Source organism: Phalacrocorax carbo, chromosome 1 (genome assembly GCF_963921805.1).
Source record: "Phalacrocorax carbo chromosome 1, bPhaCar2.1, whole genome shotgun sequence".
Lineage (NCBI taxonomy): Eukaryota > Metazoa > Chordata > Aves > Suliformes > Phalacrocoracidae > Phalacrocorax > Phalacrocorax carbo.
In genome coordinates, this window is record NC_087513.1 from 78,818,133 (window position 1) to 78,962,311 (window position 144,179).

The window sequence follows — 144,179 nt, forward strand, 5'->3', positions numbered from 1 at the left end:
CAACTCAGTTCATTTTAATGAAGTTATTTTGGACTTAGTTCATGTGGAATTTGGCTATACCTTTATCTATAGCTGGATATCTTCCCTGAGGGGCAAATACAACAAAGGTTGTGCATTTTCCTTAGATTTCGTGTAATAAGACACTGTTCTCAGTTTTGAGGATGTTGCTACTATTTTGACCAAGGGAAGTGCTGTAAAATCTCTTAGGTCCAGACTCAGCTAGGTTTTCAGATGTGTCCATAACTTGCTGGAGTAAGCTGGAGCATGTGCAAGTGCTGAAGTCAGGGCCTTCAAGCATCTCTGCTACACCTCTTATTCCCCTCTCTTTGCTAACCTGTTATGTGAGGTTCATGGTGGAGAACCATTTTGGAGTCTGATGCTGCGTTTCTATTACAAAATATTTATCTCCTCATTTGAGCCACCCAAAGTCTCTGGTAGTAGCAAGGTTGGTGCTAGTGGCAGTTTCTCTGTACCACTGCTGTAGGTGGATGACTTTGGACTTTGATACCAAGCTCAGGCACATTCATTACTGTTTCTCATAAAACACAAAAACTGCTTTGGACTTGAAATCTGCCTATCATTTCTCATCCGGAGAAGCCTGTACACAAATGGCCTTTGCATAAGGCCTTGTTGCCTTCTTTCTTTTTCTAAATAAATAACAAACAAAAAGAAAGGGAACTAGAAGGGGGGAAAATTAAGTTTTAATGGAAACACATTTCATCTTTTGTTTTCTGCTTCTCATAAAACATTAACATAGTAAACAAATTGATCTTTGCTCTTAAATTCCTTAATAACATACAGTATTTTGAGTTTTATCATGGCTAAGGTATGGTTAACCCATGTTGTGTTGCTGGTCACATTCAAACCTCTATTGTCACAGTTCTTTGACATCAAACTACATTTTTTAAAATGAAAGTTGTTATGTAACCCACTTCTGTTCATAGACACCTTCGTTAAAAGGTCAACATTTTGGGGGGATGTTTCAATACATCAGTGGTAATGGTGTTTTCTGACCAAAACTACTTCTTCTTGGGACATAGTTCAAAGTCCATGCGTTTCTGTGGTCAGCCCCTGCTTTGTGCCATACAGTACCTTTCTGAATGCTGCTCCCCTGCATGAGCAAAGCTTTTATAGGATGCTCTGAAACGTTATATTCTAGACAGCTAATCCAATTGTAGGACTGTTACGATGGTGTTACAGTAGCTGACAAAGCTATTTGAAATAGGGGTATGTAAAAAAGAAGAGAAAGTGTCGCTTTGGTCCACTTTTCAGAGTGGTTGGTGTTATAATATATAACCTTTTTTTTTCTTTTTTTAACGCAGTGTAGTTCACAATAATTTAAAATACTCTATAGACATTTAAACGATATACAATAATATAACTTAATTGGATTCCTCAATTGTACTTAACAAATACTATTCTAATATATTTACAGTATCTAGTACCATAAGACTGTGCATTACTGTGCTTGGGAGCTTTATTTGCTTCCTGTCAAGAATGTAGTGAAAGTACAGTATATCACTATTATTCAACAACAATACCCATGAATTAAAGGGACTTTAAATTATACGGAGTGACTCTAGCATTTTCAGGGCCCCCTGTTGACTTCTGCAGAGTTGCACTCGTTCACACCGTGGCTGGTATTTAAAAACCAACAGCAACAACAAAAAAAAATTAGCTCTTCAATTTTGGATTGCTCTGAGAGACTCATCAATGGGGTCTGATTTTCAGAGGTAAGTGCTTGGGGTCAGAAAGGCAGGTCCACATGAGTGGTCAAATGAAGGTCCCCAGACGATGAGTTACTTTTGATAATGCAGGTCCATAAATTACAGAGGTAATCCCGGCTCATTCATATATCCAGCATGGGAGCTGGTGGAACTGTAGCTCCACCAGCCCCTTGCCCCAAGAGCACCATGTGGTGTGGCAAGTGCTCCCATGTCAGGTGGGGAGGGCTCATGGCTGTGCAGTCCCTCAATAAAAGCAATAAAATGATAAAAAAGCTAGAAATGCAGATATGCAGACATTAGGAAATTTTTAATCCAAGTTTTCAGAAAATCAGGCAGGGAACCTTGCTACAGGCAAACATTTTTGTGATTAAATGTGCTGTGTTGTAAGTGGGCCTATCTGGCTCTTGGGGTTAAAACCGCTAGATTTTACAGTAGTAAAATATCTGAGGATTTTTTTAAAAATCTCTCATAGGGAGACGATGTGTGAATTATAATTGAGTGCTGGTGTAAAAAGTCAGCTTCTTTCTTAACATTCATCTATTTACCTGGGCCTACATTACTGCCAACCTTAGAATAATGACGACACAGACTAACACAAATTTTAGCTCTCTTATGCTCGTGAAGCCACCACAGCTCACAGGTTGCAGAAACCAATCTCAGCTACCATGTTTTTACTAACTTTTCAGTTCATACAGAGCATAAGTTATTTAAAACTGTTGGTAATGTTAACTTTCAACCATTAAAGGCAAAATGTAATGCTTGGAAGATCCTGCCAGTGCATTTAATGGCAAAGCAAAACCTTTGATATTTGTCAAAGCACGTCTTTGTATCCTAAAACTCCCTACAAGGAGCTGAGGGCAGGTGCTTCATGCCTCAAGCCTGAGTGTAAAAAAAGTCATTCTTATTCAGGAGGCAAGCGGGAAAAGTCTTTATCAAGCATTTGTAACCACAGTTTCATGTGATCTTTTTTGCTCAGTTCTGGTAATTGCTTAAGGCCTACAGTAATTGAACTCTCTAATAGTGGAGTGACAACAGATCAGTAGCATTGAAGAACTTAGGGAGAACCAAATACAAAAATCATAAAGTCAGAGTTCCAATAAGTTTACATTTAGTACAGAATTAAGACATAGCTACCCGTTAGTGCTTAGAATTTTTTGATACTATTAAAAACATAAATAATTATTTTTAATGTTCATTCAAAGAGTTCCAGTGTCACTGGCAGTTGATGTAATTTTGCGAATGTTATTTTTTCAAACTGATAGTGGAGTATTTCCGCCATAGACTTTGCCTCCCTACCAGTTTTCTCTCTACCTGCTTTCTTAGAAATTTAGTTTTTTGCAGCAAGACTGCTGTGTTCTAGTCAGTGAAGATTTCATTTTCTTAAAAAAAAAGTGTCTTTATTTGCACAGGGCTCCGTGTTTCTGTTGTTGTAAAATAGAAGAAAGTGTCTTTTTCTTTTAAATTCCATGGGAGCTGCAATGCAATCAGCTTCTCTGATATGTATAACTTAAAGCACTTACTAGGAGAACTCTACAACACCAGATTGTAGTTTAAAAAAAAAAAAAAAAACCAAACAAAAGAGAGAGAAAGTATCATGTGGTTATCAACATCACCTTAATCCTGTTGCCCTTGTTTCCAAAGTAGTTACAACCGCCAGCCAGCCAAAATGCACCATCCTTAGAAGTGTAAGTAGTGGGAGGGATTGGTTGTTGTGGTGTTGGTTGGTCTTTTTTTCCCAAAGAAGAGTAGATGTGCAAAATGATGCTGTCGTCGTTTGTTGTACCCCACTTTCTCCACTCGTGGTGATTTGTTCTGTTCATTTGCACGTGATGCCGTTATTTGCAGGTGAACACCTCTGTCCGCTCGCTACACGTGTTGCACTTCACAAAGCAGCACCAGTGGAATTTGCAATTGCATTGCCACACCTTGGTGTACTGGTGTGTGTTGTACCCTCTTCCACAGCACATCATGTCGCACCCATCCGCGTTGGGAGAGGTACGGTTGCAGAGTCGTCCCTGGGTACCGACGCTCCCTGTGGAAGCATCTTCCTCACAGTAGTTGGGTGACTTTTCGATATACACTAAATCTGTTTCCATGGGTTTCTGGTAACTCTTGATCTGCTTGATCTTCAGGAAGGTTGGCTGCCTTAGTCTACTGGCTCGTACCACCTCCACCTGCACTGCAGCATTGTATTTCTCTTTCAAAATATATCCAATCTCTCTGAATTTAGGAAGCGTGGTCCAGCAGGTCTTAGTAGTACAGGAACCTGAAACTCCATGGCACTTGCACTCCAATTTCATTCTCTCTTCGAGAACCTATGTGTACAGACATTTACATACCGTTACTGCAGGAAAACAGTATTGCAGCCTTGCCTCAATCTGAGCCTGTTCATATGGATATTCATTACTGCTGGTTGAAATTTTCTTAAATGCATGCTCATAAATCTTCTCACCTCCCAGCAGAATGCTTGTAACACATTTTGTTTTACATGGCGCTTGGTCAGAAGCACAGCATTTTGTAATTTTTATTAAAAAACATTTGCGTTCTGCTTCCAAATATTGAAGAATATTTACTTAAATTTCAGAAAACATGTCTTCAGAGCCAAAGTCATTAATGGATTCCAGTAACTTAAAAAAAATTTTCAAACCATTTACATTTTGGAAACAGAAAAAGAAAAAGCATTTTAAGATTCAGAATATTTAATCTTTAATTGCTTTAAGTATTGTTCAAAGAATGTTTAAAAAATCTTAACCAGCTTTAATATCACAGAACAATACATACTCTGTGGCTGAATAGGCATTCATGCTCACTGCATAATTAAAAATTTTGTCTATACTAGCAGTAGTAATACCAACATACCTATTAACTATTCCACAGAGCACACCATCCCCTTTAAAAGCAGCACTCCTTGCAGTATCTAGCCCAAATATCAAGCAAATGTTCCAGCACAAATACATCTTTTGCACCAGGGCAATTATTGCACAATGTCAGAGGAAATAAAATCCCCTGAAGGGTCCTGCTAAGCTGTGAGCCAAAGAGAAGTGGAAGTATTTATTACTGCTATTGCTAGAGGATGTTAACCTGGAGGAGGTTAATCCAGCATCAAATAGTCCCTATAAGGGACACAAACTGGTGGGTGCTCGGGATCATGCTCTGCTTCCAACCTCCCACCTCCACTGCAACCAAGTTGCACCATGGCTGGCACATCCTTCCTGGCGTGCGCCTGGGGCAGGGCAAGCAGATGCCCGCCTGCTCCATGTGCTCAGCGGAGGGGAAACCGGCCTCACGGAAGCGCCTCTCTGTTTCTCTGCCCTCACGCTACCACTTAAGCCTGACCACAATTACACCCACAGTCATCATTAGCTTATGAAAATCAGGGCCTAAGAACAAAGCAAACTGATCTTTCCCCTTCGCAATGGGATGCTAACAAAGAAATATGAGCTACCGAGCTTGTCTTAAAGCATTACTGATGCTGCAGACCATCTCCTGTAGTGGTTTCATTGCTGATCCCAGAACATGACTGAAATGGGCAAAGGATAAAAGGGCCGAAATCTGAGTACAATGGCATAATGAAGTAGAAGGGAAGTAAAAAATGCTTACTGCTTAAGAAACTGGCCTTAAAATAAAAGCTGTACAGATCTGGTTATCCCTGCAAATAGAGGGCACCCTCCTGAGTTGTTCGAGTTTCACTTAAATTGTATGTTTTGTTTTTTCCCAAATTTCTGGGGTTTCAGTATTCAAGAGAATATTTGGTTTTGATTTGCTCTTGCCAACATACAGTAGCAAGTACAAGGTAGCTGATCATCTTATTCAAAAACATCTTAGACCTTCTGGAACCACAGGCTTTCCCAGGTCAAGGTTAAGTTAGCCTTTCAGAGGCAGAAAAGGTGATTTCCAGAAAGGTTTACTGGATTAGGGAAGAAGCTACTATAGCTGCAACTACTCTAAAAAGAAAATCAACAAGGCTATGATGAGCTACTTTTTATGGACACTGGAAAGGCCACTGCTCTCCAATAAACTGTACCACCTTTCTGGCTTCCTTACAGGAAAAAAAATGCTGGAAAACTTGATGCCTTCTGCTGTGGCAGCTGCATTCCAGTAGCAGTAAGTAGAGGGATGCCTTATGAAATACTCCAGGGTCTTTCAGGAGTCATCATCTGTCTCTACTTCATGCCTGTGCAGAAGAATGCCATTTTTCAAAGACCCCCAAAAAAAGATTCCTACCCTGTTCCACAAACAAAATGGGTTAAAATAATCTATCGATATTTAGATGTGCATGTATATATATAAACATATATGCATATATACATATGTTTATTTGTGTATATTTACACACTTAAATTGCTTGTAAGTTTTTCTTGGTATTGCTGAAATACATTTTTTCCATTAGTCTGATTTCTACAGCTCTCTTTTTCAACCACTGAACAGCATACAGTTGCAGCCACAAGCACTGCAGCAAAATCCATGACAAAATGTGGACGGTGACAACCTCCTCTACACGTTCACCACAAAGCACTGTAGAATCTAAGGACTTCTAGGAAAGCATTACCAAAAGGATAGATCTGCTCCTTTTCTCCCTAAGTAGTAAATCTTGGTGAAGAGCAATCTTGTGGTTTAGTACGGATTTTGTCAGGTTCTGCACGTGTTTGTGATGTCTGTTTTTTGGTTGAAAAGGTCAAGTCATTAACTTGCTCAGAGTGGGAGGAGGTTAAGCTTGTGAGGCTCCTTATTCTTGTGTGGGCTCAACAACCCTGGACACTGTTCCAAGGACCCTCCATCTCTGTCACTGAACTGATTCCCTCTACAACAGAAAGTGTCACTGTTCCTGAAAGACAAAGATATTACCCGTTCTGGTGTCCTGGGTGATACCTTTGTGTATATATATTTATATATGGAGGCGTGCGTGTCTGTGTGTGCGTGTGTTTGCCTGCACGTGTGCATTTGGTTGAGATGCTGCCATTTATACACAGCTCTGCCTGGCACCCTCTGTAGTACCTCTCCAGCAACTTCATCCTCAGTCTTGATTTCTTTTTGTTGTTGTTGTCTTTCTGAAGATCCACTTTCATGAGTCAAGTTGCTATACAGAAATCTAATTTCACTGCTGTATTTTTTCAAAGTTTCCTACTGCTTATGATGGTGGAAGAACTTGCAAATGCAAGCCATACAGGCTCAAAAAAGCACAAGTTTCAAAAAGTATTAATTCATGATCCTGAAGCCAATCTTGCAGGTTTTGTTTTTTTTTTTTTTTTTTGAAGGCTTCTCTCATGAATGTGGAATGCTTGGGGTTACAACACTGAGTGCAGGCCCAATCATCAGGTAGTTAAATTCCTGAATGCTATAATTTGTGTGCCCACAGTCAGCTGTGGGTATAGAATTGTGCCCAAAAACTTGGAGGTCAGGGAATACAAGGCCCAAACTAAGCAGATTCTAAGTAAGATATTTTTTTCCCTCTTTCCACCAAGATGCTGCAGAGCATTCCTCTTTGCTGGCAAGCCAGCACGCTCCGGCTTTCCCAGAGGTACGTCTGTAAAGCCCCATGAGGTGCCATGTGGAGGTCCCCACATACGCCCTGGTGCTGCTGCTTTGCAGCTTACCGTGTAGATGGCAAGCCGCACCTTGCTGCGTGGTATCTTGAGCAGCTTTCCACTTGCTAGCAAGGTGCTACTGGACCTGGCGATGGTGGCAGGATTTGACCCTGTTCACTCAATGCTGTGAATGACGAGCAGCTAATGTTTTCCTTCCTAAATGTCCCTCCAGCTCCGTATTCCTCAGCAAAATTCTCATCAAAGCTTTGACCCTGAGGCTTAAAGGTACTTATTTACTCAAATCTAATACATTATGCTGAGCTAGGTGCCTGACTAAAGATTGAAAATCATTAGCTCGTATGACCCACTCTCTCAGCAGTTTCATTTGTCATACGTCACTGCCTCGTATCTAATCTTGAATGGTTTACAGCAAGATCTACCTCCCAAAGCAAATTCTCATCGTTGGACTGTGCTGCCTCAGACTAATCGTAGGAACATTCCTTAGGTCCCTTTTCCACATACAAGCCCACTCCCACCCCAGTAACATCTTGCCAAGTAAAATTTTCTAACTACTGCTACTTTGTTAAATGAATTGTGAAATATAATGTTAAAACTTTCTTATCCCACATATTTTTATACCTATATAAATCATACACTGAAAATGCAATTTGAAGGTTGTCCGCTGCCAGTTAAGTAGAAAAAGGCTTGCAAAGACTGAAATAAAACAAAATGATATGCATGAAAAGAAATTATTTTCTTCAAGTTCCATATCTAGACCCAACTGCATAACATCAGATACAGTTTCTGTACATATTAAAAATCCTATCTGGATAAAATATGGAAAAACAATAGTAACATTTTGTGTGTGTTTGTTTTGGCTTGCCTTTTCTGGTTTGTGTTTTCCTTAGTGGAAATGCACATTTCTGGACCATATGTTTAATGTAACGAAGTCCGTATTACTTTTTGACTGCCATATCAAATAGAAATAGAAGACTTCAGGAGTTTTCCTCCATCAAATATGCAAGTGAACAACATTTGTTTTGGGTAATACCAGTACCAAAAGGGATGAATCCTGCTCATAAGGTGTCACCACCCCTTTGATACTCAAGCAGCTGCAGCCATGCAAGCCGGTGGTGTATGGGCACTGCCTCGCCTTAGTCTCAGTGCAGCCTGGAGTCCACCACTGCTGACAAATGCTGATCTCATGGACCCATCTGGGAAACAAAGTTGGGTTTGTTTGTGTTTGGCTTTTCAACTCAAATTCTTCTGAAGAAAATTTTCAACTCAAATAGCCAGAGGTGTACCTAACATTAGTACAGTGTAATACTACTCCTCTAATACAAATGTCCTAAAAATATTCTTCATTAGTAGCAGATCATAGAGCACAAAATTGAGCAGCTCATGTCATGTCTCCTCAGGTGGTGCCCAGCCCGTGAAGAGAACACATGGAGCCAGTGGGAGAGGAATATGGGTGCTTCATATTTTTCTGAAATTTTTCTGATATTTTTCTTCATTTTATGCATAGCTGCATATTTTTCTTTCTGCTCCTCCCTGAGGCCACTCCGTCAAGCATCAAAACAGTATTTATAGTCTGTGGGATGGGAGATGAGGAACTGAATTACTGTACTCCCTCTGTTGTCACATCCCTAGTTTTCTTACTGTTTAGTTTGATGGGAGCAGGGAGCCTCTGCTTTGCAGTGGGTCAGTATCTAGCCAGGGAGATGGCTTTTCCCTGGCACTGGCCAGGGCTCAGCAGGCCTGGGGACCCTCTGGCATACAATTCACCTCCTCCTGCCCTTCACCTGCCTCCTTAGGTAAGGCACCCACTCATGTAGTATTCCCACTGAATGCATTAAAAAAAACTGAAGGTGGCCCACTGCTCCCTTTACCCAAGTTCTCCTCTTGGCTAGCAGTAAAATAAGTTTGGGATTTTGAGAACTGCTGCCCACCAGGTGAAAGTCCCTACTATTATGAGGGCCTCTTCCCTACCTTCTAGAAGAGAAGAAAATAGCCACTAAGTTTGAGCAATAAACCACTGCAATGGATTAAAACTTTCTGAAATGTATTGTTGCGGTGACATGTTGCAAAAAGCAAAAATCTTGAGAATCATTCCCAAACCAAGTGCAATTGTAGTATTTCATTCTTATTTCTATGGAATTTGCTGTAAAGCTTGATGGTAAAAATTTTAATATCATCTTAAAGAGTTAAAAATATAGCTGTTTTTATTTTGTCAGGCGGTATAGAGCTGTCAGGTTTGAGAGGGGGCAGTAATATTTTACTAGATGGATGTTATTTGTCTTGCATATATTGCATGGTATGCCTGGGCATGCGCATTTCTAGAATAAAACCGTTTAGCAAGTCCTAAAATATTTGGCTATTCCCCCCTCTAATTTTAAAGCAAAATGTTCAAAAAGTAGGATAGTACCAGATGTAGCTTCTGGCAGTCAATGTTAAGGGTGTGTTTCTGGAAGAAAAAATAGGCTAGTAAATCTAGCCCAACTGGAAGCAGGAGAACTATCCTCATGAGATTTTGAGCCAAAGCTTGCATATTCAGGACATATGGATAAGCATTAGTTATCCATCCAACCCACCCAAGCTGTAACACCAAACTTTTTGAAATTGGATTTATATCTGTCTGCAAATCAATTTAAGTGGGAAAGTGGAAAGTATGCCATGAAGCACAACTATTGAAAGCTTTTCTTTCATGAGTGCTCTCGCAAGGGATATGCAGTGAAATAGTTTGTCTCTTTTAAAGAAAGAAACTTTCAGCAAATGATGGACTCGGGGCTGTAAAACCTGGAAAGTCACATTCTTTAAATCGCTGGAATGACTTAGAAAACAAAGTCACATTTTAAAGAATATTTTGGGATTAAAAGAGCACAAAATTAGTTGGCTTTCAGTTTTAAAACTGGGATTCAGCCTCCACTGTGACTTTGGAGCATTTCATCCAGAGTCGTCTTCTAGGGATGGCTTCTAATTTTTATGTCCTGTCAGGTGACAGTGAGAGCAGTTTGCAAGGTACCAGGGCATGCTGTGCATCTTGCAGAAGTGAGTGTATTAATTTAAGTATTTCATGTGGGGTGAAGTGAACTGACACTTTCTTACATATTTTATGCACAGACATTACATAAATATGTATAAATCTACATAAATAGGTACACATACACATAGCCTACATACATATATGTGTGTGTGCTTATATATAATGTGAATGGTGACCAACCAATTACCTCATTGGCTGTTCTACCACCAAAATTTGTCAGAAAAAAAAATCCTTCCCAGTACCACGGTCCTGGGGCACCAGGAACTGTGAGAACGAGCCATGGCTTAGATGGAAATGTTCTCCCAAGTAATTGAATAATGTCTTCTAAAGAGGGTCTGATTATTTTTTTTTGTCCCCACACTCTTTTTGTTTCAAATGTAAAATAAGATGATGTCATCTTCCAGGCATTCAAAAAAAAAAAAAAAAACCCACAACAAGAAAAACCCATTGACATTACAAAGGAATAAATATTGGGATGGTACCAGGCTGAGCTGCTGGCAGTCAGTGTGATGGGTGTGTTTCTGGAAGGGATAGAAATAGGCTAGCTTTTTCTCCACATAACCACAGTCATTGTCTATCATAAGAGTCTAATTGATTGATAAACTGTTAGAAACATTTCTTTTCTTCTTTTTGGTAAAAGCTATGATCTGCTACTAATTTGTCAGCTTGTTCTTTTAGCTCCCCCCTTAAAAACAAACAAACAGAAAAACCCATTTTTATAATTGAGATTCCCCATGAGAGCTGGTCATTGTTTTGAAGCTTTCAACAAAATGTTAAGATTAATGGTGTGCATTCCCAGATGTTACTCTTTCTAAGTTAATTTATCCCAGAATAAAGATACTTGTTTCTAAAAATACATGGTAGAAAGCCGTCTCATAAAACAGCATCAAAGCTTACTTGGTTTTGTTGGTATTTAATTTTTCATTACTCTATCAAAGTTTTGCCCACAGATCTCTCTGTAATCATTCAGATTTGCAACAAGCCATTCTTTCAGTAATGTTTGCATTAGACTTACACTAGTCTTCCTTTGGGGGCTTGTTTTCATTTACCACACTTGTACTTTCCATCCTGAATCATAGTGGCCATTTAATAACTGATGGTGAAGTTAGCTGCTTCGCTCTTTTACGCAGCATGGCGCTGTTTTGCCGCAAAGCATAAATCTTCCATCAGTAGCACCTCATGTCACCAGGAATTGCTAAGCATTCGTTTCTTCCAAATGGCACTGATGGCAAGTTTGTTATTTTGTCACTGGTGCTGTTCATTACAAAGTTGCTAGAAACCTCACAAATTTGCCTATTAACTGAAAAAATTCTTGGAAATGCAATGCAGAGCAATTAGGGGCTGCATTCTTTCCAGAGTCATCAGAAATTGCCTGAAAAGCCTAAATATCATCTGTTTTCAAGGATGTACTTTGTCAGAGTGTTGTGCTGAGCATCTCAGCTCCAGTCACAAAGAGCCCCCAAAACTTTCCCCCCCATCTGCTTGCAAAGTTTGTGCAATTATTTATATAGCGTGCTGGTTTTTCCTCAAAGAGACATTCCTAAGGACTTTATTTTTAACAACAGTGAAATACCAGCAGGCTGCCTTTTGAGAACATCCCTATGAGAGCAAAACATTATTGTCACTGCTATAGTTACAAATGCCTCTGACTCCCAGGCACATCTGGGTCAAGTGCTGGAAAAGATTGAGGATGGGCAAAATTCCTGCCCTGGGGCATGAAAAATTCTGTGTGATTGTATAAGAAAGCATCCAAATAATTGCTCTGGGGGTAAAAGTGCTGGTCAGAGTCCTGGGTAATGATCCTAGCAATGATCTTCTGGGCACCTGGCAGAGGTCTAGTGAGGTCATCAGGGGCCTTCCATTGACTTCAGAGAAATTTGGAAATAACTATAGGTGGGGTTGCGAGCTCTTTGCATCCTTTTTTCTTCGTGTTTCTGTATTAGGAGACTCTGGGATTTAAAGAGAAGACTAAAATGAAGATAGCAGATTTATTGGCTAATTATTATTGGTCTTATCTAACTTAAAAAGCCAGTTCGGTATGAACTAAGCCAGGACTGAATAAGAACTCTGAGCCTTACAGTTACAGGTGTAAATGTGGGGTGTTTTTTAATAGTGAAAGTTCTGTGAAATATAAGACCTTGGGAAATGGACCGACGTTCATAAAATCAAATTGTTGGATTTTTTTTCACTGTACCAGTTTTGATAAGATTGAACTGTAACTAAGAAATATTTTAATGGTTGGCAGAATCTCTGTAGGAAGCTACAAAAGCATGTATTTCCTTTACTGTCTTGGCATTCCCGCCCCAAGGTTGTAAAGGTTATTTGAGAACTTCTGAAACAACAAAGAATTAAAAAATATTCTGAGTTGCCTGTGGTCTCCTTCTTACCTCTTACTCCTATTCATAACAAGGGAAAAATTACCTTACTTTTGTTCTTAATAATAGCAGTCATGAACCAGAAGCTTGGCTCCAAACTGTTTGCGAATTTCAAGAGAAGCCTCATGCAGATCAGCAGGACAGTACTGACAGTCTTACTCAGAGAGGTATAAGCATTTCCCAGTTATATTGTGAAATTTTGGAAGGGGAAAGGGGTAAGGTGGAGGTTCAGTGTTGTGATTCAGCAAGTGTCCAAGCATAAATGCAGTATTTCTGACTTGAGTGTGAATAAGGACCGTGTGGAGTATGTCAGAGTGACATCCACACATACGCAAAATTTCCTGGTTTCTGATTTTGTTTCAGGCTCACAATCCAGGTTTATGCAGGATTCCCAAAACTGCCCAGTTTCAGGTGGATGTTGGTCAGATTTCAAGTTTGCCTGGATTCTCAGAAGGGATTTGTGATTTTTTGTTGAAATTGAACAAAACTCTGTGGCTGCTTTCTTAAAGGTCCAACCCAGAAAACAAAGAAAACATATTCTTGTTTCCAGAGTTCTGTTCTAACCTTAAGTTTCAGTCTCACAGTCAATATGTCTAATTTATACAAATAGCAGATTATCTCAGATGAACAAAAATCACTAAGTATTATATACTGTACAACTTTGCATATTCATTTCATGGGAATGTATGGAATTATTACCAACATTATTTCTAAGCATGACCCCCAAACCATCTTTTATATGAGCGCATTCCTCAGGATTTGATGGATTGTACTTAAAAACAAAAAGAAAAAGCTGCACCAAATCCTTTCAGTCATCCTTATTTTTTGAAAGTGATATGATGCATTAATGCTTACAATGAAAATATATGGGTACAAATAACACCTGAAAATTGCCAACAACAAAAGAGTGGATAAATTCCAAAATACTATTTATAAAAAAATTTACTTGGAAAAAACCCAACCCTATGTTGTCAGTATTTACAAGCCTTTTTATTCCTGTCTCAAAAATGTGAAAGTAAGCGTTATAATTTGTTTTTGCAAGAACATTTGCAGAAAGTTAAGTTTTTAGAAGTGTTAAAAGAAATATATTTGCATGAATGCTACTACCAGAAGTATCTGTAAAAACACACACTTTTTTGGTTTATGTCCCCCTGCTTATGAAATTCTGATGAAGAGTATAAATATAATTAGCGTAACAAGAATCAGCAATGTGGTCTAGTGGTTACTGGACTATATTTACCACCGGGGGACCTGGGATCCGTGCCTGGCTCAGATACTGAGTCGCCTTCTGTCTTTGGGCAAGGGGCTTCACTATTCTCCATCTATGCATACGCTTTTGCTCTTTTGTCCTTTTTTCACATCTAGACTGTGACATGTTCAAAACAGGACATGCATCAGCATCTCTGTGGGAGTGGCACAGTGCCCACCACAGTGGGTTGGCTGTTTAAGCAGGGATCATAATGCATCTAGCAGCAATAAATGCTCCATTGCAAGTTTAGCATGTGACTTCCATCTTATTTTGCATCCACATGCAATGCATGATGCCAAGGTGAAATGTCCAGGCTAAGAGAAGTGATCAGACCTGGAGCCAGTCTTCCAAGCTGCAGTACAGCAGTATGAGGTGTTCTTACCCTCTAAACAGAGCAAGTTTGGGGAAAAAAAAAGACTGTGCCCATCTTAAGGACGTTTTTCGGTCTGGCTCTTCAGTCAGCTGTCTCCTCCACATCTGGAGACCTCAGTATCAAGCATCAATCCAGTATTGGTCCTGTCTCTACACTTGAGAGCGTGCCCCCTAACTGGTCTCTTTCACCATGCTGATTTTATATAAAACTTCCATCCCAATGGATAACTGCCCATACACCACCTTCAGTTTCAGCGCACAACCAACTGCAATCCCCAGGAGGTTTTGTTGCATGGACTGGGTGTTAAGAAGCGTTCTCCAAAATGCAGGCAGTGACGTAATTGTACTGCTTCTGTCACTGCCCATTCAACCATCTCTGCCCACCTCAGCATCTAGTGCTCGGTGTAGGACTGAAAGCACACACTGGTTTAGAGGAGGAAATTTCAGTCTAACTTTGGGGGCTAGGTGCGGAGGAGTCGTATATTGGAGTCTCCTACAACACTGGAGGGTAGAAGCAGCATTTTTTTACTGGGGGGTAAACACTTTGAAGGGTATAGTAAAATCTCTCCTGAGGTAGGTATGTACAATGCAGAAAGATTTGTTAAATTTCTTAAAGGGCAAGATCTGAGCACTATGAGGATTGTTATTCAATGGACATAAATCAGCGTAGCTCCATGATGTTTATTGTTTCCATTGCAAGCAATGCAGTCATGGTTGTAGACATGAAACTTTTTCTTCTTCCAAAGTGACACTTATGCAGCCGTTTGTAGCCCGCCAGTGAGAAACAGACGGTTATGCATTTGCTATGAAGTGTGTATTTCATTAGAGCTGTGGTCAAAGTGTTTTGGTTTTGGATGGACTAAATATCTGCAAGTCTGTGGGAGTTCAGCAGTGCAGAAATTCAGTCCAGTCTTATCACAAGCCCCGACATCTCTTGCTAGATATTTGCAAAGGAGATGAAAAGCAAAGGTTTATCATTATGCCAAACAGCTCCAACAAAGTCATCTCTGTTATCAGTGGGACTGGAAAGAAGGCTTAGGAAGCAGAAATATTTAGAGCAGCATCTATAATACATGGCCCGCTCTGAATAAAAAGAAACAGCAACAAAATGTAAACATTAGATGCCATCAGGTAGCTTGATGTGGGTGTGGGATAACAGCAGAGAGAGAGGGGTAAGTTCTCAGGGAGTGCCTCTTGCCACCAAGCCAGCCTCCCCCCGTCCTCCAGCACACACGTTTCCCCATCCCTCGTCCTTTCTGGAATACCTTTCTTCCAGCCTCATTGTTGTGCAAGTTCATCAGCCTCCGTGCATTCTTTTTGATTTCTCGGGCATCAACAAACCTCCGGGAGAACTCAATGCCGTATCTGATATCCGCAGAGCAGCCTCCCCACTTCCATCCCTCCTCCTGGTTGTAGTAGCCCTGTTTCTCTCGGTCACAGCCACAATTGCTGAGGTTGCCCTGGCTGCAGGCGGCCGTGACAGCGTGCGCAACCCCGGCAGCAGTAATGGCATAGGTGAACGCAGCTTCCCTGCTTCCTGTGGAGACAAGCCAAAAGCTGATGTGTTGGCAGAAAGGCAGCACTTACTAAAGAAAGTACACATATTATCTACAGCAAGGGTATCAGGCAGGAATGCAAGGAGGGCATTACTTCTGGTGGATAATTCTCGTTCTTACAGGATTACTTACATATTTAAAATGCTTGGCTCAACTGGAGCATATTACTCCAGGTAAGACCAGCCATAAGACAGTCCCACCTAACCCCCTTCACCAGAGGGGAATTTGGCAATGAGTCTGGACAATGGTGAGAAGAGGCAACACAATTCGTTTTTACACTGTCTAGTCAGGTCTGCAATCTGAAATTTATCTCTAGCAGATGAGTAATAAGCAAGTCCCTGGCAGCAGTGCTCCCTGGAAAACAATGGTTACCTCTGAACGTTGGCACTGCATGGGAAAAGAAAAGTGTTCACACAACGTGAGAAGCACCAGACCCTTTCAGATGTGCAGAAGGAAACAAATGGGAAAGATTCTTAATCTTGTTAATTTAGAAATTGTTAATTATCAATCTTGTTAATTTATAAATGCTCCAGTAGTGACCAGCAGTGTTTCTGAGTATAAAGTGTTGCAAAATGGCCTATAGAGACAAGAGCTGGGTAGGTTTTGTTTTCTTTCAAGGTGAAGTAGAGGCTACCCCTTTCCCTTCCTGACTTCCCTTGTGTATTAGTTTTGCTGTAATGACCCTTTTCCACTCCCACCTGGACTCAAACCTCTGCTTTACCTTGGCTACTGAGCATACAGCGGGTATGGAAGAGCTGTGGCAGCATTATCGCCTCTCCAAAACAAGTGAGATACTATCATAGAAGCACAGTGTTGTTTAGAAAAAAAGTCTTTTTAGAAAAAAAGTTCTTTTTTTTTCCTATGATGCCAGTAGTTGCCAAGGTTCCTCTTTCCCAGTCCCATGTTAGAGCTGTTGATATGGAGTATATGAAGAGTGGCAAATAAACCCCCTTTCTTTACTAGACACTGGTTGGCCGCGTTGCCTGTGGGATGCACACAAGCAAGGGGATGCAGAGGCAGAATGACTGAAAGGGATGCTACAGCCCATTCCTGCTCTCACATGAGACTGCACTCTGTCACTGACTTAATGTAAGGGCTGGATCACGGCCCTTGGTGGTTTGCTCTTCATATTATAAGGTTTCCTGACAAGTTCCCTTCTCAGTGATATCACCATTTCCCTCTATGTGTTTATCTGGTGATAAACAGACGATCTTGTAATACTACAGCCAAGGAATAACTGTAAAGAATTTGCAGAAATTTGCTGAAATGCTTTAATGACCGCACACAGAGCTTTAACATCATTAATGGGTTTGGGAAGGAGAAAAAAGAACACATTTTCCAGAGGAGAAAAAAAGCCCAAAAAGCTTAGAAGCTATTTTTAATTTTTTATTTTAGGATTCACAGATATCATAACTGTTCCAGAATGACCAGTGCATGGTGTGGGGGCTTTTATGTTTTATATTTCTTATTTTCATAGACAGTTTCCTGAAAGGTTACACTGCTGCCAGATATAAGAAAGATCCTACAGGAAACAATCATAAACTGGCTTTTGGCACCATTTACTTGTTTCTCCGAAGCAATAAAAGAGAAGCTTAAGGTAAGAGGAAAATAAAAGCGTGCTGTGTTCTTCAAGTACCAAGAAGGTTAACCTGACTTGTGTATTGAGCACATCATGCAATAGAAGGACTGACTTTGCTTTCAGACACAGAAGTGTTTTTTTGGGGTGTACGATGTGTGTAGTCTGGTTCAGTGGTTCCCAAACCGTGGTCTGCAGAACACTGGTGGTCCAGGAGGCCATGGTAAAGGGTTTGCAGCTAATCCACAGAGCCATATTAAACACTGTTTTTAATAGTGTTTTCAATTAAAAGTTTGATGATAATGATGCCTGGTGGTCTGCAAGAAATTCTGAGGGTTGATAGAAATCCAAAAAAGTTTGGGAACCTCTGTTCTAGTTTTCAGTGTGTTCTCTAAAAACACATATTGATATTCATTCCTCTCTTCTTCACCCCCCAGCTGAAGTCAAAGTTGAGACCCATGTTTTAAAAGATATCCTGTTGACTTACACAATTTCTTTCTTCATCTTTCAAAACAATCCCTTCTTAATCTATAAATTGAAAGATTGGAATATGAGATATAATAGAAACTACATTTATAGATACGTTTTCCTTCCTCTTCAGGATGAGAGTAAATGAGAGTACAAAATCAGACCCAGGAAACTTTTTCAGTTCAAACACCTTTGAAACACATGTAGAAATGCTTATAAACAAGCAGAAACATATTCCTAACAGGGAACATAGCAGCTGTGAGCTACAGTTCAGTAGATTTACTCAGAGATTAACCAGAGAGGGGTTGCTTACATTTTATGCTTAAGCTCAATGTATTCCACATGTATCCAGGGAATAAGATAAGCCATTTTATCATGGCCACTGGGTCTGGTACCTGTCCGTGAGTTTTCGCACAGTGCTTCCTTTGGTCAGTTTTGTAAAACTAAAGAAAATCCTGTCTTTATCTGCCTTTCGCTCCCCCTCATTCCCATTATAGCCCTGATTACCTTCAGGAACAGAGGAAAATATCTTTCCTTTACCCATTCAAGAGCTATAGCAGTGATAGAATCATCTCAAGTCATGGGGTAATGCTAAATGGAAACTATATTAACTCTCTGAAGAGATTGCTCTTCTGTTTCAATGCACCTCTAATATACAAAGGGCTCATAAATAAGATCTGGCTTGAAAAATCAGGTTCCTTTTGCAAGTTAGTTTGCCCTGCTAAGAATTAAGGTTTTTTGGTTTTAGTTTTTTTTAACTAGAGGATGTTCCAAAACTTGTCTTGAACTTCAGTGTAAGCATTACCTCAGCAGTTCTCTAAAGTCCTAGGATCAGTACAGTCTATCAGAAAATGCTGATGGAGGAGGGAGGGGAACCTCTATGCTCAAATAATGTGTCTGCTGTACACAAAGCTTTCCATTAGCATGTCATCACTTGGAATCAGTTCTAAGCAAGTCTTTGTTAGGCAGCTAGAAATTTTTAAGTAATGATTGCTGTGATACCTGAAGGGAGAACAATCATCTCATTTTACAGAATTTTCTGAGATTTCAAAAATATTCCTGTTCTGCAGCGAAACAGAGGCAAGTCTTTCCAGAAATGTTCATAAATGGAGAAAGATTATAAACAGCAGATTTGGGATTTGACCCAACTTTGAAGCTTGATTTTTGTTTTCCAGTGACTATCCTTGTCACCTAGTTATTTGGCCCTATATATGCTCACTATCTATGTCTCAGAAGAAAAAATCTTGTTTGACTTTTTAATGTTTTCTGTCATGTACATCAGAATAATTTTGTTGAGATTTTATTTTGGTGGAAAAGACACTTTTTTGTGCCACCCCTGGATTCATCCACGTCCCTTTTAGAAATGCCTGCTTTGGTGTCAAAGACGACCGTTCTGATTTAATTCCCAAAAAGTAGAATGAATGTTTTCATGTGTAACATGAATGTTACTCTGTCTGATCTCATAACCATCTGATCTGATAACTGTCTGATCTCATAACTCCGATAGGAGACCACTGCCAGTACTAATTGAAATGAAGCCTTTTGTCTTTGGTGAAGGTGCTGAAGGTCACTTCTTGCAACGTGCCCGGCCATGAAATAAGTCTTGCCTGTGGTCTGCTGGCCTGAGTTGCTGCCATTTGCCTGAATTCATTTGCATTCTGACTGAGGGCTGTATTTTAAAACTGCTCTAATACCCAGTAATGCAGGCAGTTGCTGCTCAGGCAGACAGATATTGGATCACTGCTTCCTAAAATGAGTGATTTCTGGCAGGTAGGGTGAGAGGAGCCTGTTGTTGGCGTCGTGGAGCAGCCTATACTTTACCATAATTTAGATGTCATCTCTGAGTAAGTTTTAGACTGCTAACTGAGCACTAAACTTAGTATGGTCTGATGTAGAAATTATTACAAGTTCCATAATTGCTATAGTTTATTACATGCTAACATGCATATATTCAGCAGCGTGTTGTCAACATGTAACCACAATATGCTAAATACATATTTTGATCATGCAGCTGTGAGTACAGGGTTAAAGATTTAACTGTTTCATAGTTATAAGCAAGGCATCTATTTTTCCGAGTAACTATATGAGAATATTGTTATTCCACACATAATTCTGAAATGTCTTATGTCAGCAGCTAGATGAATAAGACTGCCACTGAATGTCAGCTGTTACAACTGTAATTTAACTTGAAATACCAAACTGTAGAATATACACTGTTTAGCCAGTAATTTGCTAAATCTTGGATCAACAATGATTAAAAAAAATACTACATGCTGCTGTTAAACAAAACAAATTCCTCATGTACTTACACAAGACACCAGACTGATTATATGACACAATGCAGTATAGGTCAGTGGGGAGAAGAAATGAACCACAGCAGAAGTTTGATTTTATTTTTTTTTTGCCAAACCTATCCTTTTCAACAAGCCTTCTTTTGTTAGTGAAAGCGGAGGACACAGTGAAGTATTTTTTATGGGCAAAAGAAAATAGATACATCTCTATGAGTAAACTAAAATTCAGACAACAGCACCCTAAATAGGGTTGGATGAAGACTTTTACAGACAAGTTTAGTTCCTTTGTAATGGTGTATTTTACTCAATGCACTTATTAGGAGTTCTGAAGGCAAATAGTACAGGCTCTTCTCTTTGGGTTCGATCCAAGGTCAGTACAAGTCAGTGAGTTTTTCTCACTGTCTGGAGCAGATCCTTTCTCTGTTTGCATTTTCAGTGTAATTAATTTTGGTCTTCTTCATTTGTAGTCTAAAAGCAGGGATTGGTTTAATTTCTCTGTCCCTCTAATTTACTATACCTGATGCTGCATGTCAGAACTACAGACTACCGAAATCACTTTGTACAAGCAGAAAAAGCACCATAGAAAAGCAAGGCTGGCAGAAACTGCGGGAGAGTCTCTAGACCATCCCTCAACCCTAATGTAGGCAAATAACACAGGTATCCTTCATGACAGCTTTTTATTTATCCTGTTTCTAAAGATCTTCAGTGTTGGGGATTCCACAGTCTATTCCAGTGACTCGGGACCCCTACTTGTACATAGTTTACTAATATTAACCTGAAACTGTCTTACTGCATGCAAACCCACTGCTTCTTTCTCTACAGAAGCTAAGAACCAATTGCTCCCTTCTTCTAGCAGCAGCCTTTAAATATTTAAAGAATGCTACCCCTTTCTACATGTGTTCTATCGTCAGTCCTTGCAGAGCAGTTTCAGGAGCTCTGATCATTCCCCCTGCTCTCCCCAGGCTCTCCCAGTAGGCTGGCCTGTGCGTTGTGGTGCGGTGCTGGAGATGCGACAGGGAGCTCCAGCTGAGGCCTTGTCTGCTTGGGGCTAGAGCAGAAGGAGCACTTCATATGTCTCACATGCTACACTCCTGTTTATTCATGCCAGCATAGTGTTTTCACAGCAGCAGGACATTTTTGACTCTTACTCAGTTTGCAGTCGTCTTCTGTGCAGCTGCTATCACACCAGATGTTTCCCATCTTGCATTTGTGCAGCTAATTATTCCCACGTATAGATCCCCCTGTATTTGTCTTTCTAATTTGCCTCCTCTTTCTTTTTCTTTTTTTCTTTTTTTTCTTTTTCTTTTTTTTCCTTTTTACTTTTTTCCTTCTTTTCCAGACCACCACTCCATCATCATTTTCAATTTTGACCCAAACGTCCTCCAGCTTCCTTGCAGCCCCTCCCGGCCTGATATCACTTATAAATTCAATGTGCACAGCTTATTCCCTTGGTCAAGTCAAGAGTACGGTACTGACTGGTACCAGATCCAGCACAGATCACAAAGGAAACCCAGTTAGTACATCCTTCCATTTTGATAACTACCCTGCAAGTACAATTTCCAGATAGTAGTACCCATTTGGTTAGCCTTTCTTTAGTTTTCTTATGAGAATGCCATATAAGGCAGTGTCAAAAGCTTCATTTAAGTCTGAGATATATGGTATAAACTGCTTCTTCTCAGCCTCTGAGGCCCTGGGTGGTAAAAGAAGGAAATTAGGTTGGTTTAACATGATTTGTTCTTGACAGATCCTTGTTGACTGTTACTCATCTCCTTGTTCTCAGTTATGAGCTTACAAATGAGGTTTTGTTCCCATATTTTTTCATTTACTGGAGTTAAGCTGATTGGGCCTATAACTCCTTTTTTTTTTTTTTTTTTTTTAGACAAAGGCAATACATTTGTCTTTTCAATTCTTCTTAATTAGAGTTCTCCACAACTTTTCAGCACTAATGGCTGTCAGGACTAATGGCTCTAAAATGGCATCATTAAATGTTCTGAGATGAGGGACAGCTAACTGGAAAGCATTCGACCTAGACAAATACTTCCTTCTCTCTAATGCTAAGATGGTATTCCTCCATCAGTGATATTAGTTCTATAACCACCTGCTCACCATTGACCTTTTTAATGAAAACTGATGCAAGAAGTGCTTAGCCTTCTTGACATTATCCTTGGTTCACACTCTCCTCGGGGGTCCACTCCACTGAGTGGTGGACCAGCTTTTTTTCTTCATCTTTCACTCACTGACAAAGTACTGACTGAATGAGCTGGAGCAGGAGCTGCACCTGATTTCAGTAGCTTCCTCCTAGACTGCTCATTATTTCTATTTCCAATTACACGTGGCTGGGGCAGAGAACATTGCAGATTTCAAAGCTGAGAATGTGTAGTGCTATGACATAATGGTTTATTTACAGATTCTTCTCTTATTCAGCATTTCTCGTCTCTAGACTCCCACTAATTTTTTATGGTTGGAGGTGCCAGAATTTTGGCCATCAGTCTAGAATCACTCTGTCGGCTGGATTGTTTTCTGTTGCCTATGTGGGTTTGTCAAATTTTCTTTTTAGAATGGGCTGTACGTGATCCAGATATATTTCACACTTGCCTTTTTGCAGCTCCTTGCTGTCACTATTTATATACTTTTGGAAGCATGTCTACTAAAAAGAGCTATTTACTATGCCTCAGCTTTTCACATTTTTTTCAAGCATTTTTCGTATTTCATGGTTATTTTCTAAAGACCTGGTGGTACTTTCTACAGTGGTTTCTGTAATGAAGCTTCCAACAATTTACACGGATTTTTTACTTAATTTACCCCCTAAACATATTCAGTTAACTCCTGGCAACGGTAAACAATAGTCAGCGTTTCTGTTCCAAAGTGAACATAATCCTGTTGTGTTTTTGACTGTCTTTTGGCAGCATGTCCCTTGGTGGAGTTTTCTGGGACAGCTCCTGTGAGGATAGTAAGTTAGCTGTCTTTGAAAGGATGTTTAGAAGTGCCCAGAGAAATATGAAGTTTTGGGGCTCTCCTCTGTAAAACTATATTTGTTGTAACAAATATTTTTTACTAACTCGGCCCTAACAAACAACCTGTATCTCATTCTTACAGAAAATGGGGAAGTTAAGTTTAGATCCAAAAACACCACTGCTTTTTTTGTCAAGGTTTAATCAGAACATGGTGCTAAGCACTCATTTAAAGAATGCACAAGAGCGTGGCTTGAGAAATACACAGTGCACAAAGCATGGGGGGGTAGTTCCCAGATACACTGTACCATTGAGAAAAGCCTGTGCAGTGTCACAGCCGGCTGTGTTTTCACAATGCTGCTGCTAATACTGTCACAGTAGTATGTGGGAAGCAATAGCTGGAGCAGAGAGATCGTCTCCTGCCTGTGTTCTCCTCTGGACCTACTGACGTCCCATTGTGGGACTTAATGATTCCCTGCTGAATGTTTGGTGCTTTTTCTTTTCAGTGATGACTAGTGGTTTGATACATCGTAATATGTGAAAGCTCAGCTGGAGACGTCGTGCAGTGTACTGGGTTTTAAAAGTTCTTTGCACCCCTTGTCAAAAAGCATGGACTCCTGAAGGCATCTCAGAGAAACTGGGTCCTAAAGTATGCTGAAATCCTAATACTAAATGGGTCTGTGAGGAACCAGGTGTTGTTATAATAATTCAGTCACTTCAACGTATTCATCGTAACAGCCTTTATGTGAAGGATTTGCCTATGCATTATGGTCCCTTTTTTAAGGGCATTTCACAGGGAGAAATCAAAACAATAATTAAGAAGAAGGGAAGGGAAGCTACAGTATGTGGGCACGTAATATTTTATCTTTTTAAGGTTTGCTCTTGATAGTGCTGTTGCACTGCAATATGGCCTGTTAAAGGTCTCTGAGAGATCTGTGTGGTGCTTAGCAAGGGAAATATTGTCCACTCTGATTTAAGAAATAAAAAACGTGCTTGCCACATCATTTAAAAAAACAAATTTTAAAACCCAAACAAACAAAAAAACCCAACAAAAAGTAAACCTCCACTCTGAACCTGTCAGGGAAATGGAGGACAGTACTACCACATTTTTTAAATGAATTTGTTTTCAAGTCAACTTCATGCTTCAATTTAGGAGGATGCAACAACAGGCTAGGTTGCTACCAAATCAAATCGCTGAGATTTTCGCGTATGTGAATTTTATAGATTTGAGCCTGTAGTGAGTGAATCAGTTTGGAATGGTTATTCTCCTTGACTGTCAGTAGAAGATCCTTTCAACCTAGATTATTCTATGATTCTGTGATTACATTTGATGTTGCTATGGTCTCAATTTCACAAATACTCTGTCATCCCTACTGCCATGCCCATGAAAATTAAGAAGTCATTGCCTTGCAGAATCAGACCTTCTCAGTGGACTCTCTGCTGGGTCAGTATTTTAATTAACTCGTTTCAATCATTTCAGTGGCCTGACATAAATATACTGTGTTGAAGAACATTTCTTTAAAAATAAATCTGCACTGCCATTTGCATGAAGTCATCTTTTCCTCTATTATCTTATGTCACTTCTAACCTAATAACAAATCCCTGAGGGCTGTGGTCATGTCTGTTTTCTTTTGTAAATCACTATGCATACCTGTGCTTTGCTGTAGAAACATGTTAAATAATAACACCTTTTAAAGGGTTCACTGAGTTATGGGCAGTTTTAAGCACTAAGCTCCTATACCTGGGCATGCCAGAGTGGCTGAGGGTGCAAATGTCTGTGTACATAGCAGATGAAATTTCAGCTCTTGCTTCAGAATTTCTTGAGACAGTTTAGTTAAATCATTAATGTTACCTCAATATATTGTGCAGAGCCTAACTGGTGGACCAGTACCACTTTGCCATGATTATTGAATTACAGATACCCTCAGTGATACCCAGCTGAAATTGGTGTCAGACACAAATCTGTTTATGCAAGAGGTAGTCCTTGCCTTAAGAAGCTGTGTCTTTCAGCTGGAGAGGGCAACAGAAGGGAGATACTATTACCTCTCTGTCACATGGGCACAAAGAAGTTAAGGCATATATCCATACAGCAGAGGACCCAGAACAGAACAAGCTGTCCTCTTGTTCGATTCTCTTTGTGGGGAGGCCACAGAGGAATTTAGCTGTAGACTTCTCAGCTGACAACTGAAACACAAATTCAACTGTATTTTCAGGGAGGATATCCGTGCAGTTGCATGGTGGGACAGGAGAGCTCCAAGAAAAAAGCAGCAGCTCCTGGAACTGGGACTCCTCTGCTCTGCTCTTCCACATACCATTCTAGCACGGCATTGAATTAGTCATCTACTGCCAGAGTCGTAAAGGGGCACAGTGATACACAGCATTGCCATGACTGCCAGCAATGCAAGAGAAGTACATGGCACTTAAAGCCCGCTCCTAACATGCTGTACTCACACTTCCTCACATGCCATACTTCCATAGCATTAGATCCACGTCCTTTCTTTACTTTTACTTTGAAAAAAATAACTAATTTAAGTGTCTTGCCAGAGGTTTTGCTGAGGTTGCATTTTCTTCCGTTTCAGAGAGATGCTAAATGTTTTCATGTCCCCATTTGGAGTTGATGACAATTCTGGACTACTGGTAAGACATGTGCAACTTTAAGCAGGATCTTAATATCTGGCTTCCCCATGTGTCAACATAGACTTTTTGCTCGTACTCACATCTCATAGTTCCATGTTAACCAACAAAATTGTTTGAGAGATATATATAGGTATTAATCTAGAAACCCCTTTTGGAAACACGCAGAAAGCAAGAGCAGAAGGAAACAAGCCCAGCCCAAGAGACTTTGCAGATATGAGGTACTGTTTTCAGATGAGATGCCAATGTTTACAGTATACAAAATTAATTCATCTACAGGGCAAGAGCTAGGCACCTAGAGCTAAATCTGCAAAGGGTTGCTGGCTCTAAAGCCTGTCTTTCCGATGTTCTGCCACCTAGTATTTTCCACGTGGCCGGGATAGGAATCCAGCCTTACCTAGCACTGAGTTAGACACCAAGACTTCCAGAAGCTATCAAGCTGCAGGGGGAAGCCCCAAAACTGGGAGTAGAAAGTGCAAAGAAAGGGACAGAGTCTAAACTTAGCCCATCAGGGAGTTAAGCCAGATTTCCCTGCACAGCGAGCCTTTCCAACTCTGCTGGCAGCAGTCATCTAAGTGTAATTGCTGAGGGTATACGGTGGTTTTAGAAAAGGAGATCCCACCCTTAAAATATTCCACTATCAGTCCATTATTGTGTTTTATATTCCGAAAATATATGGGGAAAATATATTCCAAAAATATATGGGGAAAAAATATGTCATTGCATTAAAAGCCAGATGATTATTTTGTTGGTTTCACTGATTAGGATATTCTACTGAACACAGTATAATTTCTTCTAGTGTATTTTTCTAGTTTTTTTCAGAGTATCATTTAACTTGATTCTATCAAGTACAGAATTAGGATGTTTTTATATAAAATAAAGTACTAATTCTACGTAGTTATGGCATTTGTAAAGTAAGGTTTATGAAGAGCAGCAGTATCTTCTCTTAAACTGAATCGCATACATTAGGCATCTTACTTCGTCTATGCAGGATCTAATAACTAAATATTTAAAGTATTTGCCAGATTTCCAACCTAAATCCAGAGAAATGTCATAAAATGGCATAACTGTCCATCACACTGTACTTTTCACTGCAACAGCAATACAAGAGGAGTATTATGTCAAAAAACTGTGAAATAATGACATCTAGAAATACCTGTAGATACATGTAGATACGTGTCCTTTTGTGGTAATAGCAATGAATATGGAGGAAGTACTACGCAACGTCAGAAACAATGACAGCCAGCCTGGGGACTCTGAAAAATGTTTCAGACTACTGGTCATGGAGAAACAGCTCCTGTGTCCTGTGTGATAGCACTTTCCAGAAATTGTTACACTTGCATCTTGTCGAGCAACTCTGCTTTTCAAGGTGGCCTCAAGATATTCTTCAAAACAGTACACATATTGACAAAGGACTATTTCCTATGCTTGCCAAAAAAGGAAAAATAATTTGTATCAAATAGTGTACCAGAATGTTGCCTTTTTCTGTAAAATTCTGCTCAGGGACATAGCAGAGAGGTTCTTGTTGAATTTGCTGGGAATTGCTGTTGGATTGTCTCCTGGAGGATAATTCTGCATACTGTTTATTAAGGTTGTCCTACAAATCTGTTGCTCACATAAATTCCTGGCATGGTTTCTGATGCCTGGCAGGACACCTTAGACGACCAGCTCAATATGTCAAATTTCGGAAGCAAATCTACAACGTGAGCACTATTGCTGGTGTGTGGGCTTTAATGTGTTTCTCTTGGTGCGTTCTTGGCAAAGTACAGGTGAGCTGTGGTGAGTCTCAGTGTGGCTGTTTAGAGTGCTACCACTCCCTTGATATCTCCCATGGTAGCAGAAGGACCATGCCTCATAGGCTTTAGCCTACAGTCCAGCCGAAACCAACCCTTCCTTGGCGGCTGCAGTGGACAGGCTGTGTTTGCAGATTGTCAGTATGAGCCTGCATTATGCTCTGCTAATTCTGCTGCAGAGATCACATCTTCCAGGCATAGGGCAAACAGCTGGGCGGTAACCCCATAAGTCACTGGCGTCCCCTGTCAGAGTTCAGATTTTGTGGAAAGCAAATGAGAAACTCCTGGTGAAAGGGTTGGGTTGAAAGTTGCTTTCAAATTTGCTTAAATATTTTCCAAATGCTCTTACACTGCTTATGTGGCTGCATTCACACCTCTGATACGTTTGACTTGCCTCACAATCTTTCTGGGAGGAGAGCTAGTTCAAGTAACGATGTCTATGCTTCTTGGTGTTTAAAGGGTCTTTGCCTGGTAGTCAAGTTTGTAACCCCAGTGAACAAGACATGGCACAAATCACACATATGAAAGAGATTTAAAAGAGTAAAGAGCTCAGAGGGTTTTGGATAAATACACAAAGTTTAGATTCTGGTCCAAACCTCTCTGGTTTGCAAAATGAGTGTGGAAGCATCACAAGAACAAAGTCTTTTTTTTTTTTTCAGCTCTGGAATTTCTGGTCCTGACAGGAGTTGCAAGTGACAAGATTCACATAAACAAGGGAGAATCATATGAATCTTCTCAGGACTCAGGAAAGATACCGAATCGGTGTTTAATCTGAACCTGTCCAGCTAACCCCACCAGTCGGGTTATCTTATCTAGTAGATTAGTGGTTGTTATTTATTATTTGTGTTGTGCTAAGCTTGTGTTTTGCCAGATATGGAGCAACCTCACCCTCAGGTGCTGATCCACACGTTCAAGAGTTTGACAAATGGGCGGATGCTGGCCCTGTGAGTTAGCTGCCCTTTCAGCTGAAAAAAAAATGTTAGGAGGATAAAAAGATCAAATTTCTTCCCCACAAAGAGCTTCCATTGTTTTTAAGTGTGATACCCTAGGACCAAGGGATGAGTTTTAAACAAAGATCAGAAGCAAAATCTGTAGGTTTATAAGGTACTCCAACTTCAGACCAGGATCCAGGCTTTGTGACCAGGAAATGAGGGACAAGTCGCTTTCAGCAGTATAAATACAAGAGTATTTAAATAGATAAATTTGTATTAACTCCAGTCTTTGAGATGCCGCTTACACAGAATTATTTTTAAAAATGCTAGCAAGTGTCTCTACTGCAAATCCACCATTAAAATGAGATATGGGTCTCATTAAATAATCTTTTCAGCCTCCCACTTTGTAGCAGCCCATTTCCAGATCTGAACTTTGAAGCTGACCCCTGTCTTTGTGATGGGCCAAACCAAAAGCCAGATCTGAACACCACTGAACTCTGGGAAAGTTCAAATCTATCGTTTGTGGTTCAGGTTGAGCTCTAATTAAAACAGACCAGTTAGAAAGGCAAATGTCTTAAAACCAAAACAAAACAAATGTTTCACGTGAAAAGTCTTGGATTAGGCTACATGGTAACAAATAATGGTTTTGTCTATCACATGATGTCATGTTCCTCTGGCTAACACAAACTGACAGCATGCACATGCTGCTATATGAGATATTCCATGCAGACACTTTGAATTTAACTTTGAGCAGGACACAGTATTCGCAGAAATACTCCATGCTGTGCAAAAACCCATCAGTAATCCTACTGCCACTCAGATTTGAGGGTAGCCTGCTGCCTTTCAAACTTCCCATGCCCATCCTAGTAGCACAGTAGTCCAGGGTCTTTTAAAAATCTATGTCTTGCCTTCTCTGAGTGAAGCTTATGCCTCATTATGCCAGTAGTATGTGGAATACTGCCACTAATCCCTGAAGACAAACAAGAAAGTGGCACTACAGAAACTTTGGTTGTGTAAGAGGGCAGGGAAATCCCAGCTAACTCTCCTGCTTAGAGCTTCTGTGTATACTGTAGTTAATACTACAGTGTCTGTAGTAATGAAACATGGTTGATCAACTACCTAAAGTTTCCAAACTTCCTTCTTATGCAAACTCAGCTAATAATCTTACCCAGTCTTTTCTATTGAGATTTTTCAGTATGGTCTTTCTTTTTTCAGTCCTGGATTTACTTTCTAGATGACCAAATCCCTCCATGACATTTCTGTCCTTTGCGTCCTGTTTGGATAAGAAGACTTGAAAAGCAACCCTTTTTCTTTGAGGAGCCCAGAGTGCTTCACAAATGGTTAAGTGGAGGTTAGTCCACATTAATTAAGCCTTTCAATTCCCCACTGAAATCAGTCATCTTTAGTCTCCAGACAGTGAGGTATGAAGTGACTTGTCCAAGGTCACAAGAAAAGTATATGGCACAGCTGGGAACAGAATCCAAGTCCATTTTCTCCTGGTCCATGCTTTAACCATAAAATGATAGTTCTCACATTGAACTAGGAGCCACAGGGTATGTGAAAAATGATAGGAAGAGAATTGTATTGAGCTTCTTGAGGTGACGCCTTCCTCTCAGCTTGGACAAAGAATGAAAAATTATTTTATCCATTCAGAATTAGTACTTTTCGGCTTAAAGAGTATGCAGATGTTTTCACTCTTTGCTCAAAGGAAATTTTCAGTTCAGACATTTCTTTACTGGTCAAGTTTTAATTAAAAAGAATAACCTTCCTAATTAATTAATGATTTCCTAGCGATATATTAAATTCTATAGATGGCATCTTGAAAACACACCAAAACAATAGAAAGCATTAAAGACACATCTAAGCAAAAGAATGAGAGACTCACAATATTTTCTTCTGCATCAATTTTGTAATTTTCATGGAGGCTTGCCAGGAATGTACGTATTACTTCAGAATTTTCTTTAAAGCAAGAAGTATAGTAGAATGGGAAAAGAGACCTACTTGTGAAAATGGAAAAAGAGACCTACTCATGTCCTACATATGATAATGTGTTGATTTACAGCAAATCTAGTTGAAAGAATTTCATGGTCTTGTGACATTTTAAGAAGTATGGCAGAAAATATATGCTTATCAACTTGTGCTAATCTTTCTCTGAGTATGGAGTACCACAAGTGCTTAGGAATGAGAAGCAGTTAGAGAATAAAAACCACTTCACAGTTTAGGAAAGTTCACCACCTTTGCTATGCAGTTAATAAAACATCCCATGTGTTTTTGCCTGGGATACTGGCACTGGCAGTTTTCCAAAATACTGACTTATACATCAAAACTATCCTTCAGAAGTGCCCTGACCTCAACCTTCTTACAGCTACTCACCATTAATAGCCAGAACTCACCCAACTTAATGAAACAGCAATGCACAGATGCTCTGCACTGACCAATTTTGATTTTGGAACCTGCTCTTTGCCATTCACCATTACTGTTTTTTCCTGCTCCCGGCCCATCTCTTTTTCTTTCCTTCTCCCTTTACATGCATTCATGGATCTGCTACGCTCTTTCCCACTTCCTCATGTCCCTAGCCAAGCAGTTGAAAGGCTTCCATCGGAGAGATTGAAAACATACTCCATATTAAATGTAACAGAATAGTATGACCAGCAGGTCCATGTTTCAAACACATTCAATTTATATCACAGCTGAGAATAAACAGCAGGGGAAGCAACTTGATGGGCTGCTGGAGGCTGTGGCTACCCTTTCTTGTGGAACATGTCTCTGTCACTTGCTAAATAGGTGCACCATCTGGTGGTAATTTTGGACTCCCACTTGTTCTTAAATTTCCAAATAGCAGTGGTGGAGTTATGTCTGTGGTTACAGCTTTTTTTTTCCCCCCCAGTATCTGTCTGAAAGTCATCAGCTAAGACAACTTTTGCAGGTACTACTGGTGAACGAGTCCCAAAAATAGCTAGGACTTCAAATGAAGGTCATGTTTTCATGTCTGCCATGTGGGGCAAGTAGGTCTGTTAGAGGACCACATGCTCCCCTGAGAAACATCCATGGAGAGGATGAAAAATTGCACAACAAACCAAAATTAGATATTAACTCGCGTGATACCTAATTAGGGAGTTTAAGCTCCCAGGACAGTCAACTAGGACCTTCAGACAGTCATGCAGTTAAATTAAGAGCCAAATCATCCTCTGGAAGTGCTTCTCTCTCTTCTTTGACTATACAAGGAATACAGACTGACTAGGTTGCTATCTTAGACATCTCATCCAAATGCCTGGAGCTATGTGGTATGAAACTGGGCCAAAGGAAAGAAGTGAGGAAGGGGCTCCCCATTTTTCTGCCTCTGTTATCCTTTAGTTCAGCAACAGAGGCAGAAACTACTGCTACCTCTTGTGCCATTCCCCTCAAAAATTGCAAGGTTACATTGACTGTGTCAAATGGGACATTGTGTGGAGATCTCTTCTGAACAGTGTGGGTGGAGGCTGAATCAGACAGAAAACAATTTTCTATGTTGTCATGGAGAAATGAGTGAACAGGTATTAATAAATCATGATCCATGAGTAAACTTTCTTCATTTTAGCAACTTGAATAGAGCTCTCCAGTCTACAGCAATTCAGTCCATGTCTGTACAGCTTCTATCTAGAGATAGAAGTGTCTTCTCCCAGTGCATGAGTGAGTTTTCTGGGCAGCAGTCAACTTAAAGAATCCTCAGTCATCCAAGCCCACTTTTTAAACTGAGACTGGTTACATCTTAGGAATCATCTTTCTTTCACAGACCCAGAAATCAGAGGTTGAACCTCTGTGGTGGGGAGAGCATCATAGACTGCAATGGATCATACTCATGGCTAAAAGTCATCTCCTAGATCCACTTCATTCTTAAGGCCAAATTTGATCAAAACTAGATAGGTGTGACACTTTTTACCAGCTGAAAGACCCATTGTCAGCTTGATCTTGCATCCTGGCTTTCACTGTGACTTCTGTATTCTTCAAACTGCTTGGGCATGCATTTAAAGTGAAACATTTTCAAACCCTCTTTTACTTTAATAGGACTTAAAATGGAGGCTTTAAAGTTAAGCACATATTGGGTAAACAGAGCACTTCTAAAGTTGTTGGCCAGTTTTAATCCTGAGAGAACAGCTACCTTAGCACTACCATGCTAGATTCATTTTTAAAAGCCTCCAAATAATAGATGATATAGTTCCTCTTGCTTGCTTGCTTTCATTTTAATTTGACTCTTGTATCAGTAACAATAATATTATACTTCACAGTTATGGACATACAATATGTCAGTAAGAAATAAACTACAGTCACGGATAATTTAATCCAAAGCTAAAAAGTCATGCATGATACTCAGGCAGGAAATTTTGTCAATTAGAAAATAAGATATTTGTCAAATGTAATATTTTGGAATATGCCAGCCACTTCATTGGAAAAAGAAATTGCTCGTGACTAGATGCAAGTCAACAAACTGCATGGACTGGTGATCTAAGCCCAAACGCTAAAACCTTTGTTTGCAAACCAAAATGTACAGATCAACAAGTACTGTGTTTTTTGTAAAGTTTGTAAATGCCTCTCTGTGCATTTCAAGCTTTTCAATTTAGAAACAGATGGTTTACCAAACAGAAAGTATCCCAAAGAACAGAGGAGGAAAGGGAGGGATGCTGCTACACATGTAACTCTGGAGTCTAATGTTATGTTTAGCCTGTCCTGCTTGATGTAGAGGTTGAACTAGATGACCAAACCTATCATCTGTAATTCTAGGGAAGAGATTTTGACAACATAGTTAACCACAGCAGTAAAGCTCAAGGAATCTCCAAAGTCATTAGAACCCCAAGTTATTACAGGAGTGCATACCAGCAGGTTAGCTGCCGACCCATGATACCTGTCATCTTACGTAAAGACCTTACCTTGCAGTGGCAAAATTTGGCATCACCTACCTGTTTGCGAAGTTGCTCTGCACGTAAAAAATCAAATGTTGTATAGTTGATTTCCATTTAAATAATTAGGTTTTAGCGGATTCCTTGCTATGAATTTCAGCTCCACTTTGAACTTCTGCTCATACCCAAAAGCCAAGAGTCATTTTAGTGGTTGTAACATCCTGGCTCTAGTGAAAACAGTGGCAAAATTTCTACTAACTGCAGTAGGCCCAGAATTTGGCCCCTGTCATTTTGGATTAAGCCCAGCACCACTTTATTTAACTTTAAATGTTATTTGCCTTCCTGTCTTAAGTGAGCATTACGTTGTAAGTCATTGACCAATAGGACTGGGACACTGAAAGTAACTAATTGAGTTAGCATGCAATGGATCATTTGTAGCCAGCAATTTTTTTTCAAAGTGACATTAAAAAAATGGCATTAAAGGAACATTAATGTCCTAAGTGAGGCTCTTGGAAGTAAGGAAATGCTGATGTTAATGTTGCTGCGCAAAGTTAGCCCTGTTGCATCCAAATTTTGGTACAGTATTCAATTAAATAATAGCCTAGAATTTGCATAATATCTTTTCCACAGGACTTCTGACTCACTCATCCCAAGGCAGACCAGTAAAGTAACATGGAAAATTTTATCCTGAGTAGCTAAAGGCAAAGTTAAAAGAAACAGAAAATGAGGATTTTTGTGCTGGCCAGTGCTGAGTGGGAGATGATCAGAGTTACAGGTCATTACACGCTCTGCCTGTAAGGCTACATTATACATAACAGTACCCTTTTCCACTACAGCTAATTACATATTTATTAGGATGATCACAGAATGACAGAAACCATAAGTACCCACCCCTCTCCAAAAAAATGTTTCTTTTCCACATGATACTTAAATGCAGCTACTCCATTTCATAAAAAGCAGGTCCATTCAATTTTGAACCATTGAAACAATCTATTAAACTGTGTCCCCCCCATCAGTCCCTTGTTTTTTTGAGAGCAAAATGGCCTTTTTTTAACCTGAGTTTTAAGGTCACAGGAAGCCAGTGTGTCTTCATGATGTCTTTTATCAAGCTGTGAGCGTCTTACGGAACCATGTAGTTTAGAATACATACGAAGCATGTGAGGCCAGAGCTCATGAGATTCAGAGGCTTGAGTCTCCCCAGTTACAGTTCCCTGCATCAATTTACATTAATGCACTTAACTAATTTAAAAACAAGTGCACTAGCAAACCAAAATGGAGTTGTTCAGAGTCGGGTATACCCATCTATTTTAATTTGAAAATATATAAACATTAGAATTGTTTAATTGTAGCTTGTTAAATCTACATTTAGCAGAAGAACATCTGTTCCAAGAAAATCTTCATTTTTATATGTAAAATGGAATGAAACAGAAGCTTAAAAAGTTAGCACTTCCCTCAGGATGGAAATTCCAGATTTCATTCAGGTCAACACCCACCATTTCTCATCCAGCTGCAAGCCACGCAGAGTTCATGAAGTAATTGTATTAACGTATTAGTGCTATGTTTAGAATAAGGATGTCTGCCTTTTAAAGCAAGCCTGCTGCCAAAGAGGTAAATATTTAAATGGCAACAATAACATTTTAATTTAAGATAACTTATACTTTTCTTCAAACTCATGACCCTTGAGGGAAAAGAAAACACAACTGAGCTACAATTGAACTAAACAGTAGTACCTTACAAAAAAATAGGCAGTAGAGAATATAAATCGGGAAATACAAAAATTTGTCTATTCATGGTTGGAAATTATTATATGCTACAGAATATATATGCTAGATATTTCTTTTATAGGGAGACAAAGAAAAAGAGATAGACATGATAAAATTGATGTCGCAAAGCAACATTTCTTTCTATTGAAGTCAAACAAAATTTATTACTGCCAACTTATAATTTACAAACTGTACTGTCCGTTCACATTTATCTTTTCATCTATGATTTGCAGTGTGTTTGAAAACATTAATTAAGCCTTACCAGATCATTATGAGGCTCTGGCATCTAAAGACGTTTTTAAAGCACAGAGAAATTATCACACACAAATTTTTCAAATTGATTCACTAAGCTGGGAATCCTTCATCCTCTCAAAACAGGATGCTTCTTTAATATGACAGTAATTCCTTAGAATAGAGATATATTTTTGTTTTTCTAAAAACCTCCAAGGGACAGAAACCTGCTAAAACGAAGAAGAGTCTGAACCTACCATTCTCACAATAGGCTGTCTACTCAGTTGAAATAATAGAAATTCTTAGCACAGTAGTTGTTTCATAACTTTTTTACCAATCCTTCCCAACCTCAGCTGCTACCAGCTGGGAGGTTTATTTTCTTATTCTGGTTTGGATTACTGTCTTGCTTTGCTACTTGTGATAGTAAAAATCTTATCCACCCTTCTACAGCCAGAAAGTATGAACTGTCTGAATCAATTCTTTAATTTCCTCCAAAGGTGATAATGCAAACTAAAATAGTCCTCTCACTTTACCTTGTAACAACTAGATTATCACAGCTTTTTTTCCACCATTTAGCTTTCCATCAAAATGAATTTCACTGCAAAGACTGGCTTTGTAAGGCAGCTCACATACCTTAGAGTACTCACTGTGCTGCCGGTAGGGTAACTAATAGAAGTGCATGGTTCTTTAAGTGGAATAGCCCAGCTTTGTTCCAAGCGTGGCCCTTCTGCCTTTGTAAGGCAGCTTGTGGGATAGTCACTGGCATAACTGAACTCTTTCTAAAAGAATATATATCTAATAAGCTAGAACAAATATACTGGATATCCTTAAGGTTAAGGATATTTTTGTTTCTCCTTCCAGCAACAACATGTCAGTTGTGAAAAGAAATGTGCTGTTTGAGAAGTTTTAAGAGGAGGCTTTGCAATGAGTGCTTGCAGTTTGATAAATCTTTCCTGCAAAAGGAGCACACTGAGACGTCCCCCAGATCTGGGGTTTTTTTTCTCTTTACTAGATGCCTCTGCCTGCCTGCCTGTCAGTCAGTTACCCAGCTGGTATGAATGATGTTTCACTATGCGTGCATTCTTGTGCTTTTTTTTAATTCAGACTAATTTTAAGAAAATTCTTTCTCTAAATAACCTAGGACTATACATCTCGTTATACACCACTGTGCTTCTATTAAAAACTATCCTTGCATAAGCCACAGCTCATTAAATCTACCATGGTATTTATAGAATCTACTAGTTTTATTAAATCACACTTGCAAATGCAGTGGCTCCACATGACATTTTGTAAAACAGACACCAGCAGTCGCTCCAAGGTAGCCACGTGAGTAATAAAGGCCCAGTTAGTATTGGTCCTACAAGTTCTTCTGAAGTCGCATACAGTCCTAGTACAGCTGATTGAATGCATCCTGTGTACCTCTCTCCTGGCAACCCTGGCAACCTGCTGCAATAGGAGTTGAAAGTTAATGCCATCCCCCGAGAAGCCACCTCTCGCACTGGAATGTTTTCTACTATATCCTAGCACCTACACAGACATCCAGTTCAAATTACTGAAAACAAGTTTCTTCCTGATCAGTTGCTTGCACACTCAGAGGACATTGTTGTCTGGGGCTATGCTATATGACAACAACAAAAAGAAAACCAGAAATTTCTCCACACTACATCCAAAAGCCACTGTGCAATTGAGGTTCACAATAACTGACAAATGCCTAAACCAATCATAGCACCTACTGCTATGACAAAGATAATTACTGCCTTTCTATCAGTGAAGTGTGTACCCTACTCTGTATCATATTTAAAATAATCTAATTCCAACTCATTTTCCTCCTCCAAATTGTTTCCAGCTGTACGATTCCTTTCTTTCCCTCATATTGTTTTTATTGGATATAACGCAAGTCCGTAAAGATAGATTTTCCCATAATAAATACACAGATGTTAGAATAATAAACATACAGTCAACCTGATATATGAATATTACTAAGCATTAATAAATATATAACTAACTACATAAATCAATTAAAAATTGGAAAATGAGAACATAAAGTAACAGAGAAAGAAATGACGGCAGGAAAGAAAGGCAAAAAGTGAGAAAGAAATGTACTTACTTTAGGCAAACTATCTGGATTCGTTTATGGTTCCCTTTATTGATTTGCTGATAGCATTAAAGCACAAGTATGGTTGTAAAGCATTCCTAAGAATGCCGCCTGTCTTCATGTATTGTAAGTTTTCTGCTCATACTGCAAGTCAAGCTTTACAACTTGGCCAACTCATACCATACTAGACACTACTGTGCTAGATTAATGTATCTGCTTGGACGTGAATTTCCATTTTTGGAGAATAATGAGCCTCTCTACTCCTCCCATTTTTGGTAGGAAGTTTTTCTGAACATTTGGCATCTCGGTTAAACCACCATCATAGCCCAGAATAAAAATGACTGGATTCATATGTGATCCTGAGTCCAAATTTAATTAAGCCTATATATGGCCTGAACCAAGAATAATTTACTGACTGACACGCTCAGCGTGTATGATAAGATGCCAACCATTTCTCCATGACACCATCACTTACATATCTTTCATGCCCAATTCCCATGTTCTTTCTGGCCTGCAGCTAAAACACTGGCATTCAATGGGGACTTAGTTACCTGTTTCCAGTACAAATAAAGAATGAATCACATTTTTTTCTGAGTATCTTTCCTTCAGAAGATGTTCCCCTCCCTTTCTTAGTCTTTTGTTTGAAATTATACTGTCTTCTTAGTGGTTTATGTGTACATGTGTATGAGTTCACGCTTCTATATAACCATGATATTCAACTTTATTTTCTGATTGTGTTTCTCAAAATAACTTGTAAAATCCTTTTCACCTGTGAGTTAATAAAATCCACGCACAGATTTTGTTGGCCTTTAAAACTGTGGCTTTCTCTTCCATCCCTTCCTTTTTCTGCCTAGATCAAAAGTTGAGTAAATGGGTGGCAACAGGCAGCTTCTTATGATATTGTTCTCCTAAACCTGCCATGCCAAGCAGGGCTGTAACCTCATTTCAGATGCATCCTTTCAACATGCCAGAAAACTACAGATCAATACAAAAGGACAGAGATTTTTTTAAAAAAACTTCAGAACTCCCCTTTTTTTTTTACGTATTTGTTGATTCTTCCCTTTCAGGTGGCGAGTTCAATGATTTGCCAAATCATCGTATCATTGACACAGTAAAATGAATACTACGAAATCATTATCATTTTCCACATCCTAAGTCTGACAAAGGAGACATCTACAGATTACTTTTGATATCTTGACAGCTATATTTTTCAAAACACATCATTCTTGCCTTGGGCCTAGCACTAGTAAGAGCAGTCTGTTTATAAGCACTTTAATTTGGAGAAATCAAGTGGAAGTGGTCAGTGCACAAATAATTAGCCAGAATAATCCACTGTCAAAGAACAACAGTAGGTTTCATTTCCATTATTGATTCTGACTCCATACATCAGAGGCTGCACTGTTGGGTGAGTCTAGGGGTTTGCTTTGAATTTGCAGGGGAGGAGTGTTGCATCAGGATATGAATTAGAATAACCCTAAATTTGCATTTGTCAGTGTTTGTGGCAGATCTGGCCCAGTGGCTAAAAAGTAGGTCCTCTCTTTCCCAAACAAATAGAGGGCAATTAATATCATGCTATTATAGCTTACTTGACCTCTCCTCCCTATGACCTGAATAATTTGCCTTGATTGTTCATCTACCTAAGTGATTCTGGGAAAAAGCTAGATGAGTTTTCCTTTGGGGTGAAGTACTTCTCTTACTTATTTCAGACTTTTTTAGTCTTAATCTTTTCTTCAGTCTGTTCAGGCAGGATCAAATGTCTGGGTTAGTTGTTTCTGTATGTGTCAGACACGGATGTGTTTTGTTACACGGGAATATTTATGCTTACAAGTATTTTGCACTTTTGAAGTCTGGGGTTTTTTTTTTTAGGTTTGTCCTTTTTTTTACTTTTTTCCCCTCACTAGTGTAATAACACCACTTCCTAAACCCTGTCCTTTTCCTAGATACTGACCACATCGTCTCTGGGTGCTACTCCACTAATAAAACAAATAAAGACATGTGGATTATGGGATCCTTTATAGACCTGCATGGAACTCATCTGGCTCAGCTGGCAGGGGTCACGTAAACCTCCTCCATCCGTTACAGTTTGTGTGGTTTCACACCCAACAAATGTCAAAGCAGAACTCAGCTGCAACTGCCAAGTTTCGTCTGTGTTTGGGTTAAGCCGTAAAAGAACCCACCAAATTCCACATCAGTCATTTCAGAGTTGTAAGAAACCACCCAGGTTCAGTGAAGAGGTCAAAAATCTGGTGAACATTTTGGCAAATATGGCCTGAAGAGTGGCTCAGGAAAACCCTGGTTTTTTCAAACTTTGTGTAGTCTGACCAACCTGATAGCTGGTCTATCCTGATGCCAAACAATTTTTGTTCCGTGTAGCTCTTATTTTGTATGGAAGCATTCAGAATGAAAGCACAGGCACAACTTGTAGTCTTCTTTAGGCATTTGGACTTCACTTGCAAGGTTTCTGAGGGTGAAAGGAGTCTCTCAGTGGTGAAGAGGATTAATACACCATGGACATCAACTTAAGATAAAAAAGCATAAGACCAACTAAGGAGAACCAGACCTGTGCTTCTAATAGTCAAGACAAGTGACTAGATGTTTTTCTGGTTCATGCAAAGTTGGAGGTAAAAGTCAAATGTTAGGGTATTTCCTGTATATACAGTGTTGGGGCTGTTTAATGCCTTCCACTTACACTTTTTTTAACAAACAAAAGTTAGGCAAGAAGTATTATCTAAACAGAATTAGAAATATCTAAGGACAAATGTGGGAAGAGACACTGATGAGCAAATTCCTCACCACCAGCTTTTCAGCATCAAAACCAAATTTTACCAAATTTTTTTCTGAAGTTCAAAGAGTTCAGACTTTTCTTTTCCCGTTCATTTGGTTTACTGGGTCTTTTAATTATTAACTGTGGCCCTCTCCACTTCTGTGATTTGGTGTGGAGTAATGCTCACAGAATATTACAGATATTCTGCAGGTGCAAGTCAGTTCCCCTGATGCCAATGGATTTATTCAATTACGACCCTTAAAAGCTGGGCCACTGTGCCCTTAAGAAGCCCAGACCTCAGGCAGGCTCTCAGACTTGCACGTCACTTGAAAAAGTATTCAGTTCCATCATTGACTTAAGCATACCTCAGCTTTTGGTGTCCATTTCACAAAAGTGTTGGGAAAAAAAACAAAGACTTGATCTCCAGTAACAACCAAAGCACCATGTAAGTCGTTTCCTCTTTTCACAGATAGGGTGAAATGTTATACCTTTTTTTTCACACAGTTTTGATGAGATCTTATGTCTGACCACATTCAGTTGTGTTGGAGGCACAAGACTCACCCGAACCATTGAATTCAAGAAAGAGGTGTCACCCAAAGAAGAATCAGACACAAGAAGAACAGGCTACAACCCCACTGAGAAGCTGAATGGCCCCTGTGAGAGCCACACACCACGAAATGTTATCCCAACACTGACCAGGAGACAACATGGAGGATGGTAAGTGGGCAGCCCTCAGAAGAGAGAGGGGACGTCAGGAATAGGCTAAGGATACTCATCTGGGTCAAGAGGAAGATAATGATCTCAGTGCTGGAAAAAATTTGCATAATCTCCCCTATGAAATAATATCAGACATAGGGTAAATGGAAAGTGATCAATTCGGCTTGTCAGCTAGCAGTTTGTCAGGCCAAGGTCCTGTATTATTTTCTTTGAATAGGTTTCCTGCCTCAAATCACTTGCAGTATTTTCTTTACAATATGACAACAACACTAAAATGGATATGTATCACTGCTGTACGTTGGAAGGCCAGTGTCATATGCACCGTACTTCCATCAGTCAGTTGGGACTCTTCCATTACTGAAGGTTTTGGGAAGTCTGCAGAGGTTCTTTTGGAGCTGATTTTAGTTCCCTTTTGATTGTTCATAATATGCACCATGGTTATCATGGCACCTTCTAATAGGATGACAACTGGAAATATTTTTTCCATGGGGTGTGGTCACTGTGTCCTTGGATGTCTGCACAGGCATCTCAGTCACTGCTGGATATGAAGTTGCACAGATACGACTGACTTCATCTTGAGATCACTAGAGATCTCCTGTCTCTTGCCAGTTACTTTTCAATGACTGCAAGCATACTACAGTTCTGGGAGCATCACTGTTCAACTCCAGTAGGCAAACACCAGAGGGACATAAACATTTGCAGGACCGCAGTGAGAAAACTAAAAGCAAAACAGCCCCAACATATCACTTCAGCACCTTATTAGAGACGCCCTTACCTACTCGAAGCTCTTGTCCAAAGACTGTTTTCTCTCCCAGCGCAGAGCAGTTCCACCTCCCGTACCGGAACTGGTACTGGCACTCATTGATTCCCATTTGTGCCCCTTCCCCGATCACAATGATGGCATCAGGGCGGCTCTGGCAGATCGCTCGCTGCCGAGGGGCCAGGCCTGGGATTTTGTTGCAGATGATATTAGCTCCTAAAGCCACCACAGATGACAAAGCTCTGAAGAAAAAAAAAAAAGCAGAAAGACATGTTATGGCCAAATTGAGGCCATTAATTGCTTTTGCTGTGTGCTGCCGTGTGGCAGGCAAGGCACTGGGTAAAAGGGGAAGTGTTGGAAGTCGGGTTCCTATAATTATGTGGACTTATCCTAACCTTTCTGGTCTGGTAAATGAGGTTGGAAATCTTGCAGTAATTCCTGATGTGATTTGTGCCAGAAACAACAAACAAATGGAATTTTGGCGCTTTTGCTTCCAGTCCTACATGCAGCCATCAGCTGTTGAGATGTGGAAAGCAAGACATACTTAAATAGTGAGAATTGATTGTCTGCAAATCTCTGGAGCTCGTGTCTGCTTTGGATGGGCTATGTAGATTCAGGGTCAGCACTTTAGTTACTGCAGCCAGTTCATCCATCCCTCATTTGAAACCATTGAGCACAATTTAAAGAATGACTTCACGCTACCAACCCTCTTGCCTGTTATTACACTCAGAGTATTGAGTCATTAATGAAAGTTCACCAGTTTAACTGTACTTTTAGACCTGGCAAATATCATGGAGCACATATGAGTGATCCTCAATATGTGCCATCCAGACTAGAAACATTTGTAGTCTCATTCTTCAAGTATATTTTCAGAATTCATTATAAAGTTTGCATATAACTTGCACCTGCCATATGTTTTCACTTTAGTGCATTTATTTTTCATTTTTCAGCTCACTTTTCAACATCTTTACAGGCTACATTTTAAGCAGTAATATTTTGAAAAATAAGAAAACTTGGGTATACATTCAGTGATGCCTCATGTCACATCTACTGAGTACCAGCCAGGCCCATGCTGGGATGTTCCAACTGGCTCTGGAGAAGTCAGCAGGAGCAAAGAGAACAGTATAGCTATGTTAGCAAAACAAGTCTTGCTCAGCATGGTGTGATAGACCCTGAGACAGCTATGCAACCAAAGCCTGGAAAAGCCTCCACCACAGTGCCCAGCTGGCTGTACTGCTCCTCGGCTGGCAAACTGGCATGCCGAGAGCATCGCTGCTTCTCGGCACCTGCCAGGTAGTCTCTCCACAAACCCTCTCCACTCTTTTGTTTGGCCCGGCCTGATATTGGATCATACAGGTAATTTCATTTTCCCATCAAATGCTGTTGTTGACTGCCTCTGCAACATAAAGATGCTTGCTGCAGCACCTTGGGTTTAAGTGAAGTTTCACAGTAACAGAAGTCACATTTATATAAAAAGGTAAGTAACAGGATACAGACTAACATCTCCATTACTTCCTCTCTGTCTTGAACACTGACTTAAGCCTTTCTTCTTAGTGTTAAAAATTTCCCACTGGAAATGCTCCTTTTGGAAAATGCTGACTAGACAAAACTGAAAATGTTTGTGGGAATTTATCAACTTCATCGCAAAGGTAACTGCAAAATTACGTAAATGTTGCATTTCAACGAAATCAGAGTGTTTCATTTTGCCATTTCAATAAACTACAGTAAAGCCAGAGCAAAAGGGGTGCAATGGAGGAACCCTTCTCTGGCCAAAATGAAATACTGCTTTTACTGTGGAATGGAAATTCCATGATGATTCACTCTGCCTTTAATAGGTATTTGTGCATCTTTTCCAAAGCTAAGAATCCATGAGAAATTTGCCGATTGTGTTTTTTTATTTATGGCTTGTGAGGGTTTATAGATATAAAGACAAGGTACTGCAAACACAGAGCATGCATGCCATGTGGTAGTACCTATTAAACAAAAATAAGAACAAAATGTACTTGCAGCTCCAACCACTCACATCATTTGGAGCAGGAGCACTTAGACCTGTAGATTTAATTCATGTTCCTCTGGGTACAAAGCAACAAAGCTGGAGCATCCACTGGAACCAGAGAGTCCCCAAGATTCATGCAGCTTTTGAGCTAAGGTTTCATTCTTGGCCTACCTCTACTTAAACAATAAAATATTTAAATTATAATGTCTTTAAATCAGGACTTCCCAAGATATACGATAGTCTTTAGGAAGACATTATGAGTTTGATGGAGAGATAAGATTGTCTGACCTTTACAATGGCACTTTATATATTAACTTATGGCTTCAAAAGTTAATGAAAATCACAGGGAAAAGTATCAATATTTAATTTTTTAAAAATCAGGCACTTCTTAATACTGAAAAGTAAAAGTGTTGTTTTCTTTCATAGCTCATGGATCTTTTCCCTCTCAGACTTCAATGACTTTTCACATCAAGTAGGATGTACATTCTGAAAATGTTGCAGGAAAACACAAAGCAAAGTATTTTTCCTTTATAGCTGATGTGTTGTATTCAGAAACATACACTCTTCGGTGACTCTAAAATGCCGGGACCCTTTCCCGAATCAAGTTAGGATCCAGGTCTGGCCCTTCCATGGTTTTAAAGTTATGACAAGGGAAAGATATCTTGTACAGAGTAAGTAACCTGAAGATGCCAGGGGGACAGAGGACTGCACCGTTACAACTTAGTCAGTGGTTCTTCTGCTCGAGGGAGACTGAAGGGAACCCAGGTCGGCCACTCACTCTTTGCCAGGATGCACAGGCAGTGGGCAGCGGAGGAAAGGGTGAATTTCTACAGCCGTTCTTCAGAGCAGAGCAACACACAGCGCTCCCTGGCAGCAACACCCCCCCAGCTCAGCATATGCAGTGGTTCTCCAGGTGCCTCTCAGGCTGTGCCCCATCCTTGCCCCGTTCCCTCCACCTGGCTTTGCCCAGTTCTCTGGGACAGAGCAGGTGCCCAAGCATCCTGCATCCTCCCCATCCAGTAACCTATTTCCCTCGCACCAGGAGCCGCTTCAGACACTGACCCTTCTAGGAAAACCTAATCCTGAAAGAATCCAAGGTTGGCTCCAAAGGAAGACATCCACAAGCATTCAAAGTTTAAGTTGATGCTCAACACATTTGCACAAGACACGCAGTTCTGGTCCACCTGGCTGCCCGACCATCATTGACTTACTGAGGCCACACAAACAAGTTACTGATAAAAGTTGTATATACAAATTAGATGTATATGACATAAATATTTTTAAAAACTAATAAAAGCCATGAGATAACTTTCTGACATCATTTGTTTAGAAGTGCTGAGCCCCCACAGTTTCCACTATTACCTCAAGTTTAGCAGCAAAAACGCATGACTTTTTTAAAACAAAGGAAAGCAAGAAAGAGTCGGCTACAATATCTACCCCACATATAATTTTCAGTTTAGTTGCTTCCTCCATACACATTGCTGGTGTCTCATAATTAAGTTAAGGAGTGTATGCTTTGGTCTCGCATTGTTTTTGGAGAAGGCCTTGGTCAAAGTATTTTAATACAGTGGATTGGTTTATTCATCCAGAAAATACGCACGATCATATCTGCCTCGGAAGGTTTTGTAAGGGTATCATAATTATGTGTTCATAAAGTGCTTTAAGACATTCCTCATTAAAAGAATTAGACTGCAATTATTGGGGGTGGAGGTGGTCTTAGTTTTTTCATTATTACTTCCAGGGACTTCCCCCTCTCTGGCCTGAACTTACCACCATATTCCCTCAGACTTGTTTAGCCTACTTTTAAATTGTTACTATAATTTCAGTACCAAAAGAAATGCTGAATCATGAAACTGAGGTTTTGGAAAACTTTATTTATATTAAAGAAATGCACCCAACAGCATTTCAAGCTTCCTCTCCGCTATTTCTTGTGGCATCCCTCAGTTTGTGCATCCGTCACACATTCAGGAGGGTTGTGCCGTGCTCTTCCTCCTTGACAGGTTGAAGACTATTTTTTTTTTTAACTAGATGAAGAATGTTTCACTTTATAACTGTCAAAAGGCAGATTCCCATGCCACATTTTGGCATCTTCCCCCATCTAATCTTTCTCTGCAATGCACACTTCCCTGATTCTTATCACAAGGAAATCCTGAGTGCAGCATTTTGTTAAGAATTCTGGTGCAGTTTACAGTAAATGTAACCATCCCACACCATGACAGCCCACGCACACTTCAGAGTTTTATGTTGGGTCATCCACATAGGCTATCCGATTAAACATCATCCATATGGGTTATCCAGCTAAAGGTGTTAGTGGAATAATGTCACATTTCTGAAGCAATTGATGGTAGTGGCTGGCATATTGAGGGTTTTCACCTTTCTTTATCAATTTGTCATTAATCCAAGGGAAACACCAGCACTGAAATTAAACAGTAGTTATAAACAGATTTACAACCAAATTAGAAAAAAAAACAACACTGATCTGGGCTTGGATAGGACCTTGCAGTTCAAACTTCCAACAAACTAAACCTGAGGAGTGATCTTTTGGAAGGCCTGGTTTCTGCATCAGAATCCTGAAACATCAAGTTCTTTCATTCTTTGAAAAAATAACTATGACTGGAGTCATAGCAAACAAAAGTTCATGGCAATTGGAGGCAATTTTCAGCTTATTTTCTGAAATAATGCTTGTTTAATTATGCAAGGACAGATTACTACTGTCACAAAAAATGAAAATTCTTCCTCAAAATGTATTTCCTATTATGGTTTTGTCTTCCCTCTGTGACCTAAACAACTACAGATTTTCTTTTCACAGAGTTATGTGGAAAAATTCAAAGATCACAACCATGAAAATTATTATATATTCCAAGCAATTCATAAAAGTAAAGGTCTTTGAAAACACTTCAGAAATTAGACACTAAGAATCATGTGAGTTTTAAGAACATAAAATTTACTGCAGTATTGCTTGTCAGAAAAGAAATGTACTCCTCATTCATAATTTGCTTTCTTGAGTCTCTATTTTATATTTGCAATTGTAGGCATTTGTTTAACTTGAGTACATTAGTCATTTCATTGCTTTCAAATGTTATTATATCCTTGCAACTTCAGATTAATGTCACATACAGGAAGGTCATCACTTGAACTGTAGTTTATAGAGGGTCTTAGAGTCTTTGCCCTATGCATTATATGAGGAAAATTCTAATTTTTACTGGTGTTACAAAAATCTGATTGTTGACAAAATTATTAAATAGAACTCTCTACTTATAGATAAACAGCAGTAATTAACCAGTCTTCAGAGTTCTCCCCAAGCTCCTGTACAGGCACAGATGTGTACTGAGATTTCTCCAACAAGCTTAAAACCCAGTTCCAACAAATGTATAACAAAAGACATAAAATAGAGACATTAAACCAACAACACATTTCATACAGATGAAGCACTTAACCAAGTTGATTTTAACCTTTTGATTGAAAAAAAAAAAAAGCCCTAAAAATTCTTCACTAGCAATCCTTGCTCCTTGGGCAAATAACATCTTATTGGAGGCCAGGGGTGGCTTCAGGAGCCACATCTTCTCCCCTGACACCCTCGCTCATTTGTATTCCTGGCTGCACACCATCACAGTGCACATTTCCCCTCAAGCCACTGAGCCAGCCTTACTGCAAGCCCTTTGAATAGGCACCCACAGGGTCACTGTGATCTCAAGCCTAACCCTGCTACTCGATATTCACCTGAACTGCTGTTGGGCAGGCGGTTCATTTTCAGCAAGGAATGAAGGGATTTAGCTGCACGAATCCCATTAATAGCAGAGGAGCTGCACGGCTTAAACCTCGGCGCACTGTACCGAAAACTTACCCCACCGTCTCTGATAAAAATCCCCATAATGGATTCTTTGTTAGAAGGAACGACCAAGATATTTTGTGGTGACATCGCAACTCTTCTGAAACACTACACCACTACTGAATGGTTTACTTAATTAAGAATTCCTAAGTAAATATTTTGAGCATGCATCAGTTGCAGAAATTGGCAGGAGCGTCCCAGGCTCTGAATGCCATCTGCATATGTTTAGGCTTTCAATTTTGTTTTCCACCACTGGCTTTGGGAAATCATTGTTCAGCGCATGTGTTATTGAAATGGAAATCAAATAGGGCTATGTGGTACTGTCCTGTGGTGCACTGGTCTCTGCTGGAGCTCCAAGCTGAGCCTTTGGACCTGGGGGCCATGGACAGCAATGTGTTCACTCCCATTAAATGAAAGGCAGAGATTTCTCTGAGGAGGTCAACCCAAAAAAGAGCCCGCTACATTATATAGTGTAATTTCTGGCACGGTCAAGAATGGAAGTGGTGGGATAGGTAAGCTTGAGGGATGACTTACACAAGGGCAGAGCATGCCACAGGCTAAATGCCTGCTTTAGAGAGGAGTGGGAACAAGGACCTCATCCCTGCATGCAATAGTGATGGAGGGAAGATCAGCGAATCCCTGGATTCGCAACCTCCCCTACCTGCCAACAGGGAAGCACAGGATGGCTGCTATGTTTTGCAGTGTATACCAAAGAAAGCTTACACTGAGTACCAGGAGCAGCAGTGCAAGTGTGAACATTATGAGGCAAAATGGAGATGGTAAAAGCCCCATTACTCAACAGAACATCTTCCTCTACAAGAAGGGTTTGTAGCTTTCACTGTGTCTTTAGTTGCTGTGCAAAACCATAGGATTGTCAGTGGTCCCGAGCCCAAAATGGAGGATAGCTAGGGAGTGGTACTCACTTCGGCTTCCTAATGCAACTGAAGGCCCAGAAGCCTCATCTAAATAGCATTATGACAGGGTAGGAGGGCTGGGAGTGGTTAGAGGTAAAATTTGACTCTCCAACTCACCAGCTGTTACAGATCCCCTCAGTGCTTGGTACCAGCCTTTCACTAATTCTTACTGGTCATACCAGAACAACAGAGAGCAAAAGCATCTGAGATTCAGGACTACTTCTGACATGATGTCTCCTGAGAATTATCCTCGAACTGACAACCCAATCTGATTGTAAGTTGACCCAAAGCTTATTTGGTGCATGGCTGGGCCACTGTAATAATTTTTATTCATCAGTCAGTGACACAACCCTTGACACATAACACATGACCCTGAAAACTTGTTACATCACTAGTTTACCTGTGTTCAATTTCTTTACACCAAGGGAAGATTCATGGAAAACAGAAATGCTTCACATGCCTCGTATGTCCTATTGTATAGATCACACTAGTAAATTGGACATTTATATATACTATCTTACAGCAGGCATTCTGAATGTGCGAGCCAAACTACTATATAACAAGCTTTTTCTTTCTTGTCGCCAATCACATTATTCTAGGGGCATCTTGTTATATGGTGGAAAACACTTGCATCTTGTATATATAAAAATCAATAAAAGTAAAATAGGATGTTAAAATATCTGAAGTGTGGGAAACATTGATTCCAAAGCAATTTGGGTTTCAAGAAGCATTTGGTTTGCTAAACCAGAGTAAACTGATAGGCCTGTGTTGGAAGCTGCAGGAAAGCAACAGCTCTCCTGGCATACATGGAGCAATTTGTGAAACCCTGGAAAATTCCTGCTTTGGTCTTGCTGGTGATAAGAGTGGTGACACACATGGCATAACTGAACTTAGCTGAGTAAGTTTAATGAAAAATGGTGTTGATATAAAATTATCTGATTCCTTTTAAAAACCCAGGACCTAACCAGATTAGAAATCAAACTGAAACACTTCTGTTTTGTATAATTTTTTCTCATTGCTATATAAACACAGTTAATAGGACCTACCATTTCAGTTCTGCAAGCATCCACACACGTGTTATGCCCTGCAAAGTATGAAGCAACTTCCACCATCAGTAATAAATATGTCCATTCCTGAATGCCACGATGCCTGCTGAGTACTTGCAGTTGGTATTGATGTCTAGCGCTATTATTTGCCCTCCAGCCCATTTCTGTTTTCCTTTAGCACTAGAAAGAGTCATGTTGATACGTAACAGAAAGTTACAGAGTTGTTTGATGAGTAGTGATCCACCACAGTGGAAAGCAAAATTACCTTGCAGAATAACTGTGGTGGGATATTGTAGTTTCTCTGTGGAGTAATACAACTCTGAAATACCAAAACGGCTGGAAGAGATAAGCTGTGGATTTTCTGTGTCTACACAAAAACAATTCAACATTATGGAGAAATAAATATTTCACACTTCAAGATGCAAAATCCGTGCTTTTGTGATGTTTTTCATATAGCAAATAAGAATGAATAAACTCTCTCCACCACACAAGACATATACATAAATATGGGCATTTTTCAAACTTTATCAATTCCAGGCCTTAATCTAGCATAACTGGGGTGTATATTTTGACTTTGTCCAAAGTTTAGGAGTCTGCTCTCTTCTATGAAAAGGGTAAAATGGAAAGAGAAAGAGGAAGTCCTTAAGGCAAAGTCCGAGACCTGGCAAGACCATACCCTGTTTAATCTGTGAGATCTGGTGAATGTGTGCCACAGGCATGGTGTGTCCCTGAGACCATGGTAGAATGGTTCTCTTGTACAGAAACCTATATTCTTTGGTTAGCTCACTCTAAAATGTCATTCAGTTAATAGCAGGTATGTATCATGGGTTTAAAATCTAGAAGATGGACTGTTGGGGGAATCTATTTTAAAAATATATGCTTTGTTATATTTTCCATTTAACATTTAAGTATACAATATATCTTAATTATTTTGGCTTTGCATGCACAGGGCCTCAATGGATATGATACAAAAATTGAAAGAGCAAAGCATGTAACAGTGGGTTTACAGGAAAGGAAGATACCTGCTTCCCAAAAGCAAACCATCTGCCTTTACTGCTATGGTGGTTTAGGTAGGAACTTGTTTTTGTTAGCCAGTATCTGAGAATAAATTCTGAAAAACTGCTCATGAGCCATTATATTGGAAAATTTAGTCTTTTATGTTAATATTAAGACTACACTGCAGCAGCTGTTAATTATGAGGATGAAAGCACTATGTGGCTTTAAGCTACACATGAAAAGCCATACAAAGTAGTCTCAGGGTCCTTTTAAGTGAGGAAGGTGGAGAGGCCATACTGACCCCACACACAATGTGCAATTTGGACTAAATGACCACTGGAGGTTGCTATTTGTGCACAGATATGTGACCACAAATCAAGCTGTCTGACTGGTCTTGAGTTAGCAGCAGAAGAGAAAAAATTAAATTCACTTTGTCAGTGACATTTAATTTTTATACACTGAATACACCAATATACCCTGAGTCGTGATTTATTTCTTCTTTTTCTTTCCTGACCACAATTTTCATGGTGGCAAATCTTTGCTAAGGCTATGAGATAATCAGGATATGAAATAAAATAACATCCACAAACAAAGTTAAAACCAAAAAACCATAAGCTTGATGCTGTCAGGTTTACTTACTGGCCTTTTCTACATCTGGAATGAGTGCATTGCTCAAACCAGTGGCAGCCATCTGCTCTAATTGTCCCACTTAAGGCAAGACCATTGTCTGCCAACACAGCCAATGAAGAGCATAAGGTCTTCTCTTGATTTTTCTCCACAAGTTATGAAGCCTTGAGATCACACATCATCAGGGGAAGGGCAACATCTCCTGTGCAGGTGTGCAGGAGGTAAGGAAGCAAGTGTTGAGGACTGGGTGCATCCTGGACAGCACCCAAGTGTAGCAGGCAGATCATTGGCTCCTTGACATACTCCCAATTTGGTTGCAGTCTTGAGCCCTAGACTTTTTCCTCCTCAATGGCCCACTTTTACATTTTCCTCAAATTACATTAGTCAGTGTACACCCATTTATAGTGAACATGCTTGCATTGTTCCCAAGATGTGGGAAAAACTGGGAAACAAAGACAAAGTCCCAGAAGCAGAAACCATTGGCCGCTCCAGGTTTGAGATGGAGACAGCTATTCTTTGCCCTTTTTCAGAGCAACTAATTACATCACAGTTTCTGCCGGGTGATCTGCTTTTGGAATCAAGATATTTTGACTCTTTTAATATTTCTATTGATTTAGAGTCCCCACACCCGTTCTGTGGTTAGTACTGTCATGTTGCTACCGGTAAGCAAAATGCCATGTCACATTACTCAGTGGCAGGTTGGCACAACCAAAAGGAGAGTCCACAGAAAATTACACAGACACAAGCTAATGGAGGCAGCAGAGCGGCATCTGTTCAATTTTAGGTGACATAGCAGATACAGCCTCCCTCCCGTCCTTGGTGTTGGAGATGCGGCGTAGTTGCACAGCCAACCTGCCTCTCAGACCCAGCTACTTCTGCACCATCACCTCACCATGAGCATAGCCTCATGCAGACATATCCAGACTAAATTTAGGTGACCCATCAGAGGTTGCAGTGTAACCATCATAGACCTGAGATTGGCACAGGCTGTTTGCCTGGGTACTTGTCCTGCTCCCAGGACAGGTTTGGCAACCAGTAGGTTGTGCTATGGCTAGATAGGTAGCATTTCATGCTAGTAAAAATTAAAGTGCCTTATTTTATTGGATTACCATTGCGCTATTCCATCAAAGTGAATCCTTAAACTCCAGTTTCTCTGGCACACCCACAAAGGACTTGTACTGTATCCTCGAGATTTCTTAGCTTAGCCTATAGGATCCGGATGAAAGTTTACTGTCACGGCAAAACAAACATGTAGCACAGGAAAGACATCACTGTAATAAAAAATTTTGTGGAAGCTGAAAGTCAAAGTAACTTTGAGAGCTGGGTTTTGGTTTCTTTGGATCTTTAATCCCCAGAAAGGCTCGATTTTTTTGTCCAAATTGTTCACCCAGGTCTAATGACCATTGAACAGTCTAGCAGGCACTACACATGAGATAGGATTAGGAGGTCATGGGTTCAGTCCGTAAGTAGGACCACTCACCCCTGTCACAAATCTACTCAGTTGACAGACAATTCTTTGTGATGTGTTGGCCACCCATTTGGAGGGTCAACAGAAATCTGACTTATTTTGAAAATTTTACCATAAGACACAAACTGCCTTTCTGTGTGGGGAAACCCACCCCACAGATGCCCAGAAAAAAAAAGAAATCACAGTTCATGTTATTCAAAATCCATCCTCCCAAGGCTCATTCTATGGGGTTAGTGTTTTCCAAGCTGAGTGCTTTTATTCCGACTTCTGGTGTGTTCTGAAAATACTTAGCGATTGCTGTAATAATCTTTATTTTAAAGGAATAACTAGTTCCAGTGGGTAAACACCACACATATTTTTTCAGTAACTTTAATAAAGAGAATGTTTTGAATGCTTTCACAAAAAAGGTATTATAAAATAATACCTTAATGCCATGTCTTAAGGTAGACTTTAGACCTCTCTTAAGCATCTTGTTTGTTATGCTTCAAACCTTCGTGTCACTCACAGAAAAAAAAATCCACAGTGTTCTTTCTGTCTTACAGAAGTACAAAAGTAAGAAAATCATTCCTTTGGGGGTTTTAGTTTAGTGTTTGGAAAACTATAGCTTCATGAAGGATCTGATAACTAACCCATATGGTGCGTGATCCTGATAATACAATCCAAACATCACAAACCAATTCCCAAAAGCTAACAAGAATCAGCGTCTTTGTTGTAGAACAAAACAATGTGATCTCATGATAACCAAAAATCCAGTTCCTCTCGAGATACCAAATGCCTAATTCACAGTGAAAATAGACGATGATAGATGATGACGCATGTCCTACAGTTTGATGTTGCCTCCCAGAGATGAAACAGGGGGCTTGATCTCTTATGGTGTTAAAAATCCTCTGGCATTTTTTGGAGTCAGAGAACTGATGGAAAATCAGATAATTATACTTGCCTGTGTAAAATTCCTGTAAGTGTTAACTGTATATTTTATTCTCCTCTTTCTGTTTAAACAGTTTTCCTGCATTTGGTCTGCACAACGACCATCCTAGCTTTTTTCTGTTGAAGTTAGGGGCAAGGAATCTGCTGATTACTTGTGTAAATGTGATACCATTTCCTGCTGAATGGCTGATATTTTCCAGTTCTGAATTGAATGATTCTACCTAGGAATTTAGATATCATTTGGTATCTAACTCAATGGCCCAGTGGCACAACCCCATGAATATAGAATTGAGCGCACACATCGGAGGCCTGCAACTGCTTTGGGACTCCTTCAGAAGGGACAGAAATATCATATATTCATGACTTAGTTATAGACAATGCATAAAAAGTCTGGGTGGATGTGTCTATAACTCAGAAAGAAGATGTGTACGATTTTGTGTGTTTGTTAGGATGCTCTCTGACTGGAGAAGTGAAGTGATGTCAGGAAGGGTTTTGGTGATAACCTACCACAGATGAATTGTGGGTGGCAAAAGAGCTGGCTTACAGTATGTCCAGACTTATGAAAAAGGCTTACTACTTTTGAATTTAAATTGTGTACCTTGAGGATCTCGGGGTTTTCTAAAAAGGGCTATGAATTAATTCACACTGCACAGAAGAGGATGATCACCCTTCTTGTTTTGCTAGTAGAGGAAAATTTGATTCACAGAACAGGAGATTTCAAACAGGAAGCTTGACATTATAATCATTATTATACCATAGACCCTTTTTGAACGATAAATGTCATGATCAGTCCTCTAGCAAGTTTGGTTATTTAGCTCAAAACCACCCTTGTGTTATTTCAGTGAAAGACATAAACATTGACAGTCAGTTTCTTGGTGAAGGGATTCTTCTCAGTTCTGCCGAATGACCGGTGTATCCTCTCTCTCTCTACACAATATGACTGCATGAAACTCTAACACAGAGGAACGTTTATCAAGAATAAGAAATGTTTCCCATGACAAAAAAAATCTGTCCTAACACATCATAGCCCACTAAAGTCACTTATACTGACTGAAGTCTACAGCAAGACCTGGCTGCAATGCTAATAACTTCCAGGAATGAGATAGGAAAGACCAGACAAAACTAGAAATCTTGGGAGAAAGAGACCTTATAGACCAAACCTGGTGTCCTGTGTTGTTAGAGTGTCACTGATGCCCATAATGTGGTCACAGCTGTGACAGCAGCATGGGAAGATCTATGCAAGAGACCAGGTAATGTAAAGAAGGCAGAAGGGCATGCAGCCTGGTTTGAGTAAGCTGTGCTTGGTAGAGCTATTAGTCCATGCCAAGCACCACACTGCGCTGCTAGCGGTACCCAAGCTAAGCAGGGTCTGGTGACACCAACAGCTACAATATGCAAACATGGCAATAGTGATCCCAGAAAAGGTGTGCGCTATGGCAGAGATGATTGAGCTGCTCAACCTTAGATAACTCAGTGTAGCAAATACAGGGATTGTGAAGGAAAACAAAACTCTACATAGCCAAGATTTTAAAAAGTGGTAATATAATAGTGAGTGTTTACCTGATGGATCTTTTTCCAGTTATATAAGAATTCTCCTCCAGCTCTTCCAAGATATAGTTTGTGTACTTTTTAATTTGAGAATGAGATAACAAAAAAAACATTGGCACATTTCTTTTGGTAAGTTTCTAGAAACTGACGTTGTCCCTCCCTTATTTCCCTCTCCACACCCAATGACTACAGTATTCAGTGCTGAACTGGAAGAATCTTCTCTGAGGCTGAAAAGGTAGTTTTTGAAAAGGTAACCTTTTCAATACAGCCCTTGAATTCTATGTAGAAACTGTCAACAAAGCAATGGCAGATAATGGCAGCTGTGGTGTTCTGGGCTGCTGGAAATTATCCCAAGGCTGGTCAAACTCACATCATTCAAAACTACTAGTTTCTTCATGATCTGAATCAATGGTGTGAAAATAAAAAGCTATATTATATTTGCCTACAGAAACTTGTCTCCTTGGTCACTGATTCTTTGCAATGCCCTTATGTCCTCATGCGTTTAAAATTCTGCACCAAATACTGCAGATTCCACCAGTATCACTTGCACTTCACTTAATTCTGTGAACTTACACAGAAGTAAGCTAATGTTTTCAAACTGTTGTTACTTCAAGCTAGAGGGGATGGAATTAAATATCCCTTGCTCTGAAGCATGCTAAACTGTTGGGTGGCTTTTATTTTTGTCTTCTTCACAGACTGTCTTCCTAGTGGTGGAAATCCTTGGGTTTGATTGCAAGTTGTTGACTTGTAAACTTACAGCTCTCCTGACCTGTGTTAAGTCATAAGGAAAGTTGTGTAGAAAGCAGCCAAATTGTAACTTGTCACTGGTATAGATGACTAAAAAGAAAACAGGAAGAAGAAGGTCCCTGTGAAGACCTTGCAAGTTCCTGCTGCCAGGAATCGAAGCCGGACTTCTGTGATTTCTGTACAGCAACTTTATCAAGGAATTAAGTGTTGCTGCAGCAACTCTACACATATCCTTGCTACAATGTGTTAGTTTCCATCATTTTTCTTAATTGGCATCAGCTGTCGGTGGGATCCAAAACATTCTGGACCTTCCTCCGAGCATGGTGAGACACTGTACAGGCAAAACAAATCATTTTCAAACCTGCCCTGTGTGAAATAAAGAAAAGCCTAAGGTCTTAAAAAATCAGGGATTAAAAATTCCTAGCAATAACAATAGATGAGAAGTGGTACTGTTAGAAATGTGAATACTGAGGCACAGAATTGTGAAAAAAAAATCTGTTTGTTTTTAATTTGAAAGTGGCAATTAATCCAAAACATCTTCTGCTTCACAAAGATTTTAGTAAACGTTATTGGAAAAGCTGGAGAAGAATATCTTAAATAGCTCCCTACCATCACAACTTAGTGAAATTTTTCACTTGCCGTATCTTTGCCAAGCAAACTCTTACTCAAAGCCTCAGTGCTTATAGAAACTTGCAGAATTACCCATTCCCTTTCGGGTTTGAGTGATTCCAGCCATTACAGCACAATGTAAAAGGAAGGGATCAAAAACCCACAGAGGATTATGTAGAAAATTGTTAGCTATAGTTTCCAATAGATGTACACCTTTAGATAGGATCAAAACCAAGCAGTTCCTAGACACTAGATTAAGTTTTGATGGTTTTAGTTGTCTGCCTCAATAACCTTCACATTGTAGAGGCTTACAGCTTCTAAATGGCATGGGAAAGCTCCCTGGCATATATTTAGTGCAGTATTTTATCACATTTACCTTCCTATTGACTTTCTGAACAAGAGACTTTAGTACTACTATGACAAGTCAGGGAGATGATAGGCCAGATCATCCCATATGTTTAGGATTTGAAATGGAAATCTAAGAGATTGCACTTTGGAGTCACAGACTCAGAAAATCAGGCAACCTGACTCAGGCCTCATGCTGCTCTGTTCACATCTAGGGTATCAGGTTGTGTGAGGGATGCATCAGACAGGTGCAGGATATTGAGAGTCTCCTGGTCCTCAAGGGCGGCCTACACTTGCTCTCCTTTCTTACCAGGAGGTCCACTTGAGAGGTGGAGAGCCACTTCTCCAGTGGTTCAGACACTGGATCGAAATAACTATATCTGGTCCTAGCCTTGGCTCTGATTTTCTGTGTGTCTTTGGGCAAGCCACTTCGTTGCCTTGTGGTCCTTTCCTGCTTCCTTGAATTCATCTGTTTTACCTTCCTAGAAGGTATGTGTCACTTGCTTGTTCTTGTAATCTCTTGCATAGTACAGACTCAGTGCTAGGCATTAATTTAGTTGAAAAATTAATTAGAAGGTACATACCAACTGACTCCCACATAGGTAGCACCAGTAACAAATGAGCTGACAGCAAAGAAGGAAGGCACTAAAAAATTAGAGTACCATTCTTTTCAGTGCTTCCCTCAGACATGCAAATTATCCTTTCAAACTCTTTTAAATGGCCCTGATCATTTTTTATGTAGTTGCTGTTATTCATTTGCATGGAAGAAAGATGTTGGGTTCAGATTTTGTTTTGTCTTTCTAGCTGCCCACAGGTTTTTTTCCTAGCTGAGATGACGTTATTGCCACATCTAAAACAAACCATCCACTTCACTTTTGCCAAACATATGTCAGTGTTTTACAGTTCCAGAGAAGGTACATGAGTGTAGGTATAGCAAAGCTTAAATGTCTCCTTCAGGTGGCTCAGCAGTACCACCTTAAGGACCATATTCAAATTCAGCTATGCTAAACAGACTAACATTAACTAACCTGTTAGTTACATGCCTAAGATGTTAATGTTAGTTCATGTATCAGTTATCTCCTACTAAAGACAAGGAGGACATACAGAATATACTATATCTCCGATTCTTATCATAGATGCAGCCCAAGTATAAATACTGTAGAAGTTTTTGTGAATTTATAAATGTTGACTGTGTTGACTCCCACTTGGCAATAATACACCTCTTCTCTGCTTCGCTTCCCTTTACTTTGCTGCTTGCTGTACATCCCCCTCTAGTCTGGAGGAGCTGAGCTCCTACCAACAACCTGAAGTTACCTGCTGTGCCTTAGCTAGTGCAACCACAGGATGTCCATACCAGCACTGCCTCTCACTCCTCCACCTTGGAGGAACCAAGTGGCTGCATGCTGCTCCCTAAGACTTTGTAATATCACCCAAATCCTCTTCTGACCCCTAAAGAGGACAGGAATTATTCATCTGAGAAACACAGAACTAAAGGACATGCTGGAAAGGATCCAGACTTTATGTGAGCGCTTCCCAAGGTGAACAGCCCATCACTCCCTTTAGCAGCTTGCCCTAGTGACGCCTGCTGTAACATTTGCTGTCATAAAAATCTGAATGATTCTGTTTTCAGCTTGCAGTCATTGATTCAGACACTAACATTCATCACAGAAGAGCAAACAACAGCCAAAAAGAAAACTGAAACCTCTGCAGTACAAAATTTAGTTCTGTCCTATGACACTGACAGTAGCATCCTAAGATATAGCTGCTTTCTCTTTCTTCACTAACGAATATCACTGCTTTTCATCAGGTTAGTTGAATCATGTGATAGTAAATTTAACCCATTGCTTCCCATGGCTTAGGGTCTTCCCAGTTTCCCACTCTCTTAGGTGTTCCAAGGCCAGAGTGCTCACTCTACAAGTTTAGCTACAACCTAGGGGCCTCTTGGAGGAAGAATTCTCACCTTTCCAGGCCTGCCTCTTGGTCTTGGAGCTAATGCTGGAAATAGGGGTGTTAATTACTGCTAGTTACAGAAGGGACTTGGTGGGACCCACGGTAGGGCATGTCAAGCCACAGCATCCATTTTCTCCTCAGCCACCCAGCAGCAGCGGTGTGATGATGTCTTCCAACTAACACTGCTCTGGACAGAATTTGGACTTCTCACCATGAAGTTGGGAGAAGTCTGTTCTGTGAGCTTTGGACAACCTCAGGCCACCACTCTTCTCTTCAGATGTATTTCACCCTTCATTTACCCTGGCCAAATGCAGCCACCAGGCTGGTTTGCAGGCTGTACCTTTTACAAGGTTTTTTTTTCTTTATAAAAATAAAAAAGCAAACCCAGAAATTGCCAGGGTCGAATTTTTTAATTCAAATAATAGTTAACTCCACCTTAGTTACAGAAACCTGCATACACACGCACACATACACACGTACCTACACACACACCCAGCCATTCACCTTGCTTTCCTTCTTTTGCAAAGTGTAATCAGCCATAGAAATTACAGTGTGTTCTAACATCTTTATCTAAAAATACATCTTGTTTTAATAAGACCTATAGTTTAAGAGTTAGGATGGATTTAACCAAGAGCTTACGAGCAAGGTGCGGTATTCAGCAAACTGCCATGTGAAATTATCACTTAGTGGTTTTCCACCAGCTATGTGGCAAAGTTTTAATTTGCCTTGTGAATGCTTCTGTCTCTTTGGCAAGACACAAAGAAGTTCTTTTTTTTTTTCACCCTGCAAAGGCATCCAAATATATCTTTTAGTTTACTGAGTTGTTGACACAAAGGAGTCCAGTGTAATAGGCCAAATCGATGTATCTCTTCATTGTGAGTAAGGCTAGAAGGATTAACCTTCCAAAATGAAAAGGGTGCAAATAAGCCAAATACCAACGTCATTAGAGTAATATGAGGGATGAATTTGGGCAATGCCTTTAAAATCCCAAACTGTTAAATTCTGGGGCTTAACAGGCTTCAATTAACTTGTTAATTTAAAAGTGAGTGAGCTAATATGTTATGATATGTCACAGAGGAAGCCTCAGAAAATCAAGTATGGAAAGAACTGCTTCCTAAAATGAAAAAAAAAAAAAGGCGATTTACATTTATATGAGGGTTTCATGTCCTAGTTCATTCTATCAGTCTTTCCATTTAAACCGCTGTAAGCATACATAATATTAATTGATATAAAGCAACTCTACACTAACATTTTAAGGGCACGAGGTCAAGCATTTTTAAGCTAGGAAATACCAGAACAAGGACTGACAGTGAACATTTAATTTATCTGTCTTCTGTGTACGCACTGTGATACAACCTGCAATTCACTGCAAGACAACCTTTTTTTCCACAGAAGCCTCTCCTACACTTAGCACACAGGGTAGGTGCACTCCCTTGATGAGGAATTGCTCTGTCTTGCTTTCTCCTTGTTCACTGTGCACATCCCAGGCTTTATTAGTGCTTCAAACTCCATTTTATTGATTAATTTTGAGCTTGACTTTGGCTTTTGTATAGCGCTGATCAATACAATGTGTGAGAGAATCACAGAAAAATCATTTCATAATACCCCTTTGCGGAGAGGTGACATGATTCCTCCCACATTAGCAATTTAGCAAGATTTACCCATGAGGTATTCACCAATCCAAGGAGTTTAGGTTGACAATGCTGAGGACACCAGCCTTCAAAATAATTTTTTTTGTCTGAAACACTGATCCTTATGACTTCTGCTGCAGCTGGGATTGCTCCCTACTTCAGCAAGTCACATCCTGGGAACCTGAATCAAGCAATCAAACACAGGGAACAGCTACTAATAACTTTAAAAAAAAAAAAAAAGTTTAAATGACTCAGCTAGCAATAGACAGGCAGTCTATTCTTCAGGGGAAGAAACAGGACATAGTTCCCCATAGCAACACCCAAATGCTTGACCCACAGGACCCTCCCACTCTCCCCCCAGATAGCCTGTGCTCTGGTACACCCCTGGAGGAAAGTGTACCCACCCAAACTCACTCCAAGTAAATACCCCAGAGCATGCGCTCCTGAGGCAGGGATCTGGCAGAAAAATGAGACCATGAACTAAAGACAACATACTAAAGCATACTTAGGCGGAAGCCACACTCAGGATCCATTGGCAGTTCTCAGAAAAAAAGAAATAACTACCAAACTGAAATTTTAACCCAAACTTGGAGCTTTCAGATCTCAGATTTGGACACAACCCTGATAGGAATGCAAATTCCTGTTCAAGACCACTCTAGAGAGTGTTCTGAACTGTCTTGTCTGAAATTACTGAGGCAGTCACAGAATAGGAAAGGTCTTGACACCAAATTAAATGCGTAATAATCCCTCCTATAATTTCAGGTAAAAATTCTCCCTCCCTGTCTTGTATGTATAGTCCTAACTTATATCAGCTGTGGCCCAGTTTCTCACCCTTATATCCATCCTCAATAGCGCTCTACTAAACCTGTAGACGGAACCACCTGAGAAGGTTTAGAGTCCAGCATCGACAATTATATTTTAAATTCACTACAATTTGTCCTCCAGAAAAGGAAAAAAAAATCACTTCTGCATGTTGGGAATGCCCAAATTTTAGGCTTTATTTTATAACATTCTAAAAGAATCAAAGAAAACTCTGCATCTTCCTAGGCATTGTACTGCTGCCTTACATTCAAAGATGCATTTCTATCATTTTTTTTCACAATGCCTTTTTTGTTATTAAAATCACAAAGCTATGTAAGACGATTGCTATAATGCTTATAATTTCCTTCACCCTCCAGTGCATTTTCTGAAGAAGAAAAATTAATCATTGACAGGCTATTGCACCCCAAAGGGCAGGCCCTTGTGAGAGATAATAATGTGAAGTAAAAGTAGTAATTGGTGATCTCTGCATTGACAGAGCTCCCCACAAGCAACTTCCAGAGTTAAAAATGTCTCTGCATGGATTGTAAGCCTAGCATTTCAGTGCCATCTGAAAACCAAAACAAGAAAGACATATAAAAAGCAGCATTTAAAAATAAAGAAAAAAAGTATCTTGCCATGCTTTTTGTGCAAAACCTACAGAGTTATGGGAAGAACACCCACTAGAATAAGAAGGGGTTTTCTTGTACTGTTCATGCATTCTAGCACCCTTTTAGTAAGAGATTACAGCGAAAAACAACACAGCATCTTTCTGGAAAAGATAATCATCTGATCTTGTTGTCCATGCCATATAATTGCTGCTAATCCGTATTCCATTATGTCATACTCTGCAATACCCCTTCCCTTGCGTTCACAGTCCTGTTATCTCTTTTTCCTCCACTGACGTCTTCTCTCATCCTTCTAACCACAGTTTTCATTTACTACTTTCTGAGAGTTTGTGGTGGCTAAAACCTCTTTGGCATTTATGATAAATATTAGTATCTATAGGATTCAACTGACTCACACAGCAGCCCTCTGCTCTTTCATGGTATTTGTCTTTCACCCACACTCTCTACCTTCTGAGATTTGAGCTCGCTTCTCTTTCTCTCTCTCTCCCTCTCTGTCCCTCCCTGTGACTCACGCTTGCTGCCTGGAAGTCCCAAGCACACTTCAGCAGCTCTAGAGATTGTGTTACCTCTCCCCGAACTGCTGCTGAACCCCTTACCTGGATTAGAAAACAGGTTTGCTTTTCCTCCTCCTCAACTGTACATTGACCATGGTGCTGATAACCTATAACAAAGGCTGGGAAGTTGATTTTCTTCAGGGACAGAGGTGTGTTGGTCTGAGTGGGTCTTCACTATCCCACCATCAAAGAAATGTTCCTATCTATCAGTGCCATCACCCTGCTCGTTCCAACAGCCTAAAGGAGGATGTCACTGCTGCAGCACCTCAGGACTACTTTATTTATGAGGGGCTTTTACAGCTCCCATTCATAATTTCAAAAATCCACGTAGCACAAAGACTGCCAGTGCTGCATTTTTCCTTACACTATCTGTGGCCACACGAATCATGGGCTTATGGGCACAGAGCAGAGTTTGGTCCTCTGTCTCTTTAGCATCCATCCCATTTGCTCCCTCCTAATTCTCTTGCATGGAAGCACTCAGGCAGCCAGGCTAGGTCTAATTCATTTTAATGGGAATTAAACAAAGATATTTGGTTGCCTTCTTCACTGGGCCCCATTTTCTGTGCCATTCACAGTGCTGTCAGAGGTGCCTGAATTAGGTAACCAGGCGCCCCAGGTTCCCTCTACCACCAAGGAAAGAGCCAGCCACCTCCCAGGATGATTCAGAACGGAGGTGGATTGAATTACCCCGTGGACCTGCCTGTTTCTCCATTAACTAGAGGAGGCACCCAGGGAGACCAGACTCCTAACTTGAGAGCCTCTCCTCGTTGCCTAAATTTGGTTGTATGAATCCACCTCTGCATGTTGCTGCAGATAAACATTCAAATAGATTGCAACACACCAGTGCCTTTCACAGATCCTTTTGTTCTTTTCATTGTTTACCTCTTATCATGGAGCAATGGTAGTTTCTGCATATTGAATTTTGCAAAGCAAAAATCCTGCACACAAATACGTATTCCAGTTGGCTTTGAAAACAACTCTTGATAGTAACACCGAGGCCAATTTTCTGCCCCTTTGCAGCGAGTCATCTCTGAGGAGCCACTCTGCCATCCTTGCCCACATGTTAATGCTTGGTGTGCATTATCAGCCACTCCTGGGCTTGATTCAAAGCCTATCGAAAACAGCAGGAGTCTTTTCACTAGATTAATTGGACTGAGAAGTCAGTTCTTGTATCAAAAATAGTATTTTGCGTGCTCATCAGTACATGACAGACAGGTGGGTTTCGTATATTTCATGAGAAAGGGATCTGAGCTATAACTGGATTGACATGTCAGTTCTCCAAAGATCAGGGGCCATTTCAGTCCACTGTTACGGTTTCTAGCGTATCTACTTTTTAGTGCAGCTGGTGGTGCACTAATCTTCATTTGTTAGGCTGGGGATGACTTGTCATAACACATGAGTGGCTTAACAAGTGAAGATAAGAGCCTTTTCTAACACTAAGCTCTTCTATATCTGCTTCATACAGCATTCTGCATTTGAATAACAGGGCTGTCGAGTAATCTCAGACTTGCACTACCATTTATGGCTTAGCTTTTGACTTTTATGCAATTAACAGAAGTGGTAGCGTTTATTTGCTTTCAAAGGAGACTGTTCCCTCTTTCTCCCTCCCACTGTAACCTCCACACCCTCCCCTTCAATCAGCTGCATCTCAAACTGGGTGGGAACTGGAGTAATTTGACTCACCCTATTAAAGCAAGTGATGGTATGAAACAAAAGTGGCCCGAACCAAAGTCCATTTAAGTCTACAAGAGTCTCTGGGGGCTCCAAAGAAATGACTGTCCTCACTGGCAATATGTGTATGGGGAACCTGGGCCCGTATCAGTGCTCATTATTGTTGCCTTAGTGTTCCTGTCCTGCACAGGACCTTGCGTGTGCACATGTTTTTCCCTTTCCTTCCTGTTAGACCAGGGGATGGGTAGTAGATGATGAACTCCACTGGTGCTGGTGATTAGCCCTGCTAGAAGCTGCTTTGTATGGGCAGCTGTAGAACAAAGGTCCAACTTAAAAATAAGTCTTCAGGGAAGGTGACTACCTTTAATAAGCTTTTAACAGTGCTAGGGATGACAGCAGAGGCAGATAATTTAAAGGAAATCTGTCCAGCAACCAGATTTTCCAAAGAGTTGAAAGCCAGATTTCCAGCACAGGAGCAGTCTGATTTCCTAAAGAACTCGTATCTCCTTTAGGCATCTACATGACGTTACACAGTCAGCATGTCCCATATGCAGATTTGTCCCCTTCAATTTTGATGATTGCAGGCAGCTTTCCCAGAGAGGTCTGAGCTCCTGCGTTAAAGGCAGCTCATAAAAAGTGACGCAAACTGTCCAAGCAAAGGTCTGAGAGCAAAGGGACAAACTAAACAACCCTGGTCAAGAAAAAAATGTAACTGAAAACAGTCTGGTGAAGCAACTGCCCACCCGAGGGAGCGCACTGTGACTGAAGCGCACACGTCACCAGTGGCTGCTGATGACACACAGCCTTTTGGTGTTTGTCCCATGGAGCGCACCAGACATGGGCATTCGATGTGCTCTTAAGAGCGTATGGAAAGTTTTAAACACACATATGCTCCCACTGAGTTCAAACCAGAGACAGTGGGATACTCCCTGGCTTAAATACTTTGGTGAAATTAGGCCACAAAACGTCAGCCTCCTGCTGAACTGAGCTAGGCGGGAACGCAATACAACAGATTGCTTTGTTCAGCACATACATTGATATCACTTACATTGTGGTGATATCAGCTGGTAAGCTGCGGAAATGCCTCCTATGTTACTTATCCTGCACCTCTCGTACTCTCAGTCCATTAACCCAGGCTTGCTGGAGCCACTTCTGAAGCTCCAAACCTAAGCAGCAGTTATAAAACCACTAGCACATAAATAAATATATTTCCCCCCAGAATCAGTATTTCCTACGTCAAAGATGCAACAGTCAGCCTTGGATGATTGGCAGGCTTCATGTGTAATATATGTCATTATCACTTGCGAGGAGTGTGCTGTACCAATGAGGAGCTAGGAATTGCCTTTTGTCCATTCCTAGGCCTTATACGATCACACTTATTGACTCTGGGGCAATCCACACTTTTATGTAGATATTGGCCTCAGGTTGCCTTAAAAGCTCACCTGTTATAACATGTGCTCATTCTCCCTGTGGCCTGCAAAGTAGGAGACTTTTTACACTTACAAAAGTACAGTTGCATTCTGTCCTGGTTGCAAATAACTACACTAGATAACAAAATATCCCATCCACTTTTGGGACCAAAGTGAGAAGACATGATGCTGAACTTCAGTTTCCAGATTTACACCCACTGCCAAGTCATTAGGGCAGTGTCAGCTGAAGGAATTTTGCATGACTGGATGCTTTCACAACTCCAAAATGCTGCTGCTGTATTACAGACAAGTCACTGAACTCTTAGTATTAAAAACACATGGTTTTAGAGGGAGATGGGCATGACCAGTAGTAAAAATAATATGTTTTATAACTCTCTTAGGTATTTCTAGTACAAATCTTCTTTCTGTACAGGGCATCACACAAGCACATAGAAGGCAGGCACTGCCGGGCATCACTCTGTACACTTCCTGGCTGCAGTCACATCCCAGCATGCAAAAAGCACCCACAGGGTCTGCTTGTGCCATGTGTTGGGCTCCAGGAAAGCCATCCCTGGAATACATCACGACAGAGGCAACAAGGCTTTGCTGGCAGTTTACACACACCCAGCAACACTTTGCACATATGCTGGCAGGCTCTCACTCAGACAGTAATTGGGGCCAACTACATTAACATGTCCTCGCTCACTATTTGGAAGATGCAGCACCATTTTGATCCTGAGTATTTTCTTAACTAGTTCATTAGCCCTTCAACATACAAACTAACATAACCTTGCTGTTCTCCTCAGTCTGCAAGGAGTCTGAAACGATAGCTCTGAGAGAAATGTGAGCTGCACAGGTCACGCTACAAATCTGCTTTTCCTGACATCTGGTGAAAATGGCAATTAGTGTGCCTCACATTTCACTCCTAGTCACGTAACCAAAAGCTTTTAGGCAATGTGCTTATGGATCACTTTGTGTTGAAGTAGCAGCATGGAGAGGGTTCCGTAGAGCCACTGTTGGCTGAGGGACTTAAGGAAGGAATTCAAGCTCCACACCTTTGCGTTAAAGCCCCGCTCCACCTCCTGCCTAGAAGATATCCCAAGAGTTCAAGCCACCAAAAACCCTTCCTGTGGAAGCTTCTCAAGCTCCAGAAGTGCCAACTCCCAGGTCCTTGTGTCCAAATCTCTACTTCTCCCCTGACAATCTCTTGCATTAAGGAGGCATGGGGAAAGGATTAATATTGCATAATTAAAACCTGGAGCAACACAAAATGCATTATATTTTCTATTAGAATATATAAATGCAAAAAATAAGTCTTTTAAAAGCACAAGAGGTCATGCTCTGAAGTCTTATGTGACTTCAGGGGTATAATTTAACTGCAATACTATTGTGACACATTTTGCTGGTGCAGGTATAGGCCAGATGATCACAGCTCCATTTATTTTCTCTCTTCTAAAATTCAGATTTGTTTCCAAAGTGACAACTCTAGCAAGATTGGATTTTGGTGAAAAACAGTATTCAAGTTACCTTGGAGCTAGTCTGGCTCCAGAGGTGGTGCAATACAGGGGAGGAGAGGAAGCAGGCGTAAAAATACTAATGAGAATGCATGTAAGCTCTTAAAGGAAGAAGTGTAGATGAGTATCATTCTGATATTAGTTTTCCCCTTTGCTCGGCAGGATGGTTAGCAGCAAAGTCCAGTATTTTTCTATCTGGTCTGAAACGTGCCAGCATTCTGCAGGACAATTTTTGAGAATTCCCTGCTCCTCAGTAGTTAAATTTTGTCCTTTGCAATTTTCAGATTTCTGACAGAACTGCTGGTGACAGTTGTAATAATATTCTGTAAAATGTTGTGGTGGTGATTCTTTGAATGCCTTTGTGGTTTGCTGTCCAGAGTTATAATAACCTATGTTTGCCCAGATATGTGTTCTCAACTTGGAAGCCCTGGAGCTAGCATTTACGCTTCTGCCTGGGTGACTGCACATGTGTGCCAGCCTGTGTTGCTGAACGTGTAAGTGAGTCTCTCTCCAGGTATTTGCCCGGTACTTCCTGGTCCTTGGGAAGCGTATTTTTGGGTTCACATCTCAGGGGAAGTGGGTGACTTGAGGTTTGTCCCAAAGAAGAGAATCCACCGATGGGGATTGTAGGTGGTTTCTGAGCCTCCTTTCAATTTCATATGTTTCTCTATCCATTATATCCTTCCTCAATCATTTTATTTTCAAAGCAATAATGGAAGGAATAGAAGAGACAGAGAAAAAGAAGATACAGCTCTGTGACTGCATGACAAGAGTGAAACTGGCATAGCTACACTGAGTTTAGTTTTGATAAGATAGTTTACTTTAGATGACAACCTCACTGTGCTCATCTTGAGAAGTTTAATCTGAGCTCCTTAGATGAGATATAATAGCCAGTTTACATTAACTTTCACCTGGTCTTAGGTCTACGCATATATGACCTTACTGAAAACTGCTGAGTGAAACTTTGAGAATCAGCCTTGCAAGATATAGATTGAAATCATATATGTGTGTATAAGGCACCAATTTCAACTAAAACTATGTGCAACTTTGGAAAGAGAACTCTAAACAAAGCTAAAAAGAAGATCCCAAAACCACTGATAGTCAGTCATAAAGGACCTTCTCCAGAGTCTATATCTTATAAACCCTTGATATATATATAATATAGATATTTGTGTCCATGAAGTAAACAACAGAAGAGAGAGGTGTGAAATATGCATGGTACTGAACTTAGTTTTATATAAACAAAGATATATCCCAAAAATACTTTACAAAGTAATAAATCAGACCCTGGTAGTGCGTGGATGCAATAAAAACCAAGGTCTCTATTCCGTGCCAAGCAATAGCTCCTTTATATATTTTAAAAACTGGATCCCAGTCAGCTGAAATATTGAAAAGAGTTAGCTCTAGAGATGGGAAGAAAAGAGCTGAATTTAATTTGAGAAGAAAATCCTTCATGGTTTGGCTGCACACAAACAATGCTATACCCCCTGAAAGCTTGGCTTTTGAAATGAATTCATGCTCTAGAGGAAGGAAAAGCTGAGCATCCCCTCAGTAGTGACTGTCCCAGTTCAGCCTTGCACACCAGTATTACACAGCATTTGCTGTGACTGAAGAATTGTAATATTATGCATTGCCGTTATGCACTCCAGTTGTGGGCTCTCAGGCCAAAGAGTGCATTTACCCCAATACTCACAAATTAAATCCTGTAAAAAGAGCCTTTAATCCATGTCCTTTTTAACCATAACTATGACAGCATTTCTGAATTTCTAAACTTAAAAGTGCACCCACATAAGGCTTTAGGTTTTGTGGACGGTAGCATATTGGGATGCTAAATAGTAAAATTGTCTTTAGGAGTTCAAGAGCTTCATCGGAGACCCCAAAATCCTGCAACTGTAGAGCTAAGCACAATTTATGTGGAGCAGCCATGCAGAAAATCTTCTTCCAAAGCCAAATTCTCTTATTGATGTAAAGTGCGCTTTGTCTCTCACCTCTTTTACATTCCCTCTCCTGCACCCCTGCCCCCTCCTCAAAAGGGGGATCATCCTCTCCTAGCTGAAATTAGCCAGCTATAAGTTGTGATCTGTCCTTTGTTGTCTCTCTTCCTAACCAGTGATGGTCAGTCACATCCTTTCTGGGGACAAATAAGCCTCATCAGCACAGCGGGTGTCTCTGGGCTGAGGCCAGTTTCCTGAGCTGCTCTGCTCACGCTATCTGATCGTACTTCCTAACTCTGCGCTTGCTTCCTGGTTCCAGGCTATGGTCCTCTCCAGACTGTGGTCCTCATGCTGAGTCGCAAAAAGGCTGCTCTCAGGTGATTACATTTTTGACCAAGTGATGGAGCCATTACTTGGACTAACAAGACAGGTTGAACGATCATTCAGCACAATGCTGAACCTCCCAAGAAATGCCTCCCTCTCTGGCAACCATCTTAAAGCCTGTTTCGTTCTCCAGCTCCATCTTCTCCGTTTTCCATGCTTCCCTGACTTCTGACTTTCTTTCTTCCAGCTGCTTCCTTTCTTCCTAGTCCGCTCACTCTTCTTCCCCTTGGGTTTTCCACCCCACACTTGTCTCTGTTCCCTTCTCCCTGGGGAACACACAGGCCCTGCCCTGGCTGTCACGCATCACTCCCCATCACCTTTCAGCTCAAAACTCCTGAGATGGTAAGTTTGGTCCTCGTGCACAGAAAGGAAAAAAACTGACTTACTTATATAAACTCATACGTCCCAAGCTGAGATGTAACTGACACACTGACACTGTATGTTTTCAGCTCACTTTTCATGGGTTTCCCAGTGAAAAAGTAAACTTGAGAGATATCACCTGAATTTAGAACTTGGGTTAGGAAAGAGTTAAACATGTTGGAATCCTTTTGTACTTGGGGGACATACAAGGGTCCTAGGTACTGTGTATCTCCTGTGTTTTCAAAGTTTGGGATGCGGTCTGCTTAAATATACGCATGTAACTACAAGCTCACTTAAGCCAGTATGCTTACATTTCCCCTTGTGTATCCTTGAATTTAAGATTCAGCTACTATTGAAAGGGAAGCTTCTATTCTGGAAAGAGAAACTAGACATAAAAGGGCTGCAAATAAGCAGACAAACTTTAAAAAGGAGAGAGCTTTGTAGTGATAAATTTATTTTTTTTAAGAATTAAAGAATTATGCTTTCTCTACATATCTATATGATGGCATATAATCTTTCAAACACAATTTTTTCCTTACTTTTTTCACCTTTTTCTGTATCTCTTAACAGAAACATTTTTTCACAGTGGAGGGACACATTGACTAAAATTAATTTTTGTTTATTATTTAAAAAAAATAAATAAAAAAGGAAAACCAAACTATATGTTTCACAGTCTAATATCAATGAACCACTGTGAGATATCTACTGGTAAAATGCTCCTGACACTTTTCTTGTATAATAGAAAGCAGATTCTACCACAATCTCACAATACCATCAACTCAACACCATAATTTGTTCCTCTATCTGTTGCTTCTGAACATCCATAGCTGTAATGGATCTGCTCAGAATTTTCTATCATCTTAACAGTCACTCCTTTGATGTCACAGCATGCTTCACTTCCACATGTAATAGAGAAGAAGGTAGGTGATTCACTGTTCTGAGGAACTAAGGCAAGCAAAGCAGTGCCTTTGTGCTAGCGTAAATGTAAATTACACCCAAGAAAGAAAAACCCAGTCACCTCTTAGAGTTTGCTTCAGCTCAAGGGAGAGCTGGTGGCAATATTGTACAGCTTTGTATTATCCAAGAAAGGCCAGAAAGACATTCTTTCAGCATGCTGGCAATGTACTTCTCATTCTGGGCATTCTCTGAGCCTGGGTCTCTTCTGGGCAAGAGACACAGCACAGGAAGAAACATTATTAACTGCCAACTAAAATAAGAATTTCAGCTGGCCCTAGCTGCACTCTCAGGTGTGTTGAAGAGAAGGACTGCAAATGGCTTGGGGGCTAGGCTGAGATCAGGAAAACTCCACTCCAATTCCCTTCCCTGCTGGGCTGTGTGGTTGGAGCCAAATTATTTAGTCTCCACCTCCTGCAGTTCTGCAGCATCTGTGAAGTAAGTCATCTCCCCATCAACATGGGGTGCTAGTGGGCATACACAAAAGTTTGTGCTGGGTTCAGCTGGGACCACTGACAATACCACAGCTGCTGGAAGAGCTGCCAGCCATCTGGTTGATGCCACAGATCTGACACAGATATCTAGGTATCCCCAAAAGAACAAGAGCAAAGGAAGCAATGTAACCTTCTTCACTTTAATGGCAGTTTCCCTGCTGAGTGACTGTGTGATAAATTTGAAGGTGTAAGACCAGTTTTAGGTCCGAATATAATGCCAGCTGAGGTGCCAGAACATGTAACCACTATCTCTGAGAGCTCATTTTGAATGGCACTGCATGGATCTGCCACCTGCCACCTTCCAAAATCTTTCTCAGCATCTGAACCCACTACAACTGAGTAATGAAAATTACACACTTTAAAAGGCCAATATGCACACTAAAAATCAGCAGATCAAAGTAGAATCTAGGACAATAAATAATGTATTCCTTCTTTAAAAAAATTATTCCGGGAAACTGTACGGCTCAGGGGATTGGTATTGGGATATGGAGCCTTTCATCGCTGATCCAAACATGACCCAAGTCAGTAGTGACCAAAAAAATGGTTACCGTTTGGCAGATGTTTTGTGGCCTAGAGTATTTGAAATGAGTTGATGGTCTTAATCCAGTTCCCAGTGGACAACTATCCACATCACAGAAACCACCACCACAATTGGCACCCTTATTGGCAGCCTTTGCAGGTTGGCCAAGGATTAAATAAGTACAGAGGCTGAGCCACCCGCTTATGCCTAGCTAGAGGTTGCCCCTCTAGGTCATGGATGAGACACAAGGATGGGGTGGAGCGGAGAAGCTCACACACCCTCAGCTTGTGCTGTACTGGTTTTGTGGGTAAGGAGAGGAATTCATTTTCCAGGGCTGTGATTCAGGCACCCTTCATAAACAGCATATTCATGTACATGTGTTTAAACATGAATTTAAAAAGGAGTTAGAAATTAAGAGAATTCCAGGATTTGCTCTCAAAAAATAAGGTGCCAGATTCATTTCTGGGGAATTCATCAAAGTCAGAGCAGTTACACCAGGACTGCATTTAACAAAACGCGTACAAGCAACCTGTAAAGTAACTCTACTTTGAGAAACATTCCTTTTACTGTGCTATGTTGTCAGTCATCGCTTTAATTATCTCACAAGATGTCTTAGAATGAACATACTCTGTGCCAGCTATTGTCAGAAAGCTAAAGCTCATTTCTAATTAGGTATACAATGGCAGCTATCATGTAAGCAAAGATCTGATACACCTCAAAAAACATACCTGTGCGGTATGAAGACAAGCAGGACTGTTGTTAGCACTGACAGTGTTTTTCATTTTTGGAGAGGTAAAATGCACTGGTCCCTCTGATTTATCTTTACCCAACACAGGAGATCTTCCTCAGTGGCTTGGTGGATTTTACTATTTCTTTCCAATAAACAGCACTCTCCTAACAAAATACTGTGAGCTAAATCCTGCGGTTATTCAGGCGATGTTTGGATGGAGCCAGAATTTAAACTTAAATTTTAAACTAGGCAGCCCCTAGGCTGGTTGAGTGAAGGGCAAATAGCCCAAGTGTTGCACGTGCTTCCCTGTGTGAAGGCACAGAGAGCTCTTCCCCATCTTGCAGCCCAAGCTGGCAACGCTGAAAGAGGAAGCGCAGAACACAGGCAGGAAAGGCTTCCCCTAAATGACACTAAGACCTCGGCAGCACTGGAAGCCACTTCTGTGCTGTTTCATTTTATACCTCTTATAGTATTGCAGCAGACACGGCAAGCAATGGCAGCTCTGCCCAAGTGAAGACATGGGGAACGAATTCTGCAAGCAGCTGGAGCCCCCCCTTTCTTATTCACCTCTGTGATAGCCAGAACACCTCATTGTTTGTTGGACCTTATTACACTAAGTCTTTAATAAGAAGGTATGAACCCATGTGAGCATCTGGCTGGTATTTTTCACTACCAGACTGATTTAACACCTAGCTTCCATGCCTGCCTACAGTAAGACTGAAATGCAAGCCAGCCTGTGAAAGCAAGACATTTTCTACCTGCAAGAATGAACTGTCATTTGATCTTTGCTGCAGGACAGCACTCATATATTTTAGTTTTTAAAGTGCTTCTTGAAAAATAGAAATCCCAAGAAGCAAATGTGGGAAACTCTTAAACTGTTCCTTGTCTGCAACACATCTGAAGCGGGACTGTCATATCTCAGGGAGACGTTTCCATTTGCTTTTATTTGCACCTGAATTAATGCTCAGACTAGTGGGTTTTCACGAGAGGAAACAGAGAGGGAGGGTCCAGGTTTGGAAATAAGCAGACAGCAAAGAGGTGAGAAGTAGGATCTCTTCTTTGCTAGTTGCAGGAACACTGCTCAGCACAGTTCGTTGCCTGACCCTGGACGTCCACATGCTCCTGCCATACCAACACATGTTAGATGTGAAGAGCACCCTAATAGAAGCACTTGACCTAAACTGAACAAATTTCCTAATTGCAGTAAGACAACACTTGAGGGTGTGGTTACCACAGAAAATCACACCCACGGACAGATTAGGAGCACCTGGCTGCACCTCATGCCTCCTAATGTCCCAGGGGCATGATTATCTCATCGGGTGCCACCTGCCAAGTCTTGTTGCTGAGGAGCTGGCTTTGGCACGCTGCGTAGTTGGGGTGGGGAGTGGAGAGGAGCAGAGCGGAGCACACAGGGGCAGGCACAGATTCTTGTCCCAAGTGCATTCCTTAAAATTTAGTATTTACACTGAGACTATGCCTTGGTTCTGCTCAGAAGCATGGCTGTGTTTGGGAGCTAAAAAGGAGCAAGCTGTTATTTCTAAATCCTGCCCTGCACCCCCACGTCCTCAGCACAGCTTGCATTGTGTGTTACTGGTTAATGGACATTCCTGAACTTGCCACTCTCCAGTCATGTCTCTTCCAACCTCCCAGTGAAGCCTACAAGAGACCAAAACGGATGAGCCTCGAAAATTGCTTGGCTGGCAATTTTCAAAATGTTTTGCCTTTTTTATCCCAAAAGAGGACAAAGCCAAAGTGAGACACAGGCTTTATGTCTTCCAAAGCACTCTGACCATGAAAACAGTATGCCGACTTCAAAGTAGATAGCATGTGTCCAGGTGAGGTTATGATGTGCACATTGCCTCTGCATGCAAGTCCTTCTCATCTCTCCTGTTCTCTTTCATCCCCAATTCAAGGTGTGAAGCCTAGCCTCCACACAGCAATTAGTGGATCATGGCCCAGCAAGAGAAGACAGACCAAACCTCTGCCTCTGCCAGGGCTGGTGAACTCCTCTGAAGCAACAAAGATCATAAAACACAAGGCCCAGAGGTAAGTTACTCTCAGTCGAAAGGACCTGTCTGGGGAACAAACTTTTAGAGATTAGACTAATCCAGAGTCTGATGACCTTTAGGTCATAGTGCAAGAACTTCCTCTTTGATACATCTTTTACAACATAACCAGAGTGACATTAAAACAATAATCTGACCCCATCCCTCCCCTCAGAAGCACCTACCCTGGGCAGAACTCCCCAGAGACAGAGAAGGGAGAACAAAAGACTCCAGGAAGTCTACTAGGGATGTGCCAATCTAATTATTATGGGCGGTGCTCAGATACTGTGATGAGAGGTGCCAATAAAGGAAAACAACCAAAAATTGTAAAACTAGATTACGTACCCTTTAGGCTATGGGAGCGGAGAAAAAGGAATTTACTAGGAATCAGATGAAGCCATATTTATTTGCACTCCCACCCTTGGCCCTTTTGATAGCATCAAAGTCCACTGGATTTGAAGCTACCCTGACAGACTTAGCTGTAGCCCACAGCAGTAGGGAATAGGTTTAAGTCCCGTCCCTTGCTCCTTGCTCACTGTGCTGTACAGCAGTGCTGCTCTCCATCCAGCAAAATCCTCCTCTCCTTTAGGGCTCAGCACAACAGATCTGATTCAGAAATGTTCCCCTTCCTCTTCATTCCCCTTGAATTTCTCACCATGAGTCATCAGACTACAATATAACTTTAATGTGGAAAGTTTTGTGGATACGTTTTGTTTTCTTTTAAGTTCAGAAAAGAAAAGGTACAACCAGAGGGGGGAAAAAAAAGTGTCTCATGGTTGAGAGGACTCTTTTAACCAAGGAGTCACATGGCTCCCTGGCGAGCAGCCAAAGGAGTCATGAGAGATGCTGCCATTCCCCTCAGCACTCCCTTAACCATGTCCTGCCTGCTACCCAGCCTGCCCCCGGGCACCTTGCACCCCAAGGCCAAAAGCTATCCTCAGCCAAGCCTTGCTCGGCTGTGCCCATGGCTGGCTGGCTGGCTCCCATGGAAAGGGGAGGCACTGTCAGAAATGATGCTCGTGACGTTGGCCAGTGACACTTTCCCCCTGCCCTTTCCCCAAGGCCGCACTGGACAAGGTGGTGAAGTAGGTGTCAGCGATGCCATGTTTCAGATGAGACATAATCATGCCATCTCCGCCACTTGTGGTCGGAAGAGAATCACTGAAAGTGATGACGTAGCACTTACACCACATTTTCTGATTTCAAAGTGCTGTGGCAGCTTTCGCTCTCCTGCCCCTCCCCTACCTCCAAGCCATGCCAGTGTTGTTATTGCCCTATTAAAGCTGTGGGAAACTGAGGCAGGGAGAAGTCAGGATACTGCTATTCAGCATCTCAGGCATCGGTCCAGTCTCAGACCTTGCATGTCTTCACTGCGGAGCAAAACCCACCATGGAAAAGCATAATCTTTAAAGGGGCTGTCCTGCTGCCCTGGCCAGGGACCAGATCAATTAGAGATGCACTTGGCCTTTTTTCAGATGCTTTCTTGCCTTGCTGCTGGGGATGTTGGGACCAGTGCTGGTTCTGCATGTCCATACAGCTCTGCTGGGCGCTATGTAGCAGCTGCTGCATTCCACCCCAGCAGTGAGTGAAATGATCCTTGCCCAGCTCACTTGAATGCTGGGAGGATTAATTCACTTACAATCCTTGAATGAAAGAAACTATTATTAAATAGTCACATTTCATAATTATGTCTCACTTCAGCCAGATTAGGAGGGTGGATATGATATCCAGTCCCTGTACTGCAGCACTTAAACAATTTTAAATTAAATACACCTCAAATTGTTTTCCAGGCCCTACTTGCAGGCAGACAGTGGTTTGTATCTTTATGGCTTATGCTTACTTCCAGCTTTGAAAGCTGGGCTGCCCCACAGTGCCTTGCACATAACGAGCAAATGCCACAGTGCTTTTGAAGTGCTTCTCCCCTCAAAAAATAAATAACGTTTTGCTTTTATGTCAGCTCTTACTGGCACCAGAGGCCATAATGATTCTTTCAATAGCCCATGGAACTGATTTTGGGTTTTGTCTGACATGGCCTCCTATTAATACTGCTTTTGCTGTATGTTCTGGGGAAATATGGCCACATTCCCTTTAAATTGCATAATATGGCAGCCTGTGCCAAGGCTGTACTCGAATGGATACTGGAAGAGCGAGGCTTGTGCTGACTTTCTGTTTGGTTCTCCTCTCACTTGCACCAGAGTCACTCCGTTGACTGCGGCGGAGTTGCTCCTGCTTTGTTAACTTGCTGAGCTGTAGATGTAACCCCAAGGGAGAGAAGCGTTGGGCCCTCAGGGCTGAAAAGACAAGATATAAGAGCTTCCCAAAATGCTGCACAGATCTATAGCAATGGCCATCCAGAAGAAAATATTTTTTAATGCCTTTGTTGTGCACTCCAGGTACGTGCTGGTGGAAGATACAACTCATCAGCATTATCTTTGCATCACAAATCTGCCAGTGAAGCCCACAGAGTTCAAGCAGTTTTAAAAGTGGTGCCACTGGTTAGCAACAGGGTGGCTCTACTTCAAATAAAAAATTTGGAGCACGCAGTACTGCGACCAGCAGACTTGGTGCCACTTCACAGGGGAAAATTCTTCTGCCACATGTCAAACATCTGAGGCTAGCTTTTGCCCTCATTTGCACACTTGCTATACCACTGGATGCCCATTTTTTTCTTATTGCTTAGGAACTCAGGGTGAAATTTGACCTTGGACAAAGAGCTGGAACAAAGACTATGTCACCATGATGATTAAGTGGGATTTTTGCATAAACGTGAATTTTATCCTTTGTGGGTTCCTGCCACGAGGGAAATCTGATCCACAAGCATAGGCTGAAAAGAAAATAAATGTTCAAAACTGTAACTACGGCGTGGGTACAAACTGTACGCACTATTAAAATTATTTCCAGAAAAAGATACAATAACTCTCTAATTTAGCCTGTCTTCAGATTTTCCAAAGAAGGTATGATTTGCTGTAAAATAATTAATAGGTGATAATCATCTTGCTGTCAGATCCTAGTGGAAGAAAGATTTTTGTATGATGAGAACAACTATTTGGCCTTAACTATCTTAACTTTAGAAAAGCTGCCTATACTCCATTAGAACTGAATGAGGCAGCTAAATTTCAGCTCCATTGCACTATTAAGAAAACTGCCTTCTAGAAAGCAAGGGGAAAGCATGGAAAAGACAACTCAATGCTTTAAAGGTTTGTCCTAACAACTTTTAGGTAGTAACAGAAGAGAGATCTCACAGAAATATAATGCATACGGACAGAAAAAACCTATGGAGAAAATACTTCAGGTCTCTGTATCTAGAATTTCTTCACATTTGCTCTAGCTGAAGTATTTGCAATGCTCCTCGTGCATGTGTTGTAGCAAAAGCAAATAAGTAGGAGTTGTCTTGACAAGAAGTAGCCATCAAGTCCTGTGCAGCTCTCCACAATGGAGGGAAAATGTATCCTTTTACCTTTGGGGGAGGATTGAAAGGTGAGTAAAAGAGAAGGAGAGGGTGCTAATAACCCTTCAAGGATTGGAAGACATTCTCCAGGAACCTGCCTTCCTTGGCTTTTATTCCAGAGCCCTCCTGTGCCTGCACTCCTGGTCTGTCTTAGCCTCCCCAGTAATTCTGGGCTTGTAGACCTGAAGCTTTCGGTGAGAAGTTTGTTCAGCTCATTGCCAGGGTATTCACATGTGCAATCCCAGAACCCAGAAGTCATGGAAATTTTGTTTTTGTGCATGGATGTTTTGGTCATGGTTCTCATGACTAGAGGCCTGGCTGGTTCTTATACAACTGTCCCATGTAGAGCACTACTGTAATACTACAGAAATTATATACCTGGGGCAGGTTGGGGTAATGCTGCACAGGAGGGCAGTGAAGCATCAAGGAGGAAAGAGCAAAAATAATGAGAAGAATCGAGCAGACAGGTGACCTGGAGTTGCAAAAAGCCATCTGTCTGGTAGTTAGCAGGTAGAGGTGTTTTGCCAGCGTGCATGAAAGACACCGGTGAGAGTCCACTGAGGGTGAAACGACATGCAAAGGTTATGGGCTGAAGAAATCGGGCTTGCAACATTAACCAGTTCTGTAACGCGTGGTGTCAGCGCGTCTGCAGAACTCCTTTGATCTATACCTTGTCCCAGCTTTCTGTTGCTTGTGACAGCTTGGGAGGACTAGAGGGTTAAACTGTCTTTTGGGAGTTAGGGATTTGGACTGACAGTTTTTCAGTCCAAATTACACGGTCCCATGCACAGAGAAAACACTTGGCACCGTTCTACCTTTAGCATGCCGTATTGCCAGGTACACACGGTACAATCTTCCATTGCATAAAGTGTTTGTCAGTCTAACTATATAATTGCACCTCGCTTTGTTTAGCTCTTTAACACCTCCTTTGAAAGATTGTCTTCTGAGGGATTAGGCTTGTTCTTTGTTTAATATGCGAGCGTATCTGCGTTTAATCTTACCTACTCATCTGAATATTTCATGTTGCTTTATACCCACTTGTTATATCATGTTAGTAACGCAGCACATGTAATAATTCCACGCTGTCATCCTACCATTCAGGATGCTGCCACCTTTCCTTATAATTACTTAAGTCATTACTTTTTTTCAATTTTAAGGCATGCCAAACAACTAATTCTCAGAACCTGCCTGCCACAAAGGACTGAGAGAGATGCCTACATCCAAATGCATTTGGATTCAAGGATATTCAGAACTTGAGTGATTGGCCTAGACCATGGCAGGGAGAAGAGTGGCCAGTGACAGATTTACCAAAGCTCTGAGGTTTTAGACAGGGAATTTTAGTCTGGGTCTCTCAGAGAAATGGTGGACTTTATCTTCTAAAGCTACCAAGAAGTCATATCACAATGATTCTCCCATCTTTGTGTGGCAGCTTCAGTACATGGAAATAGCCTGTATCAGGCAGGTAAGCCAAGCTCACGGCGATTATGGTGACCCAGCATGCAAATACTCTTTATCTTTCTTGTCTCCACTGAGCAAAAGCATTGGCTTTAGGTGATCCTGAAAATAGTCAATACCCATTGGAGGTTCACCTGTTCTGTCTCTAAGCCAACACATCACTGGGGGATGGCAAAGTTGAAGTTCTATTCCAAATCCTCTTATAGATGACTATTATTACAGTACCACGTAAAAGGAGTATCTAAGGCTCTCAACAGAGCCCTCTTCGGGCACAAGACACTGCACAGAGGCTGAGAGAGCAAGTTTGCCCTAAAGAGTGTGAAAATTAATAAGGTGCAAAAGCAGGAAGGTGACAGATTTCACTGCAGTCCAGTGACTGAGCCAGGGACGATCCTGTTCCCATAACAGCCGGTTTTATCACAGAGGTTGATACAGCCCTGATCCAACCAGGATGGGAAGAGTGGGCCGGATTGTGTAGTCCTGACAGTATCATCTAGTGTGGGAGCACCAGTCACGCTGGCTGATATTAATGAGGAAGCTGTGCCTGACGTTCCCTTGAAGGGTCTGCACCACAGAGCAGGCTGGCTGTTCTCTGCTCCTGTAGCTCCCTCCCGCACTGTACACAGACTAAGAGAGAAGCTTCAGGGACTGTCTCCAGCAGCCCTAATCTTTAGGGATGAAGCATGAGTACTTTCCTGCAGGCATATGAAAAATATGCGTTCCTTCTAACCTGCTTCCCATGAGCATGGAGAAGCCCTGTTGTGAAGGATGTGGAATTGTAAGGAGCATCAGCAGAACAGATGCAAAACGTGCAGAGGATTTTTCTCCCTCTACATTTCCTAACCAGCCAGTAATATCTACTCGCTAATAAAATTTGCTGTATTATGGTGTTCAAATACAGATCCACTTTGAAGATTTATGCTGCTATTACTACATACACACACTCTTAAGAGTTATTCCTAATCACTTTATAGCAAATAACTGAATTAACTCTGTCTACGTACCAGCAGATAATCCCTGAAATAAGCTTCTTAAGAACTGACTCTCATGTGGCTGGTGAATGCATCAAACCCGAAAGAAGAACAGTGAAAGGAGTACACAAATGGAAAGTTAGACTAGCACCATCTTCTTTAGAAGCTGAATATGTACATATGTACAGACACATGCGCACTCAAACATGCACTGCAAGAAACGCTGCCAGACGGTATTATATATAATCCTGTTTTTCAGACGTTTATACTAATTACATTTATATTATTAAATGTCAGTTTTATACTTTAAATATGTAATTGGATTACCAAAATATGTCCAGAGCATTAAAATGCATCAATCGTCCTACAACCAGCGATTCTAGCTGCAGCCAGTTTGCTTTTTCAAAAACTCGGACGCTAATTGCTTCTGGTTGTAAAAACATTTACAGTCTCAGGGGGCCAAAGGTTAGTAGGCAAGCACGCCAAAGAAGATTACTTTGTCAGATAGCATACTTACTTACAATATAGAAATCAATTTTATAAAGGACTTGGCTCTTTAATTTTTGATGTAAGCTACTATAACTTAACTTCCTTCCCGGCTACTGCATGCAAAACTCTGAGGCCCCGGTGCCTTTTTCATTCAGAAAATGAAATTTCATTTCGTCATTGCCTTCTTCGTTCTGAAAATCCCATTTCATCACGATGGGATTTTTGCTTTACGGCTTTTCTGGCAGAATAAAGGAGCTGCACCGTGTGTCCCCGTCCCCGCCCCCGCCGCCCCGACTCACACGCACCGAGAGAGGCAGAGCGCGGCCACCCCGCGCTCGGTTTGCTCATCCACTACGTATCACCCCTGGCAGGTTCGTCTTTATCCCTGAAGGATCAGCAACTCCGAGGCCGAGGAGTCATTCCCATAGCCAAAAGATGATAGAGATCTCGGGCAAAATTAACGTGACCATTGACGGCGCATGAGAGCTCGCTTAATAGCAGCCTGGGAAGCATCCTCCCCTCCAGAGAGCGAGGATAGCAGAACTAGACACCAGAAGATAATGCTCGAACAGGCTCTACTATGCTTTAATCTTCAAAAGCTACCATTAGTAAGCCAGAGAAGTATATTTACCCACAAGATAAACACCACAAGTCAGCTAGGCTACTATCCATTAAGCACTGAAATAACTCCTCTTTCTTTTAACTTTCAAAGGGGAGCGAGGCGAAGCATCGCAGCGTGGCCGGCGCTCCCCGCCGCTGCTCCCCGCTTACTGGGGGCGAAAGGGGGGACACAGCCGAGTGCAGCAAGCCCGGCCGGGGGCCGGGGGTGGCGGGGAGCGGAGGAGGGGCCCAGGCAGCCTCCCCGGGGGAGGCAGCCGGCTCCGTCTCTCTGGAGTGATGGATGGAGGGAGGTGCGCCTCGGTTTGGGGCTCCGCTTTGTTGGGTTTCACCTCCTGATCCCTTTCCCTTCTGCTCTGATGGACTGCAATAGCCACCTCGGCTCCGGCTCCGCGGGTCCAGCTCCGAGTGACCTGCCGCTGAGGGGATGAACCGGGGATGGCACCGGGAAAGGCGCGGGAGCGGCATTTATCCGCCAGAAATTCTCATTGTCGCGGGGCAGCGCTCAAAAGATCCCCAAGCAGTTCGCTCTAAATAAAGCAGGCGTAGCTTCCCTTGTATTTCCCCTCAGCAGTCGCCTTAGTATTATTATTATACTTCTATAGCTTTTGCTTTCGGACCTTATAATTATGTCACACAGCAAGGGAAACCGCCAGCATCCCAGCATCTGGTGTGCGGTTTAAAACTTTTGTTTCAAGATTTGAACTATTTATAGAAGGAAAACTTTGTAGGATAGTAATTTCCTACGGTTTTGAGAAAAATATGGCTACGCTTATATTAAAAGGGTGTATTTATTTATTTATTACCACTCCTTCCTCCTTTAAAAAAAAAAAAAGAAGAAGAAGAAAAAAAAAGATAGGGCTGCGATTTTTTTTATAAGCTATTGGTAACCTCCCAGCAGACATATCCCGCCTGTGAACAGAAACAGGCAGCTCTGGCTATTTGGTTTAATCAATAGCATCCAACCGAATTAAACCTAGCGTGCTTCCATAAATCACGCGCCTTTAAAAATCGGTAGCCAAGGCATGTGCATTTCATTAAGAATTAAGAACGTAGAATTAGGCGTTTAGTTTCTTTTTATCGGTGTGTTTATCCCTACTTTTCTTCCATAGCGGTGGGTTATATTTTTCTATAGCCCACAGAAAATACACACACACACACACACAGAGGCAGGCGCGCACACGTGCTTGTTTATGTGCGTGTGCTCCTGTGCATGGACACGGAGGGGAAAAAAGTAGAGAGAGAGAGGTATACACACACATATATGTATGAATCCACACGGAGCACAGGGGTAAGAGCTCAAATGTGGCACTCGCCGAGGTGCAAAAAGGTCTGAGCCCGGCGCGGAGCTGGGAGAGAAGGGAAATCCGCCCGGCCCCCGCGGCGGGGGTGGGTGCGAGGCCGGGGATGCTGCGGCGGGTTTCCCCCATCCCCGACGGGGGCTGGCCCGGGCCGAGGTGAGCCCCCCAGCCGGGACCCCCCGCCGGCCGGGGCCGGAGCCCGCCCGCTGCTCTTCCCCGGGCTGCCCCGGGCCCGATCCCGCCCACGGCGCGGAGGGGCACGCCGAGCCCCGGAGCCGGGGGGGATGAATGCTCAAGGGAAGGAGAAGGGTCCCGATTCTCAACCGGCTCCGCCGGCCGGGGGGAACCTGCCGCCCCCAGCGCCCTCCCCTCCCCACGGCTGCCCCACACCGTGGCCGGGTCTCGCCCGGAGCGCGGGAGAGCAGAAGCCCTTGACGGTTCCCCGGCGTGCAGCCTCCGCCGGGCCCGGCTCCCCTCGGCACGGTGGCCGGCCGGGGCGGGGACCCCGGCCCGCCACCCCCGACCCCGTAACGCGGCGCCCGGAGGGGACGGAGACCCGCCGGGGACCTGCAGAGGAGCACGGCGGCGGACACTCTCCCCGCCGCCCGCACCGACCAAGCCCAGCCGCTACTTATCCACCGCAACGTTAGATACAGATATAGATATTAAAAAAAAAAAAAAAAAAAAAAAGGAGAGAGAGAGAGACCGAAACTCCTTGCAGTCCCACCCACCGACTCTCATTTCCCCCACCCCTACCTCCACCCCCTTCCTCACAAGGAAAAGGTCCTGGAGCCAGCTCTAACTGCGGGACTGGAGATCCCTCCGGAGCAAAAGCAGCCGGCCAGCAAGCGCCTGGGCGGCCGGGGGGCTCTCCCCGGGCTGCGGGGCTGGGCGCCCGCCGCCGGCTCCTCGGCATCTCCGCGCAGAAACACGCTTCCCCCCGGCGAGCGCCAAGCGATGCCCATCTCCGGTTTGGCAGGAGGAGGAGTCGGGGTCGGAGTCCCCAGGGGAGACGCCGGCCGCTCCGTGCCCCGCCGCCCCGCCGCCCTCCAAGGTGCGCCGCCCCCGCTGCGGGCACGCCGGGCCCCCGTCGCCCCCGGGGCAGCCCCGGGAGTTACCTGGCGGTGAGCACCTTCCCCCGGCAAGGTCCCACCAGCAGCGCCAGCACCGCCACCAGCACAGCACCTCCGTCGCCACCGCCACCACCATCCTCACCACCGCGCACCGCACGGAGCTGCCGCCCGTGCTGGCTTCTCCCGGCTCCCTCTGCTTGCTGTCCCCATGGCCCCTAGGTAGCTGCTGGCGGGGTCGTTTCAAACAGTATTTGGAAGGAAGGAAGAACAAAAAAAAAAAAACAAAAACAAAAACAAAATTCTGGATCACTTACAGGTAACTCCCACTGGTAAGGATGAGGAAAATCTGAGGGTAATACACTGAGAGTAACACACTGCGAGATGAAAAAAGGATCATGGCTGAATCCCGTTTACACTCTTGGAGTTCGCTTCCTTGGTTATTCCTTTCTGGCCCCCCCTGGTCGTAATTCCCCACCCTTTTTGGTGTCAGCTGTGGCTTGAATCTGAGTTGGAATCCAGTCCCTTGGGCTTGGGGGGGCTTTGTCTGTTTGTTTGTTTGTTTGTTTGTATTGTTGTGTCTAGTATTCCCCTGGTGCTAATGCTGCTCCCTGTGCAGAGTATGTGCTGCTGCTGCTGCTCTCGCTGCTGCTGCTGCCTCTGGGCTCCTGCCTGTCATGTCTCAGTGGTTGGAAGTTGTTACAGTGGGTTCTCGTGTTGGAATGAGGATGGTTTAAGGGATTTGGATGGCAGAAAGTGCCTCTCTCTCTCTCTCTCTCTCTCTCTCCCCCTCTCTCTCTGTAACTCTCCTGAGACTCGGGGCTGCCATTGGGCAGTCAGTCACTGCAATCCGCCTACTTTTTTTTCTCTCCCTCTCCTTTTTTTTTTTTTTTTTTTTTTTTTTTTTTTTTAAAGGGGAGGATGACAATGGAGAGACACTGATCTAGCCCGGGCTGCGATGAATCCGTGTTGCCCGGCTGAGCCCGCTTCACGGGGCATTTTCAAAGCCCTCCCCCGGCGCTCGGCTGGCTCCCTGCGCCCGCCCTGGCACCCTTGCAGCTCGCCCTGGGAGACATCCCGAAGGAACTGGCAGCTCTCGACTCCCCTCTCGGTTAATTGCTTTATTATGGGCGGCTGCCCCAGTTCCCCCGAAGGGCTCCGCCGTCCCTCTGGCTCCGGGGGGGTTTGGTCCTTCTTGGCCCCAGTGTTGAAAATTAAGCTCCGTTTTCAGGGGGATCTTCCAAAGAAAAAAAATAAGTGTAGTCGTAGCCTGCCTGAGTGAGTGAGAAATAAAGACATGCACACCCGGAGCTTCCTGGCGAGATGGGATTGGGATTTGGCGTGAGAGAAGGAGACGAAAAGGGCCGGTGTAAAAGGTCTGGGGGGCGGGGGGGGGGGAGCAGGGGATGCAGCCAGCGCCTCTCCGGGGCGGCAGCGTCTGCCGGGGCTCCCGGGCCCCGCTCCCGCAGGAAAAGCTGGCCTCTCCTCTCTTCCCTCTCCCTCTCTCCTTCCTCAGAAGATGCCAGTCCGAAGAGACGTTTCCCGGCAGGTTAGTTGCCTCTCCCCTGCCTTCCCCCCCCGCCCCGAGCCGGCTCCTGCCCCCCGGCACCGCCGCGCCCCGGGGTCGGGGGATGGTCGACCCTTCCCGGCTCCGGCGGGCGGGGACCCTTGGCCCCATGTAGCCCCACGGGGCAGGAGACAGTCGCTCTTCCTCTTTGCCTCCTTGAGCGTTTGTCCTTTTTTTTTTTTTTTTAAAAGAAGTTTTTTTCGGAGAAAAAAAGAAGAAGTTTTAGCGGTGAGAGAGATGGTGGAGAGACGTGCGTTGCGGATGCCGGCGTTAGGGTTTGAAAACGAACCCCGAAAAATAAATGTGCACAAATTTATCACAGATCATTTAACACAAACGCAGCCGAAATGAGCAGGAACTAGGCTCCAAAGTCTGCTCGGTCCATAGGGTCTGCAAATGTTGGTCTTTTCAGGTTAATTGCCTGATGACTGAAGGCTGCTTCTTGGCCAAGAGCTCTTCCAAACCCCGTGGGAACACCTCCTCCAGTTAACCAGTCCCGGCACTCGGGTGCAGCTGTCTCCGTGACAGAACGAAATATTCCTTCAGACGGAATGGGAACTGCAGAATTGGTGTAAAAACGTTGTCCGCCGCCCAGCAGGCGATAAAAAACTTCTCCGGCTTTGGTTTCATTTAACCACTTTCGTCCACAAGTGCAGTGCAGACGCTGGGACGGTCAATGTCCTTTTGAGAAACGCTAATCTCGATTAAAAAGAGACAGAAGCTTAAGCCTTTCAACGATTATTTAAATATCAGAATGGTCTTATTTGGAATTCTTTAATATTCTGAAATCGTCGTGTTTATACTTCTCTAAGTATGTTTGCACGTGTGTGTATATATATATACAGGTGGACATATAGATGCGTATCTCCTGCGACGCCCGTTCTCCCTCTCCGACCTGCAGGGCTGCGGTCGGGGCAGCTGTGCGGAACGTGAACTGGGAGAACGGGGAGAGACTTTTGATGTTTTATTTCTAGCATTTGTTCGGCTTCAAATATATTTTTAAATGCGCATCTGCTTTTAAAGATGTGCCGGTGGGGGAAAGAAGGGGTGGTGGTGAAGTGAATTGTAAAAATGAAAAGTAAAGGCTGGAAAAGGCTGGAAAACTTCGAACTGGTGCTAGCAGAGTTTGACCTAGTACAGCTGAAACGAAGACGGTTTACCAGTCTCCACAGTTTTGGGATCGAAGCTGGTTTTACCCACAGCTTAGCTGTGTAGGGGGAGGAAATTTGTGTAAAAGAATTTAAAGCGTGCCGTTTCTTTTCAGGAAGTTAAATTTTATTCTAAAACAACGGGCCGGTTATTACGTCGGAAAAATCAATAGTGATGGTGATAAGAATAACCTGCTAAATTCCATCCAAATGGTTTCTATACGTATGTCAGCTGGAGGTGGCGAGAAGCGCACTCGTTTGGTTGATAGAAGCCGAATATATTCCCTTCGACAAAATGATGCGGCGCTGGAGGGAAGGGTGTTGTCGGTAACACCTAATAGGGGCATTTCAGCCTCTCTCGTTCTTCCTTCCACAACCACGTGTATTTTGGACAAAATAGGGGCAGAACGGCACTGAAATGGTTGCCGATACCATAGTCGGGCAGATGAAGAAGAGTACGCACGAATAAAGTATTTCTTTTTTTGTTCTTTTCGGGGGTTTGGTGTTTGGGTTTTTTTTCCCCCCTCTCTTTTATCTGTCCATTTCCCGCCGCGGTTTCCCTCTTCCCCCGGCCCGGCGCAGGAGCCCGCCGGGAGGCGGGAGCAGCCCCGACGGCGCGCACGGCCGCTCGCAGCGCGCTGCCCTCCTGCTTGGTCGGAACCGAGGATTTCTCGTAGCTCACCGAGCTGCAAGTCTAGTGCCAGGGGGAAAGAAATCGGGGGCGGAGGGAACCACGAGTCCCCTGAAATTAGCGGATGTCTTGTTGGCGGGGAGAGCGAGGAGCGGTGGCACCGGCACGACGAAGGGGGCCGGGGGTGGGGGGGGCGGTGCCCAGTAGCCTGGCTGTCGCGGCCGCACCCTCCGGGACACGGAGCAGAAATCCCGAGGTCTCCTCCCGGGGCCTCACTGGGGCTGCCAGGCCGTGCCCGCCGTCGAGGCTGCGCCGCGGCCGCTGCCTGCCGCGGAGCCGGGGGTGCCGGGCCGGGATCCCCCCGGCCGGGTGGCCCCGGGGACGGGCGAGGGGGAGCGGGATTTCGTTGGCATTCGCGGCGAACGCCGCAAAGCCGTCGCCCCGCCGTCGGGGCGGGGAGCAGGATCGGCTGGCCCGTTCCCCGCCGCAGGGTCCCCCGGGGAGTCCCGAGAAGGAGCGGCGTGCTCCGGCCTCTCCAGGATGGGCCGGGGCGCCCGGCCTCCGCAGCCCCGTGCGCCCACGCCTCCCTCGGCTTTGCCGCCGGGGCACGGAGGAGGCTCCCCGCCGCCCCTCGAAAGTGTGCAGGAGCCTTTTCTTGCTCCCTTTGGGGCTCCCACCGCCTGTATCCCTCCGACCCGCACCTAGACCTCCTCCCCGCGGGATGTGGGGGGTCCTCTCCGCTCCCCTGGGCGCTGTCCCGCAGCGACACGCAGAGGATGCGCAGACGCGGAGGGGGTGCCCGGGAGGCTGCCCCCCTTCTTTCCCTCCATAAAAAAATAAAGAGGAAAGAGTGGGTTTTGCCCCCGGACACTGCCCGCTGCTCCGTCCCTCCGAAGGTCACATCGCTCATCCCCAGGGTATCCGCTGTGATTTGCATCTGCGCTACAGCTGTGATTTTTAACTTCCGACGTATTTACTAATTAAACAGGAGCCGAGCGCCCTGCGATCTTCGCAGGAAACATTGCTCTTTCAATCCCTCTGTTAGCCGGGGTTAATATTTGATGTGAACTATTTTCGCGAGGGGATACGGGGAGTCAGCGGGGTTGCGGACGCTTTACACCCCGGTGCCTGGACAGAAACGTCACCGACAGCAATACCATGAGATGCTGCACCTCTCGCCTCTCTCTTTCTCTCTCCTCCGCCCTGACAAACTCGGGGATAGGAAATGGAAATGGAAACAACGGGAATTCCGTGAGAGGGAGGACCACCTGAGCGGGGTCTTGCTCTCTCTCCCTCACTGGCCGTAGCGGCTCCTTGACGGTACCCTGCCGTGTCACCCAAGGGCCACCCCCCGCCCCGTCCCACAGCTGGGTGAATACTGAGGTATTACATTAAATTCTCTCCCCTCCGTCTCATGTTTGCCACTGAAAGCGGAGCTTTTCGCACGTTTTTATTAAGACACGAACACGTGCTCCGCAGCCAAGCGAAAAACCCAAACCGCCTGCCAAGCCTCACCTCTCTGCTACCGCTGACACAATGGCTCTCTCCTTCGCGCTGCAAAATAAACCCGGTGCACTGGAAGACAAGCTACGTTTTATCTCACTTCATCTCCCCCCACCCTTTGCTATGCAAAGAGCTCACTAGGAAAGGTATCATTACACTCGAAGGATACGGTTTCAACAAAATGGTAGTTCCAGTGGCTGATGAAAGAGGCAATAATTGCATCCCACATGCCTAGCCTAGAAGTAGCCCTGGATCTCGGAGCAAATTTCTCCCCTATTGTTCAGGGAAAGTGAATTATCCGCATCGCCTTACAGGGATGGTGATGGATCTCATAGGGTTTCTCTAAGGGCTTTTACTGTTCCTGCCGTCCGCTCGGTTTTACTTCCAGCCTCAGTCAGACAGCATTCTTGTGATTTTTTGCTCTGAATCCCCTCCTTAATTTCGACAAGAGATCTGCCTTCCAGACTAACGTGTGCTCAATCTTCTGTTCCCTTTAAAAATAAAACCGCAGCGAAAGCGAATAGCAATATCATTACCCTTATTTTGCAAAGCATTTTCTTTGAGCTCGCCTGCCTCTCCTTGTGTGAGGGATGTGCCGTATGAAGCCCTCCAGCTATTGAAGTAGATGGGGTGCCCCCGTCATCGCTTAATTTATGGATGCACAGCCTCATCGAAATCACTTCCCAACTAAACCCCTGGCAATCCGAGCCCGGAGGGCGGCAGAGCCCGCCGCTCCCTACCGCAGCTACGGCGAAGGGCGGCGCAGGTATGTGGCCCCGCAGAGGTTACAGGAAGCCCCCCACTCCTGTCTCCAGCAGGCAGGATTTGGGGCTACCCCCGGCCGGGGCAGGGGTGGGGGCGGGCTCCTCGGCGGGGCAGGGCAGGGGGCAGGGCGTGGGCGACTCCCGGGCCCCCCGCTCCGCGTCCGCGAATCCTCCGCGGCTCGCCTGCGGGACAGCGCCCGGCTCCGCCGGCCCCCGCGGCGGCACCCTTGGCTGTGGGGGCGGGCCGGGAGCCGTGCCGAAAATAAATAAATAAGCAAACAGACAGACAGACAGAGGGATGCGATCCGGCTGCGGCCCGCCAGGCAACCTGCTGGGGACCCTGCGGGAGATGGCCCGGGGCTTTCGCCGGCATCCCTGCCCTCACTGCCCGCGGCTGGGGAGGGGGCGGGCAGGGGCAGCTCCCGGGGGGGTCGGGGGGGCACCGACCCTGGTCTCCTTCTCTCCCCCGAGGAGCCCGATTTAATTCCCGCACCCCTGCGGTGTAACCTTAGCCCCCAGCAATCCACCCCGCCTTTTGCCGATTCCCTCTCTTCCCCCGCCAGCCCCCTCTTCCTCCTCCTCCTCCCCGCCGCTGCCCGGGCTGCTGCCAGCGGGGACGGGGCTGTCCCCGCCGCCATTCGTGCCCGGAGCAGCACCCGGGGCGGTGGCGGTGCCGGTGGCCGGGCGGGAGGGGCGGGAGCTCCCCGCTTGTCGCCGCTCCGGGACGGGACAGGACGGGGACGCCGCGCTGCCGGCCGGGCTGCCCTCCCCTCCGGGGAATTGCCCCCTCTCTGCCGCCTTTGAGGGCTGCCCTTTGGCTCCCTCCCCCGCCCCCCCCCCCCCCCCCCCCCATTGATTTCAAGGTGGGAAGCGAGCGGTTTTGGATTGCAACTCACCTTATGCATTCTTGATCATTAAAAAAAAAAAATCCCGCAGCTATGCAAAGACAGGATCTTTAAAGAGTTTGTAGCTCGACAGGTAAGGACTCGGCTGGGGCTCAGGAATGTGGAAATTCAACTCAAGTCAGCCTACTGCGACGAGCAATATTAATAAGGGCATACAGGTACTGGGGGAGAGGGAGAAACTCGGCAAGCGAAATTAGAGTGGTCTCGGTGGCGGGGAGCAACGCGCGGTCTCCCCGGGACTCCCCGGCCCCCCCCCGGGAGCCCCCCGGGAGCCCCCGGGCCGGTGCCGTCGGCGGAGCCCCCCCGGCCGGCAGGGCGCTGGGGCGCGGAGGCAGCCGGACCAGTTGTCAAGTTAATTTCAACACGTCCCTGTGATGGATAGAAACGCAAATTGTGTCTAGGCCTGCATAAACCAAATCCCTGAGCGCAGGTTCGGAGCAGGGATTCCCCTCCTCCCGCCCCTTTCGCCTTTTTAATACTTAAGCCCGGCTCTATTGTCCCAGCAGCAGCGCCCGAGTCAACTCTGTCAGGCCGCCTTTTTTGTGTGTGTGTGTGTGTGTGTGTGTGTTTTCCGAAGGTACTGTACGCCAGAGATAATATTTAAGTTCGTTTAAGCAGTGCAAAATAAAAGGATCCGTCATCCCCTGCCACCCATCGGCTCCCTCCCGGCTCGGGGCTGCCGGAGCGGCCCCGGGACCGGGCATCGCCCCGCCGCCGGCCCCGGCCCCGGGGGGAAAGGCCGGCCTGCTCCCGGGGGCTGCCGCCTCCGGGGCACGGGGGGGACAGAGAGAAATAATCACCTCCTTTTCGCCCTTTTGTTTTTTTTCTTTGCAACATTTTGTTCACAACTCTAATAGCCTGTCCCAAAAGCCAAGGAGATTTGTCGTGCAGAAAGACTTACCCTAATTTGACATAGATGACTCCAAAGCATAGAAACACGTAGAAAATCCACTTCCGAAAGTTTCTGTGCATGATCTAGAGAATGGACTGAGCCATAAAAAAAAATTGCCACAAAAAGTCGAACTGATCTTGGCGATTAAATCCCAGACAAGAGCATTGCTGAAGCTACCCGGGAGCAAAGCCGGCCGAACTGTAAAAAATCACCAGCGCGCAGATAAGCAGCTCTTCCCAGAGCCATGGTGACCGAACCCGGCTCCGACAGCAAAGCTAAAGAGGGAGGGGAAAAAAAAAAAAAAAAGAAAAAAAAAAAAGAGAAAGAGCTGCTAAAAACGGTAAAACAAAAACCCAAGACAGACAGGCTGAGGGAGAAAATGAGCAAGCACTGATCTTGATCAACTGCCTCATAGAGCCCTGAAGTTCAATGTGTTTTTACTTGTTCTGACTTCCCCAGGTAACACTACGTATCTTGCAATCTGTGGCTCCAGGTAGGAGGATCTCTCCCCCCCCCCCCCCCCCTTCTGCTCTTCCCCCCACCCCGTATGTGTCAGGATCTAATACATATCTTATCTGTCTGGGTGCGGGTGCGAGCTGTGCGTGTGTTTGTGTTGCAGAAGGCATGTCCTTAAGCCGGAGTGTTGGGGAAAAAACACATGAAACGTATCCAATAAGGGAAGTAAAGGACTCGTCCTCGCAAACCGAAGCATTTTTTCATTTCCTCTAGTATGGTAACGCGGCTGGATTCGCAATCCCTTCGTAAAAGAGACTGTTAAAACTTCTTTTTCTCCCCCCCCCCTTCAAATAAAGAAGAGGTAGGCGTTAAACCCCGTTTGCTTACAGCTCCATGTCCTAAAAGGCGATGCCTCTGTGTGGGTCCAGATTAATTTCCCTTTGGCCATCCGACCCTGTTGCACACTTACAAATGCCTGTCACTAAATTCGATTGCATTTTCCACCGTGAGAAAACACTCTTCCTCCTTTAAGAAACGGATATGCTTGGCTTTTAACGCGAGTTTAAGATATTCAGTAGGAGCAGCTGAGACAAAAACCTTCACTTTGTGCTCGGACACTAACAGTCAAGCAAGGCTTGCTTTTCTTTCTGTCTTTTCTTTCTCTCTCTCCCTGTCTTTTCTCTCTGTCTTTCTTTCTCACTGATTTCCGAGCTGATCAGTTTATTCCCGCATTCTGTGGAATTATCTATTCCAGTCTGCTACACAATGTGTGCCTGTCTGGAGGCATATATCTGCATGCATACGCACGCTTAAATAGCACTCAAATACAAGTTTGTGGGCTGTGGTAGGTTATATAGGTACGGATAAACCCGCGCACCTATGCCCACTTATACACGTACGTTTATGTACATGTAGTAACAGTAAACAGAGATAGCTCTAGGCATCTCTCGGAGAGAATCGGCTAAACACGCACCAGTAAAGGCTGAAAGGAAAGCAGGCAGTGACAAGCAAGCAAAAGAGGCTGAACACAGGGCTTCATCGTAAAGTGTCTTATCCTGACGGAGAAAACAAAGGAGTTTTTAAAGCCCAGCCGGGCTGCCGCGGTCGAAGAGATGCAGTGTGAAATCGCGGGTCATTTGCAGACGACTCCCGCAGGCAGCGCTGCCCGCACCCTGCGTCCCCCACCCGGCTCCCCAGATCAGGGTCTCCCCGGGGCACCGCGCCGCGATGCCAAAGCGGGTCCCTGGGAAGGGGAAGGCGAAGCGACCTGGGCCCGGGGAGGGCCGTGCCGCGGGGGGCGCCCGCCGAGCCCCCGGGGCCCAGGGAGGCGGCCGAGCCCCACCACCGCCCGCCGCCCCCCGCTATCTCCCCCCGCATTCCTCACGCCTTATTCTTTAATAACCAACGCTCCGGCTCTTGCAGAGGCAGCCGGGCCTCCTCCAGACCACTTCTGCGACATTTTTCCTCATACTTAACTACGAACAATTTGTTCTTTTAAAATGCTGACTTTCCCCTTCGCGCTCTTTTCCCTTGTGTTTAAATGTCCTTTTTCCCCCACCCCCCACCCCCCCAGCACCGCTCTGGTTTGCGCACCCCCGCTATTTTTTTGAGGATTTTTGCTTAGGACGAGGCCACGTTTCCCTTGTGCAAAACCACTTCCCCGACAGCCTCGTAACTTTACCCAGAGCTGCCACCCAAACGCTTTAACCCGCGCCCAGCGGGCAATCAAGATGCAGCCCCCTCCTCCCCCCTTTTTCCGGTTTTTGAAGCCGGGTGCCCCGGCCCCCCCTCCGAGTGCCGCGGCGGGGCGGGGGACGCGCGGGCCTTCCCTCCGGCCCGGGCGGGCGGGGGCGCGGCGGCCGGGCCGGGCCGGGCCGGGCCAGGCCGGGCCGGCGGGCGGCGGCGGCGGGAGCGGGTGGTGGCGGCGAGCCGCTGCCTCAGGCCCCGCGGAGGCCGGCGCGGCGGCCCGCCGGGGAGAGCGGCCCTGGGGCGGCCCCGGCCGCGTCCCGCGGGGTAACACCGCCACCCAGGGGCGGCGGGCGGCGGCGCGCCGCGCCCGGGGCCGGGGCCGGGGCAAAGAGGGACGGCCCGGGCGACCGGGCTTGGGGACTCACACGGACGGGGGGCGGGTTCCCCCCGTTCGTGGGTCTGAAACCCGGGCGTGTGTCTGAAAACCCGTGGAGGGCCGCGCTTCTCCTGCTGCGAAGCTGCGCCGGTCTGTGTGCAGGAATCGGGCTTTTGCTGGGCCAGGGAGATTGGGAAAGAGCGAGGGGCGCAGCTGAAAGCTTAGGCTGAGGAAAAGAAGATTTCACGATGCTTAACAATTCTGTGGGTTTTTTTTAAAAAACCAAACCTGTAGAATATTAAAATAGGTAATTCATACATTAGCATTCAGAAATTCGTAGTTACTTCAACTTCATAGGCAAAGTATGTAAAGCTTATTAAACTACTTTAAACAAATGCTAAAAGACTTCCAGAAAGTAAGGTAATATTCATAAATGCAAAAGCATTGGGAGATAGGGGTTGAAACCGTTTGTTGAATACTCTTCTAGTGCATAATCATTATTTCTTACCCATCCAAAATAATTGGTGTGGCAGGTGATCTAGTCAATTGAAAATTCATTTTCCCACCCATTGACCTTCTGCTGACAATGCTTAACATTCACTCCTGCAAACCCACAGAAGGGAAGGTCACCTGTACCATGCGGCTGCCTGATCCCCATACTTCCGCATAACCTTTTGATAAAATGGTTCCTGTGATAAACTATGCCAAAGGCCTGTTGGACTTTGGCTTTCACAATCCATCACAAATGCATTTATCTCTACTGCTTCAACCGGAGAGGCTTTTCCTGCACCCAGGAAGGAGAATCCAAGTAACCATCAGAAGTCAGCAGCCAGGCTGCGACTGCCTGACACCTTAGCCACCAGGAGGTACCGACTAGGTACACAGTTACTCAAGGGTGACTTGGGTATCAGTCTCTTGTCAAAAGGAGATGACAGGAACAAGATTCACTGGCCGAGGCGTGGGTCTCATTTTATTCCAGACTTCACATCACCCATGCTGTGCCACAGGGGACACAGGGTTATTAGTCTGACCTGGGCTACTACGACTTGCAGGGCCTTACAGACAGGGAACTCTGACCCAGCAGGAGGAGCAATCCTCACAGTATGCAAAGAGCTTTACAGCCTCTGTAAGTGGAAGTATGAGCAGTGTCGAAGGGGAAAGGAATTTTAAACAACTTCCTCATAGCTCACATCATCTTCCCTAGAGCTTATTTCCAAGCAGTGTTCAAAATCAGAACAAATCCCATGAAATTTCTGGGTAATGCAGACAACAGGGATCATTCCTCTGTGACAGGCTGCTTTATGAGCCTTTCTCTTCTTTCTGTACTGCTCAGATCAGTTACAGGTATCTCTGCTTGTTGCAGGTCCCAAAGGCTTAACTAACGGGAAAAGCCAGCTGCATTTATCGCAGCCAGCCACTGTCTGGCACTGTTGCTCCACACAGTTGTAGATGAAGGCCTCATCTAACACTAACAAAACAAAAGCGCAAAAATGTTTCTCAGGGAAAATATATAAAGTACATGTCATTGAAAAAGAAAGAGAGAAAAAGAACTAAAAGAAGAAAAATTAGAATAAGAAGCATACAAGGAGAGGCATCTTATACCTGACCAGGATCCTACACACAATTTACACATGTTCCTAACAAATGTGCATGTTAAGTATATGCACTTAGTACTAGTCTTTAATGTTTTGTGTATGTGTTACCAGGCCTTTGCACATGCAGTCTTTTCTTAAATTACTCTCTCTCATTTACATTGCTTCCTAGGTCTAAGATGTCCATTCTTTCTGAGAGACTACCAAACCCACTGTCTGCCTCTAGAGCTCTTTTTAAGACTTGGGACATCCTTCAGTGAGCTTCTGATGCCAAGCCCTGTTCTCAATCATCTGATCTTCGAGCTTTGAACCAGATGAAGGGTATGAAACTCATCCAATGAGTGATTATGCTCTTGGGACATACACAGAATCATAGAATCATTAAGGTTGGAAAAGATCTCTAGGATCATCAAGTCCAACCATCAACGCAACACTACCATGTCTCCTAAACCATGCCCTGAAGTGCCACGTCTACACATTTTTTGAACACCACCAGGGATGGTGACTCCACCACCTCTCTGGGCAGCATCTTCCAATGCCTGACCGCTCTTCCAGTAAAGCAATGTTTCCTAATATCCAACCTAAACCTCCCCGACACACCTGGAGGCCATTTCCTCTTGTCTTATCACTAACAACTTGGGAGAAGAGACCAACATCCACCTCACTACAACCTCCTTTCAGGTAGTTGGAGAGAGCAATAAGGTCTCCTCTCAGCCTCCTCTTCTCCAGGCTAAACAACCCTCAGCTGCTCCTCATAAGATTTGTTCTCCAGACCCTTCACCAGCTTTGTTGCCCTTCTCTGGTTATCTGGCAAGGTGTCCAGCACAGCACCAATTAATGGCAATACAAAGTTTGCACCAAGGTTAAGGTTTGCATCTGGTCTTACACAGTAACTAAACTTTCCATTGCTACTCTTTGTTGTTCTCTGACTTGGTGTAATGCAAAACAGCATTTGTCGATGCCTTTGGTTGCCACTGGCTTTCATGTATCTTTCTCCTCTATTTTCCGTTCCCTATTTCTCTTCCTCTTCTTCTTCTTCTTCTTTCCTCTCTTTTACATCTCATTACCTGGAATATATCCTACCTCTCAGGGTGCCTGTCTTTCTGTAACTCCTAAGCCTGCTAACATTTCATCAGTTTAGCAGACACTAAATGAGATTAATAAGTAACCTAGGTGTCCGTGCTCAGTTGCTTCACATGTTTCACACTTTCAGGTTAATCCTGCTTTGAAAATTTTTACTTTTTACTTCATCAAAGCTGAGAGGCATAGTTCAAACCACAGAAATGTACCATTAGATATATTACACTTGTCTGGGGTAGATGCATGAAATGGAACTAACAGACTTTCTCACTAACTCCTCCCTTGCTAAATGGATATTTATTGGCTTTGTTGTACTGGAATTAATATAATTTTAGATCCTTTCTTCTGTTCTCCATGAACTGGCTTCTGTTGTTTGTATCTGGGAGTTCAGAGGAACACCCAAAGCAGTGGTCTCTAGGGTGTATTTCATGAAGTGACCCATTTCATCCTAATCCTGTGCTCTTATTGGGCCTCACAAGAAAAAAAAAAATCTAATAAAAGGAGTCTTTGCACATTTCTACTTGGGTCAGCAATTCAGAGACTTAAGGTTTCAAACTTTAGGTTTTGAAACTCTGAACAACTTTCATTCCCTACTTCAGGTAATGTATTAGAGTGAGACAACCTCACTGAACCCAAGCCTGCTGTTTGCCTATGGTAGCGCTACCAAGGCAGCCCACATGAATGCAAAACAAATATCGAGTTCAGCAAGCTTTATATAAGTGGAATCACGATAAAATAAATTTAGTCCTGTAATTTAATCGGTAATCAGTACAATCTTCTGCTGTAGTTTTTGTGATATTTAAAGAGGAATCCCCTCTCTTGTCTTTTTCTAGGCGCATTTGCAGGTCTCTAAGTGAACAACTGCCTATGATGCAATAAAAGAAAATGAGGACTCAGAAGTACTTTTTGTTGCGATTTACATGCTCTGGTCATGTTTTCTGATAATATTATTAGAAACATCCAGGTTCTTTTTTTCTAAAACATCTTTTTAGTTATCTGTTTTTTCAAACAAAAAGTAAAGAAGATACTATGGTGGGTTTAGATTACACTTACATGTTAAAAGCATCTTTTCAAAAGCCAGGTGACCAAGTGGTTTTATGATATCTGAATAATATATTCAGCTTTTTTCCCTGCCTACACTGTGTTTATAATACTAAAAGGGAAGCTATACATCGCTAAGGACTCTATAGCAGAGAGTCTTTTTTTCCTAACTGATCTTCTATTGTCACTTTATACCATCTGATGCAAAATTATCTTTTGCTTCTGTGAGTTGCAAACCAATAAGCGTCAATAATGTGAAGACTAAAGCCATACCTCACCTGTGTATTTGGCCTGATGTTTTGTCCCAGTGAAATGGCATGACTGTAGATTTCAAATATGACTTAGAAATAATTATTTGCGTCACAGGGACAAACCGTGAAATCTCGCTATGGCAAACAGCACCTATGCCTTGGTTCAGATAGAGGGAGACACACACGGTGTTTGTCACTGGGGCCACATCCCAGTGGAGGTAAGGCCAGATCAGCCACAGTGCCAAGTTATGGGATGAGACTGTAGATAGGGAGCATGGCATCCTTCTACCCATGCTAAGGGGAGGTTTCTTCCTTGCAGAAATACGAGAGAAACATTCTTACCCTTTAATTACCAAACAGAAAAATCTACCAGGCCCTACTACAGCCTTTCCGCCACTGCAGTTGTCCCCTCATTCAATGTTAGCTTCATCCCTATCATGTGTAGCTAGATTGTGAGTCTAGAGTTGCAGGTCCTTTTGATTCCTTCTTCAGGTAACCCTCTGCAGAGGGTTTCACTGTAATGAAAGTAATTCATTCATTACTTTTCACTGTAAGAAGCTGAGGCATCTGGGTAAGAATCGTCAAAAGTATACACTAGGAATACTCATTAAAAAAAGAAGTGAGAGAAATAGAGGGGGGGGAAGGCATTAGTGATAAATAAAATGGTACAATGCTTCTCTCCTCCACTTGAGTCAGATGTCAACATTGGGACATCTGTGAGGTCTAGTGAGGTTTCCACTTACCCTGCCTCACCTCCATCCATCCAGGCCCCTACCTCATTGCTAGACAATGAGAGAGAATTTACTTGTTTCCAAGACGGGCAGTGTGGTGATTATTCAATTCCCATTGGCTTGACCACAACATGGATGAGCTTACCCTTGTTTTCATTTCTCAGTAGGTCACTGGTGATACAACTTAATCATGTGAATCCTCTTTAGCAGTTCAAGTTATTGCTTTCAAAGGTATTGCTCATAATCTGTCAGATAAACCGTTAAATGAGTTTCTGTCATCAGAAGAAACACACGCCTCTGCAGGATTGCCACCAGACCAGTAAATCAGCATTGCATTTAAGCATACAAAAACGATGTAATTTCACTAATTGCAAATAACCATATCAAAGCCTGCCTTTTTTTTTTTTCCCTTTCTGATTTCTGAACTACATTTCCCAGAAATCTCAGGGCTAGAGTCAAAGTGCACATCCGCCTCTTGCTATAACAGCTCCAGCTATCTGGTGCAGCCTCCTGTTAGGGAAACAGCCATAAAGATGAACAGTAAGTGCAGAAAACCATATAACAGCAACTTTTTTTCCTCTCATATCAAGAAAACATTAAACAGGTTTCAGCAACCAGTAAGAAACTTTGTAACAGCAGCCATATGTGTGGGTCATATCTAAAATCTTGTAATTGAGCTTTTAAACATTATATTTTCCCTAAGAATAACCCATTAAAGGACTTGATAACCATCTTGCATAAAAACACAGGACTTTATAGGCTTTATGCACATTGAAATTATTAATTTGTTTTATCGTATACTGCTTGCTATTTTTGGATAAATCTGTAGGAATGGGTGTCCTCCTGTTCGGAATAAAGGTAGCATCTCTCAATTTCATGTATGTTGTTTTTAAAAAAGGCTCTGATGATCCATATTTATATACACTTGACAGTACATCATGGCCAGATTTCAAAAGCTAATTGCATGTCTTCCAGTGCTTGATGTTTTTAAATAACAGATAGATGAGAACCTCTGGATTTTTTTTTCCATACATGTGAGATGCCAAGAAAAACTCCTAAATGTGATTTTTTTTCCCCCCTCCTCCCTTGTAAGAAAAGAAAACACATCTAAAATGGCTATTTTAAAAATTATCCTGATTTTTAAAGTAAATCTAATAATGGGAGTGGGGGGAGGGAGGGGCCAGGCATTAGTTTTGAAAGCACAGGATGATGATACTAATGTTGCCAACCTAAACATGAGGACACAGGTTTGTTTAGCTTCCTGTCTCTTCCACTCAGTCATCATCAAGGACCATCTACTGCTCTTACCCAGGAGGGACTGCATTTCATTTAAAGCTACAGTAATGACAGTGCTGAGATACATGCCCATTCTTTAGCCTACTTATGAGTCTGATCCATCGCTACTGTCTTAAATCTAAAGACCCTGCTCCATTAAGGAGGTTTTCAGGTGAAGATGATGCCTAGTGAGTAGTTTTATAAAGCTGCATCCAACTAAGTTTACTACATTCACCCTTGTGTCTGTTTTCTAAAACATTTGCCCCTTTTATGCTGATACTTTAATCTTTGCCTCTTCGCATCAGGTTTTGACTGATCTAGCTACGTTATTGCACTGCAGTTCTATGGAATAATTGTACTGGAGATACTAATCTAGTTATACAGAAATGGCCAGACTTTGGAAACAATCTAGAAAAGTTTGCCACTCTTCCCTTCACAGTTTTCAACGATTCATCAAATAATGTTGTTTGTGTCATGTCCTCCCCCAGGTCACTGAATTATAATGATCACTTATCTACAAATCTTTCCTACATTTTCTTTCTATTACAGTAAGCCTCTCTTTCATCAGGATTATTAGCAAAAGCTGCAGGATATTTTATCTGGCTGCAATTCAGCTTCATGTGGGGGTGCTCACATGCACCCTGCGGTATTTTGTGCAGTTATAAGCAATTTATGAGATGTTTAGAAGTGCATACTTTAGTTTTCAGATTTAACTCTTTGCTTGAATCCAGTCTCTGATTAATCTCAGTGTAAGATGCCTGTAGAGACCAGGATCTACATCTTAAGCAGTGTTGACTGCCTCTACTCTTTCATCACCTTCATTGGAGCTGAAGGTTCGGAGCATTTTTTTTGATGCAGCCCTAAAATACCTTACAAGCATCATAAAAGATGTTAACAAAATTGTTTCCAAACTAAGCACAGGCTTACTGAGCAAAGGCCCAGAAGGGCAGTAGCTTCTCTGTTATGCCTTCCTGGCATGACACCTGTGCTCCTGCATTATCTGAAATCATCGTGCAGCTGCCATAGCTCCTGTCTGCCTGTCCCCTCTGCTCCCCGCCACTGTTCTCCCTGAAAGCTGCAAAGGGTGAGGACAGGTTACCTAAGGAAGCATGCAAAACAAATCTTGTAAGACACTGAGCTGTCAGATGCTGGGCTCCTCTGGTGCCATCCATGATGGCAAAACATGTAAAGCACGGAGCAGAAATCAGTTGTTTAGTGACAAAGTCTCCGTGACCCTGCCTTAGTACAAAGTCATGGCTTCTAGGATCAATTTATCTTTCTGCTTTTTTAGAAGAAGGGGGGAAGTAAGTATAGGTGCCACTGTGCTTGCACCTGTGCACCCACACCTGTGCCTCCAGAAAAGTGAAGAATCCAGGGCATCTTTGGAGAAAGTATAAATACTTCCTCTAGGATGGACAGGTTTCACACCAGGGTAGAAATGAAATTCTTTCAGAGTCCTCTTTGGGTACAGACAATGACTTTTTTCTACTCATTCCTACAAGGGTGAGGAAGTTGGAGACTAACTTTGTGACCTTCACATGATACTATTAAATGAGCGTTAAGAACAAATGCTGCTTGTGCTAGTAGGAAATGGTGGGAGAATATCATCTGTCCATGGAGTCTTTTTGTATAAAAAAGAGTAGCTGTAAAGTAGCTGTGTTCACTCACAGGGTCCTAAACAAAGAAAATGCATCCATATAAATGTAATGTAATTCACACCAGGAAATGTTTTGATACAGTCTCTCTATATATGACAATGCATGTAAGCCAATGGTAATTCTTCCCATTTGTAATGGCTCTCTATTGTCTGGTCTTGCTAGAGAACAAACGCAGTCAAGAATCCAGTAATCCTGACTGCTAGATTGTCTCTTGTTGCCTCCATTATTCTGTTAGTCATCCTCCTCCTCCTCCCCAAGCTGGCCCCACAACACGGAACTGCTGATTACCAAGCTTAAGTGATTAGTCCTCGCCATCCTTCCAGATCCAGAGTAGAGACCCAAAATCTAGTACCACTCTGTGGGAAGTTCCTCACCACTTCATATTTTGTCTGCAGGGTCTCTGGATGCAGGACAGTTTTACGCTGAGTAAATTATTCCCTCTAAAGTGATAGAAAGCTTTATTCACAGCATCATTATGGGCTTGTTTGTGTGCATTCCAGAGCGAATACGGTCTTTTGCCTTTTGCTCTTTGATTGGCATAACAGGGATCTTTCATACCAGTTGATTGTTATGCTATTGTCTACTGAGTCTCCATGAGCTGTAAACTGAGAACGTATTTATTGCTTCTACCAAACACAGTCCTTTGGCTAAATCTCCTTTGGTTTTTTTCACTCCCTTTTTCCTTCTTTTAGAAAGTCATAACTTGGTTTGATTCTAAAGGCAATGTCCCACTTTGACTACAGACAGTGCCTCTCACAGTCAATGGAGCATAAAGCTAAATTCCCCCTCTTTTGGCTGACAGAGGTAGGTGCCCATTTAGTTTTGGTAATTAAAAAAAAAAAAGATGCAATTTTTTAGAAGTTTCTTTTCAACTTTCCTATAGTTGTATGGGTACTTTTCCTTTGCAGCGTGGAAACCAAATCTTAATTGTCTGTCATTCCTTAGAACTGCATTGTGTCAGCTCATGTAAAGATTGCCCTATTAATAAATCTTACTTTTTGGTGCCATAATACAGAGCAATCAATTTTCTATATGTAGCGTAAGTATATGCTTTGGAAGAATTTGATACAGGACAATAAATATTCAAAGGGCTTTCAGGGTGACTATTATACCTACTTACACATTGACAAAAAAAGACTGTAAGAGAACAGAAAATGTAAGGTAGTAATTTCCAGAGAAACTGGGAAAGAACAATGCTGTAAGAGAAAAATGGTGTGCAGAAGAGAGTCAGCTGACAGCGAAAAGGCAAGAGATGGATTAATCAGAATAGGAGTGAAGGAAAGACTTTAGAGCCAAACGAAAGAGAAACGCTTTGGTAAAATGTGTATTAAAAATATACAGAAAATACAGCATTTCTTTGGTATTTCTAAGAATTTGTAACTCAGCAACTATATTTTGAAAACAAAAATGAAAGCTGGGTTCAAGAGTATAATCCTACAGTGTATATAGTATTTCTGGAATCCACAAGACCCTGTTTCTGCTAATAATTTCCATGCCTATAGCTCCCTTTTTGAAATTAGAATCTGCTACTTCTCCTTCAGACTGGCATGGCTTTTCTAATGGTCTTCCTTGTAGATGCTGACAAGCGAACTCTGTTCCAGTTGTTTTAAAGCGTATTACATTGTTTGCCTGTCAAGGCATCCTGCTGGTAATGTAGTGAAATACTACAAGTCTTACCCATAGAAATCTAACAATTGGCGCGTGGGCACCTTCTGCCTTTTAATTCTTTGTCAACAGGTTACTTCAGCTAGTCATTGTTCATGTAGTTTGTCATGACATTAAAGAAATTTGAGTATACCGAATTTGACATGCCTAGTACTAGTGTTCACTGCATCACTGGACTACTGAATGACTTGGTGTGAGTCATTTCTGTGCCTCCTGCCTCAGCGAGGAGGTGGGGATATTTGTGCTAGTTCCTTCTCTGTGTGCTTTGCTAACTGTGCTTATAGTTACAGTGCTATGAAAGACAGTGGTGGTATCATCAACAAAGCAAAAGCTAAATGGATCACAGTAGATTTGGCTGATATAAAAGAAGCAATAACAGAGCCAAGGAATATAAATATACCACCTCCTTGGGATGTTTCAGCCAGTTTTGTTGAATGGAAAATGCCAAAACCGTGAGCCAGACCTTTGTCTTCATGGCTTGCAAAAAGCAATGGGGACATTTTGATGTTATTACAGACAAGATTGTTAACAGTTTCTTACCTAAAGGGCACTGTATTGGCCACGCTTGTGCAATTAGTAATGAAGGCACTACTGAAGAAGTCATCTGTAGATGCTAGTGACTGCATCAGTTGTTGCTCCTTATAGGGAATATTGCTGCTGGTGTTCTCACCTAAGAGCCCTTCCTTTCTTTATCTGCTTGACTACTGATACAGGTGAAACGGAAAAATTACCATTTCCTCCCAGAGACAGAGAACAAGTAAGGCATCAGGCTTATCTTGTTCAAGACACTGTATGTGTCTTGTGAGATATACTGATATTCCCTGAATCACTTGGCTTGTTCAAGGAATTTTGTGAAAGTACAAGGCCTCTGCTTTCAGTGGCTGTTCATAAACACTGGATACTAAAATAATGATTTACCTATCTTTCCTAAGAGGACTGAGGTTTCCAGAGACACTGGAAGAGGCTTCCTAGGGAGGTGGTTGATGTCCCAAGCCTGTTCATGTTTAAGAGGCGTTTGGACAATGCCCTTAATAACATGCCTTAACTTCTGTTCAGCTCTGAAGTGGTCAGGCAGTTGGACTAGATGATCATTGTAGGTCCCTTCTAACTGAAGTAGCTTCTTTTCTTTTTTATATTTTTTCTTTTCTCCTCTTTTTTCTTTTCTTTATTTTTCTTTTCTCTTTTCTTCTTTTTTCTTTTCTTCCTTTTCTTTTCCTTTTCTTTTCTTTTTCCTTTTCCTTTTCTTTTCTCTTTTCCTTTTCTTTTCTCTTTTTTCTCTCTCTTTCTTAGTATGCAAACAGTCTGTATGAAATAATACTTTCTTTTTCCAGTTAGAGAAAATGGAAGTCAGATTCAATTCAACCAAGATAACAGCAATACTGGTATGTAGCTATATCTAAGAGGAAACAATTCAGGATGACTAAAGGCATACCATTGATGCAGAAGCAATTTTCACACAGTGTGTTTGTTGCATTAAGCACAAAATATTAAAAATAAAATATATCAAACAAGTTTCCTTGGACCTTAAGATATACAGAGTATCCCTTGTTTTACTCAGGGCTAACTCCAAATCACTGCTTTAAGAGTAAACAGTTACTCAGAGGTAAGAGCATGAGAATGGATACACACTGTCAAAACTCACTCTGGTTTATGCACCATTCTGGGTTTTGGTGTTGTTTTTTTCTTTTTTTTTTTTTTTGTTTTATTTAAGCATGATTCATTGAGTAAAAACTGCACACACACAGAGAATTCTCACAGCTAAGACAAATCTCCAGCTACGTAAACCTCAAGTACTCATTTAAAGGAGCTCACTTGCATTTCTTTTGATAGGTCTACAACTTTCCATTTCTTTTCCTCCAGTTGTTATTGTTTTACTGCTCTCTGTGTTCTGCATCTGGGCTTACAAGATGCTACTGACCACACAAACCAGATTTAATATCCTCTATTTGGCTTCTTAACAAACCACAAGACCATATATTCTATTATTTTTTGCTAAGTTTTTCTGTCTCGTTTCTTCGTTTATGTAATTCTCAGTCTCTTAAGAACAAGCCCAACTCTTTCTGTGGTACTGCACTAATGTAACTGAAAATCAGATTTAGCCCTTAGAAACTGAAACTCAGTTTCTTCTGTTGATACCAATAATACATTTTCCATAGACTTCCTCATTCTCTCACTATTGTTTTATGTTACAGCAGCATATTATTCTAATTCAATCGTTTTTCAACCAATCTAATACAGTCCCAAAGTGGATTAGCCAGCAGGCACTCGTAGACTGCACATCCATCAGTTGACAGCTACAAAATCACCGGATAATTAAATCCAGAGAGGGATCCAGAAAGGGAAGGAACAATTCATTTGTCTCGTACTTCTCCATCTGTTGCTGTTCACTCCATACAATTGAAGATCAGCTCCTTGGCCTTTCTTCTTTCAGCCACCCAAAGCTGGAAGTGGCTTCCAGCCCTGGGGAAGGAGAAACAATGCTTTGAGAAACTGAATGCGACATAAGGGAGGAGATGTCTGATCCCCCCACCCCTTTTTGTCCCTAGGCAGGAAGTTTCTTCAGAAGTAACATCAATACTACAGTATCTACAAAGGGATTTGCACCGTGATGGCTATGTTGATGTAACTACAGCACAGCATGCAACCCTGTGCCTTGCAAGTCCGGAGCATGGGCATTCTGTAAACCACCTCTAAACTCTCCTAAAAGCAGGACAATATATGACACCTTGCTATTATAGTGAAGTAAACAGAATGTCATCATTCGGTTACTAAGTCCTGATGGTTTCCTCCTTCGTGTGCATTTTTATGATGGGCTTTTTTTTTCTTCTTCACACTTCATCATGTTTTGACAAAACAAGGGGGTGAATCAGACTTTTCTGTGAGCTTAATTTCTCTTTCTCTCTCCCCTCCTTTCCTATCTCAAGTAGATGTCACCAGAAGATGCAAGCGTGCAGGTTCTCTGGTCATGATTTCTTTTAATGATGTTCCTTTTCTAAGCAGCTTTTCTTAGATTGCAGAAGTTATCTTCAGAACAAAGAATGAGCTTGAACTTGTATGTTCTGTTCATAAAAGGACGTCTTCTTTCAAGCTGGCTGAAAGACACTATGCCAATACTAATGCTAATACTGATTTGTATGAGCATTACTATTTCTAATCTTTGAAAAAGCTGTTTACTATTTGTAAATAGTAAATTTATATTTACTACAAATATTTTCTATATAATTTTCTATATAATTAATTACATTATAATGTTCATCTAACTGGATGTGACTGGTTATAAAATACGTAGACTTTTTCCCTGCTGTACCGGTACCCTCCACACTGTACTTTCCTTCTAACATTGTCAGAACTGCCACACCATAAATGCTGCTTAATCACCAGTCCCATCAGGGAGTTAAAAAAATAAAACTTCAGTGAAAGTAAGAGGTCTGTTTCTCCTTTTGGATATCTGCCAGCAGATTTGTTGGTGGGGGAAAGGTGGTTAGGGTTTGGGTTTTCCTTTTCCTGCTTTAAGGAATGGCTGTTGAGGGAGGCTGGAGGAAGCTACTTTGGTAGGAAGAAGCTAAAAGGTTTTGTTAGCTGCTGTGCGTGCATGACACAGATGCTGTAGCGCATTTTTGTCAGTCTGAAATAAAATCGCTTTTTTAATGGTGCGGATCCCTCCCTGCTGCCCAGAGGGTGCCTTGAACAATTGGAGTGGAACAGCGATTCCAGACGGGGAGGAAGATGAAAGAGCCACGAGGCCTCCAGACTCAGGCTGCCCATTCCACAGACCTCTAGCTCTTGTCCAAAGCTTTAAAATAATCCTGCAGCATTTAAAACAAACCTAATTTTCTTCTCCTTGGACCACAAATAAAGCAATGTTACTCCTTAACTCTTCAGATCCAGCTCTTTTGACAGAGGCATACAACTCCCTTTCTCCAACTCCAAAAAAGTATTTTGTAGGGTACAGATTTATTTCTTCAACTGATTAAAGGGACTCGTGATTAAGCAGTACCCAAAACAGGCCAATCCAGACATCCTGACTTTAGAACTCGCCGTACCTTAAAGCCAAAAGCACCGGAGTGATCAACAGCTTTGCGAATAACCCCCGAAACAGGCACTGGCCACCTCCCTGCCGACCCACATACACTCACCTGCCCTAAGTCTTACTATTTTCAGGGACTTAAGCTGAGCTCTGCATTCAGATATATTAGTCTGAAGGGTCAGAAGGTATTTTGTAACTAATTCTAGTTCTACTGGAATAAGCCATACTAAAGACAAAATGACACCTCTGTATCTGGAAACTACACAAGTATAACCATCAGCTTTAAATAAGGGATTGCTAATTGAAGTACCTAAGTGTGATCAGAGCTGCAAAAAATTTTTTGAGATGTAAATGGTGCTCACTGCTGATGTTATTTTATGGTACTTCTGACAGCATCACTTACTAAATGATACAGTGCAGTGTTTTATGTACAGAAGTTGAGCTTTGCAGTGTTACGGTTTGCCACCGCTAGATTGGTGTGCTTTGACACCCAAACCAAGAACCAAGACCCTTAATGAGATTTTGGTGACTGAGCACCTGCAAAGCAAGTGGGAACAGGGCAGCTAAATAAAGTGCTACGATGCTGTGTAAGGAATGGAGCGCCTTCCTGGAGGAGAGAGACCCCTGAAGGCAGCAGGTGGCAGCCCTGACAGAGGCCAGCTCAGCTTTACAAATGGTGGAATTAAGGATCTTCCTCCTGCCTTTCGCTCCTGAGCTCACTCTTCCCAATCCGAAACGGTGTCCAACCTCCCCACTTCTTCACGGCATATGCTGCGATACATCTTTTTGTACACATCACTGCAAAGAGGAAGGGGACAATGAGCACTCAATCCTGACGGAGGACATTCTTCTCTCTTGCAGGACAGCAGGTTGTTCCAGCCGGCCACACCAGTGCTGCAATGAGCCGCGTTCCTCGGTTTGCACAAGGCATGTACTCATCCATACCCCTTTTTACTTCCATGAAATCCCAAACCATTATCCTACCTTAAAATTGCATTTCAGTGCATGAACACAGCGTCAGCAACACTGTACATAGTATCAGGTAATCTTTGCTTTTTAAAAGTTAACTTAGAATAAAACCTGATTACCCGCACAATTAATTCCCATTCACAGGAGTTTGCATGCCTGAATAATTAAAGAATTAGAGCCTAAAAATGAAACGCGAGCAAAGCCTGCATTTTTATACTTGAAAAGCTTCGGCGGCAATCATGATAGTTCACAGCACATAAATAATTCAAACTGAGCTTCCTTACTTTTTTTTTTCCTTGCAGAAATCCTCTTAGTGCTTCCTAATTAAATGAATATATTTTATAAGCCATCATTTTGTGACATCACAAGAATATTTTAAGCTCTGGATTAGACAAGCTGGATTTACATTTTTGGTATTTGCGATCTGATATTTGGAGCCATTTAATGGAACCACAAAGCGGTGATAAATTGGGCACGTACTTTTAAAACGAAGGGAAAAAAAATCTACGTTGTGCTTGACAGCAGCGTTTAACTCAACTTTTCATTTTACTTGGCACTTTTGCCTTAAAACGCTCAGGCTGTAAATGAAATAAATCGGACAAAAACCTGACAAAAATTATACAAACAGCAGGTGGCGGGAGGGATATGCACTGTACGACGCCGAATCAGGTTCGAACGCTGATTTTTTTTTTCCTCACAAAATTACTACATTTTCCACTTTTAGGTGCCACCGCTTCCCTCCGCTCGCCCGGTGCCCTGAGGGGCGGCCGCGGCGGGGCGGCGCTCCCCGGCCGGCAGCAGAGGGCGCTCTCCGCCCGCCGCAGGCAGCGCAGGCCGCTCGGTCCGGGCGCGGAGAACATTCTGGAAGGGGCTGTTTACCTCACGTTACCTTCCGTGAGGGGCAGGGCCCAGCGGCTGGCGGGCGGGCGGCGGCGTGGCCCTGCCGACCGGCATCACCCCGGCCTCGGCGGGTTCAGGCTGAGCACTGGCTGCGGGGAGGCGGAGCGGCACCCACCCGTGTCCCTCTGTTACAGCGACACCCAACACACACCCCCGAGGCGCTGCCGCAGCTGCGCGTCGAGACGCGCATTTCTTCCAGCGGCCGTGGCGGCCCGGACGCGGGGCTGGGGGCGCCACAAGGCTGCGGTAGTTGCGGTTCCCCGGTTAAGGGTACGTGGGCAGCATGGGAGGGGAGGCTCCCTCGCTCCCCCCCCCCCCCGCCTTTGGCTCCAAGCTCGGCTCGTTCCGGTCCCCGGCCCGCCTTCAGAGGTGGAAAAGAAACTCTGCGCCCGTCCGCGCCGCTCCTCCCGCCCGCCTCCCCGCTCCGAGGCCGCCCGCCCCGCCGGCCGCCATGCAGTTGCGGAGCGCCGGCGCAGCCGCCTCGCCTCGGCCAGGCCTCGGTGGCAGCCGGCCCGCGGCCCGCCTACCCCTCGCCTTCCTCCATTTTCTCTCTCCGCCCTTCGCCGCTCTGGGCTTTCCCCGCTGCCGCCGTCCCCCCCTCCCCCGGGCCGGGCCGCGCCGCTGGCACGCACCGGCAGGACGCGGGCAGCCCCCAGCCAGACCTTCTCCCCCGGGGCGGCGAGCGAGGGGAGCGTGTGGGCTGCCACGGCCCCGGGCCGCCGCGGGAGGGCGGCGGGGCCCGCCAGGTGCCGGCCAGCGGGGAGCCGCGCTTGCGGGGCGGAGGCTGGCCGCCCGGCTGGCCGCCCCGCTGCCCCCCTCGCCGCCGGGGCGGGGGAGGGCCCTGCGGCCGCACGCAGACATCTTTATTGTCGGTCCCGTCCCCTCCGCCGGGCTATATGACAGGCGACAGCCTCGTTTTCTTGGAGGGCCCTGCATGGAAATAAAGGCTTGAGAGGGTTGCGGTTGTCCTCTTATTTTTATTAACTTTTCGGTTCTCTGGAACTGCAGCGCTGAACGGGCGCCGTGCGGCTGGGCGCAGGGCTGTGGTTTGTCTGCCTGCGTGGGAGCCCAGCGGCGGTGTCCCGCTCACCCTCCCCCGTCTCCAAGCCTGTGCGGGTACCCCGCTAATTAAATTGCATTAATCGCCGTCCCCGAGTTAACGCTTTTCATTGCTATTTGACGTAATCCTGTCCTCTGCTCTCCTTCTTAATGCGCAGGAACCGGGGCCTTCGCGGGGACGGTTTAAAATGGCGAGGATGCCTGCAGCGGGTGTGGAGCGACCGTCTGTTCCTGCTTCTGGTCTCCTTTCCTTTTGTACCGCCTTACTTCTTCACAAAAATGACCAAAATGCCAACATCCAGAGCGCCCCGCTCGGCCCTTCGCCTCCCGCGTAATTGAACACGTAATACTCAGCAGCCCCGAAGTGTATTTTAAAAACAAGGTTGCTGAAATCCTCACCAATTCTTGAAACACAACCGATTATTTAAAAACATGCGCATTGCTCCCGTGTCACGATTTTTTAACGAGGGTTTATCGCCTGGTGAACGCGGCATTTTTCACTGTCGGCGAGGAGGAAGGCTGGTCTTGGGATTTAAAACTTTCCCTGGTTTAGACCGTGCGTTTTAATCCCAGCACCCGACCCCGCGGCCGTCAGTCACCAGCAGAGGTAATAACCGGGGAATGTACCATTAGAAAATAATGCGGAGGTATTACGTAGGGAATGGTACGGCCGTATTTCATCACCATGGTTTATCAGACCGCTTAGATTCACCGAGGGATCGTTCTCTTTAATCCATTTTACTAAGCGCCGTATGAACCAGACCTAAAGACGGTGCCCGGCTAGAAAAGCTGCCTCCGCCACTGACCTGGCGTTACCTCGGGTCTCATTTGTTCCCGCAGTATTTAAAGACGCAGGGTTTTAATAAAACAGACGTCAATCAGAACACCTCAGCCTGGGGCATAGCCCTTCGCTAGGGCTGCGCCGCTCTCGGGCGCGGCACCGGGCCTGGCGGCGGGAGCGGCAGTGCGGGGCATCCTGGGGGGAAGGGTCCCACCCTCCCCGCCGCGGGGGGAGCGGCCCGCGGGAGCACCCCCGCAGCACCTGCACCCCTGCGGAGCGCCCTGCTGTCCTGCCGCCGCCCGCCCTCGAAGCCTTTATTCCGGTTTTTTTTTTTCGGTGGTGGTGGTGGCCTTGGGTTTTGGTTTTTTTAATTTCCTTTTCTGAGATGTCAACAATGTTGTGAGTTCAGGTCTGCGGTAATACTTTCCGCTATTTCTGTTGCTAATATAACGATCAGGGAACGAAGCCTGCGGGCCCCATCCCGCAGCCCTGCCCGGCCCTGCCGGCGGAGCGCCCCAGCCCGTGTTCCTGTCGTGGCTCCCGCCTGGGCGTAATCGGTCCCACTGCAGCTGAAGTCTGCAAGCTGGGCCCAGAGCTGGGCTTCAGGCACATCACGGTTACGTTTTAACGGGCTGAGTGTTTTATTTTATGCCCCCTTTGGTTGCAAAGGCCGGACCCGGACGAAAAGAAATCGTGGGTGTCGTGGGACATCACTCGGTTCTCGCCGTCTCATCTCGGTTTTGCTACGGGGTCATCATGTACCTTCCCCACGGGGCTGTGCCGGGGCTGTGGGACCGGCAGAGGAGCTCAGCCCTGCCGGTATTCCCGGCAGTAGGGACGGGGTTTCCAGAGGGGGTGAGGGAGTTTGCAGATCGTGCCCTACAGTGGGGCTGTCACTGTGCGAACATCGCCTAAAATAATTTTTCGTTTATGATAGCTGCCTGCCGCCCCCCCCCCCCCCCCCCCCCCCCGATTTAACTTTCTCACACCGCTCCTACAGTGCTCACATCTGTTTGTGTCACCTCTGGAGCGTGGTACAGTGAATCGGGGATTGAAATGGAGTTCGTAGGGCTTCTTGTTTGTTCATGTAGGTGCTTAAAGTTCGGCTGTTTAAATCCATACTTAGGCCTTTATTGAAAGGTAGCCTGTTTTCTCCTAAGGCTTCAGTACCCGACACCTTTCAGGGAGATCAGCAGGAATAGTGTGTGCTTAGCAAGCGGGAAAATACTTTTATTTGTATTAAAAATGGAATTAGGAGCCCAAGTGTAGTGTGTTCGTCTTGCAAAATGTGGGACTAACTCTGTTTTTCTGTTTGAGAGCCCTCTCGCTTCGTTTTTCTAGAGCATATTATACCCACGGTAAGTGGAGAGTGACTGGAAATTGCCATGAAGTTTCAAATAAATAACAGCTTTCCTGGAACATTGGTGATTAAGTAACACGGGCCGTTAAAAGAGTTAATGGGGTCGTTAATAAAATAATTCGTTTGAAACGCGAATGAAAGCCGAATATTTCGGGGTACTGGACAATTCAGTGGAAGCCCCTTTCACTCCGCCGTGGAAAGAACATTTGCGAAGCCCCTGGCTTGTCTCTGCTGCGTGGGAATAACTCGCTCGCTGGGAAACTCTAGCATGTCTGTCAGCCGGTCTTGCTGTCCGGAGGTCCTGCTCCGGCTCCCTGCAAACTGAGGCGGCAACCGCTGGCAGCCGGCAGCTGCCACGCGTGACCCCTTTGCTCTCCCCGCGGCCGCCCAAGGCAGGGGCGCTGGCGGGGAGGCTGCGGAGAGGTGCCGGTGAGCTTTCGGAGCGGATCTGTGCCGCTCGGGCGGTGAAAGGAGCAGCTCCGCCCGGGTTTTGGGAGCCCTCTCCCGGGGAGGGACGGGCGGCTCCCAGCCCGGCCACCAACGCACACGCGTGGGGGAATCAGCTAATGCGTGTGGGGCGCCCATCTCCTCCCTCCCGGCTGAAGGGAGAAGGGAAAATAAACCTGGATCCTGCTCAGGGGACACCCAGCAGTAGTTCTCGAAGGGCCTCGTTCTGTTCCCCCGAAAGGCAACAGGAGTTTTGCCTTTCACTTCATTGAAGAAGTACAGTCAGGCCCTCCTCATCGCCTCCAGCTTTGATTTTTTTTCTCTTTCGGAAGTTCTTATTAATGGTAATAAACATGGACCCAACGTGGGCAATGAAAAAAACCCAAACAGTAAAAGCCCAAATTAAAAAAAAAAAAAAAAAAGCTATAAGCAAAAATGCTGAAATCTTGTTTTGTGAAGTCTCTGTTGTAAAAAGAATTCATTAAAAGACAATTATTTCTAATTAGGGAAAATTAATAGCTACCCTAGTCTTGTTACCTGCAATGCTTACTGCTTAATCTGTTAAGGGCATGTTTTAAAGGTTCCTTAATAGCGTGTTACTACCTTAAACATCTACGGGTTCAGCCAGTACTTTAACGACAAAAATAACAATTAGGGGATCGGGATTTTTAGAAGCGTGTCGTGTGTTGCCCCCTAAGCACGGGGACATTGGGGGGGGGGGGGTGCCCCCTGTCCCCCGCCCTATTTTTTTGCCGCCGTCTGTCAATTCTCCAGCATCAACAGGCTTCCCCGGAAGGTAGTGACACATTTTGGGAAGGGTCTCTTACTTTTCAGTCGTTTCCAGATAAACTCCGATGTGGTCTCATAATTAGTTCCTGTATTTATATGTTTATGATTTAAAACTAATTGCGGCGAAGCAGCCCGTGATAGTCGAACGTGTAGAACCTATCACGTCGATTAGCCTCCCGACAGGGAGCTCTCGTCTGTATTCGTTCCCCCCCACTCCCCCCCGTTTTACTGCCGCTTCCAAATAATCCCGCATCCTTCCAGCAAAAAGCCGGGGAAGCTTCTTCTAAAATGTTATTTAACGCGAAATAACGACGCGTTTGAGCATCCACAAAGCACTGATTTACAGTGTCTGTCCTTAATCTATTACCCCAAATAACATCCTACGTTGTCTTCAGGGCAGGCGTTTGCTCTCCCGGCTCTTCCTGTCTCCTATTAATAGGACAAATCCGCCTCCATATGACCCTTCCTACAAATATTCAGCGACAGTTTGCTTTGACTTATCGCTGGCAGCAAAATGGGTCCTTTAATTAAAAAAAAAACCAAAAAACCAAACCCCTCTATTTTTTTCCTTTTAAAGCCCTTCGATGGGGAGCTGGGGCTGGAGGAGCCGCATACGTGTGTGCCCGCAAGCCAGGTTAGGTGCGGAGCCTTGCCGGCACCTTCACAACAGAAATCTGCTGGCTTTTATTAAATAAATTCTGTTTAGGTTTGTATTTTTTTTTCTTCCCCCCACCAAGGAAATGCGTTTGGTTGGTATGCAAAAAGCACAGCGGCCGTCAGGGACTTGCTGCTTATTTCCTCAAACTTTCTTAAGCGTTGTCAGGGCGGGAGGTGAAAGCACTTATTTAAAAAGCGTTCTTTTAAACAAAACTAAAACCCTCTTTTTAAAAAAAAAAAAAAAAGCCTCCTTAAGAAAAAAACCCACAACTCTTCTTTACTTTTTAAAGGTAAATTTGCCCTTAGCTGAGGGAGAAACCCAGCGCCTGCTGCTCCCGTGGGAAGGATGCCGAGGGGGCAAAGGCGAGCTAAAACCGCATTAGCAGCATCGCCGTAACCAGGTACCGACGAGGACTATCGCCCACCCCAGCGGGGCACCTCCCAGCTAAACAACGGTACTTGCTTTTTGTCAGGTCTCCTGAAAGGGTTGGAGGATGCATTTGCTGGAAGATGGGCCATTTGGGGAGGTATTGGGAGTATAGGAGAAACAGCTGGTAAAGATGAGCTGGGAAGCTGCCTCCACCCCCCCAGTCACACACACACACACACCCTTTCTTTCTTTCTTTTTTTTTTTTTTTTTAAGGGGTTAAAACCAGAGTGTATTTCCCCAACAGGTACCTAAAGGAATAACCCTGCGGTTCGCTCTCCGGTTTTGATCTCTCGGCCCCTTTTCGTTTGTTTTGTGCGTACGGTTTTTTTTTCGCAAAAGTTACAAATTACTTGTTATTTATTGCAAAGATACAAAAAATCTGAATTCGCAGCCTGAAAGCAGAGAGGGCTCCTCACTCTCCTGGAAATTAAAAGAAGGGTGTCGGCTGCAGTATCTCCAATTTTAAAGGAGAGGTGCTTGAAATCAAGAATGCCTTTTATTTTTTTATTTTTTTGAGGCTCTCCCCGCTTAGTATTAAAGTCATGTAGGAAGAAGGCATTTCTACTTCGTGTTCGTTTAGGCTAGCCCTCCCATGAAAGCTCCAGACCGGAGAGAACAGGCGTGCACAGGGGATTTTTGTTGGGGTTTTTTGGTTTTTTGTTGTTTGGGGTTTTTTTTGTGTGTGCTTTTTTTTTTTTTTTTTTTTTGAAAGATGTTTGTCACGCTGCAACCATTATTCCGAGGAGCCTGGGATGTTTTCATTCACCGCCCGGTTTTCAAGGCTCCTTTCTTCTTATCGCAGCCGGCTCAACTTGAGCCTCTGGAGCAGAAATAAGGGGGGGGGGGGGGGGAAATCAAGAAAAAAAAAACCAAAAAACAAAGCAACCTTCCCCCTTCCCTCCCCATCACCTCCAAACTAAGTTGCCCCCCAAGCAAGGCTCCCCTTGTCCCGCCTCGTCGCTCGGGTAAATTACTCCTCGTCCCGTCGACATGTTTAAGAGTCATTTTAATCTGGCTGAACTTTGAAACAAAGCTGGTTTCCAAAGGAAATTTCCACTCTGCTGCCGCCTCGCACCAGAGGGCGCCGGGAGCCTTCCCAGGCTGCGGCTGCCGCCGGCCTCCCAGCGCTGCTGGAGGTTAACTCTTTGCGCTCTCTCCCTAAAGGCTTTTTAAAATATTTTCCTCGAAAAATATACAGCGTTATTATAATTTTTTTTCCTTCGGTAAAATGCGGGTTGGTTTTTTGTTTGTTTGTTTTTTCCTGCCCTTGTATGGCCCTTTCCTAGCACTGAGAGGGCTTCACCCTCCCGCAACAGCCCCCCAAGGAGTCTCAGGAGATTTACAGCTTCTCTCTGTCTCCGCTAACTTGTTTCTAATTAAGTCACTGGATCACGTTTGCGTGACATTACTGTGTTTTCCCCCATAATTGTCTGGGATAAAAGTTTGTCTGGCTGTGTTTAAGCTTAAAGGGTCACTTAGGGCTCTTCGAACCGAGCAACGCTGAAGCACGACACCAGAGGAAAAGAAGCGAGTAAAATGCTCAAAACGATTTCACTGGAACACCTGTAGTGTTTAGCTTGGTGCCTAATGAGCGCGAAGCCAACCCCCTGTATTAATGACACACAGTCAAAGTTGTTCTATGCTGAGACTTAAGGAAATTCAAAATTAGGTTTACCGTGCCAACTGTCAGAGAAGCACATTGCGAGGGCATCGTATTTGTGGCCGATGTGTTTCTGTGCCTTAATGAGTGTGTCGGATGCTGTGTTGTTACATCCGTTACTGTTCGGACCTATAGGCTGGCACAGGCACCACCGCGCACTTATAAGACTGCGTTGTGCCTTGTGCTGAGCACCTGCCTGCTTTTAAACCGCTGGCAGGGAAATACCATGCTAGAGGAGTTTGTCCCAGTTCAAAGAGTATTACAAGAATAAGTAACCTCAGCCCAAACAGCAAATACTTCAGGAAATTATAGAAGACTTTACCAGTAACAGGGGATTATAAACCCTAAACTTCAGCAAGACTGTTTCTTGTGTTTATCTGCATATGTAAATATTGTTGCTCACCCACTGAGACGCAGTTTTCATGGCAATGTAGGTTGATCATTCACTGAAAAAAAGATCAGAATGGCAATCTGGAAGTTTTTTTTCAGTATAAATTGTCTTGTTCATACATGGTAAAGTGTGTGTGTTTATATACCTATACCTATAAATGTACTGAACAGAAACTATAACAAAAAGCAGGTGGGCAAATCTTTATTATTACTTTATTTATTTCTTATAGCAGTCTGTTTCCAAACATCATACTCCAGATTCTGATGAGCAGCTGACTCTTTGAGTATTAATTCTCACTTGAATATTTAGGAAGCAGTTTAGCTGCTTACCCTATGCACGTCCCCCTTACTTGCTGAAATGTGCTCAGCTGAAAACTACAATGCAAGTATTTCAGAAACTACTTGCTGCTTACATATTAAAAAGAAAAGAAGACACAGGCCTGAATGTTGGTATCAGGCAGCTCCTGTTCTAATACGATGCATACTACTACATCAAAAAATGCTCAGACTTTTTTTTCAAATGTCACTTTTAGGAAGCACATAAACATGCTTTCTTCGTGACCAATGTATTTGTGCTACATTTAGCACTACCAAACTAGATCAAGAACCCATCAGTGTGGGCTCTGGGCTTATGCACAGTAGATCAGACTTTGATCAAACCAGCAACTAAAAAAAAAATTACCTTCGTCCCAGCTTAGTGGCTTCATTGCAAGTTTAGTTTTCCCTTAGTTTTCTTTAAATATATGGAACTATACAGCTAATTGAGAAATGTCATAATTTTTCATTCCTGTGGGTTTTTTTTTCCCTTCATTTCAGCTTTTAGATACGCCAATTGAAAACTAGCTGTTTGAAATAAATATATGTGGTCAGATAAATCCAGTGGATGCAGTTAACAAGGCGGGCAGATATGCCCCAGTTTGCCTGGGTTATATTCGTTCACATTATGAGGACTGGTGCCCTGTTGTAGTTGATATTTTAAGGGATGTCAAACAAATTTTTGGAAAATACACTGCTGAGAAATGCAGTGGAGCATACTTTAGAGAAAATCTTCTGCTGTTACATTAATATTTAGGGCACCATAGCAGGGAAGTATCTAAAAGACAGGAGAAGAAAAAAACCCCAACAAACCCAAGCTCAAAAACAGAAGAAAGAAGAATAAACTAAATATTAGGACGTCATTTCCATGTTTCCTGTAAACTTTTATTAAGAAGCTAAATATGCTTTTGCTATCCACATATTACTAAAGGCTCAATAGAAATGCAACATGCATGATCTAAAATAATATTAAATAAAACAAGCATAGAACATAAACACCAACAAAGAAAAACATTTAAATACTAGAGGCTGGTGGAAAAACTCAGCTGAAGAGAAATGGTGTTTGTCCTTGCATTATTTAAATTAAAACATGGATTTTAAAAATTTATGAGCCTGTTTCTTTGTTTATCTCATTTAATTTGGCATCTGTCGATCATAAAAAAAGAAAACGGATCAAAGGCTGCTGAGTTTGCTCAAACTCGTATCCCTTTAAAGGATTACATTTTATTACTTACTAGTTCATGTTGAGTTATATCTTTGAACAGTGTGCATAAGGTGAGAATTTTTGTCTCAAATCAAATAAGACAGTGTGTTGGATATTGTGAGAAAGGATCCTAAAAGGCCATGGAAGCTTTCCAATAATAAACTTGGGAATACACTGTGTTTCTCTGTGCTCAGTGAGCTGCACGTGGTGGAACCCTGATATTCAGAGCACATGTACAGTTACCTGCGCAGAGGTCTCAATGGATGTTACAGTCTGACCATGACAGTGACTAACGCTTGATAACTTCCTTGAAGTTGTTTGTTTGGGTTTTTTTTGGAGGGGTGGGGGGCCTTTGGAGAACCTTCTGGATTCTTAGAACAAAATAGGGGAGAGAATGTTAAAATGCCTTTTAGCCCTTATGCCATTTTCACTGAAGCTGACAGTAAATATGCTCTTTGACTTTAGTGGGAACAGGACTGAGCCATTTTAAGTGCTATGTTGTAATATAAATCTTTTAAGTCTTAAATATTTCCATACAGTGGAGAAAAGAAGTCTCAAACGTCATCAGAAAGACTGCTTCTTGTTAGGCTGTTACAATGTGCTATTTCTGTTCAAATAACATTTACTAATATGAGAGACAAATAGATTTATACAATTTGGAAGTCTGACACTACAGTTGGGTGTTCACAGCTTTTATACATTATGGTATTTATGAAAATAATTTTAACTCTTCGGTTGCATAAAACAAAAGCACAGATGTTTCCCAGCAGCATTTCCTCATCAGGCCTTTTAGCTTAGCCTTACTGGAGTGTAGCGTAGGATTTAGTTACAGTTATGCTCAAATCAAAGTATTCCAAGAATATGGAGGCACTACGTGGCAAGGCAGGGGTAAGAAGAGGGAGGAGGGACACGGGAGGAGGAAACTGTCTTCTTCAGAGGCTGTACCAAGTCTTCTACCTGAGGAACCTCAGAGAACTGTAAGTTCTCATCTTTGGATCTTCTTCCTTCCTTGGTGGTGGCTTTAAAAAGGTTTAAGTGAGAGAAAAGTAGCAGAAAAAGCCCTCAAAATACCGTGCTCTGGGAAGGTCAGGGAGGTTTCCTTCTCCACGTATACAGGGGCTCCAGGGTTCAAAATTGAAACTCTTTGTGTTCCTGAGTTGCTTGGATGTCCTGTCCAGCACCCTCTCTTCTTACTGAGGGACACATCGAGGGAAACACAATTTCCATGAATTAGTTGTTTGTTTGCTTGTCTTCCCCAGGAGTTAGTTTGGCTGGGTAATCACAACTGAACAGTGTTCGTGCAGTCACTCAGGCCTTATCAGTGGTCTTCTAAGAAGGGAGTATTTTCCAAGTGACAATTTACCTGACCTCTTGCCAAATACCACTACAGGTCTCTCTTTTCTTTATTTTTGTGTGTGCATGTGTTGTGTCCAACTGTGATCTCTTGTCAGGCAGTTAACTGTAAGCTCTTCAGGAGAGGAACTGTCTGTATGGTTGGTGACTTTACAGCATCTTGTGTAGTGGCCCAGGATTACAAGTATTGGTGCTAAGCTGCCCTCATCTGAAAAAAGACAGGCCAGTTTTTCCAAATTCATATTTCCAAGTAGGTGATAATTCATGAAGAGCTAGAGAAGAAAGAAAAAACCCAACCCACCCCCTCAAGTCCCCAAAGAAGTAAAATGAGAGGGGTCAGTATACGTCTTGGTGAGGAAGGAGATTTTCATTGTCTCTGCACTTTCATTGCCTCAGGAAATATCTGCTGCTCCTTGTAAGAAGTGTGTGTCCTAAAAATGTTTAAAGGTGTACTACAAGGGAAACCAAAGCCAAAAATGTCAGGATATAAAACTGTATGAAGGAAAGATATCTTTCTGTGAGAGGGTTTAAACTGTGGCCTTTTCAGAGAAAAAAGAAATACTACCAACAAAGCCATGATGAAAGCGGAGGAAACAGGAAATACTTCTATAACGGTACTTGTACATTTAATAGCAGTTGAGTAACCTTTCCTTGTGCTTTGGGCCTGATCATGAAGAACATCTCAACCAGATATCTCTTAGGACAACAGCAGTACCATATAGATCACTGTTTCACGTGTCGTGGGTCAAAAGTGGTCCCAACTGTTCATGGATGACTACCAGCAGAAGCTCAAAGCCCTTTAAGTCAATAGTAGCTTTCTTCCTCCAGTAAGAAGGGTGAAGATGCTCTATAATTGCACCCTGAAAGTGCTTACTTATATCTACCTTTAATCACTGAAAGCAGTTCAGTTTCTTTTTGGAACACGAGTGAGCTTAAATATTTGCAGCTAGTGATTACAGCCAGTTGTGCCTTCCATACCTTCAGGACCTGAACTGCTGCTGATTCAGAGACTTGCATGAAGATATAAAAACAGCTTCACATCAAAACTCTGGAAAACACAGAGATGGATATGATGAATACCAAAATAGCTCATGAGATTATAGATCTGTACATAAACGCAAGCATAAAAATGACCAGATTTTTGCCAATAGAGCTTTTTGGACATACTTTAACTGCAATAGGAAGAAATATTATATTTATTGTTCAAATTAGTGTGACAGTCCGTTTTGACTCTCTCTGTGGATATTAGATTGAGTGGGATGGAAGTAGAAATCTCAGTGGGATTTTTAGGTAGGGAAGCAATGCAAGACTGGGTCTGTACACATGCAGCGGCATCAGCAGAGTCTCTGTGACTCTTTTGTTGTTGCTTTTGTTTCTTACTGCACCTAACCATGTTCCTATCTGCAGCTGGAACCCTGAAGCACTGTCAAGTAACACAAGTGCAATAGGAGAATCAATAGAAAAAACCTGTGTATTACTTGTTTTTCACCTAATACACATCTGAAGATAAAGCTGATAAAATATTCTTCTTTTCATTACTTCACTGTGGCAAATTCCACTCCTTTACCTTAATGTCAACCTTATATTCCATTTTGTTGTTGGTTTACAACAACTTCATTTTAGATTGAATTCATGAGCACAAATACCACCATTTAACAATGCTCCTCTGTCCACATTTGTGACACTTTCCAGTGCACTCCAGTGGAGCAAAAGGAAAAAAGTATGGTGAAATGGCCTCCTGTTTCGATGAAAAATTGCTAGCAGTTATAACATAATTAACTTAACCAACCAGGCAATAAAAATTAAGTGCCCTGTTCATGCGTGATGCATATCCCACATTAAGACTAAATTTCCTAGAAGTTATACACCAAAACGTTTTCCAATAGGCCCTTACTCTATAACATTCATAAAATTCTGTATTCAACAACATTGTTTCCTTGGGTCTTCTGGAATTCAACAAAAGGACTGCAACTGAGAGAGAAGAAGTGATATACTTGGCCAAAAAGTTGTGTTTCATCAGTGGGAAAGCTTAAGGAAAATGTTAAAAGAGTTATGCATTATATTTTCTCTGACCAGACTTTACTGGAATGGTCAAACCATAAGGCCATTATTTTTTGTATTATTGAGGGAGTAATATTTTTGCTATTTGTAAGTGACTATTTGTAAATTTTGCTATAGCAGTAACTACCTATCCAATCAATATCAATTTTTAAATCTCTTTTAATCTCTTGAACAAATATGTTTACAAGAAAAATTCCAGTTTGTTTAGAATCATGGAATGATTTAGGTTGGAAGGGACTTCGGAGGTCATCTGGTCCAACCTCCTACTCAAAGCAGACCTAATGTACTAAGCGGGGTTTGTTGGGGGTTTTGGTTTGGTTTTGGGTTGGTTTTTTATTATTATTTTTATTTTATTTTTTTGTATTTCAATAGCAGTATTTTATGTCAATAGTTCTTCCTGAAGACCTTGTTCCAAACCAACTTCCATTTACTAGAGGTCCCTTTTTATCTTCTCTGGTATGAATCTACCCTGTAGTTACCTCTGGAATCAACAATCTCTGTTCTTCTCTTAACAGTTCAAGGTCACAATTTATTCTGCTCTCACCGCTTGCATTGAAAATGGAAAAGAATGGAGGCTAACCTGAAGATACAGGGTAAAATGCAGTTTGGAAAATGTTGCTTTCTCCTGAGTCAGGGGGTTTATAATATCATATTCTAAAGTACAACTGTACCTTCCAACCAAGATTATTGCTTTGAAGCTAAAGGTAATTAAACCATTCTTCCATCTTTAAGCCCAGGAGAAAATGACTTAGTTTTCTGTATACTCCCAGAGATGATGAGCTCCGGATTTATGATTCTACTCAAGTTATAAAAGAGCTGAACAAAATGCAAAACTAAAGGCCTAGCTTTGCTTTTAGCTGTTCTGGTATAATTCCAGCTCAGCATCTCCAGTGTTGATGAATTTATTCCAGTTTTACAGTGCTGTGACCAAACCAGGATTTATTTTCTAGTCTGCATCAAAGAATTGGACCATTTCCTTCTATTTTCAGATGATGAGCTTTCTCTTAGTTGGTCTGTAGTCTCTCTCTCCCATGCTTTTCCTATTTTATATATTTTTTTAAAAAGTGTATATTTAAAGAACAACAACAAACTCTTTACCTAAAAAACTGTGTTACACACACAGTTGCAAACTCTTGTTTTTTAAAGAGAAGTCCCCTGCAGACCATGAAAATGTGCTGTTTAAGTATGAGGAACGCTGCTCTTAAGCAGTCCTGGACTCCTTTTATTTAGTTATTTAGTTATTTAGTTATTTATTTGAAAACTTGCCCTGTAATTGATTTAGTGACTGTTTTTCTTTACATCAGCTGTACAGATACATATAGGCAAAACGGTGAGACTTGCTTTGAAGCACACAGAACCAGCTTTTACAGAAGAGCCCTTTAAACTTGGGAAGGATCCTGTGGAGGATTTGGTCATGTTTAGAAACCATCCAAAGTAGCTATGACAACTTAATATTCCAGGGCCAAGATCTTGTGCACATACCAAATCTCTGACACTATCCAAGATCGTTATCCAATGTGAAGAGGAAACTGTAAAATTAGAATTGCCTAAAACAACCCCTAGAGAGTATTACTGATTCTTGAGAAAAAATTTTTTCTTTGCATCTTAAAGACAGCTTTTTCTTAAAAGGTCTAAACCAGGAAATTTGTAAAAGAAAAGAAAAGAGTGAAATGAGTAAGGCATCCACAAACCCCAGAAAAACAGGTTCCCAGCTAGGTCCCTTCTTCGTAACTTGTTGCGATTTCTTTTTCCTTCTTCAGTCAGTCAAATGGACGTGGACTGTTTTAGAAGCCTCTGAAATATACTAATATAATTTTATTGGGTTTATATTTTAAATGGGAGTGGTATCTAATCTGGGTTTCAGCTCCCCCTAATCTGGATCATCTGGGATTAATTCTAAATGCAGCCGAGGAAGGAATGCTCAGAGGCTGATCTCAGCAAAGGCGGATGGTCAGAGCCTGATCGATCACCATGTACACAGACTAGGCAGTTCAGATATTGAGTGTTTTGTGTTTTGTTTTGTTTTTGTATTACGTATGGAAATGAAGCATTCTAACTGATAAAAATCTGCTTTTCTCTGCGATGAATATGCTGGCCACAGTGCCTGCAACTTGTGCTTCATGGTAAAAGCTAGGCTCTGTATTAATTCTCTTAGTTATTGATAATGTTGTTTCTGCTTCCTGTCCCTGCGTGTGCATAGCAATGAGATTTTTGCATCCTGGCTGTGTTTTATTGCTTTCTGTTTCTCTGGATGTGGCAGGGTTCTGCAAGACAGGTTCTCCTAAAGGAAGAGAGACCTGGAAAATGCATTACTAAAGGTACCAATTTAAAAAAACAGGTGAATAAATGATGTTTTGGTTTCAGCAGCCATGCTGAGGTTTTAAACATTGGTTCAGGTAGAACCAAACTCAAACATTTTAGGAATGGCGTATCAACATAAATGTCTTATACAAAGTATTTCTGGCCACTTTTAATGAAAGTAAAGAAAGAGGGTGATATATCTGGATAAATAGGAGTAGATGGTAATTTTTGTTATTCCTCCTTTGCCCTCTCCTTTTACTGGTAGCCCACTGAGTAGTTACCTGGAGTTACCAATGCCTTAATCTCTGCCCTGTGGGGTCATGCTCTTGAACGTTCTTCATCTACTGAATTAACAGAGCCAAAGGATTTTCATCACTGAAAAAAAATGTTCAGATGTGTTTGCCAGATTTGACATGAGTTAAGGATTGCTTTGATTTGTGAAAACTGCATTTTCAGTGAATGAGTTATTATCCAGGAAAAACTCTCCACCATGATAATAGTTATCTGCAAGTCAGTGTTAACTTGGCACTCTTAATATTTGGCATCAGATTTTAAATTTACATAACACTGAGTTATTATTAATGGACCATATTGCAGATTTTATGAAGGTATCAAGTTTTCAAGTGGTTTTTTTAAGCCAGGAAATGCAAAAGATAGGCTTTTTACAAGTCTGTGCCTTCAACTATGCTCTGCATAGCCTGTACATTTAATGATTTTTCACTTAAAATAACAATAATCACGTTAATGTACATATTTTTAGTAATCAAAGCCATGTAATATACTGCCTGAATACAGAGAGTCTCATTTTACGTTTCAAAACCTTTTTCATTGTCCTAATTTATAAAATGGCCAGTATTAATATTGCATTGGCACTGTTTATTTATTTGACACGACTTAAGACGTCTGACTGGTCCTCGTTCAAGGTATCTGTCACATGAATTACAGAATTTCTCTCAGTGAAGATTGCTTTGTTTTTAAATCAAGTGAGTCAGAAAAAATATCTGCAAAGGCTACAAGGCACTTAAGGATAGTGGAGGGTGCACCTGGTGACAGCAGTTCAAAACAGAGATCAGTGAAGTGGTATGAGCCTGACAAGTAAATAGGGATGACACATTACTTGTTGGTTTGTTGTTGTTGTTGTTTGTTTTCGGTTGGTTGGTTGGTTTTTGGTCTTTTTTTTGTTGACTAATCTTTCTATCTGACTCTCTGGAGTGAGGTATGCAGGATATACTGTGGCTTTTTAAAACAAAATGCTGCAGTAAGCCACATATAACTATAAGGAAGAACAACCTGCCATTTCTAACAAGAAGCACATGAAGAAAAGCCCTTTCATGTCGCTTTGTTTCCTACTCAATACTGTTTATCAAACAGGGTAAGATCTCCAGCTTATGTTATTTCTCTGAGGAGCTTCATACAAAGAGGGTTGTTGGTTTTTTTTCTGGCAAGGCAAATGTGGTCCTATAGCAAAAAAACCCTAAATATCAACAAGTAAACAGATAATCTGGCATTAATGTTCAATGTGTGATTAATTTCTAAGTGCATATTAATTTTGTGTAACTTTCCCATTCCTCTACTAGAACTGAAAGTAGGACATCTGTAAGCCCAGCAATTAAACAAATTAACTAAATGCCTTTTTTAAAAAGACTTTGCATGGCTGTGGTCCTACAGGTTCTAAAAAAAGTGGGTGTTTTTTCTCTGCTTTCCAATGCTGAAGCTGATTCTGCTCTAATATGCGTCATGATTCCATGTCTCTCACGTACCAGCAGTAAGAAGAAGCTTCACCGATTGTCTTGTTAGTGCAGCAATCAAATGCTGCTATGACAGAAAAACTAGTGAAGCAGTTCTGACTTCTCCTGTGACCCACCAGTGTCACCAGTCTTCGCACCTCCTTTTTTAGGAGGAGAGAAATTCAGGGTTTTTTTATAGTTAGAGTTGAGGGTCATGCAAGCTTATCGCGTGCAAGCTCACATGCAGAGGTAACTGAGCTTTTTAGATCGGTGTTAGAGATTTTCCTTTTAGGACAAGGCCTACATTAGAAAGTTTTGCTCACACAAAGATGCTAGCCTGGCTCTGAAAAAATCAGAAATTCCTCCTGCTCAGTGGAGCTCAGCCAGCAAAGTTCCTGGTGTAGACACGGCTGTATTGCCAGGAGAAAGCTGCTGCCATATTAACCTGTTGGGTTCAGAGCCTAGCGTAACTATAATGGCACAAAATGTCCTTCAGTTGGCAAACCTTGCACCTACACTGCAGAGCTCCGCTGTCATGGCTGTGCTGGTGTAACACTCACAGTGACTGTAACTGTAGACAGATCCTAGTCTGAAGTTTACTTAGGCTGGTAGTTGTGACACACCTTGTGTGAGAACATGGAGGAGATAAAGATGCTGAGAACAGGGCGCTGAGAAGACAGTAAGAGTAGCTGGCAGGCCTGGCAGTAGGTGTCCCTTTGAACTGCAAGAGCCTCTTTGAAAATTCTCACTCCATAAATCAACTTTTTTTCCCCCTGGAAGTTACATTTCTTGTTTGTGCCAGTTTCCACTGGCTGGAGGAACATCTGCTGATGTGACTAGGTTTTCTTTACCTCAGAAACACCAAGCATTTATGCCATTGCACTGCTGGCAGCTTTCTTATCCTAAAGAGTCTGTCCTAGGAGGATTGCTCTATGTAGGAGAAAGGAGCTGGGTCTTCAGCCAGATCCCAGTGGGCCTGTAAATGGTCCTGGAGTTTAGCAGATACTACAGTGAGTAAGAACTCTCTGCCTGCTTCACAGTCACAGCAAAAGGACTGCACAAAACCATAACAGCAGTATATCAGGTTCAAAGTATGTCTGCTTTCATCACATGCATCTGCCTTAGGTTGTCAGAAAACCACAGAGAATTACAATACCAGTGAGGAAATATTTGAAGGTCAGCCCAGGATCAGTCTGGGTGACAGGTGATGATTATGTTTTTACTGAGCTTTCTGTCTCTGATACCTGTTGGTGTAGGAATGGTCAAGATCCTGCGACCTAGCAGGATCCGGGACCCTTTAGTGTACGTGGACTTGTTTGGTTACTCTTTCTTCCTGAGATGAATGTGAAAAGGCTCACATGGTTGCAGTAGTGGCAGACAAACATGGCTGTCATGCTCTTTGACCAAAATAAATTGTCCAAAGCACTTTAGCATGGAAAAGAGGTCACTGAACAATGATAAAATAGGAGTGAGTGGAGTGAAGAAGCTGTAGGGGGATAGATTGTTCACTCTTTTCTCTAGTATAAGAAGTAGAGGGCATCAAATGAGTTTAAACTACTCAGTACTTAGAAAATACCTCTGGTTCCTGAGTGGAGTCAGTTGGAGGCTGGATGAGTATTCAGGGCAAGTATCAGGGCACCTATCTTAGACTCTAGGCCTTTGTAGGGCAGCTGTTTCTACTGTTTTTTTTTCCTCATTAGGAAATAAAAAACTAAATGCTCTCCTCCTCTGCCCCGTGAGGAGGCTGACAAGAGAGCTCCTGTGAAGACAAGGAAGTGAGGCTGCAGATAGGGAGGGTATGAAAAGTGAGAAAAGAGGAGGAATGCTGCCAGAAATTCAATAGGAAGTTCTGGAGGAACCAGAAGAGTGGCTGCAGCCTAGCACACACAGCACTCGCATGCACCCATTTTCTCTTGTATTGGGAAGTGATGTGGGTCTGGGAACCCTGTACTGTGCCTGTGCCTATGCCTACTGCTCCATGAAGAAGTCTCCAACTTGTGTACCTAGTGAACCAAGTTGCTTGTAGCTTGAAGTACAGGCTGGCTCCTCACCAGTCCTGTGATGGTAAGAGGGGCAGCCACTTTGTGGTCTAGTCGCTGGGAAAGGTCATGAGAGGAATATGACCTTGTACAACTGTCTTGGGGGCACTGTGTGGAGCTACACTGGACAGGCATCATGGAGGCTTACAGCACTGCTGGGTGGGAAGTGGCCAGGGAGGCTCAAGAGGCAGAGGAGCTCTTCAGGGCCTGTGCGGGGCTAGCCTTGCACAGGAGTCACCTGAGACAGAAGATTGTGGGATTCAAAGCATCCCTCATCTTCTAGAGTAAGCTGTGGGAGGTGCAGTCACTGCTCATGCAATATGCTGGGCAATCAGCATAGGATCCACTCAGTCCCATCAAACACAGTCCCACCAAACACAGTCCCACCAGCCCTCAGACCATCGCTGTTAGGGACTCACTGAGAGCAATGAAAGTGGTGGCAGAGCTCTCCCAGCAGCCTGCACTGCTGGGGCGGCTGTAGCCTTTGGCCTGTCCTCAGGAGGGTCTTGGCTATGGGTCCAGTGGCAGCCTTCTCAGATGTTATAGAGAAGGCCTCTCTTCCTGTAAGAGAAGCAGGCACTGGGTTGTGATTCGTATTTGTCACATTTGCCCCTGAGATTAACGTCTGCACTTCCTTGTGGATGTATCCAGGGGGGGTGGGTAGCAGGTCTGGACACAAAGGTCAGCCAATAGGGGAAGGGGAGCAGAGGAGGAAGTGATGCCCTCTGATGCTACAGGGGGGCTTCTTTGGTGGCCCCCTGCAAGGACCAAGAAAAGTCCTAAATGGTTGTTTCAATGAAAGTATTAAAGTATTAAAAGTATTTTTGTTTGAATATTAGGAACTAGACATGCTAGTTAGTGATTTTATTATCATACAGGTTTGATAATGTACATATTTAACATCAATATGTTACAGTGTAATGCTTTGACATTATTGAAATGAAATTATTAGTGAGTCAAACACAGTAATTCTGACAAACTGTATGCTATGGAGAGTTTTCCATTTCCTATCCCAACTGAAGATTTTAAAAAAATAATAATCCAAGTATCAGAATTTCTAAATTAGTTTCCTGAAAAATTGATTGCTTGAAAACAATATTCAAGTCTTAAGATATAGCAATCAATCAGAGTGTATTAGTGGTTCTCTTATTGGGAGCAACCTGTTTGTTGGCCAGAGACTGACAGGTCAGCAGATATGACTGCAGACTATCTTTTGTAAATGGGCAGAGAACATGGCATAAGGTCTGCTGTTTTCCCACCATGGAGGAAAAGATCTGGCACCAGCCTAGAGACAATGGTAGCACTCCTAGAAGCTCAGAGATGGAAGAATGAACCACAGGATAACATGAAACAGTTTTCTTCCAAACTAGAAAACTCTTTGCCCCCAAGTATTTTTAACCCACATATTTCAGAACATGTCAGACAATTGATTAGCAGTCTGTTGCTGAAGTGATGTATTTATCTGATGCGTGGTTTCACTTAGCAGCTACAACACATACAGCAAAGAGTTGAAAAAAAAAAGAACTGGAACTCTATGCAACATCTTTTATTCAAAACAGATGTATTACTCAGTATATGTTTAACATTCTCCACATAATCCCAACTTGATCCTTAACCATCATGCATTAGAGTGTTGCTTTTAAAGCAGATGAAAATGGGCTGCTAAAATGCTGCCCATATAATCTGAATTATTTTCAGCCTTGTTGTTAAAGCTTAGAGATAAAATTATCTTTTGAACTAAGGTTGAAGGCATTGTGTTTGATATATTGGTATAATTCCTGCAATATAAATACTCATAAATTAAGTTAGTGGTATGGTATGATTTCCTGTAATCTGTTTCCAGAATCAATATTTTATTGAATGAACTTCTTATTTTAACTTCTCATTTACTGACCCAGTGGCACAGCTGTAATGTGTGCTTGATCACTCATTCTCCTTTATTTTTTCTTAAATCAGACTTGACTCTGCGGCAGTGTAGACAGGGCATGTTTTTGGAAGCATTGCACTTAATATTGTGTGGAGAGAGGTTGAAAATAACACTGTCGTGCACTAATGTAGAGACTCCCATCTAAACATCCTGTAGTAATTTAGAAAATGGCTATGTAACATTACCTCCATTTTATGGGCAGGAAAACTGAAGCCATGATTATTTCCTTCTTAAAGGATGCTTAACTTTAAGCACCTGGTATGACATTTACTTTTCTAAATGTGGGTTTTATTTTTAAAAATCCTTTATACATAGCAATTACCATTTAGTTCATTACCCAACACTTATTGCAAGCTTCTGCCAACGACTGTGTAACCTTACGCACACCAAAAGATGGTTTATTCTGAGCAGGTAAAATTATCTCACCTACTGCACCCTGCTGGGAGTGTGTTAATGGCTAAAAGCAGCAGTAGATGAAGATGCTCTGCTGTAGATTTGGTGGCTGGGGTGGCCCATTGACATGTGATAGCTCAGTCTTCTACTCTGTTTTTTTAGCCCTCGTGACTGCATGAACAAGCCAAACTTCAAGTAGCGTGATTGCCATGTGCTGCTCTGATTTTAGCCTCTTTCAGTTTGCATTACAGTAGGATAAATTATTTATTATTAGTAGTAGTAATAGTAGGATTAAACCTTTTGCTGTATATTCTCCCCAGCAGGTAGTACTTGATCTACTTCTGATGCAGAGGCAGTGACAAAGATAGATGGCAACTTGGAATTGTTCCCTTTGTTGATTTTTGACAAAATTATGACTGCAGAGAAGCAGATTTGTGTGCTTTCTTCCCCTCATGTTACTTGTATGTAATTATACAATGCCTACATAACTCTCTACAAGCCAACTGTCCCCTGTATTTAGAAGTTACCTAGTGCGAACAGTCTTCTAGTCTGGAGGGACTGGTAGTCAGAGGCACTTGCCCCTACTTGGTAAAATCCAATGAGAGTGAGATCAGTTGTCTGGTTAAGAATACAGAAAGGCAGAATCAATGACATGCATTTGGGGAACATTTTAGAAGATAGACATCACGGTTGGCTAAAATGAAATACAATTAAAAATGAACAATTGAAAAAAGCAACCAAAAATACTTAGTGTTGTTGGTCCTGATGGTCTTCCACTTAATGGTTTTCTGCATCTCCTGTGAAAGAAACCTTGCTCTGAAAGCAGCATCACATAACCATTCTTGATTATAGAGGAAATTTGGGTATATGAAATCTAAATTCTGAAAAAGAGACAGCAAGGAAGATCCCAAAACTCTCTCTCTTTTTTTGTAATAATCTTGAAGTTACTAATATAATTTTTCCTTCTAGAAAAGCCGGTGACTTTTGTAAGTGCTTAGGACTGGAAATACCAAAATATTTATTTAATAACAACATTAATAAATATAAGTAATATAATAAACATATACTTATTTAATAAATATTTATTTAGCATATTTATACCAAATCATGATACCTTGTTCAACAACATCAGCTTTGTAGTATTGCATAGCTCCTGTGTTGTACCTTTTCAGGAACACAAAAATTACTAGTAATCCCCATCACTCCACACGTACCTTCAGATACTCCATGTCTCCCTGGAGCTTTGGGTTGCCACAGCAAAACCTGTTGCTACATCTTTAAGCTGCAGAGCCAATGATTTTATGATCTCCCTCTCTTCAAACAGATTCTTGCTCCCTTTTTTCCTTTGCTCTTGCTTGTTCTGTGTCTGTGCTTTATAGGCTACACCACATTTAAACATACAGTGATCCCACTGTGGGTTTTGGGAGTGGAGGGGGGAATGCAGGGGAAGTACTAACAGAAAGATTGCTCTTTCTGTGGTAGCCAGAACAACTGCATTAGTTGAAACCACTTTTTTTTCTCAGTGTTTAAAAATTATTTTCTGATGTGGTAAAAACTATTATATAGATGGAGTTCAAGAAGGTGGAGGATATATGAAAGTATATTTTTATAAAGGAAGAACTGATTGTTTTATAGTTAAAGGTTCTGTACTTAAAATATCTCTACAGATGAAATTTCCAATTTCTTTGTCCTCAGAATTTTCATTCCAGATAGGCAAACAGAGAACGAGCAAGAAGATTTAAATTGTTGCCTTCATAGACATAGTGCAAATACTTTTACTTGCACATCTTAGTCTGTAGGTTTATATTTGGATGATGCCACCATAAAACTCTGAGACATCACAGATACACTGCCAAGTCGTTTGTAGTCCTATTACTGAGAAATCACCTCAAGCCAGTGAATACTGACTTTATATGAGCATGATATGAACCTGGCATCTAGCCTCATTTTCCTCCACAGAATTGTCTAGCCCATTGCTTTTGATGTCTCCAAGTAATTTAAACTCCATGCAGGCTGGTGTCATTTACCAATGGAGTTTAAAATGGAATTTGTAAGAGCTGATGTTCATGAGGGCAGCCGTGTAGTGGTGTAGCATGAAGGAAACAGACCTCCAAAAGCTGCCACCGTAAGAAAAGAGCAAGGCAAAGGCCAGTCCTGGAAAATGTGTTGGCACAACAAAAAAGCAGAATAGTCTGGAGAAACAATGAATTGGAGCAGAATAATATTCTATCAGCTCTGCATGCTTTTAATAAATAGTTGGAAAGTCTTCCACAAGGAGTTTCTGTTCAATTTCATCTCATTCAGGAGTAGAAGTTGTTAATTTGGTCCCACAAAGACATGAACTTCCCGAGCAGGCACATCTTAGAAGTTTTGTTACATTGGCATAGGAAGTTATTGCTTTTGCAGAACATTTCAGATTTACGTCCTCACTTCAAACAGAATTAAAGGCAAAGGACCTGATTCAGAGCCCTCTGAAGTCACTGGTATCTGCACACTGACTTCTACGAGCTTTAGAGCACATTCTTTCTTTTGTGCTCCTCTTTTTATTAATTGCCATTTACACATCAGTTTTAAAAATTCAGAGAACTCAAAGTATACAAAGAATTTGCACAGTCTATACAAGGGTGACAGTGCAGTACAACAACTCAGGATAGAAAGGGAAGGATACTGCACCCAACAAAACCAACACCTAACTTCCCTGCTACTTGCTGACTAAGCATAAAGACAGTTTTCCAGCTCTCCATTGACTGGATGCAACTGACAGCTTACTGCTTGGGTTCATGCTTCTGGTAAACTGCTATTCATCTAGTCTCAAATCTACGGAATAAAGGAACTGGATAATCAATGACACTCTCATCTGTCCATATTTAAACATTTATGGGATAGGTGTTGACAGATGATCTCACCAGATCTCCCTTTGTAGCTGATGGAAGGACATTTCTGTCTCATATTCTTCTCCACACATTTGCAAATAAGCAAATGTATATACATATATACAAATTTGAAAACTCACAAAGGTTATTTTAAATGGTATGACAAAACTTAAAGAATAGAATTAGATTCTCTTGCCTAGGCAAGAGAATGCTTTTTTGCCTACACTTTGCCAATGCTAAGTGAAGTCAGTGTGCTTTGAGCAGCCAGAAGTAAAAATGTATTGGAACTCCAGCAAAAATATGTACAGCAGATATAAATACAAATAAAATTCAGCGTAAGTGGCATCTTTCTGGGGTATGTATGACCGGATACTCTGTTTACAAATAGCTGTTATACTGAGGGTGAGGGAACATCTGCAGATAACTGAGTTGAAGCTTCATTTTGGCCACTTTAGTAAGGTGTTCACCATCCTGCTCCTCTTCTGGGCTTTTGCGTTACTGGACCGAAAGTTGTACTATCATTAATGCAGAGAGAGATTCTTTTTTGTCCTGTGTCCAGTTGATCAATTTTCCCCTTTTGCTTCATCCTGCTGTGTCCCTCTGAAGGAGAGCTGCAGCATGGCAGTCAGAGATCCCAGAGAGTGCTTAGTTTCCTGAGAATAGATGCAACCATGGCTATCTTTGTACAAAACCACTTATCTTAGTATAAAATCAGTATCCTGTCCAGCCCCCAAAACTAAATACAACAGGGGTCTCAGTCCTCCCTCAACACATGTCATTTTGTCCATCATAAAGGTTGCAAAAAGAGCTGTCCTAGAGACTGATTAAAAACGTGGAAGATAGACACTTCCCAGTCTGAGCTTTCTGTCATGGAAGCAGACACCACAATGCAAACATGACTGATCTGTGGCAAAAAAAAAAAAGATGGAAAATATCTTTGTAGTCAGTTGCTGTTTCCTAGTTGTTCATGAACTGATGAAGCCCTCTCATGTTTCATTAACGTAATCAGTGAGTTGTCATGGTAAGCTGACTGAGACAGGCAGATGGATTTGGAGTTCTTGAATGCAGACAGAAGTAAGTGTTATGTACTTAGGAGATCTGTGTTTGGCTGATAACAGCCTAGTCCAGTTTGTAGGCCTGAGGCATATCTACACTGGAGTGAAGTGCCATGGTGTATTTTCACAGTGATCCCAATTGCTTTAGTAGTGTGAGAGAAAGGGTGAGCAGAGAAAATGCATAGTGAGGAGAAAACCAAGCACAACAAACTGGCCCACAGGATGTAGTGTCTCTGTTGGCACAGGTGGGTTCTGCTGCTGCCCATGATGGTCCTCTCCTGGGCAGGGGTGCCGTGAGGATCTCTGCACACCACAATTTCACAGCACAGCTCCTGGTGGCACACGAAGTTATGACTGAAAGCTAGTAATTGTCTTCTCTCCCTCATGTTTTGATGCAGAAAAGACTTCACCAGTCCTGTCAAAAGAGAAGTTTCATTGGTGTAATTAAAAACTACTCATTTAATATAAAAGTCTTGTATTACAGCAAACCAGCTGGTTTGCCCACAGAAAACTGACCATGTTCTTGTTTAACCCATATTCGTTACTGATGTTTTCATATTTATGCTACATTTACGTAAAGTTTACTGACAAAATATGTCTTTCCTCTTGCGTGTTTATGTGTCTCATGGTTCAGCACATCTGTGGAACTGTTTCGCTATCAACAAAACTAATGCAATACAAAAACTCTGATCTCATTGTGGCTTTCTCTCACCAGCTTGCATACTATGCTTCAGTTATACCTAAAGGTAGGTTTCAGCTCCAAGCTCTTCCTGCTCTTCTACCTCCTGGGGAGAAGCACTCATCTGCTGAATTCACTTGGGATGTCAGTGTATGACTGTGTCCCACAGGAACAGCTGAGGGAACCAGTGAATATGTAAACGTGAATGGACACAGAGGTGGGCAACCTGCTAACCCCTGCTTTAGACACATCCACTTGGAATTTTATCTTAGCAGGGACACAGAATCCCCCCTTCTAGAGCTTGCAGGGCACTGCATGGGGATGGATGGCTAATTGTCATCGGTCCTTAATGGGTGTTGGGTGTCTCTTGTGCCTCTGAAAAATCACTGCGATCTGACTGGAGAAAGTAACTTTTCTCTGTCTTAGCAGCCAGTTCTCTCACCATATTATTTCACACTTTCTAGCCCTGTGGGAATGTCGTGTTCATACATGAGGGAGGAATTTAACTTTCTGACTAGACCTGGGTGTCATCAGTTTAGTGATACTGTTCAGATAAGGAAAGAAATGCTACATGATGGTGCTTATTCTTGCTTGTAATAAAACAGTATCACACCAACTGATGTACAATCTTACTTTGAAAATTATGTGCGGAGTAGCTTTCCCCTTCATAAATGCACACAGGGGAAGAAGTGGATTGGTTGTATCAGCATGAACATTAAAAAAAAAAAAGATATATTATGCAACTGATTCATAGTTTAAATCTTCATGGGTGAAAGAGGCACACATTGATCAGGATGGAGCTGCATGTGAACCAGCTGAATTGGGAAAAAAGCTTGCAGTGGCTCAGTATATAACAGTTGATTTAAACATGTCCAGAAATATCCTGGGCTCGGGGGCCAGTTGGTCTGGAACAGCCCACATTTATGTTAATAAACTCCTGGTCCCTAAAACAGGGTGTTTGCATGCAAATTGCCTATTGGGAGCAGTCCTTGGGATGTTTCAGCTGCCAAATTCCGGCCAGGAATTATCTGGAAGAGTTTTAGTTGGCCCAGGCCAAGCAGTGCCAGTGAAAGTGCTAATGGCACAGTCAGTCCTGTCCCAGGGCACATGAACAGCTCAAGCACTGAATTTATTAGTCTGTATATTGCTACCGATTTCCATGCTTCCTTGGTTCTTAAGCATGCTGAGGCCATGGTCTCACTTACAGGCATTAGTCATTGCTTCGCTGCTGGTGGTCCTCTCTAGAGCTCTGAGGTGTATTTTACATATAAATCATTGCATATTTAAAATTCTGTGATGGTAAGAGTACAGCTTTGTGAGAAGGTATGAAATTCTTGATCGTAAGCATGCTGAATTGCCTTTCTTTTAGAAAAGAGCAGAGAAGAGACAGTACCAAACAGGTAAATCATATCTGGATGATCTCCTTGACTTCCAAGATAAAATCACTGGATTTGTGGAGGAGGGGAGACCACTGCATGTCACTTCAGCAAAGCCTTTCAACATTGTCCTCCATAATAATGTTGTTGTACCCAAGTTAGGACTTTATGATCTACATGGGTCAACAAATAGATGCATAAAAAATATTTGGATGGTCAGGCTCAGAGGGTAGTGAATAATGGGTTGTACCCTAACAAGAGGTCAATGACAAGGTGAGCACCACAGGGGTCTCTCCTGGGACCAGTCCTGTTCAGCAGTGACCTGGAGGAGGTGATGGAGTGCATGTTTATGAAGTTTGAAGATGTCACCAAATTGGACAGAGCAACTGATACACCTGAGGGCAGGGCTGCCATTCAGAGGGACCTAAACAATCTGGAAGAATGGGTCAACAGGAACCTTACAAAATTCTACCGGAATAAATGCAGCATCCTGCGCTTGGAAGAGAAGACTCCCCCTGCAGTGATACACTTTGAGGGCTTGGGAGCAGCTCTGCAGGGACGGCCCTGGGGGTCTTGGCAGACTGCAAGCCCTGTGCCGTGGCAGAGATGATGGCTAACAGCATCCTTGATTGTAAATAACAGGACCACAGACAGTAGGTTGAGGGAAGTTACCATCCTCCTTTACCCAGCATTTGTTAGACTGCACTTATAATACTGTTTTACCCACCCCTCCCAATACAAGAAAGGCATCAATAAAAGGAAGACTGTTCAGTGGAGGGCCACCAGGATGGCCTGGGGCTAGAGCACTTGTCTGGTGAGTAGAAGGTGAGGGAGCTGGACTTGTTCAGCCTGGAGAAGAGATGGCTTCATGGGGAACTGAGGGCTTTCCACTACCCGCAAGGAAGTTATCAAGAAGATGGAGCCAGGATGTTCACAGCGGTGCATGGTGGGAGGGTAAGAGACAAAGGGCAAAGTTGAAACAAGAGATGTTCATGCTGGATATAAAACCCCCACTTTTTCACCAAGAGGCAAGTTAAGCAATGGAAGAGGCAGGACAGAGAGAGTTTCGAGACCCAGCTGGGTGAAGCCCTGAGCAAGCTGGTCTGACCTCATAGTTGTCCCTGCATTGAGCAGGAGGTTGGACTGAGGTCCCTTCCAAACTGAATTATTCTGTGAAACAGGGTCAGATCCTCTGTGGTTCACCGAGGCTCCCCCGAAAGGCAATTGCATGCTCGGCTTATGACAATATCAGTGAGGTGATGGCTTTTTTAAAGCATCATCCCTATGCAGTGGCTATAAATGGGTAGGAAATACGTGCAGATTTGCAATGTTAAAACTACAAGTGCAATAAATATCTTGGTTTAATGTCAGTGAGTTAATGCTGAGAAGGTAAAACAGAACTTCAGATGTTCTTTTTTCCCCCCAAAGCCCAACTAACTTCACAGACAGAAGATATCATAGAAGCAGTTTATGAATAACCTTTTTCAACAACAGGATTTGTGGCTTGCATATCATTGTGGTAACACTACTGCAGCTGCTCTTTCAACAAGTTGGCTTACACGTATGCACTTCACCCAGCAATTAAAATACATACTTTGAATAGTGTGGTAATTCAACATTCAAAATTTCCTGGGTGGGCTGCAAATCCCTGATTACATGTTTTTGCAAGCCATTAAAGTTTCTTAACCTCTGTGCATAATTGTTGTTCTTACTCTCCTTTCCACCTTCCACTCAACACGGATTATTTTTAATAGTCAGGCAGTGTTTCCAGGGAAAAACAACAACTGAAAATATTTCCATACCATATTCATTCAGTGGCAGTGTCTTGTACTGTACTACATGAGATTACCGATCTAAAGTAACTTGACATTTTACAAGAACATGAAGCATCAGTCCCAAACTGTCATAAGATATGAAAGTGCTTACACCAGACCTAGAAAGCACTGTAGAGTGATAACATGCCAATTAGATGTGTCCATTTGTGTTACTTGCGGTCGATGGAAGTCAGCATTTTCATTCTTCCTTCTAGATAAACCATCTGTACTAGTTATGAATGAGAGACTGAAAATGTGAATTATTCAACCTGTTTATCAAGAACAGCAAGGGCCAAATTCTTCCCCTTACTTGGCATGAAGCATTACTTTTGAACTTAGTGGGAGCTTCTGGGCTATTCAGTGTAGTTAGGGTAACCCAATTAGGCTGGTATCTTCTGAAACTATTTACCATTATTCCCATTTCAAGACTGTAGTACTCATGAAAGGCAGCAATGATTCTCAGAGTGGCCACCTAGTTATTAAGAAGTATCCTAAATGTAGAAGATAAACCCTGGTAACAAGTTTCGGTCACCAACAGCACGGGCTGAATTTGGAAGATGAGCCTGAAGTTAAAATATCATCCATCTCATAAGCCATCTGGCTGTCTTTCCTACTTATTTAAACGCAGTTTTGTACAGACCATTCATTTTTGGGTTTTCCCATCCAATATGGACAGACTTGCCTCCTTTTCCCAGCTCCTGACCTCCCAGTTTCCTGGAGGGATGCAGTCTGACCCAGCTGTGCTGGATCCCTGGAGGTGACGGGATTGAGGGGGATGAATTCTGCAGCCTTTGAGCACAGATCTCCCGTCCTGCAAAACTGATCTGTGACAGGTTGCTGATGACTCTTGCTACTGTGATTCTCTGGTTTTGGGCCGGCCATGTGTTCAAGTATAAATGGATAGGCCACTTGGGCCTAATCTATCATTTGATTTTCCTGCTTTTCAGGGGTACTGGGAAATTTAAATCTACTTACTTAAGTCAAACTATGGAAGGATGCAATATAGAGGTAAGCTGACTTATTTGATAGCTGACTGGCTACATCTTGCTAGTAAAAAAAAAAAGTATCAATATTTGATGTATTTTGTGTGGCCTTTCCACATTGTTTCCATTAGACATCATATTTCTTGCATCTATTAGCTTATCACTGAGGAAAAATGGATTTATTTTCATTGATATCAATTTAACTTAATCATAGGAAAGTTAGAGTGCTAGATTAGGCATACACTTGGGATTTCTGTATTAAACTCCCTGAAATACTCAGAAACCTTCTCTACTTCACATAGGGTTGCCCTTTAAAAAGTAACTCAAGTAGCCATCCAATCCCTGTTTCCTTTTGAAACGCCTATCTGTATAATTATACCAAGTCACACAGCTTTAGTTCTCCCCTAACTGAAGTCAGCGGCAACATTTCTGTTGCTTTTAACAGAGGAGGAACCGCTAGTACCAGTGCTAGTTAAAGTACGTAGAAATTTTTCAGCTGGTTTTAGTGGAAGTTGGAATAAACCCCTGTTCTCCATCTGAAGTTCTGACCCACTTAGTCTGATCTTTTACCAAAGATATTTTCCTGCAGCTGATGTCCAGTTTACCTTGGTTAAGATGTTCCAAATCTCGACTGCTGATTACACTGAGTCACCTTGCCTGTCATGAGAAGGCAAAGAAAATGTTGGTGTCTGGTTTTTCAGTCCTTCCTCTCACTATTAAATATCTTTCTAATAACAGAATGCTTGACCCAAGGCTGCTGAAATCAGTGGAAAGGCATCCACTGAAAAGGGTTTTAAATAAGGCCTACCATTTTGAAGGCAATTAACTCACATACAGCCATTCCTTCATGATGGATATTTGCAGCTGGGGCTAATAATAGTCTTTAATGTTCTTTCCGATAAATCTCTTGTAATATGTTTAATATGTCCAGTGTTAACTTACATTTCAAGTACTAAATATGTTTATCTCTACTGGGAATTATCAAAGGAAAACACACGAAAATGCTGTGACTATTTAACCCCTGATCATTTGGTAGGATCAAAATCTCTGGATAGAATTATTTCCTTTTTTAGCATCCTTTGATGGAAAGAAGTTTATACTGGACCTTGAAAATGATCTCTATCAGGTGGTCTGGTAGATACTGTCATTCTGGTTCTTTGCTTTTGGATTGGTTTTAAGTTTTGGGGTTTTTTTTTGAGCATTTCTACATATCATATTATCTGCAAAAATTGCATATCAATGGAGGGGAGTTTTGTACATACGTTAGTAATTGACATATTATATAATGCAAATTTTGCTTACAAGTAAATTTGTGAATAAAATTTTACGTTTTGCAGGGTTACTTCCTATCTTCCTCTTGTATATCTGTTTCTGACACACACAAAATCCCACTGATGACTGAAGGACAGGCCTGTATGCTGGCATCTATGCCTTGCTCCATACGTAGAGAAGAGGATGTGGATATGTCACTAGAATGTCTTCCTCCTCCTCTCTGTAACCAGTCATGTTTTGCAAAACTGGCATCAGCTGTGAAATCAGAATCAGTTTTCTGTCCAAAACTCACTGAAGTTTTGAACTGATGGAGGGGTTTAATTTGGGCCCTCTCCCAAGCAGAAACACATTTTGAAAGTCTCTTTCTGAAAGCTGCATTAGTATTAGCAAACACTCTTTACTGTCGCTGTGGGATACAGCACTTTAAATCAGCTATTTCATGATGGAATTTTCCTCCCCTTCCTCAGAGGCTGTGAACTGTTGAATCTAAGTCCAGCAGAGCATTGGCAATACTTGCAGTCCCCTTTGGCAGGCAAACAGCAAATGACTCTCGGCTGGGATTCTGTCCCAAAACAACTATCCCTATTGGAAACCTTAGCTAAAACAAGGAGCACCACATCTGTAATCTATACATTTCTCCTGCAGGCCTCCTAAAATAAGGATAGATAAATATAGAAACCTGTCGGGGCCAGCATGTGGGGACGAAACTTTTATTTGAAGTGGGGAGAACAGACAGATGGTTATGTCACTGGTTTTGAGGTAAATCCCAGCCCTGCTCCCAACCTGCTGTGCAACCCTAGGTGGCATTTGCACCTAGATGGCTTTTCCAAGTTACCCTGGGAGGGTTGCCAGAGTGGAGAAGGCCTGACACTAGTGCTAGTGTGAGGAAAGACATGTCTGTGTCAGACGGTGTTGCCTATTTCAGTGCATTATCAAAACCAACCGTTGAGGAGATCACAACACTAAAAGGCTGTTTTTCTGGAGACCAGAGTCCTTCTTTTGCCACATCCCTTGTTTGTGATTGTAGGAAAGTTGCTTCTCCATTTGGTATCTGTTACTCTCTTTTCCGTTCACTGGCTAGTTAGGTGGTGCAGGGATGCACACACAACATGCTGCAAGAAGTCTCTACCTCAGCAGTCCCATAAAATCTCTAACACTAATTTGCAGAAAATTATCTGCTTGGGCAAGTCTGGGCAGTATGTGCTACTCATGATGATACATGTGCTCAGGCAGTGCTGTTGGATACAACTAGGGTACTGATAGAGGATGAAATACAGGAAAGCAGAAGAGAAGAATATTCGCTTGGAAAGCAAAGCCGCCCAGCCCCCATTCAGGCATACGTGCATTGATGTTATAGAACTAACAGAAGGCAAGATCTCTATCTGTCTTTTCATTACTGTCCTCAACAGCAGCATCAACCCCCAGGCAATATAACTGCAATACTAGTGTCAGTATCAGAAAGTAGCAGGAAACCCAGATGGCCTCTTTGCTCTGAAATATGTACTGTGTGGGATATTGTCATAGCCTGGATTGTGGCTTTTACAATAGGAAAAATCACTCTGAGGGACTCCCAAAGAACCCAGTGACTCTGAATCACGCACAAATCGTTCATCTAGAAAAGTCATAGAAAAAATTGGCATTAATCTCTGCATTAGAGTGAGTACTTGTAAAATGAGGATAAATCATGCTTTCTGTGGGGTGAATGCAGATGTAATTCATTGCGAGCCCTTTGAAACTCTAGGGGGAAGGCACTGCAAAAGTACAACACATTACCATCTGAAAAATCAGGAGCTGAACAGATAAAATATTTGAGACAATGGAACCTCTGTGTATGAAGTATTGCACTGAAATCTGCTAGACTGAGACTTGGCTCTTGCAGAGATAATCACTGGAGCTGAGGCAGGGTTAAATGTTGAATTAATACACATGATAGGCCACCGTCCTTTAGCCTTTCCTTCTGGGAGGAACTAAATAAATGTGTCAGTTTAATCTAGCACATTAACCTTTTCTCTTAATCCTACAATTTACTTACTAAGGGATTTGTATAATCTACCCGATAAATAAGGACAGTAATTATTCCTGCTACAGAGGGCTATGAGAAATATTTGCAATGAAGCTTGAAGCTGGATTTAAAAACTGTTTTGGTTTTGTTAGAAACACAAAACTCTGGCCAGGTTTCCTGGAAAATTCCACGAGGCCCAGTGCAGGTGGAAGCTCATTTTCTGTATGTGTATGTTTGCTTAGCCAAAGTGTAGATCCAGGGCTGCACATGGTCCTGAATACCAGAGAGGAAGAAGCTCTAGGAATGTCTATGCAGGAGTATGCTGGAAGAACAGCCTTGTGCTTCATGGAGGTCCAGCCACTGCATGATCCCACCAAGAAGCCTCACGGTGGAGAAACGCAACATATCTCCATCCATCCCCTATCTGCTAACAGGCTTTATTGCCTTCTCCGCACAACCCTGGATACCCATCTGTTGTATCAAAGCTATTTCTTTAACTTCCCTTTCAGGAGAGGAATTCAAATGTGACTTGAATGATCAGAAATGTAATAAAGATTATTAGCAGGACTACAGGGGGAAGTCCCACAGGACTTCAGCGAGTCCCTTGAACAGGAAACCCTTTTTCTCTCACAGCAGTGAGTGAAGCTATTCCTTCCCTGAAGATAAAAATGCTTTTCAGAGTTTAATATGGTGCAATTTGAGGGCTCAGGATGTTAAGACCAGACTTTGCATTCCCCTGAACTCCTGTTTTCCTGGATTATATAGAAGGGCAAACTCTTCACGCTTTCCTAAACACTGGATAGCACAGGTGTTTATCAGCACTTGCCTCATTGCAAATACAGCCAAGATCAGCAATTGAAAATAATATAGTCCTACCTCCTAGAGAAGGGTTTTTTTGCTACTTCTCATTGCTGAAGGTATGTTTGTAGGTATGAGAGAGACAGAGGTCAGGTTTTATACATGTCATCATCATAGTCACTCTTTGTTGGTCTGATCTCACTGATGTAGGTTCTGTAAATACACACTCACGCACAAATCTTGATTTAGGAACTTGGGGTGAAGGGACATTTGTACAATTCCCATTATTAATGTTGCTCCAAGTGTCTACTCCAAATACACGTTCGTGGAGGACTCCTGGCTGCCCACATTCACATCCATTCGTTCAGATGGCAGGGTGCCCGTGTGGACACTAGCCAGACTTTTGACCCAGGATACAGGTATTCTGTAATAGGGGGGCTCACTTAGGTGACACTTCAAACAATATTAACACCATCTCTTCAGCAGAACAGCCTTCCTAGTGGGTAATTAATTGACAGCAGCGTCTGTCAGCTGTTTGCAACAAGCTTGTTTGCTTGACTAAGCAGCCATGATGAAACTAAGCACTCCATTTCCTACAAGGTCTGAGGGGGAGGGGACTTGGCTGTATTCAGGATTATTATGTCCGAATCAGGCTTTTGAGTGCTCAGTTCCTATACCTATGTGTGCAGCAGACAATGAAGGAAGCTAGCTTTGAGCCAGTCTTTACAGACCAGGAAACCAAGCCTAGTGCAACTGGTCAGAATTAAATGGAAGAAATCTCAGTACAGAATGGAAACAAAACGGTTTAAATGATAAATTCATTCACAGTAAGGAAATCGTTGCAGCTGTTTTCAAATCTCTGTGCGGCAGGAGAATCTTTTCAGGGATGGCGGTAGTATATAGTGGGTTGGTTTAGTAAGTTGTCCTACAGTGCCCTATACCGTAGCAACACAGTGCCTTGTAGGTGGGATTTCCTAACCCTCCTCAGCTAACAATGCTTTCAAATACTTCTGTAGGTAATGTGGTAAACTCCCATACACAGTCTTCTACATACAGAATTAGAGGCATCAGTTCTTTTAATAATAACTCCTCAAAATATATGCTATTTTCAATATTACTTAAAGACTTCAGTTGCTTCCTCAGCATTTATGGTACCTTCCAGACACTTTGTAATTACTCATTCATACCATCAAAAAAAACCCCAAAACCAAACCCTGGTGTGCTTTATAAAGCATAGAAGAGACATAACTGTCTTTGGATGTGTGGGAAGCTGCCTGTGACACTGCTCTAATGCACCTATTGCTCATCTCTCTTTTGAAGCAAAACCAACTTTATGAGTTACTGCGGCTAATCCATTTAGAAGCCCCTTTTATGACTGTTATCAACAGTTATTTTCACATTAAGTGGGCCAAGCAGAAAGCTAGGACCTAGGTCACCTGAACAAACAACCAACCCTAAGGCATACAAGGAGGTTATTCCTTCCACCTTACTTCCTCCCACTGTTATGTCAGAGCACCTGCCTTGGCTGTGTCCAGGCTCTGAGGGCACTAATAGGCTTTAACTGCCCTGAACAGCCACACCTGGGGCCTCCACCTGTGCAAACTCCATCTATCACTCCAGGAGCCCCATTTAAGCTC

General features: G+C 42.8%; 1 protein-coding gene across 1 annotated transcript; it reads right to left on the minus strand.

The window, feature by feature from the left end:
* Positions 1-608: 608 nt before the first annotated feature.
* On the minus strand, positions 609-91,604 carry WNT7B (Wnt family member 7B). Its single transcript, XM_064461397.1, has 4 exons — positions 91,097-91,604; positions 41,712-41,938; positions 15,557-15,828; positions 609-4,042 (listed from the first exon to the last, which is right to left on the minus strand). The coding sequence occupies exons 1-4, from the start codon at positions 91,165-91,167 to the stop codon at positions 3,563-3,565; spliced, it is 1,050 nt and encodes a 349-aa protein (XP_064317467.1). The 5' UTR covers positions 91,168-91,604; the 3' UTR covers positions 609-3,562.
* Between the last annotated feature and the right edge of the window lie 52,575 nt (positions 91,605-144,179).

What these genes read in the sequence shown, in the direction of transcription:
- WNT7B (XM_064461397.1), bottom strand. Translation starts at nt 91,167, where the DNA reads ATGCACAGAAACTTTCGGAAGTGGATTTTCTACGTGTTTCTATGCTTT. An exon ending in TGGACAAGAGCTTCGAGTAG is followed by an intron (nt 15,829 to 41,711) that starts GTAAGGGCGTCT and finishes TTGTCTCCACAG; the next exon opens with GAAGCAGGGAAGCTGCGTTC. An exon ending in ACAATGAGGCTGGAAGAAAG is followed by an intron (nt 4,043 to 15,556) that starts GTATTCCAGAAA and finishes CTGTACACATAG; the next exon opens with GTTCTCGAAGAGAGAATGAA.